The following is a 128,875-nucleotide window of genomic DNA, read 5'->3' as shown; positions in this document are numbered from 1 at the left end:
AGCTGGGACCAAGTCACACCGCAGGCACCAAGGACACAGCCACTCTTTATTTGCCACTCTGTAACTTCTACTCACAACCATGTCGAAGGAAAAACTGGAAGCCCTGGTGAAGCGCATGGAGGTTACGCTCGTGGAGATGGAGCAACTGAAGCTGCACTGTGGCCGGCAGAGCGAGGAGCTGAGCCAGCTAGTGGTGGAGCTACGCCGGGAGAACCAGGAGCTCACCGAGAAGTACAGCCAGCTGGCCCAGGACATGAAGGAGGCCAAAGAAGTCATCGAGCAGTTGCAGGACACCAAGTATGCTTTTGACGCGAAGGAGAGGCAAGCCCAGAAGCTCAGCCGACAACTCTGAAAGACGAAAATCGAACTGGTGACCCGTTTACTAGTTGCATGTGGCATGTTATTGGGAATATTGTTAATTACAGAGACCTGTTACAAAAAAGTGAAGAAAACTACATGGAATTGGAAAATTCGTTTGTAATGATTGTCGTCTGCTGGGGTGTTTTAGACCAAGGAGTGAATCAATGTCCAATATGCCAATACTGATGTTGATTTAAATGTACTTGTTCTCCCTGTAAATGTTTGGCGTTAATGTAATTAAAGATGGACAGAACTGCAGGTTATTATGGTTGAAAAAGGGACATGGGTCAAAATGAAGCCTTGGTACTAGATTACTTAGATGCCAGTATTTTAGATGTGAAGATATTTGTGGAACTGTGACAATGATGAAGCGTTTTGTTAAGTGAACCCCTGTCATTTATCAAAGTAAAATCACACTGTAGTTGATTAACCCCTGAACACATGGTCAGACTACAAAGGATTATCTAACCGAATGTGAACTCGTTGAATCCTGCTGGAGACTGTGCGTGCGAGGTCAGTGGTTTTGAAGCCATCATGGAAAAACACTCTTTCTGGCCCTAAAGGGCAATGGTTACATTATAAATTGCGCCAACATGGGTATTGGTTCCCTGTATAGTTGTGAAGATTATATCCAAAAATATCCCATTCCAGGTAATGGGTAAAAAAAATTAAAAAAGGACTAAATCAGGCTTTTCCATCTGCAAGGATTTTCAAAATGGCTTTGAATGACTTCATCCTGAATTACTGTGGCACTGTGGTTTCACATAAAACATGCCTTTTTAATTTGATTTAGCAATTTGTAAACTATTGTAATGAATCATAATTTTAGATTAAAATGTGTATCATTTCATCATATCACTTTTGGATCATTATTTTTCAAAGACCCATACCTTAATATGTCCATACACAAATTCATTTGAAACCACCAATCTCTTTGTACCACCCCGATTAAGTAATTACACTAAAGTGTAGACACGTGCAGAGCATTGTGGGAAAACACTTGCATACCACCCAGAATATCATTGAATAAGCTGTTGGAACAGAAATTTTCCCATGTTATGACCAGTGTTGTGATGCACAGTATGTTATTATTTCTAATGCTAGAGTGCTTCTCTGCTGATTCTCTGCATATGCTGGTTTATGTAGTGTTGTGAAAAACATGTAGCCTATTACATTTCAAAATGTTCAACACTGTTTAAAGTTTAGTGTGTTCATGTATGATTGTCATTTCAACAAAACTGAAAAAGGTCCTCTAATTAAAAATATTACTTTGAAAAAAACAAAACAAACAGACTGTGTATAAATTGACAGAAATTTAGTTTCCTAGTGGATAAAAAGTTACTACACCCCAACCTTTATCAGAGGATCATCTCTAAAATTATAATAAGGCACACCAAAGATTGTGAAAGAATAAATATCTCGAATCCTCATGAGCCGTAATGAGACCATGGAAAACCCAAAGGAACCCCAAGATAAAGGTGCTGTATGTAACTTTTACTCTACTAAAGCATAAAAATACCATAATATGTTTGCACTTCTACAGCCAGTTATTTTACTTTAAAAAAACGTTGTCAGTCGGTTTTTGTTTTAGTCTGTGTGACTCCGCCCACTCCCAGTTCACCCAATAGTATTTCGACACCCGGTGTGGTGAACAAATGAGTCCTATTGAAGAGATGAGTCCGAGTTTAGGACCTCATTAGTATGCTAGTAGTATGCCTGATCTAAATCTGTTCTCGCGATAACTTGCGAAATTTAAAAATACTACTGTTATTGTGTCACGAAATGTAGTTTTAAGAGTTTTTCAGTCGAGAATGTAGTTGTTTGAAGCTCAAATATGTTGTTTGTTTATACAGATAGCGCCTATTTAAAATTTTGATCTGACGTTTTCGGAGTTGTGAGATCCAGGCGTTCACCGGGCGCTCAGCGCTCATGTATCCCGCCTGGAACAGCCTTACCTCGGCTAGTCCTTCTGACGTTTGCCGCTGGCTGATGTCTCTAGTCTAAGCTAACTAAAAACTAACACTAACAACGAGAAATGTTTAATTTCACAATCTATAGCTTCGGTTAAATACTAGTATATGAAACGTTTAAGTTTAAATACATGAATGACTCGTTATAACGTAGTAAAAACGTCTTCTATAATAAAGTGATTTTGTATGATTTGTAACCAGGCACTAAAGCGATTACCCATAAAACGTGCTTTGAACCAATCGGATTGCTTGGGTCCTAAGCCCAGACTCATCTCTTCAGTAGGACTCATTTGTTCACCACACCGGGATGCCAGTTGCCAGGAAACACAGTGTATCGTAGCCTTGGAAACGAGCAAACAAACTGGGTCAGAGATTGTAGATTCTAAAATCTAAAAATCTCTATGAATGAGAGCATATTAAAAGCGGATAAATCAACTCATTAACTTACCTAAGTCTCCTCGGCTTCCGTTCCTGTTGTGTGTTCTCAAACTGGCAACCAGCGTGAGCATCGAGTTTGAGGAGGGGGAAAAAACTATCTCTGATATTTTGAATGTGGACTGCAGTACCTGTTTCCACCACTAGCTGTCATTCTTACAGACAGCACCTTTAACTTTAAAGCATGGTGTATGGATGATTTGATGGTGCTTATCTGCCTCAGTGCCTCAGCTGTTTGTCATCAGTGTAAATGAGATGATGAAGGTAAATCCTGTCAATACCAGCTCTTGAAGCCAGAGGGCACAGCTACTTATGTTACCTCAGCGGACAAATACATTTCTTTAAACTCCTGATTACACAGAATAATGAAAATTAATTATTAGATCACCTTCATCTTTGTTTAAATAAAGGTTAAATATCCATTATTGGAATTTATAAAATAGTTTAAGCCATTACTGAAAACTAGACTAGAATATGAATCATACATTTAAATTAAACAAGAGCATCTGGAAAAAATTGTTTTACTCAAAACCACAAATATCTAGCCAAAAACAGATTTGAGTGAAAATAAACTGTGTTAAGTGTTAAAGTGTTTAGCAAAAAATTAAAACAAGAGAGGAGGTTGTTTTTAATAATTTTGAATCATCTTCTTAAATTGCATAAAATGTTGTGTCAGACAGACAGGATGATTAATCTGCACAGATTAATTGTTCACCACAAGACTAGTAATGCACTAACAACAGAGTAAATAGGGTCAATCTTGATTTCATGTGGACTTCAAACTGCAAAAACAGGATGAAAAAACAGTCCTCTTCGAGCAACACACAAAAACTAGCCTGACAAGCCAGACCCACATCAAGATCCCAAGTCTGGGAACTCACCATTGTCAGGGCTCAATCCGAGGGGCGGGATAAACGGTTGTCTTTCAAATTCCCTCTGCATGCAATAGGACAGCGCTTCAACCAACCAGAGCGTTTTCCCACCAGCGGAGCTAGTTTTTTTAAGACCTTTTTTAATAATGACTTCAGTGCCGTTCTTTGTTCTTTTCTCAAAGAAAAGCTTAACTCCAAGTCTTCCAGAGTCGCGGCCAAAGCCGATTCGAAAGGCCGCTGTTCGCCAGCAGTAGCTCTTCTTTGTTTTCAAGTAGCAGGGAATTCACGCGGAACCGTCGCAACTCTGCCGTCATGTTAAGCCCGCCCACCGACTCTATACACGATGTGATTGGCCTGACTAGAGTTTGGTTTTTCCAGCTCGCAAGCCAACGGAGAGTTGCTAGACGACACTGGCTGCAAAATAAAATTTGCTGCCGCTAGGGTGCGTCTAGATTTCTAGGCTGCACAAAAGCTGCAGTATTTTTTAATGAATAGCATGAGTGAATGATTCAATGACTCACTCATAAAGAAAGTAATTTGTCGCCACCTACTGAAATAATGATGTGACTACAGAAAGAGTTACTGAAAAATCTCGACCACTGACAGAGTCTTAGGGTGTACTCACACTAGGCGATCTGAACCGTGCCCAAGCACGTTTTACCCCCAAATTCTGGTTCGTTTGACTAGTGTGATCGCTCCGTAGTCCGTACTGTGCCCGGGCGCAGTTCATTTAACCGTCTCTGGCCCGCTTGGAAGAGGTGGACCAGAGCACGGTTCAGTTTGGCCTGGGCGTGGTACGCATGTAGTGTGATCGCTAACGCGCCGGAGCACGGAACAGCTACTACTTTTGTGTGCGCTACTGTCATCATTACCACAGCAAACATCTTCTATTACTACTTGGATACTACACTTTTCCATTAATTCGAGTGTATTTGGGTTTATAACGGGTCTGGTTCTCACCTTATTGATGAATAGGAATTGTAGTTTGTGAGTAAAGCTGCAAATTCCTCCATCAACGTCAGCTCCGTAATAATCTTCTGATACATGCAGCACAATCAAGTGAAAATTGCTGCGTGGCATGAATGATAAATCTTTTAGACAGTCTATTAGCAAAAGCCCTTTTCTTCCTGTTTTTTTTTTTTCAAAACAAAAAGTTGCATCGTAAATGACGTAAGCGTGCTCCGGCACGGAAGGTTAAGTGCAATGTGAGTTCGGGCCAGCGGGGGTACAAGGCAACCATGCCCAGTGTGAGTACACCTTAACAGTACTGGTTCGAATACTGTCTGTATGAACGGGTTCGGGGACCAAGAGGACCAACGGGCACTTATACTGTGTAACGGAGTGACATCCGCAATTAAAGTGCCCCTATTATGCTATTTTAAAGGCTCCTGATTTAGTTTTAGAGGTCTCCTACAACAGGTTCAAATGCATCAAAGGTCAAAGGTCATTATTTTCTCATAATACATATTGAACATCACCACATTGTTGAATGATTATCAAATGACTCGTCTGATGAATCAGACTCTCTAAATGCCTCCTCTCCGCGAGCTACTCTGCTCTGATTGGCCAGATGACCTAGTCTGTGGTGATTGGTCTACCGCTTACAGCGCATGTTCCGGAGGCTTCCTTAGTCCTCAGTGATTGTACACACTGTAAAGACAGTAACAATGACGTCTATTTTACCATATCAATCCGAACTCGAGACCGATGATGAAACATTGGAAGAACTATTCAACCCAAACCTCCATCGCAAGGACGACTCGAGCAGGACGTTTCTCAGTGATACGCTACTCAGTTTGATATACATTATGAGACGTTGCAATTGTAACTCCTCACCATCAGCATTAACAAGTGTATGTCCATAAACAAACCGATGTGTTTTTTTCTAATTTATTGAACTGTATCAATAACGCTGCATGCGTTAGCCCAGCACTAACGTGAATGACTGTAACAAACGTTTGTAGAACAAATATTGCTCCATCCTTTACTCAGAGACAGAGTAGTAAGACGATCTGTATTAATCGACACCCACAGCTGCTTAGCAGAAGGATTTCAGTAAGACAGTATAACATGAGTTAGCCGGTTAGCCGGAAACATACACAATATAAAATACAAAACAATTTTTAACACCTGGTAGACAATATATACATCAGTAATTATTCATACTTACAGGTTGTGATTCTGAGCATAAAATATTGCTGATTACTTACAAAGCACTAAATGGTTTAGCTCCGCAGTACTTGACCGAGCTCTTTATAGTCCTTCTTTATAGTCCTTCACTGTCACGATTTTGGGTTTGTTCTTGTCATGTTTCTGTGTCATGTCTTGTTTCCATGTCTGTCATGTGATTCCCTGTTTGTCATGTGATCCTGCCATGTCTTGTCATTGGTTAATTGTCTGATCATTGTTCACAGGTGTCCCTTGTCTTGTCATTAGTCTGTGTATTTAGCCCTCTTGTTTGCCATGTGTCTGTGTCAAGTATTGTTTCCTGTAGTTCTGCTGTAGTGTAAGTTTCATGTTCATCCCACGGTTTTTGTTTCATGTTTTGTTTTGTTTTGTTTTGTTTTGTTTCGTTTCAAATAAACTGCACTTGGGTTCTCATTTACAACTTGCCTCCAGTGGATCCCTTATTACAGAATACTTGACCTCCACCAATGGACCCAGCAGTTGCCCTCCTAAACGTACTCCAGGGGAATCGTCCCCTTGAAAAATATGTGGAGGAATTTTGTGGACTCAGTCACCAGGTAAAATTTAATGATGTGTCTCTCAAGGACATTTTTCGGTTTGGGCTGAACAATCCGGTGCGCTCCCAGCTGCCTGGGGGAAAAATTCATTGGTCTCTGGCACAATACATGGATTATGCACTACTATTGAGCGGTTCCTCATTTACTGTGGGTTTTGAGGAGAAGCCCCACAAACCCACAGTATCTGCCAAGCCTGAGCCACTTCACGTCATGTCTGCCAAGCCTGAATCTCTTCACGTCATGCCTGTCAAGTCCGAGTCTGTTCACCTGACAAGATGGCCGCTGCCACGCCTGAACCTGAGCCCTCAGCAGAGATGGCCGCCGCCACGCCTGAACCTGAGCCCTCAGCAGAGATGGCCGCCGCCACGCCTGAACCTGAGCCCCCTTTTTCACTGGCCTTCCCAAAAAGACCATAAGACATTTGCAGCTCATACAGAACGCTGCAGCCAGGATTCTTAGCAGAACCAGAAAATATGATCATATCACACCAGTCCTCAGGTCATTACACTGGCTGCCAGTTACTTATAGGATTGATTTTAAAGTATTATTACTAGTATATAAATCATTCAATGGCCTAGGACCTCAATACATTGCAGATATGCTCACGGAATACAAACCCAACAGATTACTCAGATCATTAGGATCACATCAGCTAGAAGTTCCAAGAGTTTACTCTAAGCAAGGAGAGTCTGCTTTTAGCTATTATGCCAGCCGCAGCTGGAACCAGCTTCCAGAGGAGATCAGATGTGCTCCTACATTAGTCACATTCAAATCCAGACTCAAAACACATCTGTTTAACTTTGCATTTAATGAATGAGCACTGTGTCACTGTTTGTCCGACTGTTTATACTGTGTCTTATTTTAGTCTTTATTCTAAACTGTTTTAATTATTTTTAGTTCTTTCTCGTTTCTTTATTTTAAACTGTTCTTTATTCTAAACTGTTTTAATTATTTTTAGTTCTTTCTTGTTTCTTTATTTTAAACTGTTTTGTATATTCTTATTTCTTCTGATTATTTTTAATAGTATGTAAAGCACTTTGAATTACCATTGTGTATGAAATGTGCTATATAAATAAACTTGCCTTGCCTTGCCTTGCCTCAGCAGAGATGGCCGCCACTAATCTTGAGTCCTCAGTTATGGCTACACTAACAATTATGGCCACAGCCATATGTTGTGTGTGGTCGGTGCACACATTTGAAGTTCAAGTCACGTCTGCCGAGCCAGAGCCTGTTCACGTCACGTCTGCCGAGCCAGAGCCTGTTCACATCACGACTGCTGAGACTTTTCACGTAATTTCTGTTCTTGAGCCGTTGTCTGTTCCTGCCCATAACCCCATAGCTGTCCCCAAGAAAATTTGGGGGGGGGGGGGGGGGGGCAGTAGGGTCCTTGATAGGACCATGGAGGCTGCGCCACCCTGTCTGGTCCACCCTGGCCACCTGAACTGTCTGGTCCACCCTGGCCACCTGAACTGTCTGGTCCACCCTGGCCACCTGAACTGTCTGGTCCACCCTGGCCACCTGAACTGTCTGGTCCGCCCTGGCCACCTGAACTGTCTGGTCCGCCCTGGCCTCCTGCACAGCCGGATCCGCCCTGGCCTCCTGCACAGCCGGATCCGCCCTGGCCTCCTGCACTGCCGGATCCGCCCTGGCCTCCTGCACTGCCGGATCCGCCCTGGCCTCCTGCACTGCCGGATCCGCCCTGGCCTCCTGCACTGCCGGATCCGCCCTGGCCTCCTGCACTGCCGGATCCGCCCTGGCCTCCTGCACTGCCGGATCCGCCCTGGCCTCCTGCACTGCCGGATCCGCCCTGGCCTCCTGCACTGCCGGATCCGCCCACGCCTTGCCACGGCCCAGGTCCGCCCACGCCTTGCCACGGCCCAGGTCCGCCCACGCCTTGCCACGGCCCAGGTCCGCCCATGCCATGCCATGCCACGACCCATGTCCTGTCCCCCTGCATGGGCCTGGCCCACCATCCCTCCCCCATGACCTCCTCCATTCCACCACCCTCCTGGTATTATGTTGTGTTTTGTTGGGCGTCGGGAGACGCCCTTAGAGGGGGGGATTCTGTCACGATTTTGGGTTTGTTCTTGTCATGTTTCTGTGTCATGTCTTGTTTCCATGTCTGTCATGTGATTCCCTGTTTGTCATGTGATCCTGCCATGTCTTGTTATTGGTTAATTGTCTGATCATTGTTCACAGGTGTCCCTTGTCTTGTCATTAGTCTATGTATTTAGCCCTCTTGTTTGCCATGTGTCTGTCAAGTATTGTTTCCTGTAGTTCTGCTGTAGTGTAAGTTTCATGTTCATGCCACGGTTTTTGTTTTCATGCCACATCATGTTTTTGTTTCATGTTATGTTTTGTTTTGTTTCAAATAAACTGCACTTGGGTTCTCATTTACAACTTGCCTCCAGTGGATCCCTTATTACATTCACTTCTATTGCGATCTCAAAATTCCGGCCAGTTGATAATACCTAGAATATCAAAATCGACTGCTGGCGGTAGATCCTTCTCCTATTTAGCACCAAAACTTTGGAACAGTCTTCCTAACATTGTCCGGGAAGCAGACACACTCTGTCAGTTCAAAGCTAGACTAAAAACACATCTCTTTGGCCTAGCATACACAACACATTATAGACTTCTATAATTCAATGTTAGGCTGCATAGATTAGGTCAGCCGGAACAGGGAACACTTCCCATGAATCCTGATGTACTCGTTACATCATAAGAAGAATGGCATCTACACTAATTTTAGTGTTTTTGTTTATCCCGAGGTTTTCCCGCAGCCTGCCGGATCCAGGCTGTATCCAGATCTGATGAAGGACCTGCGCCTGGACCCAATGTCATAGCGGGGTGCTAAAGTGCCAACTAGTCTCTCCCTATGGAGGATCCCTTTACCACTCTACAGATAAAGCAAGCTGGTCCAAATAAACTGGGGACTGACCCATCTCTGAGCAAGCGTTTTGCGAATCCTGTGTTGACCTTCGAGATCTGAGAAGCAGTCGTGTGTTTGTGGGCGTGTCAAATTGTTCGCGGGCGGACACCGTACAACATAGGCGGGCATTATGCAAATGTATTTTCTGGTGATGTAAAACCGTAAAGCAGGATTCGAATGAAAAACGACTCTTGTTGGCAGTTCAGTGTCGATTTGGGAGACAATAACTTTATTTATTGTGCATAATATTTATTTAACTTTGCAGAAGATATACATTCACAAACAGCTATATTACACACTGCATGAAAGGGAATATTCGAAAAAACATAATAGGGGCACTTTAAATAACAAAAAATGTGTTATGGCAAAATAGATGTGCATTTAAAAAAAAATAATTCAGACTAATAAATTAATAGAAAAATGTTCATCATGACATGACATTTATTATAAGTCAGCAAAATTAATGCAGTCAAAATATTTTTGAAATGCTGTTGCAAGCTAATTGTAAAAGTAATGAGGAACACTTTCCAGTGTAAGTTCAATTAATTAGATATTACATATTATTTGGTAAAACGTGAAGTATTGCACATTTCATTGGATCAGAGAACTTTGTGTTTTGTAAAACGTTTGCAGCTACTTTTTTTTAATTAAATTAGAAGCACATAAGATCTGATCTGAGTTTGGTGGTTGTACCTCTGCTCTACAGTCAACAATGTTAGTTCTATTACATAATTATATAATTACAATAATACGTTTAAATAGAATAACAGTATGGTGTCTTCTCAAACCAACACAATACAATAGAATAGGCCTATATGGCATTTAGTTATTATGGTATTTTTGTTTTCTCTCTCTCTCTCTGTGTGTGTGTGTGTGTGTGTGAGAGAGAGATAGAGAGAGAGAGAGAGAGAGTGTGTGTGTGCGTATGTGTGTGTGTGTGTGTGTGTGTGTGTGTGTCTGTGTGACTCACTGACACTGAGGACATTTAACACCAGTCTTCTCACGCGCTTCAGAGAGAGAGAGAGAGAGAGAGAGCAGATTCATCAACGTGAGATGCGAACATCAACTCTGTTTTCTTTCGACAGCTGAAAAAAGTGAGTTATATGACTTACTATTCATTTCTTTCAATGTGTTTTCTGTGTGAGACAAAAAGTTCTTGACGTTCTCGCTGAAACAGTTCATCAAGTGATAGTTTTATCGATCTCTAATGGAGATTAATGTGGGATCCTGTTTAACTGTGGCTGGATTATTGATTAAAACGAGTCTTATCAGTGTTCTTTATCTGAATGGATTCGGTCATTTGGAGGTCATTTTTACAGAAAAATAACAAAAACGTACAAACATTGTAATGAAAGTGAATAGTAAGAGAGCAACGGATGACATTAAACGAAACTAAGTTCAGATAAATCAAAATACGTTTTATATATCCTTTATTACTGTTTTTGTTATGTCGCATTATTTTAACCACCCTTTGTTACCTTCAGTAGTCATGTGGTGTTTATTTTAAAATGATTTAATTAACAACATGCTGTTTAGTTTTAGATGCATATCGTCCTGTCATGTCAGTCAATGTTTTGTTGTGGTATATTTTGGCTGTAGTCTATGCAGTTTTGACAGTATAATGATGACTGTATGGTGTGTTAATGAGACATACTACAACCACCTATGGCTTCTTCAGTTCAGAAATCCCAGGTTGAAGCGGTGTTGGCAGGTGGCAGCATGCTCTGACAGCTTTCTCATATTAAAGAACATTTGTAGCTTGTTTCAGGCTGTTAGAACATGCTTTATGAGAGGCTTTCTTGATTACTCAGAAGTTGAACGTTTATTGGCATCACTGAGTTGGTGGATATTAAAAAGCTTTCACTGTTTGCTGACAGTTACTGTCATTTTCACCAAACAAAACATCACACAAATCCAGAAATTATGAATTGACATTTGGGTGACATCCAAGTAAACACAGGATGATGAATTTGAATTTGATTGTTTGGGAGAGGAATTTAGGCACTGAATTGAATTGAATCTGTTTTTGATTTCTTTTCTCAACTGATTGGACATATTTTTGTAAAATAAACTAAAGTTGAGCTGAAACTATGATTAGCCATCTGAGACAGATTTGTGTCTTTGCACTTGGTGTTATGTTCACTGATTAATTGCGATCACAATAAATCTCAGCCTCTGAAAGTCTGGCAGTGTCATACATTTTGCATGACAGTCATGCAAGCGCTTCAATTACAATTTCAATATCATGGTTATTGGTGCCTAAGGCTTGGTTACGATGTGCATCACACAGTCTAATATGCAATGTGCTCAATACCATTAAAATAATCAATACACCCATCAAAACTGCATTCTGTTTGCTGCTTCAGTTCTAATCAGTGTTTGAATAGGTATTTTTACAGTAATTCTAAAGACTGGAATACACTTATGCGACTTTACACTCTCAAAAATAAAGGTTCCGAAAAGGGGATTTCACAGCAATGCCGGATTGCAACATAATTCCAGGCGCAATTTCAAATTCCAAAAACACCATTACCAAAATTAATTCCAGGTGGCTTATGTTGTTAAATATTTGTGTATTGGAATGATCAGGTAAGAAAAGATAAAGTTAGAACAGCCTTCTGTCTGTGGCCTCTTGACCTCTTTGCTTGCTTTCATCACTTTCTCCTTTATTCTCATTGGCTAATCTGAACAGTTAATCAGGACGTGGGTTCAACAAGCTGAATCGGCCAAACTGTCCCCGCCGGGGCCCGAATAGAGTCGACATGTGGAACCCATTGCAAAAAAAAATAGCCCGGCAGGCGCTCTCCCATAGCCTGACATTGGCCAGTGGCCGACCATCACAGCCAATACAAGAACCATTTTTGGTTCCCCAAAAGAACCTTTCTGTGAACAGTTCTCAAAGTCCCCAAGTTTTTTGTCTTTTAGTATGAATATGTTAGCCTTGAGTTTATATATAAGCCAGTGTGCTCCAAAACAATGATAAAATTCACATTTAGAAGATATAAGCGGTCAAAACTTACGGTCTCTGACATCAGCTGATATGGATCAACGATTTTGATGGCATCACTCTGCACTTCAGCTTCTCATCAGATTTTCTGTCCAATCAAATGCTCTCTAGAACCTGAAGCTCCGTCCCCTACATTATAAATAGACGCTGAAGCTGAAATCGGTCACTTGTTCACACATTTACTATTTTCTACAAGGTGAATGGCACCTAGTGCACTATATAGGGCATAGGGAACGATTTAGACAGGGTAAATATGCTTTCCATTGGTGCGAATAAAGTCTGGTTTCATGTTAGTGTCACGCTAACCGAAGAGGCAACAACGGTGCCATGCACTAACATCAATTACACACTTTTCAAACTGCACATCTTCGGCATGATTATGTTCCCTGTTTTGCTTTAGTAACAGCTTCATATTAAATTAAAAGGGGAATCTATTACACTGTGGCTGTCATGAAGCTGTAGGGGTGTAATGATGCCCTCGTGTCACGATTCAATACATATCACGATTCTGAACTCACGATACGATATTATTGCGATACTACAAGACATATGATAAAAGGTTAACAAAAAAGGTACTGTTTTTTAAAATGCTAAATTTGGTATTACATTGTGTGTGTAAATGAATAGTCTTGGACTTGTTGCTGGAAACCCAAATCACAGGACAATAGAGACACCAGAATAACAATATTCATGATTCTGAAGCTGAAAATACAGAATTATTGTAGATGAATATGCTTGCACTGTCACTGACTAGATATATTTAAAATAATATAGGACACTTTTACTGGTAACATCAGACATTTGGCATTATCAGGACCCACAAATATTCCCCCATTGCTTTATTATACATTATATTCAACATTATATATAGTAGTTTAATGTAGTGCTGACACTAAAACTCTGTAAACTTGAATTTTTTTCTCACACATTAATTTTTATTTTGGGTGAATTATAGACAATACATATTGTCACTATCCAAGATACATACTGTTGCATTTTTGTATTGCGATATATTGTGACACGATATATTGTTAGACCCCCATGAAGCTGTCAAACGCTGTGATATCAGAAAAATTCGATTGGCTGTTTTTAAAAAGGGGAGGGGCTGCTCGATATGTCTCGCCCTGTCTTCCTGTTTCAGTGGAAATGACATCACTACATTGAAAAACACGGCACGTTTCAAGGCATTTCAGTGGGCCTTTAAAAGAACCATTTTTTGTTAGTGTGAAGAACATCTTTATAATCTGAAGAACCTTTCTCCACTTTAAAGAACCTTTTGTGCAATGGAAAGATATTAAAGGTTCTTAATGGAACCATCAACAGCAATAAAGAACCTTTATTTTTAAGCGAGTCCAGTCTGTTAAAGTCAACACTAGTTGCCAAATTTCAGAGCCAGTCTACAGACTTTGGGAAATCGGAGTTGTCCAATTACACAGGAAATGTTTGTATGATAGGCAGATTTATTTTCCTTCAGATTGAATCAATCCAGTTGGAGGATATGAAACATGTTTGATATTTTGAGCCAATTTTACAGCACATGTTTTATTTGTTTCTGTGCGAATGTTGTGTTTGGAATGACTTGAAAGTTTGGCAGTGTGTCGTTTAGTGTTAAATGTCAAATAACGCTTTAAAGGGGCTGTTTGGCAGACATTCCTAATAATGTTTTTTTTTATAATTCATGTTTTCAGACGAGGGGATGTGTCTTGTCTGTTTGAGCATGCACAGCTTCAGGGGATTTTTTTAAATCAACAAAAAACGAACACACACACACACCATTGTCTGTTGCAGGACGTTGTGTGTGTGAGAGCATTGAATTGGCAAAAACCAGGTATATTTTACACTTGTCATGTGGGCCTGATATTGAATGTCACCGTTGTGTTTTCAGCAGATCTGCTGTGTGCTGTGCCCTTCAGTGAGGAGTGATATCGAGCGATCAGGATGCTGTCGGTCGTGGTCTGTCTGCAGCTGTTACTGGTCTCTGCTTTTACGGTGAGTGAAATACTGCAGTACACTATAACCAATCGTGATTCAGCCAATAAATCACACTTGTAAAGTAGATTATGAACTATGAACCCTGAAACAGAAAAATGTAAATGTTAAGGAAAACTCCCAGTACATGGTGTAAGAGAACAAACCTTGTACTTTAAAGGGGACTTATTATGCAAAATTCAGTTTTACATGTGTAAACAACCAGCCTATAATGGTAAAAATTAACATACTCCTTTTTAATCCACATAAATCAGAAGCAGTGTCTGAAAATACACTGTTCCAGATTTAAGGGCGGGCATCACAGTAGTAGCCGTGTGAGTGAGCCGCATATAGTCCGCCATGTTTATATCCTCGCTATAGCGCCTATTGATAAGCACATAAACTTTACAAATGTTCTGTTTTTGGATGTTCAAATGAACATAAGAGTCTCCAGAGACTCCCAGCATATGAGCCTCTGAAGACACAGTGGATTCATTTTATTTATGAAGGGAATGTGCCAAAGAAATTAGGTAAGTTCCCACATGAGCCCCTGTACAACGGTTTAGAGATGATCATGACGGAACATGCTAATCGATAAGTTGAATAAAGTTAACTCCACAACAACTACATAAATTCATCAACTAACCATTCAGAAACGTTGTAACTTCTCCCTGAGTCTCTCCATCAGTGTCCGACTCCGGTTCGAACATGTAAGGCTGATCACTGACCATTTCTGACATTTTGGCTGCGTGACATTCCCCAGTTTTGTTGTTGCCCGAGAATCCAAAGCATGAGCTGTAAAGGCTCCGCCCTGTTCTGGAAAGGGGGCGGGGAGCAGCAGCTCATTTGCATTTAAATGTACACACACTTTTGTGCTGCTCTGTATTGAAGCCATAGACGTAATTGTTTTTATACTGTACAAATTGTATATTATAGCCCTACCCCTAAACCTACCCATCACACAAAACTTTCTGCATTTTTACAATTTCCAAAAAAAATTTATTACTTTATTTTTATACTAGATTTACAAATGAGGACGTCCCTAAAGGGAAGTTTTGGGAGATTTTGTCAGATTTTGGTCACTTCTTCTGGTTACAAATTTGTCCCCAAAATTTAGTTAAGTACGTACACACACACGCATACTTTTTTTCATCTATAATGAAGTAGTATGTAGTTAATGTGGTATAGATATTCTAAACTGATCAAGAAGAAAAAAAAAAATCTAGGATCGGATATGCATAAATATCAGCAATATCGGCAGATACTCAAGATTGCGGTGTCGGTATCGGTCATCGGTCATTAGAAATCCCTAATCTCAACAGTTTGCATTCATTATACAGTCTATTATACTCGGGTGTAGTACATCACAATGAGGTAGAAAACATCTCTTGCTACTTCTATTTCATTGCAACTTTACCTTCTTATGTTATTTGATAGAAACACATGATTTCCCCACTGTTAATAGCAACCCACTGGTGACTTCTGGGCTGAGTGGAGTCCGTACGGTGAATGCAGTCGCAGCTGTGGCGGGGGGGTGACCGTGAGGACCAGGACATGTGTAACCCAGCGGTGAGTCTTCATTTTCACAAACGCCTCGTGTCATTGAGAGACTTTTCTTTACTGTACTTCTAATAACACGTGATTTGTGTCACCCAATGGTCGTTGAATAGTTAACGGTTAGCTTGCGTATTCAAGGGTAGAACAGATGTTAAAGTGTTCATATGTGTTAAACAGGGCTTCAAATGTTTCAAATGTCAAAAAAACATGTTTACAGCCTGGTGCAAAATGTGGCTTTGGTCTATATAGCTAATTTTGCCCTTCATGACAACTGTGAGGGGGTGATTTTTTTTTTATAACTCATCCGTTTAAATTATATTAAGCATAATTAAGGGTGTCCACTTTTGAGTGACAGGTGGATTCCTGCTGTTGTGGTCATTAGTTATCATTAGCCGTTTGTCTGCTGTCTATTAGCCATCACGTTACCTCGGCTCATTGTCTGACTGTAAAAATAAATAAATTCAGGATTGACGCGCTACCAAGATGGTGATGGTCGGCCACGCCCACTTTAGGCTTCAAAAATGGTCTTCAGAAACCTACGGGTGACGTCACGGACACTACGTCCATATTTTTTACAGTCTATGGTTTTGATCATCGCTCTGAATCCAATCCGGATGAAGTCTTGGACAAAAATTTGATTTTCTTAGTTTTTTTGTTCAAAATGTTTTTTTGTTTGTTTGTTTTTTGCACATTCAGGTACTGATAAAAAATAATATTATACATTTAGTAATGTTGTAAATAAAAAAAATATGTTAATGGGGAAAGAGTTAACCTTTCCATAAAGAACCTTTAACATTCATGGAAACTTTCAAATACACAAAAGTTTCTTTATAGTGGACAAAGTTTCTTTAGATTATTAAAATATTCTTTACACTAAGGGAAAATTGACTGAAATATTCTTTAGGGAACTCAAAACACTTCTTCTATGTCATCACTGCGAAATCACTCTATTTTGAAGAGTTCATCCTCTGTTCATCTAGCAAAAGTAACAGGCTGTGTCTCCTTTGGCACACACACTGGTTTAGTCAAGTATGCAAGGTCAAGTATGCACCGTCTTTAAGTGGAACGTGTTACATTGTATAATTATGTGTTTGAGTGATAGGGACTTGGCTGGGGAAAGTCTTCAACAGGACATTGAGAGCTTTGGCCATAAATCTGGGTGTTGGAATCTGGTCTGCTTGTTCTGACTTGCATTTTACTCTGTGAATGGCGCTCATGAAAACATGGCAGATTGTCTATTAGCGTACCACTCCTCTTTAAATGATTTTCCCAGCCCAAATTTTGTTAAGTGATACTTTTGTGGTCTAATACAAACCCTTGCACATTGCCCATGCCTATAGAAACTGAACAATACAAACATGTTCCTACCAGGCAGAATCTATTCTGTCTGATTTGTTTGAATGAAGTTGTTATGCATGTATGATGCATTGAGAAATCTAGAGTCAGAGTTTCCCAGAAACAGTTTTGACATTGAACTCAATAACTCGCGAGAAATGTGAGCTCATAAATGCACTTCTAGCTCAAGACTAAAACGTCCCCCTCAGGCGATCTTTCTGGGGCTTTCAGACATCTCTCTTCCAGCTTGGTGCGAGTGTCTCGCCAGGTGAATGAATCAGGCACCACACCCTGCCTTTTTCTTGCAGTATTACTGTCAGTCATGTGCTGACTTAACATCTAGACATAATGGAAACTCCATGCAGCTGTGTCCACTTATTAATAATGCTATTATGTATGAATACGCAAGAACAGGACTCCTCTTTGAAACAGACAGGTTGAGGTGTAGTGAAGCAGACCTTGTTGTGTCTCTGAAGAGATTGAGGCATCAGCCCTCAACACACCCATAAGCACTTGTTATGATCTCTGTGCATGTGTGTGTCTGTGTGGTTGTGTGCTTCTTTAGTGAGGGTGTGTGTTTTTATGCATCCTTAGACAAGTCTATAATATGAGACACTTGATACTGTAGGGTGTTTTCACACTTTAAAGGCATTTAAAGTCCAAATGAGGAATTTTGAGTCTGGCTCACTTAAAGTGGTGAAAATCAAGCTTTTAATGTTGTTTATATGTCTATGTGTTGTTTTTAATATGCTTTAAGACAAACCATGTGTAAATTCATAAGTCGACACCATTGCTGAGTGTTTTCTCCTTAAAACTGCAGTGAACCAAAGACAGTCTCAAAAACACGCTTTGAAATCGCTGGTGTTTCTGACGTCACAAACTACCTTGTAACCAATCAGATCAACGTGTGATTGTCAACCAGTGGATCTCTGAGCTGGTGCGAGTGAGTGGAGGCGGGGCTCATTTGCATATTCATAGAACCGCGTATACTAAATGAGGCAAGGGTGTCGAGTTACATTCAAGATATTTTAAGGCATGAAGAATTTTGTTTTCAAGGAAAACATTTAAATATCTAATTTTGGTGATCAAAGGTTAATCTTAAGGGATTCAATTATAGACTGCAGGAGGACTTTAAGTCTGCAGTGTGGTTCACCTATATTGTGCATCATTTTGTGGCCGTATTGTTGTCATGTTGTGATATATAGACAAGGCCAATATTATCAACTGATATTTTTACATTTTTAAGTACCAGCATCAGCCGATATGTTTTCTGCTTGGCCAATAAGTGTTGTGTGCGGCGGGACTTTTATTTTGACAATGCTGTGCCATCTCTGTAGTCCTTTGTTGTGTTCACTGTTAATTAGCCTATTATCGTCCCCAGGTGTCTCTAGTTTCCTTATTAGCCCGTGTGTATTTATATCCATGTATTTTGTGCTTGGTCAGTTCTTTTTTGTTTATATTTCATGGTTTTGTTTCAACTAATATACAATAAACAATTCTCATTAGAGTGTTCGTAGTCTGTTAGGTTAGGGTTACTAGAATAAGTTGACATGTAGTTGCAAAGTTACTTATAGTTTGCAGAATGTTTAAAGTGGACTATCAAAATAAAGTGTAACCATCCTGCTCTCTAAGAAATCAGCATCTGCCATTAAAAAGTTTTCATGCTAAGCTACAGTAATGTAAAACACCAACACAAATGAGCTGACAGAATTTATCCAGATTGAGAATAAGACATATTTAAAAAAAACATCAGACTGTCTTGCAATACAGTTTTCCCCCTAAGAGTGAAAACATCTCATCTGTATTTGATCTGTCTCTACAGGACTGATGGTGGTCACCGCTGTGTGGGTCCAGATAAGTCCTATCGCTCATGTAATATCCAGGTACACACTGAAAGCTCTTCTGCTCGGTGACCCTTGTGCCTGAAGGAAATTAAAGCTTATACCTGAGCACTTAATGGCATTGATGTATTTGAGGAATTAATCTTATTTAGCATTGTATATTGATTTTTATTATTATTATTTTTTATATCATTAATATTTACACTATATTGATCAAAAGTTTGGGGTCAGTAGGATTTTTTTTTTTAAAGTCTATTCTGCTCACCAAGGCTGTATTTATTTCATACAAAACTGTAAAATTGTGAAATATTATTACTATTTAAAATAACTGTTTTCTATGTGAATATTTAGTAAACCGTAGTTTATTCCTGTGATCAAAGCTGAATTTTCAGCATCATTACTCCAGTCTTCAGTGTCACATGATCCTTCAGAAATCATTCTAATATGATGATTTGCTGTTCAAGAAATATTTCTGATTATTATCAATCTTGAAAACGGTTGTGCTGCTTAATTTTTTAATTTTTTTTATGGAAACTGTGATACTCTTTATTTTTAAGGATTCTTTAATAAATAAAAAGATTAAAAAACTGCATTTATTTGAAATAGAAAAAGAATTATAAATGTCTTTACTCCCACTTTCGATAAATATAATGCATGTTTGCTGATTAAAAGTATTAATTTCTTTCTGACCCCAAACCTTTGAATGTTAGTGCATGTGATCTGAATTATCTGAGTTATCAGGACTGTCCCGAGGGATCCAGGGATTTCAGAGAAGAACAGTGCTCTCAGTTCGACGGCACTGATTTTCAAGGAAAGCGCTACAAATGGCTGCCATATTATGGTGGTAAGTACAGACAGGAGGTGATTTTGTGTGTCAGGGCTGACGGTTCACCTGAGAATGAAAATGAAATTATCAAATGTTGTACAACTGGAGGTTTAGCAGAATGTTCATGCTGCTTTTTGCTTTTTCCATATAATGACATTATACAGTGACCAGGCACTGTAAATCAGCAAACGCACCGTATAAAATAGTGATGCACCGAAATTATTTTTATTTTCATTTACCCTAAAACCAAAACCGAAAATAAGGTTTATGGTACATTTACACAACAACGATATGCTTAAAACTGAGAAGTTTTTCCTTTGAGTTTTCGTGTACAGACGACAACATTGTTAAAACAATCGCCATTCACACGGATCAGCGAAAACGAATAAAACCGCTGTATTCTGCTGCCAGGCCATTAGATGGCGATGAAACACTATAGATTGAACACGTAATACGCATGTGCATGACGTCATTGTCTTCAGAGATTCACGGAGTCCGTTTTCAAAAACGTTTTCAAAAGTTTGTGTTTTCAGGCTCCCAAACGCCGTTGTCGTGAAAACGAACGGCCAAAACGCGTAAAAAGTCTTACGTTTTTAGTTGAAAATGGTGTCGTGTAAACAGCCCCTTATATAATAATCAATTAATTAATCAAATATATTTAATAAACAGCACTGAAATACATATGAAGAGTTCAGATGCAAAAGCCTCTAAGTGACATCTGAAATTTTCTTCTAGAATGATCATTTTTATCAAACTCGTATATTTAAGTTCAGTAATTTCACTTAAATGGCAATGAAAATTACCTATTAATTGTCATTTAAGTGAAATTACTGAACTTAAATATACGAGTTTGATAAAAATGATCATTCTAGAAGAAAATTTCAGATGTCACTTAGAGGCCTTTGCATCTGAACTCTTCATATATAAACATTTAAATTGCACATAAGACAGTATATAATGAATATGTAACTGTAATTGCTTGACGTAATGTTTACAAGTTGTTTTATTGACATTTTTCTGTGGTTGAAACACTTGAATTACATGAGACATGATTCATTTCAGTAAAGTTGTACATTCATATTTATTTGCTGCTGTAACTAGTAGTAAAGAGTAGATGATAAGTTCACATAACGCTTGAACTGAGGCGCTACAGTGATTAAAGGATAAACTACATTTATTGTTGAATTTTGTGATAAAATTGACAGAATTTGAAAGCTAAAACCTTTCTATTAAAAGTAACAAAGCACAAAGCTTATTTTGATTACTGGATGTGAAGTTTTTTTGTGAAGTTTTGTTCACACAGCGTAGACTAGATCTCGGTTCATCAAAATGAAGATCGTTTAAAATCGAGAAATCGATATCATTAACTCAGCCCTAGCGTCCACACAGCTGACATCTTTACCTGTTGTAGCTCATCAACGTTGTTCACGAAACAGACACATGAAAAACACGCCATCAGAGAAGCGCTAATTAAACATTACCATTTCGGTCTGTGATTTCAGCCGAAACCGAAAATTCATTTTCGCCCGCCAAAATTTCAGTGCATGACTAATATAAACTAGCCCATATGACGTGTGTATTATATTCCATGCTTTTTATGCTACAGCATTTACAATGAATGTGACGTAGTTTTTGTTACACATTTACATTAACTAATGAACCTTATTGTAAAGTGTCACGTTTTAGCTCTGTGAAAGTATTGTGTACAGGTGACGGTGTTGATGTTAAGCTGTATCTTCTTTTGTCTCTTCAGGAGAGAATCCTTGTGAGTTGAACTGTATTCCCAGAGGAGAGAATTTCTTCTATCGCCAGAAGTCGGCTGTGGTGGACGGCACACCCTGCCGCCCTGGAGCAAAGCACATCTGTGTGGACGGGCTCTGCAAGGTGAGCACAGCAGTCCTCCAGGACACTTATTTTAACCAGCTTACTTTTACATTCATGCATTTAACAGACAATTTTATTTAAAGCGACTTACACAAGAGGAAAAATAGCCATTCATCAAAGAGCCAAAAATAAGCGTAATAACAATGACAACTTACCCGAGTGCTGACCAAATCTAATTTTTTTGGTCAATTTGTTTTTAGTTTATCATAATGTCACAGTAATGTTCTGTTTGGACTTTGTTTTCGTTTGCACTGTTTTCTGCCTGAGTTTTTTTGGTGATGGTTATTCATCTGATTTTGTCATTGGTTCAGCTGTGTTCACCTCACTACCCAGTGTATATAAGTTATAGTGTTTTTTTTTTTTACTTTGGAGTTGTCCGGTGTTGTCTATGTTTGACTTGTGTTGCTCCATTCTCCTGGAATATATCGTGGATACTATTGAACTCTGTTTAAGACTCTGAACCTTCGTCTTCATGCATTGATACAGCGCAAGTTTGCGACACTAAGGGCCATATTTTAATGATCTAAGCCAGGGGTCACCAAACTTTTTTCTCTGGGGGCCACATTATCGTTCCTGACTGTGATGGGGGGCCGGGCCCGGGTCAGCTATATAACATAGAATTGTATGACCCAGACCAAAATGACCACCAGCAGGCCTCATTGTGTAGTAGAGATTACTAGCCCGGCACAGCCATCCCCACTACTATATCCACACTACTATATCAACACTTGATTCCTGATACATATTTGTTTATCTTTACTAGTGGTTTGCAAAAGTTGTAATCGAGTCTTCACACTTTGTTTTAATTAAAGTTATTCTTCACAAATAATCGTTGGTCCACTATTCTTTGAAAACTCTGCACTCTCTTTTAGGGGTGGAACGGTACACAGAAGTCACGGTTCGGTTCATACCTCGGTTCAGACATCACGGTTCGGTACGAGTTCGGTACAATGGAGGGAAAAGCAAAACAAAAATGCAGAAGGCTTGTGCATGTCTCAGGCTGGACCACCAAAAGAAAAATAAATGTCTTAAGCCTTGTATTTTTAAAAAAAATAAGTTTTATTAATAAAGTAAAAGCATAGAACCAGTTTATTTGTAGTGCACTGACAATAGTTTTATATAATTAGTTTATTAATTCAATTAATACAAATACCTTGATATGTTTGGTAATTGTACCTGAATGAATTGAAAATTAATCTGCTACATTTCAGATTAATAATTTGTTTTCCTTCAAAATTTAATTAAGAGTAACAAACACTTTGCAGTTTGAATGATGTCCTGTATAAACTGAATGACGGAGTATGTTTTTATGTTTCCACTGTTCGATCGCGGCCGCGCCTCACACACTCTCTCACACACACACACACACACAAACACACACACACGCACACAAATAAAAGTAAACACTTTACGACTTTTCGATCGCGCCCACACCTCTCTCAACAAATTCCAGCATAGCAATCTTTACATCGCAGCCTGCTTCAGAGCTAAGGCGGAGCTACAGATTAGGTGTCCCTAAAGAATCCGCGTATCTAACAGTAGTTCCGCATTACATTAATAAAATTGCACGCGAGTTTTATTTATTTTTATACCGTGTATTCTCCGTGTAAATGTATGCACCAAACCGTGACGCCCGTACCATGACGTACCGTCCATGACGACTTTTGGGGATTGCCTCATAGGGCCGGTTCAAGTAGTGGGGGGCAGAGGGGCTGGGGGGCCAGTCAAAGGGGGGTGGCGGGCCTGAGTCGGCCCGCGGGCCTTAGTTTGGTGACCCATGATCTAAGCTCATTGTCTAAAGCGCACGGCGCAAGTGCACTTAGGGCGTCTGAATCCACTTTTGCTAGTTTAACGACGGGAAAAATGGTCGGCGCTCCCGGCGCATGGTCTAAAAGGGTTGTCCCTATTCTCTTAATGAGTAACGGGTGTGTTTTGGGCATAACGTGCAATAAACCAATCAGAGTCTCATCTCCCATTCCCTTTAAAAGCCAGTTGCGCTCGCGCCATGGTGGATTCGCTATTTACATGACGGAATTTGCAAGTGGAAAGACTGAACACTTCTCCAGAGAGGAAACGGATCTGCTCGTGCGCGAGGTTAATGAGATTGTATGAGATTGTATTTGTTCTGTATGGACATATAGTATTAATTTTATTTGTGCCGTTCTTAAATAGTTTTAAATTTGATTTTAAAAACCCTGAAGACAGGGAACAGAGAAAACGTGAACTTTCTTTATTGCCTCAAAAAACATAAGAGCCTTTAATTGCTTGTTTGAGATTTCTTCGTGAACTAGATGGGCGTGAGTTCAACAATAGAATCTTTGTTAAAAAGCGCAGCCTCAAAACACTGTCCCTGTATTTTGCCTGGACTGTGAAGGGTGTGTTCTGAGAACTATTGCTCTGTCTTTGTCCTTTGTCTGCTCACAGCGTCTCGGCTGTGATAACATGCTGGAGTCGCCCCAGGAGGAGGACCCCTGTTTACAGTGTGGAGGGAATGGACAGTCATGCAATATAGTCAAAAACAGTTTCTCAATGCGCAACCTGCCCAAAGGTAAACTCACCCAAGACCCAACGCATTTGGAACTATATGGACAAATCTGTCTAAAAAAGTAGTTTTACCCCCTACTTACAGGTTACAATCAAATGTTCATCATCCCTGTTGGGGCGACCACTATCAGCATCAAGGAAACTGTACCAACACGCAATTACCTTGGTGAGTGTTTGTGAATACGGTCATAATCTTAAACTTTTCATCATCACCATCAACCTTTTTATCATTACATGTTGCCTCTAATAGCAATCAAGAACCTACGTGGTGAGTACTACCTTAATGGAGACTGGGCGATCGATTACTCTCGAGCCGCACCCATTGCTGGCACCGTGCTGTATTACCAGAGGGGAACAGAAGGGGAAAAGACCCCCGAGATAATCACTGGCCGTGGCCCGACAACTGAGCCTCTGGTGATAGAGGTGAGAGCCAGTTTTAACCTCTGGTGCTCTTCGCGTGTCTGTCCAAAATTACAGATTTTTTTTTTTTTTTGTCAATGAAACGAATGTACTATATTTTAGTTTGATAATGTTTTTTATTTAATATTTTGTATTTTTTTTTATACTAAATTATATTTACGCTATATTTATATTCCATTTATTCACTTTTTGAGCATTTAATTTCCAACTTAAACTGTCCTAAATCTTGAATGCTTTAGAGCACAGACTTAAGTTTGATCTCTTTTCAAAGACGACACTTGAAAGATTATTGCCAAAGTGAAAAAAGTTTACTCTAAAACTGCAAGAAAATTAAAGCCGTACAAGCGAGGAGCACAAGTGTGACTATTTTCTTCAGGACCATTTAACTTTTTCGAATCATGTCCATGATTATTTTGTGTTCACATAGCAAGTGCTAAAACATTTACCAAGTTTCGTACCATTCCAATGAAGTAAAAAAAATAATTAAACAAAAACGTAAAATGTTTCGGTCGAAGATGACCACAGAGCACCAGAGCTTTCCTTATTTGATTTCTGTGTGTTGTAGGGCTGCACAATTAATCGCGATGCAGCTTAGTTAGACTGTGATTTAATTAAATATACAGTATATGCGCTGCGTGCTTCAGAGTGAAGCATGGCACTGTGTTCATTCATACGTTAGCAGCTCATGATCCGCCGGTGTTTTCAGCTTCTCAGACCGTCTCGGTTCACAGTAAATGCTGCTCAACATGAACTCCATCTGCTCTGAGTTTGAGTCGCTTTAACGTGCATTTAGGAATGAAACATGTGCCAACCATCTTCACAAACTTGTAATGAGAAACGCATAAAACAAAAGATGAGCTTCTAAGAAAAAGTGGTCTGACATATTAAAATAAAGAAATTAAGACATTTAAGTCATTAATATTAGTATTGTAATATTTTTAATCCAGAGTGATGTATGGATCAGCAACTGTGTCAGTGGTCAAGTCCAAGACCACTGAAATAAAGAAAAGCCAGTAAAAGGAACTTATGCACACTGCATGCACCTATTCCTTTTTGAGGCATTTTTTGAAAACTATGACCTTGTCCATGACTATGCCTTTGTTTATCTACAGCTAATCACTCAAGAGGCTAATGAGGGCGTGGAGTATGAGTATTATCTGCCTAACGGACGCTTGACTGAGGGCTACTACTGGAGCTATGGCTCCTGGTCGGCCTGCAGCAAGGAGTGTGGCTCAGGTCAGTATCAAACTAGAAGCACACAGGAAGTGTGTGTTTCATTTCATGCAAGACACTACGGGCATTATTATTTTTTTAGGCATTTTTTGAGATTTTGATGCTGAAAATTCAGCTTTGCATCACAGGAATAAGTTTCATTTTACAGTGTATTACAATAAAAAAACGTTCTTTTAAATTGTAATAATATTTCACAATATTACTGTTTTAAGAGCATTTTTTTTATCAAATAAATGGGTAACATTTTACAATTAGGTCTATTAGTTACGTTAATTAATGCATTAATTAACCTTAATGTCACGAACATTCTGTTATTTTGATCTTAGTTTCATTTTCATGGACTTTTAGTTTGTTATTTTATATATATATATATATATATATATATATATATATACAGTGAGGAAAATAAGTATTTGAACACCCTGCTATTTTGCAAGTTCTCCCACTTGGAAATCATGGAGGGGTCTGAAATTGTCATCGTAGGTGCATGTCCACTGTGAGAGACATAATCTAAAAAAAAAAATCCAGAAATCACAATATATGATTTTTTAACTATTTATTTGTATGATACAGCTGCAAATAAGTATTTGAACACCTGTCTATCAGCTAGAATTCTGACCCTCAAAGACCTGTTAGTCTGCCTTTAAAATGTCCACCTCCACTCCATTTATTATCATAAATCAGATGCACCTGTTTGAGGTCGTTAGCTGCATAAAGACACCTGTCCACCCCATACAATCAGTAAGAATCCAACTACTAACATGGCCAAGACCAAAGAGCTGTCCAAAGACACTTGAGACAAAATTGTACACCTCCACAAGGCTGGAAAGGGCTACGGGGAAATTGCCAAGCAGCTTGGTGAAAAAAGGTCCACTGTTGGAGCAATCATTAGAAAATGGAAGAAGCTAAACATGACTGTCAATCTCCCTCGGACTGGGGCTCACCTCGTGGGGTCTCAATGATCCTAAGAAAGGTGAGAAATCATCCCAGAACTACACGGGAGGAGCTGGTCAATGACCTGAAAAGAGCTGGGACCACCGTTTCCAAGGTTACTGTTGGTAATACACTAAGACGTCATGGTTTGAAATCATGCATGGCACGGAAGGTTCCCCTGCTTAAACCAGCACATGTCAAGGCCCGTCTTAAGTTTGCCAATGACCATTTGGATGATCCAGAGGAGTCATGGGAGAAAGTCATGTGGTCAGATGAGACCAAAATAGAACTTTTTGGTCATAATTCCACTAAACGTGTTTGGAGGAAAAAGAATGATGAGTACCATCCCAAGAACACCATCCCTACTGTGAAGCATGGGGGTGGTAGCATCATGCTTTGGGGGTGTTTTTCTGCACATGGGACAGGGCGACTGCACTGTATTAAGGAGAGGATGACCGGGGCCATGTATTGTGAGATTTTGGGGAACAACCTCCTTCCCTCAGTTAGAGCATTGAAGATGGGTCGAGGCTGGGTCTTCCAACATGACAATGACCCGAAGCACACAGCCAGGATAACCAAGGAGTGGCTCTGTAAGAAGCATATCAAGGTTCTGGCGTGGCCTAGCCAGTCTCCAGACCTAAACCCAATAGAGAATCTTTGGAGGGAGCTCAAACTCCGTGTTTCTCAGCGACAGCCCAGAAACCTGACTGATCTAGAGAAGATCTGTGTGGAGGAGTGGGCCAAAATCCCTCCTGCAGTGTGTGCAAACCTGGTGAAAAACTACAGGAAACGTTTGACCTCTGTAATTGCAAACAAAGGCTACTGTACCAAATATTAACATTGATTTTCTCAGGTGTTCAAATACTTATTTGCAGCTGTATCATACAAATAAATAGTTAAAAAATCATACATTGTGATTTCTGGATTTTTTTTTAGATTATGTCTCTCACAGTGGACATGCACCTACGATGACAATTTCAGACCCCTCCATGATTTCTAAGTGGGAGAACTTGCAAAATAGCAGGGTGTTCAAATACTTATTTTCCTCACTGTATATATATATATATATATATATATATATATATATATATCATGTTATAGACTTTTAGTTTGTCACATGTGTTCTTTTGTTTAGTTTCCCATCACTTATTAGTTACTATGGAGATTCGTTAATCATCACAGGTGTTTGTCATTATTTCCCTCATTTGCTTTGTATTTAAGTTGCAGTCTTTTCAGTGTTCATTTGTCCGGTTACATTTATGCATAGCAGTTGGTTTCAGTTGATTATCTTCTTTTGTATGATCTTCTGAGTGGATTTTTAAAGACGTTATACCTTATCTTCATCTTCATCGTGTGTTCCCTGCAACTGGATATTGCTTCCATTAATCCATTTCACTCCGTCTAAGCCCTTTGCCCTGTTGGCGCTGCCTTGGCTCCTCCCATCCTCAGCTCCTCCTGAGATCCTCGGCCTTGCGGCTCCACCAGGCTCCCTCGTCCTTCCAGCTCCACCTTGGTCAGCCGCCATCATGCCTGTGCTGTGAACTTACAAGCCATTTGTGGCGCTGCAGCGGGTTCTGCCCTCCCTCTGGCTTCGATCGTCTCCACAGCTCTGCCTTGGTCTCCAGTGCCGAGTGCGTCGCTTAGGTCCATCTGCTCTCCGTCTGCACCCTGGGATCCCCTAACATCGGCTCTGTCTCCGTCGGTCGTCCCTCGGATGTTGTTGGGCTCGTCAACACCTTGGCTCCTCTTTCCATCGACTCCGCCTTGGGCTGTCGTCCTAACTGTGCTCTGGGTCTGCACTCCTCCCGTCATCACCACCTATCTGTCTGCCTGTTCTTGCCAGCTCTTCTGCCTTGTTACCAAAGCCCCCACCCTCACTCTCTCCCTCAACTGTTTGTTTGTTTTAGTTACGGCGTGAGATCGCGCCTTTTGGGAGGGGAACACATTCAGTTATTTTGATCTTGGTTTCATTTTCATGGACTTTTAGTTTGTTATTTTCAGTCACATTTACATTTACATTTAGTCATTTAGCAGACGCTTTTATCCAAAGCGACTTACAAACTAGGACTAGATTAAGCGAGTCATCATGAAGAGGCAAAAACAAAAACAACGCAAGATGTGCTCAAGATACGAAGTTCAGGCATTATTCAGAGTAGCATAAGCCCGATAAGTGAGGTTTTAGAGGGCAAGGGGAGGTTTTTTTTTTTTTTTTTTTTTTTTTTATGCGGTTAAGTGCTCACGGAAGAGATGGGTTTTCAGCTGGCTTTTGAAGGTTGTCAGGGATTCTGCATTCCGGATGAGGGTGGGGAGAGCGTTCCACCAGCATGGAACTGTGAATGAGAATGTTCTGGAAAGTGATTTTGTGGCTCTCTGTGATGGAACCACGAGACGTCGCTCGTTGACCGATCGTAGGCTTCTGGTAGGGATGTAGGCTCGTAGTAGTGAGTGAAAGTACGAGGGAGCTGAGCCTGTGATAGATCTGTAAGAAAGCGTCAATGCTTTGAACGTGATGCGAGCAGCGAGTGGTAGCCAGTGCAGAGAGATGAACAGAGGAGTGACGTGGGCCCTCTTGGGCTCGTTGAAGACGAGACGAGCTGCAGCGTTCTGGATCATCTGTAGAGGTTTGGTTGCACATGATGGAAGTCCAGCCAGAAGAGCATTGCAGTAGTCAAGCCTAGAGATGACCAGGGCCTGGACGAGAAGTTGTGTTGCATGCTCAGTTAGGAAAGGCCTGATCTTCCTGATGTTGTACAGTGCAAACCAGCATGATCGAGCTGTCTTTGAAATGTGATCTGTGAAGGTCAGCTGGTCATCAAACGTTACTCCAAGATTTCTGACCGACCTTGATGGGGTGATTGATGATGAATCTAGCTGGATAGTGAAGTCGTGCTGTAGAGACGGATTGGCAGGGAGGACGAGAAGCTCAGTCTTTGCCAGGTTGAGCTGCAGGTGATGTTCCTTCATCCATGCCGAGATGTCCGCCAGACAGCTTGAGACCCGTGCAGCCACTGTGGGATCATCTGGTTGAAATGAGAGGAAGAGCTGTGTGTCATCAGCATAGCAGTGGTAGGAGAAACCGTGTGCTTGTATGATGTGTCCCAGTGATGTGGTGTAGATGGAGAAGAGGAGGGGACCAAGAACTGAACCCTGGGGAACACCTGTGGTCAGTCGATGAGTTCTGGATACCTCGCCTCTCCATGCGACCCTGAAGGACCTACCTGTGAGATAGGACTCAAACCAGTGGAGTGAAGTTCCTGTGATGCCCAGTGATGAGAGGCTGGACAAAAGGATCTGATGATTCACAGTGTCGAAGGCAGCAGACAGATCCAGGAGAATGAGGACTGAAGATTTGGAAGCAGCTTTTGCGATCCGTAGGGCTTCTGTGACCGACAGTAGTGCAGTCTCAGTAGAATGCCCTTTCTTGAAGCCAGATTGGTTGACATCTAGCTGGTTGTTTAGAGACAAGAAGGATGTTACTTGGTTGAAAACAGCTCTTTCAAGTGTTTTCGCAATGAATGGTAGGAGAGAGATAGGTCTGTACATGTGTTGCTTTGTTTGGTTTCCTTTCAGTGTTTTTGTCTTTTCTCCAACATTCAGAGCCGTAAAGTAGGGTTTAAAGGACGCAGGTACAGTCTCAGTTTAGTTTGGGTGCTATACAGTGAGGACCTCCACACATTGTTCAACAATGTAAAGGTGTCAAATTGTCAACCTCTGGAGAATCCTGAAAATCTTTTGGCCCAAAACCATCTCTACTTTCCCAATGCAAGCAAGAAAGTTTGGACACCATCATCATGAGAAGGCTATGGAGACGGACTGGACACGTCATCCGGAGGGAACAAGATGACATTGCTCGGACTGCCCTCTTCTGGACGCCAGAGGGTAAATGAAAGAGAGGAAGACCCAAGAATACCTGGCGTCGATCAGTAAAAGCAGAACTGAAGGTTCTGAACCACACCTGAACCACACCATTCAGAAGCTGGCCAAAAACAGACTGGAAATGTATTATTAGTAGTTTTACCCTATTCACATATAGTGTCTTGTCTTAACGAGTGTGTCACTGTAGTTCTGTGAATTTGAATTACGGCCAGAAACAGACAGCCAGGCTTTTTACATTAGCTTTTTTTTGTGAATTCTGTTAAAAATGCATTTATTAGTGAATATTTGTATCACCAACACACTGGACTGAACTGAACAGGACAGGTAGGGTGTGTATCAAGGCAAACAGTTACAGCAGAGCCAAGCGCTACATCCTGAGGCATTTAAGCTCAAACTTGAAGGGCTTGAAGGGGATGCTTAATATCCGGCATATCTCTGATGAAAGGCCAGCGCGTCAGGAGTGTCTAGGCAATGTGGAGGTTGTTTTCACTAAGGGGCATCAGGAGAAATTGCCGTTGAGAAGCGTATCATCACAGTTTGGAAGGACTACTCTTTGTGGCTTCAAATAAGATGCACATTATAATCCAATGACGTATAATAACAGTCTTTATGAATATCTAGTAAGAAGGAGAGCAGAAAAAGACTGGGCCCTAAGATAGAGCAGCCTATCCTTAAGGCGTGTTCACAAAAAGGATGATAACTATAATGTTTTAATAATTGTTTTAATTCAGTGAGGATCGGGAAGTCCACACCACAGCTATAACAATAGCGAAACAGAGGAGTAATAACATTCAAATCACTTTCACAACGATTTTTCCCCCAGCTGATTATTATTAAAAACATTGACTGCCAAAACAGAATTCATCCGACTTAAAGAGTTTGAACATTTAAAGTGTCAAATGACAAAACTGCTATTTTCTTGTACTTCTGCTGTAATGACAAAGCTGCTCATTTTCAAACTTTTTTTTTATTTACAGAAACTAGGAGTGGTAATATATTAAAATAATTATAAATAATTTAAATTCCATAATTCCATAATCAAATGTTCTTACACTCTCTATTACCAATAAATCGGCACATAAAAAAAAAAAAAAAAAAAAAAAAAAAAATATATATATATATATATATATATATATATATACTCACAATTTATCAGCAATTTCTACACAATAAAATATTTTAGAGATTTACATAACTAGAAAAAAAAAATCATAAAAAAAACGTCCATGTAATTTTACGATTTTATTACTTTCCATGACTTTTCCAGAAAAACATCACATCTTTAAAAAAATCACATTTTTAAAAGTCCCTCATATATCCAAGACTGTGAGAATCCTGGTTCATGAACAAAAAATAGTTATTTGGGGAAATAAATACAAAAAAGTTTTTTTTTAATTCTAGTAAAATAAATAAATAAAAAAATAAAAAAAAATTATATATATATATATATATATATATACAGTGAGGAAAATAAGTATTTGAACACCCTGCTATTTTGCAAGTTCTCCCACTTAGAAATCATGGAGGGGTCTGAAATTGTCATCGTAGGTGCATGTCCACTGTGAGAGACATAATCTAAAAAAAAAAATCCAGAAATCACAATGTATGATTTTTTAACTATTTATTTGTATGATACAGCTGCAAATAAGTATTTGAACACCTGAGAAAATCAATGTTAATATTTGGTACAGTAGCCTTTGTTTGCAATTACAGAGGTCAAACGTTTCCTGTAGTTTTTCACCAGGTTTGCACACACTGCAGGAGGGATTTTGGCCCACTCCTCCACACAGATCTTCTCTAGATCAGTCAGGTTTCTGGGCTGTCGCTGAGAAACACGGAGTTTGAGCTCCCTCCAAAGATTCTCTATTGGGTTTAGGTCTGGAGACTGGCTAGGCCACGCCAGAACCTTGATATGCTTCTTACAGAGCCACTCCTTGGTTATCCTGGCTGTGTGCTTCGGGTCATTGTCATGTTGGAAGACCCAGCCTCGACCCATCTTCAATGCTCTAACTGAGGGAAGGAGGTTGTTCCCCAAAATCTCGCAATACATGGCCCCGGTCATCCTCTCCTTAATACAGTGCAGTCGCCCTGTCCCATGTGCAGAAAAACCCCCCCAAAGCATGATGCTACCACCCCCATGCTTCACAGTAGGGATGGTGTTCTTGGGATGGTACTCATCATTCTTCTTCCTCCAAACACGTTTAGTGGAATTATGACCAAAAAGTTCTATTTTGGTCTCATCTGACCACATGACTTTCTCCCATGACTCCTCTGGATCATCCGAATGGTCATTGGCAAACTTAAGACGGGCCTTGACGTGCTGGTTTAAGCAGGGGAACCTTCCGTGCCATGCATGATTTCAAACCATGATGTCTTAGTGTATTACCAACAGTAACCTTGGAAACGGTGGTCCCAGCTCTTTTCAGGTCATTGACCAGCTCCTCCCGTGTAGTTCTGGGATGATGTCTCACCTTTCTTAGGATCATTGAGACCCCACGAGGTGAGATCTTGCATGGAGCCCCAGTCCGAGGGAGATTGACAGTCATGTTTAGCTTCTTCCATTTTCTAATGATTGCTCCAACAGTGGACCTTTTTTCACCAAGCTGCTTGGCAATTTCCCCGTAGCCCTTTCCAGCCTTGTGGAGGTGTACAATTTTGTCTCTAGTGTCTTTGGACAGCTCTTTGGTCTTGGCCATGTTAGTAGTTGGATTCTTACTGATTGTATGGGGTGGACAGGTGTCTTTATGCAGCTAACGACCTCAAACAGGTGCATCTAATTTATGATAATAAATGGAGTGGAGGTGGACATTTTAAAGGCAGACTAACAGGTCTTTGAGGGTCAGAATTCTAGCTGATAGACAGGTGTTCAAATACTTATTTGCAGCTGTATCATACAAATAAATAGTTAAAAAATCATATATTGTGATTTCTGGATTTTTTTTTTTTAGATTATGTCTCTCACAGTGGACATGCACCTACGATGACAATTTAAGACCCCTCCATGATTTCCAAGTGGGAGAACTTGCAAAATAGCAGGGTGTTCAAATACTTATTTTCTTCACTGTATATTTAGCTGTTTTAGCTTATTTTAATGCTTGTTTTTCCCCCCTTCTTATTTTAAATAATTTTAAGCCGTCTTGCTGAAGCCCCCTGTTGAGAAGGGTTAATAATATTATGTCTCACATGAAGTTGTTAAGATTGAGTGTTCTTTGCATGTTTGTAATGCGTTTATTCATGGTTGGTGTATTTGTATTAGAGAGGATTTCTACACTTCTGCAATTTGACATATTTTTCTCCCATATATTTTAGGTTACCAGTCCCGTCTGGTCTTCTGTACCATTGATAATGAAGCCTACTCTGATTACCTGTGTGCCTCCCTCCCTCGACCCCTCAGTAACCGCACATGCAATGAACAGCAGTGCCCGCAAACCCGCAGGTACATCAACACGTCACATTCAGCTCAAAGCCAACTGTAATGTAGATGTGTTTTGTGCTTTAACACTGTACAGTTTTTATTGAATATCAGAAACTGATTCCTGCCCACAAATGAGTTAAAATTGTGCGGCTGCTGTCTGACTTGTGGAGAACCATTGGGTCTCACAGCTTTGGCTGTACTGTTCCTGTTCTGTAAGGATGGCGTATGTGTACGAGCCACGCTTGTGGAGGCCCATGGAACCACCACGAGTCTATGTACAAGTGTTCAGGTAACAGCCTTCAGAGGCTGATATACTGCAGCGCTTGATCTCAAACACACATTTGTGTCCAGTCTATGCAATCTCTCAGGAATCTCAGTGTTTCATGTGCCCGGGTCACAAACTCTGGGCTACATTATGAGATTTTCTAAAGAATTTTAAGTGTGTAACTGTTTTCCCATCCTCTCCTTGTACGTATATCAAAACCCCATCCCCAGTATAACACTGATGTATGTCTTTTAAGACCTCTAAGGCTTTTGAAAATGACAGCTGGAAAGTAAAAAGGATTGCTGGCAGCAGTGTTATTTTAGTATCATTGAGACACTACAATGAAAAAAATTATAACATCAATAACATCGCTTTTAAAATATCAACCTAAATGCATTAATTTATACCAGCAAAATAATTTTTTTAAGGGTTAAATCAAGTAAAACACAGCTCTTTAAGGTATCAATTGCAGGTCACCAGTTTTTACACTGCATTATAGTTTTTTATATATATTTTCGGTTAGTTTTTATTTTTGTATTTTAAGTTTTTGTCATTTTGTTGTTTTTGTCATTTTTATTAGTTATTGCTTTTTAAAAATATTTATATAGTTTTTATGCATTTTTATTCATTAGTCTTTTGGTACGTCAAGTTAAACTAAATGAAAATGAGAAATGTCTTTTACATTGTATTTTATTTAAATTAACGTTTACTTTATTTCGAGTAACTAAAGTGTTTTTTAGGGGATTCTTTTAATACATTTTTTTTTTTTTTTAGATAACTATAATAACCCTGGCTGACACATCTAAGAGATTGTTCACATCATTAATCTGTGTTTGAGTTCAGTTTGCACCTGTTTTTAGTGTGATTGTTATTTGTTAGTCTTGCAAGCTTTTGTTCCTTCACATGTGAAGATGAACCAAGGCCTTGGGCAACTGTTCAGCTCAGAGCTTCACGTCTCTTTGATCCTCCCTCGTATGTCAGAGGAGGGTTTTCTCTGTTGCTTTATAGACACTGCGGTAGTTTCACATCAGTTAATATCCCACTGACTCCTGATGTTCGCGTGAACTGTGGAGCTCTGATCTGAGCTGCTGTCTGTGTTCTAGGAAGGGTATTGTCTGTTTCAGTGTCGATTTTGTGGGCATTGTAGATCTGTTTTCTATATATAGATTTTATATACATGATGGCCCTGATTTACTTAGATCAGAGAGTAATAATTAGTGCACTTAGTTGATGATTCATGCAAATAGGTTGGATGAATCCGTTAAAAGAGGCGATGTGTACCAAATACCAGCCACGACCATCACTAAATGCCATACTTTATTTATTTATTTTTAGGCTTACATTAATATTCAAAAGATTGGGGTCAATATGTTTTTATAAATATATATATATATATATTATTTATTATTTATATTTTGAAAAATATATATTTTATTTTATTTATTTTATTTATTTTATTTATTTTATTTATATATTTTATATATATATATATATATATATATATATATATATATATATATATTTATTTATATATTTTATATATTATTTACATTGTCACAAAATATTTCTACTAAAAACAATTCTGCTCTTTTCTATTCTATTTCTAAGAGTCCTGAAAAATAAATATGCATCACAGTTTCCACAAAAATATAAAGCTACACAACTGTTTTTAACATTGATAAGAAACGTTTCTTGAGCAGCAAATTGAAATGATTTCTGAAAGATCATAAAAAATAATTTTAATCTAATATTTTAAACAATGTTATTCCACATACTTCCCAATGCTGTCCTCCAACGTGTAATACAAAGCCTATGAAAACAAATATAGTGAATGTATGCTATGCTGGAGGCCTACATTATAAGCAAAAAAAGGGTTAAAACATTACATTCTCAATCTAAAAACAACTGATGTCTTACTATTTTAAAGCAGAAATTAAAACGACTACATTTAAATGATAATAAACAACAACAAAAGCACAAAATGTAGTTTCTGTGAGGTTTGAAGAACACAAACATTCACTCTTCTGAACAGTAATTTTATTACATTAATATTCCAACAATAGTGCCATTACTGTTACTGCTCACATAAATATGATTACTTGTGTTACATGTAGAATTTTGAACCTACACTTTAATTTCTAACAATAATTTTTTTTAGCAAAATGTGTATTTTAATCAGAATTATTGTGCTTTTATTCTACTGCGCTCTGTTTGACGCGCATGCACCCATCGGTGCTCGTTAACTAAAATATGTGACGTTTAACAAGATGCTTGTTTTCAGAATATGCAAAATGGAAATACTCGCGGGACTTTCTAACATTTACAGATAGGGATATAACAATAAAATGTTAAAATGCATTTGCGAACAATGGATGGATGCTGGTCCCATCAGGATTAGATGACTCGCTAGTCCCTGACATATCCCAAGCCCTCCCTCCTCCACTGAACCCACCCATCCTCAAGTCTCCCTCATCGCGGCTGGTCCCCCCATCCTCAAGTCTCCATCCTCGACACTGGTTCCACCCAACCTCATGTTTCCTCCGTCGACCACTGGTCCTGCCCTACCTCCAACTCTCTGCTTCTCTGAGAACGCCATTCAGCTCCTCGGCTCTCCCTCCGCTGGCTCCCTTCAGCCCTTCGGCTCCTCCTTCAGTGGCACCGCCCAGCTGCTCGGATCCGCCTCGGGCTTCCATGTCTCCAACTCTGCCCTGTCGATCCCCTGGCTTCACCTCGAGCGTCTGAGCCCTGGACTCCACCTCGGCCCTCCATCCCATCGGCTCCACCTTGGCTCCACTGTGGTCCATCATCCCTTTGGGCTCCACCGGGCTCCCTCGTCCCTCTGGCTTTGCCTCAAATCTCCTGCCCTCCGGTTCTGCTATTGTCCTCACTCCCTCCAGGCCTACGGTGTCACCTTGGGTCTTTGTCTTCTCTTCACCACCTGGGTCTCCACCCCTTCCAGCTCCACCTCAGTCAGTCAGGCTCCTGGCTCCACCCTGGCTTCTCCCTCCATTGGTTCTGCCATGGGTCTTCGTCCTAATAGCTCTGATCTGGGTCACTCCACGGTTCCTCCCTTCATCATCTACTCCCTGGCTTCTCCCTCCATTGGCTCCTCGGGTCACTCCCTAGTTCCTCCCTTCATCATGCACTCCCTGGGTGCTTCTCATTTCTTATTTATGCATCCTTGTTTCCTTTCCTCGCTTCCTTTCCTCGCGTCTCAGCCCCACTGCCTGTAGGATGGGAGGGAAGGCTGCAAGGAAAGAAAATGAGGACAGAGGAATCGAAGGAAAGCTTATTTGTATATTGGAATATTCTTGATCACTCAAGCGTCACTTCAAAGCGTCATCAGCTTTGATCAAAGGCTCTGCGCTTATGTTGTTAAAGTTTGGTTATTTAGGAAATTAATAAATAATAAAGAGAAAGCAAGATGCCCCGTTGATATATGTGTGATATATGGTTATATGGTTTAAACTGCAAATGTAAAGCATAAATTAAAATTATTGTAATGATGTAAAGGGCGAGGAGAATTTATACGTGCATCAGGTTTCTCGACAAGAAAGACTTCGGCATAGGATACACCTGTGCATCCTCGCTCATCGCTCCTCTGGAAGCTCCTCACTCCTCGTTCCTCGCCTCCTTGTTCCTCGCAGTGCAATTGGAGAATTGAGATGTCCTTCAAGATGGCTGGAGGATGGAGGAGCGAGGAAATGAGGAAGCATCAATTTGAGTATTGAGAAGCACCCCCTGGCTTCTCCCTCCATCATCTCCCCCTTGGATCCTCACTCCATTGTCTCCTCCCTGTCCTCCTCCGAAGTCCTCCACGCCTTTCGGGAGAGGGGATTAATGGAACGTTCAGCCTGAGTTTCAGTTATGTGTTTACAGACTTAGTGTGTGTGTTCCTGTTTTCCTTTGTCGTAGTTCCTGTATCCTTTTGTTGCAGTCACTAGTTTGCTTACATGGTTACTAATTAACATCCACCTGTGTCTCGTTTAGTTGCCAATTATCTTATCACCCTTGTGTATTTAAGTCCTCTTGAGTTAGTCTTTAGTTGTTGGTCATTGTCTATGCCAATGTGCTTTCTGTTTCGTTGTTATTGGATTTTACTCTATTCTTCTTGGATTACCTTATTTGTTTGGATTAAATAAATCTGATGCTGTACCTGCTCTTTGCCTGCTACAACATGACAATTGGAATAAATTACATTTTAAAATATTAAAATAGAAAATAAATATTTTTAAATTGTCATAATATTTCACAATATTATTGTTTTTACTGTATTTTGATCAAATTAATTCAGCCTTGGTGAGCATAAGAGACTTCTTTCAAAACATTAAAAAATCTACCCCAAATTTTGAATGGTATAGTGTATATTACAAATATTTATAAATGTACATATGTTAAATGCACTATTTAACTATACATAGTATATGTATTATACTATTTATTTACATAACTGTCCTTTACAGTATAGTAGCCTTACATATCTATTTAAAATGATATTATCATCTTATTTAGTGAGAGCCCGCGCTCTGCAGTTTATATGCATATGACACTCTTCAAACAATTTCAGAATGATTGCGGAGTGGGGGGGTTTCACAAAGAAACTGTAATATTATTTACATGTTCAAGCCATTGCACACCACAGATTTATACTGAAAAGTAAAATTACCAGTTAATGTTGAGAAGTTAACATTTTCAGGAAAGAAATATGTGCTAAATGGAAAACGTTCATGTATTCACGCTTTACCGCTTCTGGTTTATCCTGTATTTTGTTGTAATATGAAAGCAACGTATTAAATTCAATTAGGATTTTGTGTGCATAAAACAACAGAAAAATGTGTCACATAAATTTAAATGTATTGAATGAATGTCTATGTATTCTCCATTCTGTTGCGAGATAAAAGCTGTCACATACAAATTATTATGAATGAATAACACAGTCCCTTTAGTAGATCAGCTAAGACATTATTTTTTTATTTTTTTTATGCAACCCTAGTAAATCATGGCCTGCATGTATTATGTAGATGTTTTGTTGATGAGTCCACTATCTGGGTGTCTTCTGTGTTCTTTTGATTTAGTTTGCCTTGTTTATCTGAATATATGTGCGTGTGAAGCAGAAAGCAGCATTTGGTCTTTAAAAGCAAACAGATCCTTTGGCTTGTCATGGCGGTGCCCTCTGGGACTTTCCTGTGATGTTTATGTACAGAACCCTGAAACTGATGTGGTCCCTGAGCAGATCGACCTGCCAGAGAACATGTGCTTCTGCTTTTCCCCCGTGACTCATGTCTTCATATTTTTCCTCTCATCTTCAGGTTTCTGGGAGCACCTGCTTGACTTTGACAGGCAAAGTGTTTCTGTAGAACACTTGCTTTTCCTTCTAATTTCCCAGAATGCACAAATCTTTATGTTTGTTTAATGTATGTGTAGTGGTGTGAAGGCCTATTTGTAAACTATTAAAACAGCTTTTGTCCTTGAACTTAAATATTCTAGGTTAAATGTAATTTTTGTGGCATGCTATCGATTACCACAGTAAATAATTTTGACTTGTCTGTCTTATGGGTATATGGGTAATATGGGTAACATGTACCATGTTAATCTCAACATTTACTTGTGCGTTATTCAAAAGTTGTATCTGTTAATATTTAATGGACCTGAGCTGGCATGAACAAAGAACAGCTGTATTTTTATTTACCAAATTTAACAAAGATTAATAAATACTGTTAATTAATAAAAACAAATGTATTGTCCATCGTAAGTTTCATTAATGAGAACTTATTGTAAAGTGTTACCAAAATATGTACTTAAAAAAACAAGGAAAAAAACAACTAAATATGATAACATCTAAATTAAGTGGTTTTGTCACAAACTTCCATTGAAGGCGAGTTGAAATGAACCCATGTGCAGTTTATTGAAAATAATGCAAAGTGAACAAAACAATGGCTTGACTTCATAAGACTTAGCAACAGTAGGATGACACGAAACAAAGCTAGTCAAAAGACAATGGTAACATGAGGGCTATATATACACAGAGACTGATGACTTAACAAGACACTGGCAATGAACAATGCACCAATGAGAATGTGAGACAAGAAACAAGTGGTGTCTGTGTTTACCAGAATGGCACATGGGAGGAATGTTAAAGTGCTGTTTACATGGAGCAAACTATCCTGCAATTACTTCTGTAAGACATAATCAAAAGTTCATCTGCTAGAAAAGCATTCCCAGCTCAAAAGGATGGATTATGCTTTGGCCCACTTGCCATTGAAAGTGCATTACTGTAAGTTGCATTTAACAACTGAGAGACGAGTCAAAAATATTTGTGTGCTAATAGATCTTAAATTGTATTCAACCTAGAATATTCAAATAGTCCATGCATGTTAATGACCCAAAGCTGAAGTGTGCAGCTTCTGTCATAGTAAATGCTAACTCACTCTGATTGTGCTTGCTGTTTGGTGATGTGTGTGTCCGTGTGCCAGCTGGACGGCTGGCGAGTGGAGCCCGTGTCCGGTGACGTGTGGCGGGGGTCTTCAGGTGAGGAGAGTGGAGTGTATGTCTCACGACTCTGCAGGAGCGCGAGTGGTTGAGGATTCTCAGTGCGCTGCTTACGCTCCCAGACCTCTCAGCCAACACAACTGCAACACGCAGAAATGCGCTCAGTACAGCATCTCCGGCTGGAGTCAGGTATGCACAACTACATGTAACGCTGCGGTCTGACTGAATCTCACAAAACCTGCCTTAGTCTTAGTTCACACCTAAATAAAAAAAAAAAACTTTACTTTTTTAAGAAAATTAAGATTATTAAATTAAAAATTGTATTATTGATCATTAAAAACATTCTTTAGAAATTCTAAATGATTCAGAGTTACAGAAATTCTGTAATTATATATTTAAGTACTGAGTAATAGTAATTATCTATGGAAGCTTGTTTCTGCCACAGAATAAAACATTTTAAAACATAATTGCGACTTCTTATCTCACAATTGTAAGTTTATACCTCACAATTCTGACTTTATAACATGCAATTTCGACTTTATATCATGCAATTCTGACTCTATGGCATGCAATTCTGACTTTATATCACGAAAACTGGAGATAAAAAGTCGCAATTACCTTTTTTTGTTTTTTATTCTGTGGTGGAAACAAGGTTCCATAATTATCAGCTTGTACTTTGTATGTAATTAGGGTTAGGATTAGGGTTTGGTTGGGTTAGTTGGATGTAATTATTCATAGGTTACTGTTATTACTATAGTAAGTGCATGTAACTACCGAAGCCCTAAAAGGCCATGGATTATTATTATTCTTTCTTGTTTTCTCGTGATCTCGACATAACAAAAGTTATTTTCTCGTGATCTCTTCATAACAAAAGTTATTTTCTCGTGATCATGACCTAATATTTTCTCGATATCTCGACAAAGTATAAAACTGAGAATGATTGATGGGCTGTGGTATATATTATCCACCTTATGGTGTTAGTTCATATTGGCCCAGAAAGCTACGCGTTTGAGACAGAGCGAGTGAAAACCTTACTTCTTTCTTTTTGTGTTCGCTATAATTTTTGCAGGATTGTGTGCATTACTGACAAGTTATTTACTAATAAATATTAAATGCTTGAATCAATATGATTATTTTGCTTGAAAGTGTATGTTATCATTATGTTCTGCAATATGCATGACTCATCACAGTTTCCCTTTAGCGTTTGGTGTGATGCTCAACTTGCTTATTAAAACTAATGTTGATGTCACTGTATATATTCCGTAAAATTAAATTGTGTATAATTTTATTCAGTGATGTTATACAATGTTAGAACCTGTATTTTCTAGGAAACCACACACACACACACACACACACACACACACACATAAACACTCTTCTCAAACAGCATCCCAAGCTTTTACTTATATCAATTGGATTAAAGTTTTGTTTTTTGGAAATCTGGAGTATTGCACCTCTTTTTAATGGAAGAGCATGGCTAGAAGGCACAGCCTATCCTACATGATGAATACAAATCACAAACAAATTACGTAATATATTTTATTTTAAACTAATGAATAAAGTGGGTTGAATCCAAGCAGCTTTAAAAGATTTTAGAATAGTTATGGAAAAATCTGGCATCCTTCTGAAGGCACTCAGTCTGTGCTTGAGCTGTTGAATGCTCTGTTGTTAGACCATTTAAACATATGCATATATACACTATATTGCCAAAAGTTTTGGGATGTCTGCCTTTACATGCACATGAACTTTAATGACATCCCATTCTTAATCCGTAGGGTTTAATATGGAGTTGGCCCACTCTTTGCTGCTATAATAGCTTCAACTCTTCTGGGAAGGCTTTCCGCAAGGTTTAGGAGTGTGTTTATGGGAATTTTTGAACACTCTTCTAGAAGTGCATTTGTGAGGTCAGGCACTGATGTTGGACGAGAAGGACTGGCTCTCAGTCTCCGCTCTTATTCATCCCAAAGCTGTTCTGTGGGGTTGGGGTCAGGACTCTGTGCAGGGCAGTCAAGTTCCTCCACACCAAACTCGCTCTTCCATGTCTTTATGGACCTTGATTTGTGCACTGGTGCGCAGTCTTGTTGGAACAGGAACATCCCCAAACCGTTCCCACAAAGTTGGGAGCATGAAATTGTCCAAAATGTCTTGGTATGCTGAAGCATTAGGAGTTCCTTTCACTGGAACTAAGGGGCCAAGCCCAACCTCTGAAAAACAACCATAATCCCCCCTCCACCACACAACCCCAAACCATAATCCCCCCTCCACCAAACAACCCCACACCATAATCCCCCCTCCACCAAACACCATAATCCCCCCTCCACCAAACAACCCCACACCGTAATCCCCCCTCCACCAAACAACCCCACGCCGTAATCCCCCTCCACCAAACAACCCCACGCCGTAATCCCCCCTCCACCAAACAACCCCACGCCGTAATCCCCCTCCACCAAACAACCCCACACCATAATCCCCCCTCCACCAAACAACCCCACGCCGTAATCCCCCTCCACCAAACAACCCCACGCCGTAATCCCCCCTCCACCAAACAACCCCACACCGTAATCCCCCTCCACCAAACAACCCCACGCCGTAATCCCCCCTCCACCACACAACCCCAAACCATAATCCCCCCTCCACCAAACAACCCCACACCATAATCCCCCCTCCACCAAACACCATAATCCCCCCTCCACCAAACAACCCCACACCGTAATCCCCCTCCACCAAACAACCCCACGCCGTAATCCCCCTCCACCAAACAACCCCACGCCGTAATCCCCCTCCACCAAACAACCCCACACCATAATCCCCCCTCCACCAAACACCATAATCCCCCCTCCACCAAACAACCCCACACCGTAATCCCCCTCCACCAAACAACCCCACGCCGTAATCCCCCCTCCACCAAACAACCCCACGCCGTAATCCCCCCTCCACCAAACAACCCCACACCGTAATCCCCCTCCACCAAACAACCCCACGCCGTAATCCCCCCTCCACCACACAACCCCAAACCATAATCCCCCCTCCACCAAACACCATAATCCCCCCTCCACCAAACAACCCCACACCGTAATCCCCCTCCACCAAACAACCCCACACCATAATCCCCCCTCCACCAAACACCATAATCCCCCCTCCACCAAACAACCCCACACCGTAATCCCCCTCCACCAAACAACCCCACGCCATAATCCCCCCTCCACCAAACAACCCCACACCGTAATCCCCCTCCACCAAACAACCCCACGCCGTAATCCCCCTCCACCAAACAACCCCACGCCGTAATCCCCCTCCACCAAACAACCCCAAACCATAATCCCCCCTCCACCAAACAACCCCACGCCGTAATCCCCCTCCACCAAACAACCCCACGCCGTAATCCCCCTCCACCAAACAACCCCACGCCGTAATCCCCCTCCACCAAACAACCCCACACCATAATCCCCCCTCCACCAAACAACCCCACACCGTAATCCCCCTCCACCAAACAACCCCACACCATAATCCCCCCTCCACCAAACAACCCCACGCCGTAATCCCCCTCCACCAAACAACCCCAAACCATAATCCCCCCTCCACCAAACAACCCCACACCATAATCCCCCCTCCACCAAACACCATAATACCCCCTCCACCAAACAACCCCACACCGTAATCCCCCTCCACCAAACAACCCCACGCCGTAATCCCCCCTCCACCAAACAACCCCACGCCGTAATCCCCCTCCACCAAACAACCCCAAACCATAATCCCCCCTCCACCAAACAACCCCACACCATAATCCCCCCTCCACCAAACACCATAATACCCCCTCCACCAAACAACCCCACACCGTAATCCCCCTCCACCAAACAATCCCACGCCGTAATCCCTCCTCCACCAAACAACCCCACACGTCTCCACAGCTCTAGAGTCCAGTGGCTTTACACCACTTTCACAAATGTTTGTAGAAGCAGTCTGCATGTCTAGGTGCTTGATTTTATACAACTGTGGCCATGGAAGTGATTGGAACACCTGAATTCATTGATTTGGAGGGGTGTCCCAAATACTTTTGGCAATATAGTGTATCTATGGGTTTAACTGTCGGTCAGATGTGTGTGAAAGTTGGGGTTCATAACTATAGCAACAGTAAACTCCTGGTAGTCTGGCTATCACCAGATCAAGCTCAATCTTTTAAGATTGAACATTAGTCTGGGGAGTCTGCTATGTATTTTCTACTGCACAAGAGGCGTGATCAACGGGCATAGTGCAAATGACTCTGTACGCAATTGGATAGTCCTTCAATCAAATCAAATCGACCGGCAGATCAGGCTGGGTTTACCCAGTCTAGACTCCTGGTGCAGTGTTTCAGAATCAAACAGTCATAGTAAAAAGAACAACTTTTGTTATGTTGTGATCACAAAAAAATTAAGTCGTGATCACGAGAAAACAAGAAAGAAAAAATAATTAAGGCTTCCGTATGTAACATATGTAACAAGGACACTGAAAAATAAAGTGTTGCCAGAATTTCCAATAACTTGAAAGTAAAACATTAAGTAACTACATTAGTTAACGTGAACTAACAATGAAAACATATCTACAACATTTATTAATCTCAGTTAATGTTAATTTCAGCATTTACTAATACAGTATTAAAATCAAAAGTTTTATCTGTTCATATTATTTAATGGACCTTAGCTGACATGACCTAAAAATGAACAGTTGTATTTTTATTAACTAACATTAACAAAGATTACTAAATACTGTAACAAATGTAGTACTCATTAATAGTTAATATTAGGTAATGCATTAACTAATGGGACGTTATTGTAAAGGTAAAACAATTGTAAAGAAAATGTGCTCAGTTGTCATTAAAATGAATGTCACAATGTGACAAAACATCTTAATGGTTCTTAAGCAGGTTTAATTTTAAAAAACATTGCTAGTTTGCCATTGCTTCAAATTCAAAGATGTTGATGTTTTTGTAGTGTTCTGTGACATGCGGCTCTGGGAAACAGATGCGAGATGTAGTGTGTGTGGGTTCAGACGGAGCTTCTCTGGAAGATTATGCATGCGGGACTCAACCAAAGCCAGCCGGGACACAGGACTGTGAGATGCCCGTCTGCAGGAGCCCCATTGGCTGGCATATAGGAGACTGGGGACTGGTGAGCAATAATCCACTCCTTAAAGGCACAATATGTAAGATTTTTGGATTCAAATATCCAAAAACCACTAGAACACTGGTATTTATTTTGTTGACTTGTGTACTTACATTATCCCAGATGTTTCCAATAATGTTTAAATCCAGAGAAATACGCAATTTTAATCAGTACACGGGCCGCCATTGCGTCGCCTTTCAATGACATTATACGCGCGTTACCCTTGATTTCCGGTTATATTTTGCAGAAACCATGGAAAAAACAAAGACAATTTAATATATTATATGTTTTATTAGACAAGGGAACAACTGTTTGTATACATTCATCAACAGAAAACTGATTGTTATACAGCTCAACACAGTTAGTCTTATTGTTTGAATTGCTTGTTTTCTTGATTTTCCGCAAGTACCGTGTTTTTACCGTGCCTCAGAGAAAAACACTATTTTGTCAAGTGGCTAACATAACATAATCAGACACAGCTTTATTTTTAGTAACAGTAATGCAGCATTATCTCTGTCATACAATATGTTTTAAAATGAATTGCATGCCATTTAGCAACACAAGTCATCCAGCATTTATTAATATGATATTGTAATATCGATCTAGCTTTACTGCAGTGTGCAACAAGTGTCTCATAGCAGTCGCCGAGCAAACGCACAGAGCAACGTTATAACATCATTTTAAACATACAAATGTAAATGATAAAACAGCGCTGCGTTACCCAACTCACGCTTGACCGGAAGAATCTGAAGAGGTGTCTGCGACATAATAAAAGCTCCACTGCTCTCGAGCCGTGTGTCTCGCTCGTCTCTCATTAGCAATCGCTCCTGTGGCCTCGTTCCACTCCCACAGCACTCGGCCCTGCTCTGCTTCATACCACAGTGACGTTAATAATCTCATCCATGAATATTGTTTCTGCCTGAGTCCCGTCGGATTCTTTTCCACCGGCTGTGAGGTGAAGACAACAACTCCCATTATTCCGCGCTCAATCTCGTCAAACTCTACCTTTGTTTTGAATAGGCGACCTTTAGCGGTGAAAAACTACATATTGTGCCTTTAAGTAAAGACAAACCTTTGGAAATGCATGCACCCTTCCTCTTAATTATATATGGCATAACCTAACCTGCTCTCTCTCTCTCTCTCTCTCTCTCTCTCTCTCTCTCTCTCTCTTTCTCTCTCTCTCTCAAGTGCTCTAAAAGCTGTGGCTCGGGGCTGCGGGAACGGCAGGTGATCTGTTCAGACAGACAGAGAAACCTGTACAGGGTAGAGGAGTGCCAGGCCAAACCCAAACCTCCCACCGTTGAAAGCTGCAACGCTCAGCCTTGTTACAGGCCTCAGGGTACACAACACCTCCCCATATCCCATATGCCCCTCAGCACATTCATTTTTGACCTTTTATATGCTCCCAAGATCTCCACTCATGATAACAGACACATATTTACTTAACTATCTAAATGGGGACATTGCATAGACTTCTATTGTTTTATATATACAGGTAGTTATAAATACTATAACCTAACCCTAACAGAAAACTTTCTGCATTTTTACAATTTAAGAAAAGAAAACTTAAAACAAACAAACAAACAAACCTGTTTTTACAAATGAGGGCATCCCCAAAAGGATGTTTTTGAAGATTTTGTCAGGTTTAACTCACTTCTGGGTACATAAGTAGGTAAATTACTGCATAACCATCTAACACATGATGCATGATCATCTCAAAAAATGTTTACTGACTTATTTAGAGTTTTATGTTTCTCACAGAATTATTTCTGAAAGACCATGTGACACTGACACTGGAGTTAATGGTGTTGAAAATTTAGCTTTGCATCACAGGAGTAAATTACATTTTAAAATATATTAAAATAGATAGCAGTTATTTTAAATTATTTTAAATCATTTCACAATATTACTGTTTTTACTATATTTTTGATCAAATAAATGCAGCAAAAGAGACTTCTTTTAAAATCATTAAAAAATCGTATTTATTCCTAACTTTTGACAACTAGTGTAGAGATGTACAGAACTCTAAAGTGATTAAATGGGTTTGATCCAGATTATTTATTAAGACTCTCTCTCTCTCTCTTTCGCTCTCTCTCTCTCTCTCTCTCTCTCTCTCTCTCTCTCTCATATATTGGTATGAGCAGAGGTGCCCAGCATGCAGGACCCGACAGGTTATGATAACACCATTCAGGGCTTCCTGCCGTATGTCCTTGAGGATCCCTCACTAGGTTTGTTTCTGAAATAGTTAGCATCTTTCCATCCATACATGACATGCTTTTTTCTCATTGTAAGGCTGATCTTGATCTGGGGCCGTATAAAACTTCTCAAAAATGCTCTTGAGAATAGGATTAAGCTTTGACCTAAGTGTCAAAAAATTCTTAGTTAAAAGTAGGACTTGTTTAAGAGTAGGAGCTATTTATAAAGCAGCTAAAAGCAACTTTCACCAAAGTCTAAGACTGACTCTTAGGTCTTAGACTCCTGGGAACTTGCTCCAGGGAAGCTTGCAATCCTCATAAAAGTCTGCCATACAGTAGTGGTCAAAAGTGTTGACCAGCCTTGGAAAATTGATGTTCACACTTTATAAAATATTTTATAACAAATGTGTTAAAGATTTTGTAAGCAGATTGTGCAGACATAATTTTTGGCTAGGATGTCATACAAAGAAATTATGAACACACGCAAAAAAACAAACAATTAAATGTTAATAATCTCAATAGGTTTTCCCACCATCACAATTACTACAAAGTATAAACTTTTCTTCTCTCCATTTGACAAATCTGATCAAATTTGTTTAGGATCCTGTAATAAGGTGTTTAAAAGATGACATTCAAGTGACCCATACATTTTATCAGACACTTTCTGTTTTTATGAAGAAGCTCTTTGTCTGCAGGAAATATTTAATAAGGTCCTTGTTATTTTTTATTATCCAACACAACAGAAACTCATCAAAACAATCCAGTCCACAGTCCTCATGGCACAACTCTCACCCTTCACTGTAGCCAGACTCAATATGGCTGCTGTCCTGATGGAAGTACCCCAGCTAGTGGACCTCAGCGCCAAGGCTGTCCCCAGGACCAAGGCGTAGCATCCTGCACATGGAGCAGGTACAAATGGACTCGGATGAGTTTATTACAGACACTAATTGAGAAACATTTATATGTCTGAAGCAAAACAATCTGCTGGTTTCTCAATATAATCCCAATCCTATACAATACAATATTTGTGGCACAATGCTTATTGTCCTACATGGAATAATGTGACTTTAGTATCTTACAACTATGTGTTTTACCAGAAATGTAATGCAAATGCATATCAACACTTCTTTCAGGTACGGCTGTTGTCATGATGGTGTGACCATTGCCCAAGGCCCTGACAAGGGGGGCTGTCCAGATTCCTGGCCACACTGGTCTCCAGCAGTGAGTATTCCATTTGCTGGTATCACATTTGGCTGGAATGATCCAGAACAGTGTTCCAGCTGCTGTTCCTGTCCAGTTTTTGCCTGTTCCATTTTGTTTCCATTTAGCAAGTGTACTAAGAAGCTCCTTCAGTTTTCATTACAGTTAGCATTATGTGTCCTCAATAGTCAGTGGTGGATGATGGTAGAGGTAACGTATTCGGCTCGGCTCTCACAGAGTGCAGTCCTAACTCACTTGCCTGCTCTTTGTGAAATTAACTCAAACTCAAACTTTATTTATAAAGCACTTTCAAAACCACAAGGTAAACCAAAGTGCTGTTTATAGCAAAGGAAACAATTACACAAAACATTACATAAAAGACCAAACTAAAAACAACCAGCCAAATCAGTATACCCAACATAAAACTTATTTAAATGTTAATAAATGTCTTAAGACTGCTTTTAAAAACATCAACTGAGTCAGCAGATTCAATTGTAAGGTCCTCAATTGGCCCAACGACCGTCTCCAATGGTGTGGCTGAAAGTTGCCTGTGCATTCTGTCTTTTGAAAGAAATTTCAAAGTAATTTTATTCCCATTAAACTTTGATCTGATCACAAACTCAAATTTACGTTGAAACGCTAATTGATTTTTGGCCATTTATTACACGGTTTCTGTGGAATATTTGATTCTGATTGGTTAATCGCGCCATCTAGCGGTATGTTATTCCCAGACAAGACAGTCCTGATCACCCTGTCAGGGTTTATTTTGAGATAACAACCGGCTGGATGTGCATTATCCCTTACTTACTGTATATAACCATTTATTTAGACATTTGATTATTCTATTTAACTCTTGACGTAACGTAATCTACTAAAGTTAATAATTTTAAAGTAAGTCACAATAAGTCACTACAGAATCGCGCTGAGCCTTTTGCAACATTTCTTTAAATACTCAGACAAAGACAAAACAAAACATCCTCCAAATGAGGGAATTAACTAATTAACATTTATCAAGGTCCCAGACCTGGGTAGATTACACCTTACTGAGTACAGAAGGTAATTAGCATGATAGACCTTGGAAAAGGGCTCATCCTTCACAGTAAGCAAAGTAGATCTAAACTTTTAAAACCTTGAGTACCATTTGGGTTACTAATATGGGGATAAGACCAGTGTACCACGTGCACTGAGACACTTCAAATGATACCAAACATGTATAGTGCTATATGGTAATTGTTCACATTAAACCATATAGATTTTTGGGTGAGTTTCAGTTGATCAGGGTGATCTCAGTATGTGGAAAAAAGAGAGGTAAGAGAGATTGAAGGGAAAGAAATGCAGATAAGACAATACTGAGGTGTGATCTACTCAGTGTGATTACGTCTCGGCTGAGAATGCTAATTTTGCTAGAGAGAGTTAAAATGTTAATTTCCAGAAAAGTCCTTTGTTTTCTCAGAGAATAGCCCTCTCCGAGTCCAGACAGCTCAGTGCCAGCATTACACAATCTTCAATGGCAACCCGTTTCACAGTCTAGGAGCTGCAACAGAAAAACCACAATCACCATTGCATATCAGACAAAATCAAGGAACAGTAAAACAGAACAGGTCTGGTGAATAAACAGACTTTAGAGGTTTATAAAAAAAAAAACTAATTTCACAAAATAATAAATGCTGTAAAATATACGAACGAAATGACACACAATCCTGTTTCTGATATACACATTTTTATGACGTTGTTATCCCAGCATTCTCCAGACAATAGTAAGGTGCATCCATGTCTATGCTTCCCAACATCTCTCTCCCAGTGAGAGACACATTCAACACGAGACTCATGGGTTGGACTCTATGGAGGGAGAGTTGGAGCCTGAGCAATGGACTGAGGACCTTGACAATAGGGGCCCAGTGAATCAGAGTCACTACACACTTCAAGGCAGGTGTGTTGGAAGTAAATTCTGCAGGAAGGTGGCCTTTCAGAAGCAGGATTGGAAACCCCTGCTCCAGATCATCATATTGCATTGAAAGGTCATGGGTAAACCTTTTCCGGAATATCCCCTGCAGGCCCATACAGGAAGTGGTCCCAATGATCTGCCATCAGAAAACCATCAAGGTGTAAATTCAGTGGAGTAATGCAAAACTGTACACTCTCCCATTTGGAGTGAAACTAAATAATATGCCACCGAACTACTGAGATCAAACCCCCAGAGAACACTTTGGAGGCAGTGCAGCAAGGGAACATGACCTCCCAGATGGACATGGCCCATGAGCAGGGGGATGACATACGCCTTTGGAAGAGAAGTTGGCTGGCAGACAGTGGCTTTAAAGAAAGCAAGCAGATTGCCTGTATGCCAAACAGATCAGCACCAAACCAAAAAACCTACCCCTTAAGTTGGTTTCAAATATGTTCTCACCACATTATTTTTGACCCTTTAAGTTCATGAATAGATTGGCCTACTGATTTTTAATGTCCAGCAGTCTGTGAGTGAGCTTAGTTTCCTACCTATGTTCCTCGAGGTCTTGCACTCCCTGGCTGTAATTATTTTTGTTAGTAAATATTTTTTGTACATATTCTGGAGGCTGTCCACTGTTTGGGGATTTTGAGGAAGTAGATCATGTTGACTTGACAGTCTTGCTCTTAGATTGCGTAGTGTAGAGTTTCTAAGATCTAAGAGCTTTCTTTCTTTATTAAAGATTATTTTGGGAAAGTGAATTGGCACTACTTTATGGATCTATTGCTTGGAAACCATTTTTGTGGAACTGTGAGTTACTTTTGTTACCGGGTTACATTTATTATTCAGACTTTATGATATGCTGTTTACATTTGAATTTGAATTTGGACACATACCCTCTGAAAGATATTCCCTAATGTCTTGCCCTGTCTTTGTCTGTCTGTTTCTTTTGTTTCTTGTATTTTATCTACAAAGTCAGATACCATACCATCTGCACCCACAGACTGCCATACATCCACCTATGGTTGCTGCTATGATGGTGTGACGGCAGCTGGTGGTACTCATGGGGAGGGGTGCTTGAACACCCCCACCAATAGTAAGTCACAATATAGACAAAGTAATCATCTCTCTTTCATTTTAAAATTGTAATTAATTTAAAAAAATATACAAGGGCGGATTAGAACCAAGAACCTTAGAACAAAAATTCTACCACCAGACTTTTAGGACACACGGACATTAAATGAGGATCTATGTATTTTTTTCAATTTTCAAAGGCTCTCGGTACTAACAATATATTGGGTTACAATAGATGTAAGGATGAAACTATCACATTAAACATGAGTTCTATGTCGATAAATTAAACTCGATGTACTATTGATACCCCCCCCCCCCCACACACACACACACTCCTGTCCCACCCACTTTTTAAAATAAAGTTACGCCAGTGGTTGAAGTCAAGACCAGCTCAGTTGAGTCTGAGGCAAGATCAAGACCAGAACAAAGGAAAGTCCAAGACCAACACCATAAAAATATGAGCAAGACCAAGACATTGAAATACTCAAAGCCAAGGAACTCTTCTGGTCTTGGTCCTGACTTGGACTTGAATGACCTGGTTGGACCTCAACACTGGTGTTTGAGAAAAGTTACTGACCTATCAAACTTTTTTAGAACAGATTATTGTCATATTGCATATGTCTTTTACCCCTCTGCCCCTCAGCACAGCGTTCTCTGTCTTGTGACCTACCCCATATGGTTGGGCCATGCGATCAGTGGACTTCCCGTTACTACTATGACCGCTCTGCCTCACAATGCATGCACTTCTGGTATGGTGGCTGCCATGGCAACAGCAACAACTTCGCTTCGGAGGAGGAATGCCAGAAGATGTGCCTGAGATCGGAGCTAAGCCAGCGGGACCAGGCGCATGTCTTGCAGCACAGTGGACGTCGCTTCCCTGCACGTATCAATCTCAGTTCTAGCGGTGCGACCCATGGGCACCGGGCTCACCGACTGGCCCACAGTGCCATGCAGCAGAGCAGCCCCGCTGCCAGGTAAGATTATCCAACTTGCCCTGGATCACTCTACTCCTCTCCCAAGCCCAATCCCAAGCCCCTGCAAGTTCTCTTTTGCTGTCTGCCCTTCACGCCCTGCTGATGAGCCAAGAGAGGAGCCCGCAGGACATGCACAGAGACTTACATAGGCGTGATAAATGCATATGCTTTTTTAGTGAGCATTGCTTCACTAACAGCAGTTCAGCATATGTACACACAGGATCCAAAATTAACTTCAATCTGCCAGTGGTGAGTGAGAATATCGTAAATATTCTTGATGGTCATGAAGCTGTATTTTTAATAAAAAATAGACTTTTGTCCTCAATTGTATCACACGCACCATCATATACAGCAGGGATGGGCAACTTCGGTCCTGGAGGGCCACTGTCCTACAGAGTTTAGCTTCAACCCTAATCAAACACACCTGAACAAGCTAATCAAGGTCCTCAGGATTACTAGAAAATTACAGGCAGGTGATTTTTCCAGGGTTGGAGCTAAACTCTGTAGGACAGTGGCCCTCCAGGACCGAAGTTGCCCATCCCTGATATACAAGCTAGATTGGTCTATTAGTAAAAAGGCATATTTTTTTATTTGGTGGCTTAATGTGAGGAATATTCCATATATGTGGCATCATTTGGAGTAGTGGAGATAAAGAAAAACTTGAAGCATCCTAGATAAATGTATGACAATTAAACTTCAATATTTGTATGTCTTTGATTGGAATCACTCGCAACCAGCGAGTATTATACTATCATTCATAAAGTTCGACTTTAACCAGGTGTGATGTTAAGTTCCTAAAAAGTTACTGGCCAACTAGAAAGTTTTTATTACCAGAGTTAATTTTGGACCCTATGTACACACTCATAACATTATCTAAAACACATTTGTTTGGCAATTCTAATGCAGTGTAATGCCATTTGATGTATTATGACTTGCCTCACGCTTCTTAATCATACTAATCTACTGCATCAACATACGCTCTCCCAATAGAAGTTGACAGCCCTCACTGTGATGTGTTGGACAATGCTGTGCTTTCGGGACTGGTTTATTTGCCCTGACTCAGACTGTTAACCTCCTTTCTCTGATGCTTTTAGTTTTGTTTAGTTACTTTTAGTTTACCTCCCCTTCCCATCCCCAGGTCTGTGTGTGGTACATGATTTCATTAGTGTGATTAATAAAATCTGCTGTGGGGTCCCAGTCATCCTTGACTATCTCTCTGTGTCTCTCCCAAATCCTGCCCTTACAAATTAGCTGTGTGTTGATACAAGTAGACTGTAAATGTGTGAAACAGAATGTTGTAGAGTAGAACACCTCACCTTTAAGGCCCTGATATACTCACGATGGAGTTCTTTTTGGTTCTTTGCTTAGGGGTAAAAAGCTTGAAATACCTACTGCACACTTTCCTCTCAAAATTACAAAATAAACAAACAAAAATGACATTGGTGAGAAAACAGCAGTTAAGAAAGCATCTGATCATAGCGATGTGGATTTGTTTGCACCAGCTCTGCAATTCAGCTCTCCAGTAAAGTCACATCACGTTTATTACAGGGCACTTTATATAATAGACTGCTTTAAAGCAGCAGCTTTACAGTATAAAATCAGTGTTGTTTTTAATTAGTATTACAACTTATTTTTCTACTATAAAACAGCTCTCCAGTGTGCTCATGTTTTTACTTGCATCTGACCTTGACGGACTGAACAGAAGAAATTAACTGGAGAAGATTTACACCTCAAAGAAGGCGGAGTCTCAGAGCCACACCCACCTATTATGTGTTTACCAGCCAGAGTGAACTTTTCCAGAGAGTTCCCATTGGCAAGCTATTTTGAACTCCTGAAACAAACTCAAAACGAACTTCATTTTGGCCTGATTTTGTTCGAAATTACGTCATGCAAGTTGCAAGTATATTGGGGCCTTTATGCTTGCTGTGATTTCGCCAAGTGTTCATGGATCAACATCCTTGTTGGTCCTGGAACAAAATTCCAATCAACCAATCAGATTTAGGGGTGACGTTGGGGCCTGATCATCTTGCTCATCAACCAAATAATTTCCTCTGAATGTTCCAGGGCCAACAATACATGTTGAACTGTTGACTGCATTTTATTTATTTCCCCATCCTAATGCTAAAACCAAGTCCTAAATATAATAAAGCATCAAGTAATAAAGTACATTTCTTCCATGTTACAAGTAATTCTAGACGTCATGTTTACGTCCATGAAGAGCACTTCCGCAAGGCAACACCATTGATTTTATTTCACAAAGGCTGTAGTCAAATGGTTCAAACAATGACTGTGAGGAAGTAATTTTGTTGTTTCTGACCATCTTATCCTGAGAGTCTAAAACTTGATGCAACTTACTAAAGACCTTACCCCGGCTTTTAAAACCTTAATTTTCTCGTCTGTTTGTATTTTTATGCATTTTTTTAAAAACATACAACAATAAGCAGTATAAATGAAACAAGGCACGAAAATGCAATATTGAACTGTTTTGCCACAAAAAAATAATAATTTTGCTGTCGCTTTCTCTGCATAACTGAAACGTTTTTACTGCGCCTAACTGAGAGTAAGGACAGAAGATTTAGGGGCCATTTACACAACACTGTTTTCAACTAAAAACTGATTTTTTTTTAATGAATTTTGGCCGTTCATTTACATAACAATGGTGTTTTGGGGGCCTGAAAACGCAAACTTTTGAAACGGGTTTCAAAGGGCATGTTTTTGAAAATTATACCAGTAATTATACCATGTAAACTACAAAAACATGAATTATTGAAAACAGTGACTTCATGCATATGTGTATTATGTGTTCAGTCTATAGGCACTTAGTGTTTCTTTACAAAGTGACATTGCCAACTACTGGCCGGGCAGCAGAATTCAGCGTTTTTAATAGTTTTCGCAGATCTGTGTGAATGGGGTGAATGGTTAACTTTTAGGTTTTGATCCTTTCCGTCTGTATAGGTTGGAAACTGTTTGAGTTCTCCAGCCTCTTTCTTTGGTCTCGTTTGATTGAATTGTCAGCATGTTGGGCTGGTGTTGTTCTTTTGGGATCCTGTATTCCAGCTGTAGCCCGGTCATGGCTGATCTTTATGCTTGCTGTGGTGACTGCAACAAATGCTTTGCTGTTCCCAATAGTACAGCATAAAGTCATATGTTCTCTTCTTTCTTTCTTTCTTTCTTTCTTACTTTCTTTCTTTCTTTTTGTTTCTTTTTTTCTTTCTTTCTGCATGTCTATCTGTCTCTACCCCATCCCTTCTGTCTCTGTTCCCTCCATTCTCTGTTTCTGTACCTGTGTCTATTTCCTCTTGCTCTCTGTACTCATTTACTTCAGTTGGACAGCTGTAGGTGTGAGTATAGACAAGACGGATCCCTCCACGGTGGAGGGGCTGGTTGGTCAGCAGGTAGTATTGCCCTGCAGGGTGACCCCACGGCCCTCCTCCACTGTGGTTGTCGAGTGGAGACGCGACGGTGTCCTAGTTGACCTCGCCAGGTGAGTACCTGCATCATTTGATATTTAAGCAGCTTATAAACACTTTATCACTATAAAAAATTAAATAACCTGTTAAACATGAAAGTATTGTGCAATCATTTAAGATAATTTCTGCTTAAATAGAACCTTTTTGCATATGTCATATACAGTGCTGTGTAGTAATTAATTACATGTAATCTGGATTACATAATCAGGTCCCAAAAATTAAGTAATTGTAACCAGATTATATTAGTTTTTAAAATGCCTAATCAGATCACAGTTACTTTTTTATTGATTACATTATTATATTTTGATATATAGCTGTGAAATACTATGTCTTCATCATATCCAGTGACCTTCACTATTGTTTCTGAAAATCTGGACAAAAAATATTTAAAACCTGGAAGACCTTGGCCGTTTATTGCCATTGCTTCCCAAACTTGAACTCCCCAATTTTTTTGTCAGCCGAACCCGTTTGATCTAAGATATTTACTTTAAGTACCGCTGAGATACTAATATTATCGAGGTTACTTTCAGGGCAAATGAGCCCTGCGTATGCGCTGAGGTTTTGTTTGGAAAATTTTTTAGGTTACAACTTGTAATCATGGTTCCCTGAAAAGGGAACGAGACGCTGTGTTGGAAGTTTATGGTGCTATGGGAACGCCTCTGCGTGATTGCGTCTTGACTCTTGAGGCACATGTGAAATCACATGTGTACCTAGTCCAAACAATGAAAGCTTCTGATAGGACGAAACAAGGCAATCACAGGCACGTCGGAAGTATGGCAGGGTGACGCAGTATCTCATTCCCTCTTCAGGGAACCATGGTCACAGTCATAACCTGAGATGTTCCCTTTCAAGGAAGTTTACGATGCTATGGGAACATTTATACCCACTCCGCTGTACTGACAAGTGCCTGTCTTGTGTGAAATCAAGCAAGCACAACTAAGACAGAAACATCTGGGACCTGGGAACCCTGTGGACATACACATCTAATGTCCTGACTGGGCAAAGCAGATTCAACTTCTCCTAGTCTGACGTCCGAAAGGCAAGCCTGCAGAATGCCTGCAACACAGTAGATCTTGCCACATTAGTGGGGACATTGGGAACATAACCTTGTCTAGGGTGAAGGAAGGCCTTCACCATGCCTGGTGCAAACTCCAAACACAGAGGGATACCGACAAGGCTTGCAAGTCTCCTATTCTCTTAAGAGACGTGATAGCAAGAGGAAACAAAGTTTTCAGAGTCAGACATTTTTCTGGAACCTTTTCAATAGGCTCAAAGGGAGCTGCTGATAAGCCTTCCAAGACCATGGCCAAATCCCAGGCCGGCAGCCTCTTGTAAGTTGTAGGCTTCAGCCTCAAAATACCACAGATGAAACGAGATACCAATTGGTCTCTCCCCAAAGACACACCACCCAAAGCAGTGTGGTAAGCATCATACACCTTTAAAGGCGAGGGGGATAACCCTGCAGAGAACCGTTCCTGCAGGAACTCCATCACTGTACCAACCGGGCAGTTAACTAGGTCCAGCTGACGATTCCCGCACCATGACGTTAATACTTTCCACTTCAGGGCATACAGTTTCCTCGTGTATGGAGCTCTGGAGTGAAGAATGATCACAACAATCTTGGTTAAGAAATATGATTTGGGCCCCCTCAGAGGCCAACTCTGGGTGAGGGTGCAGGATGTGAAGTGTTCTTGTTCCATAACCAGAGCCTGCTCAGGGCCCTCCATAGTGGGCAGGACCCCATTGGAATGGAGTGGACGAGAGCCGAATTGAACCTCCTCAAAGGTTGTGAGTCTCCCAGTGCCACTGCGTTTCCGGACAGACACTGGGATACCGTGTAAGCCTTCCCTACCAAATCTGAAGTTATTCTGACCTGCTTGGATGGAAGGCTCAGGGCCTTATGGGACGATGCTGTATCAGGGGAGAGATAGCTCGCAAGCTTCTGCTTCCACCTGTGTTCTTTCAACCCCAGGATATAAGAAAAGTTTGAAACCTGGGGGCCGAAGACATGGGATGAGAATGGTTTCCTCCATGATCTCGACACGTCTGTGTGGAGGTCGAGAAAAAATGTCAGGCCCAGACGAATGTCCTGTCTCTTGGCCGGCCAAACAATGCTGAGTCTGGCCACGGCACGAGTGACAGCCTCTACCAACTCCTCATAAATAGGAGATTGAGGTGACGAGTCCTCTAAATCTCCTGGCTCGATGCTCAGAACATCAACCTGGTAGAAGGAAGATAGCTGAAGCACCGGGCCCTCACTCTGGGTGGCAGAAACAGCAGAGCTGCTTCCAAACCCAGAGAGAAGAATGCTGGACCTCACGGGTGAAGGCAGAGAAAAGGCAGAGCCCGTCTCTAACCCCTCTACGAGGTCCATCTGCGAACCCCATGATCTCAACAGCGCTGTGCCTCAGCAGAAGCGGGAGCCCCCTCAAGAGCTAGCTGTGCATGCGCCATTCCCAAACAAACTACACATCATGTGTATACCTGACGATTAGAGGTCTACATGGGTCCAAAAACCCGAAGAGACCCATAATGTTCTACACGGAACCGACCCAGGAAGACACAGACCCGACTGGACCCAATTGTCACATATTCCACACTAAATTGCTATTAACAAGTCAATAAACCAGTTGTAAACTGGTAAACAAAAGCAGTGCTGACTGACTGTTCTCCAAGTCCAATGAACTCGGGTATTCCACACAATCTTAAACAGACCCGGGACCTGAAGTAATAGATTGGGACCCGACCCGGACCAGCTGACCATTTAAAATATAGACCCGAACCCATACAGGTCCCAGGGTCGGATCCCGGGTCCTCGGGTCTCGGGTTGCTCCGTGTAGACCTCTATGTACATGCTCATGTAGTGAGGTCAGGGAGTAACACACGATTTAAATGACTGTTTACTCGCCATTTTTAATATATATAGTGCTCTTTGGACAGACAATACTAAATATGATAGACAGTTTCACACTTCAGAGCTTAAGGCACAGAAGCTGACTTTGTTTGGTCTGGGTGTGCTTTATAGATTCCTGGTCATGACATCAACTGCCTATGACACTCCTTCATGCCATTGGACACGTGCTTCAAGACGCAATCATATAGAGGCGTTCCCATAGTTTCAAAAATTCAGACGCAGTGTGAGTTCCCTTGAAAGGGAACATGTAATGCGCATATAATCGAATATGAGAGTAAGATTACAATGTTTATATAAACAAAACTTTCAGAATCTGCAATCAGATTGGATTCATTCGGATTGAAGACTGTAGCTCAACTACACACAAACCTGTAGTAGCTTGCTTAAAACTGTGCATTGATAATTTAGGCATCAGCAGCAGTCAGATGGCTCTCTGTTGGTGGGTCCCATCACATTGCAGGACTCTGGATGGTTTTTGTGTGTGGCCACAAAAGACCGTGAGAGAGATCACCGCTACATTTACCTGTCTGTCTCAGGTTAGCTCTATCCTATCTGTTTATTTACTTACTAATCATTTATAGTTCATTTGATGCTTGCAACCTTCACTATAACTATTAGTCGCAGGGTTAATGATTTAAACAAACCCTTGAACTATTAATCATTAATGGTGAGAGTGCTATTACTTTTTCTTAGCTTTTTTCTTACTGGATAACATTTTACCTGGTGTCTGATAGTATAATAGATAATAATATCTTTTGACTTGGGCCAGTGAGACCCACCTAGCAACCACCCACAATACAACAACACAAAAGATATTTTTCTTCTTACACAAGGAATATTTTCTTTAACTACCAATTACAGGAACATCCCAGAATGGTGCAGGAATATCAGAGGTGGATTCTTCACAATCTTTCACATCACATTCATCTTCCAGGTACAAGACATCAATCATTCAATTACACACTGTTGGTGCTGTTGTAAACTTTTCTTTCATCGACGCAAGACCAGGAGACGTTGGGATCACGTTCAAGCAAAGTTATTCTTTATTGAGAACTCCGTACGTGGCTGCAGTACTTCCAACATAATCTGACTAAGGGAACTTTACATGGTTTCTTTATAGGCATTTCAGTGGGCTGTCCTTAAAGGTGCTGAACTTACACACAGCCTTAGAGATGACTACTGAATCTAATCATCTAAAGACAATAGAGGCAATTACCCCCAACTGAGATAATGGTACCCCCCAAATTGTATAAACAACGCATGGTCACGAGAACTAAGACTAGGTAAACATTCACACATAGTTCAACTCTTAGTAAAAGGATTAAAGACTAACAAAACCCCTTCAAAGGAAACTGTTAAATCTAATCAGTAAATGGATGCCCTCATGTTCACCTTGAATGCCCAATACAGTATAGTTCACCTTAGTTTTTTATGTGATGTTATGTAAGGAAGTAGGATCAGCAGGTCTAAAACATATTCTTAAATTTGTAACCCTTCAGTGCAATTATGCAGCACATATTCTCAATCATACTTGCATTATTCATCATGGCCCTTGTTTGTTTTTTTTCAGGTTCAACATTGACCATTCGCCACTGGTTGAGGCTCGAGCGGGTCAGACAGCCAAACTGCAGTGCACAGTGCTGCCGGTCTCTGCCATGCACGCGGTCACCATTCACTGGAGCAGAGCTGGACAGCCACTCAACTCACTGAGGTATCTTCATCTTCATTTCTGTTCAAAGCCTTCTAAAGCAGTATCCTACCCTCTTTATGGAACATTATAAGTGAATGACTTGGAATGCTAAAATTATGCAGCTGCTCTCTGTGTCATACAAATAGCAAAGTGCACAAGAGACTCTGTTCATAATCGGCTCTAATAGATTCCGCTGTTATTATATTAATTAGCTTAAAAACTACAAAGAACACCCAAATATTTTTAAAAAAAAAACAACAACAAAAAACAACACTGCAATAATTTGCATTTCAATTAGTGCCATTAGTATAGTGTTAAGAGTTTTTGTTAATACCTTTAATTAGTTAATTGATTAATTGAATTTATTGAATTAATTAATTGAATTTATATTTTCTGTTTTCTTTTCAATTTAAGTAACATTTTTAGTAATTTTGTTGTGTTTTGTCATTTTTATAATTTTTTTATTCAAACTCTAGTTTTTATTTAGTTTTAGTTAACTTAGTTTTAAAGGGGTGGTTGAATATGATAAGATAATAACCCTGATAATTTGTGGTATTCAAGGAAATACATTATCAACTTTTATCACTGCAGTGCATTCTGGGATTTCCTTCTCTGTGGTGACTTATTATTCTGTGACATCTAATGAGACATTGAGTGTTGTCTCCTAATACAGGCATTCTCAACACTCTGATGGCACGTTATTGATTAACCAGCTGACGTCAGATGATTCAGGGGTTTACACCTGCACAGTCACGGACACCCAGAAGTCTGAAGAACGTCAAATCCAACTTAGGGTTTTTGGTGTGTTTTATATTCTCTATTTTTGTGTATTTGAATAATAAGCACCATAATAGAGTGCGGATCGGGCCGAATTTTTTTGTCCGAGCCCGGCCCACGTCCGACAGAGCAGTAACCGAACCCGACCCGAGCCCGACAGGCATAAAGATATTTATGTCCGAGCCCGACCTGAGTCCGACAGTTAAAATCCCATTTTTTTCTCATACTAATGACACATGTACGTTTGTTTGTGTGGAAAACCCGCTTTTATTAAGCAACTGTAGGAAGGCATTCGGAAATGTCAGCAGGATGAGTGCATCAGCGCGCAAGGAGCAACAAGCGCACTTAACGCAGGCGCGCATGCACGTGTTTCGTTGTCACGGCTACATAAACAAATTTCCGCACACAGGAAGACAGATGTTATGGTAATATTTTACATGTATTTTAATCACAAAAACGAACGTTTGCATCAAGTGAAAGCATCAGGCACATTGGCTACCAACATAATAAGCTGGTTTAAATTTAAAATGTTCAATGCCTTATCGCGCTGATGTGACCGAGCCCGACCCGAACCCGAACATAATTTGTAAATATCTGTCCGAACCCGGCCCGGCCCGGGGTTTGTTGTGGTTTGTTTGCTGGGCCAAAATTGCATGGTTTTATGTCAACTTGGCTATAAAATAATAATTATTATTATCATTAAAAACATATTTTTGTTATTATTACATAATGTTAATATTGTTATTATGTATGTTATTATTTTGTTATTATTATTATCATTACTTTTAGTATTTAAGAAAACGAATCAAAATAATTTTATTTTACATTACAAATGTAAAATTACAAGTCTTAATGTCTTTGTTTTCAAACATTAAACCATTAAACTTTTATTTTGAGGGAAAACCGCAGGAGCCCTTAAAGCTTCTCTTTTGTTGATAAGCGCTTCTCATTACAAGTATGTAATGTTTGGTGCATGTTTTGTTCCCAAATTTTCCCACATTAAATCGACTCAAACTGTGAAACTGTGACTCAAAAGCATTTACTGTGAAACGAGACACTGAAAACATTGGCGGATCATGAGCTGCTTGTGTGTAAATGAAGTGCTGCGCTTCACTCTGAAAAACGCAGCGCATGTATTTATTCAGTTAGATCGCAACTTCTTCGATTTAATAAACGCACTAATGCATTTTGATCAATGACGCAGCCCTTCAACATACTCTCAGTTTCCGGTCTCTGCAGTGTGCTTGTAATGTTTTCCTGTTTCTTTAGGGGACCTCAGGATCACTAAAGCCCCCACAGACGCCAATGTGCCGCAGGGCAGCACTGCTCAACTGCCCTGTGTAGTAACAGGAGAAAATGTGAAGGTTGGCTGGTCAAGGTCAGTTCAGAGAACACGGTTTGTATTTAAGTGTGAATAAAGCCTACATTGTACATCCAACATGACAGTGCCTCATCTCTCTGGACAGGAATGGTGTGCCAGTGCGACCCGACGGACTTCGTGTGCACGTGTCGGCAGACGGGACGCTCATACTAAATAATGTCCAGTCAATGGATGAGGGGACGTACACCTGCAATGCTTACACTGGGACGTACTCCGTCAGTGCAGCGGCTGAAGTACGACTGGCCAAATCCCCTCAACAAGGTCTGTGAAGTGAGGAGAACGAGAGATGACAAAAGCCGCGTTTCCATTACAGATTTGCGCAATACTTGCGCGATATTTTCTAAATGTCGATAAAAAACTACTGCGAAATAACGGCATTTCCATTAACCGATGTTATGCGACTAAACGTCTTTTTTTCCTCTCACGATAAGTCATTCCAAAAATTATGCCGACGGATGTTGGTAGGTTTACGTATATCTCAGCCGCCGCTCTAGCCATTATTAATGGAAAGAGACGTAGGCGTGTTATCCAAGCTTTAATGGCAAGGAAAGACCCTTATACTTGGAGCGGCACATATGAGGAGTTTCTCCCTCATTTCTGCTTCAAGGTCTTGATAAATTGTGGCATTTCTTTGAGGTTTAGAATCCAGTATTCCAGTAATACTTTTGTCTTTTATGAGTTTAATGAAGAACTCTGTCTCGTCTTCTGTCCAAACACACCGCGTCATCTACATCAGGTGACCTGCAAATGCCCAAAAACTGTTTCCATTGCAGTTTTGCGAAATATTCCTTTTTCGAATTGCCTGAAAAACCACCTCATGTAAGCGTAAAAACTTTTTTGCGATACATGGGAGTTTTTGTGTTACTGACGTGTTTCCATTGGGCTTATTTTCAATTCGCAATTTCAATTTCGCAATTTAAAGGGTAATGGAAACGCGGCTAAAGAAAAGCTGCTCTGCAAGTTGCAGAGTAGCCATAATAAACAGTTGCTATGCGGACATCCTCATCTTATGATCACCTATACTTGTGAATGCATTTTAATTGGTTAGATTTTGTGTCTCACTCTCTCTGTAGACTTGGACGGGAGTCAGGGCTTGCCAGCGGACTGTGTGGATCAGCCTGAGTTGGCGAACTGTAAGCTGATAGTGTACGCGCGACTGTGCTCCAGCCAGTATTACTCCAGTTTCTGCTGCTCCAGCTGTGCCACATACGCCAGGGACAAAGACAGACCTAGGCAAATCAGATAGGTCATGTGCAATGAATCCAGCAGCCTCATTGGTCGATTCAAACTCACCTCATGATTTAACATCAGCATCACCGGCTCAGATCAACACTGACCTCAGATCTGCAGCTAGTGTCAGACTGAACTTCACTAAGTCAAACTGATGCATTCAGTATTCCAGCCTCATTCAGATCAGAGTTTATTTATCTTTGTAATATACAGTATCTCTGTGTCCATTTTATTGTGTAACTTTTTTTTTTCAAGAATAAATGAATGTTCAGGATTATTAACACTGTAAACACAGAGATATCAGTCTCTGGTTTTATGTAGTGGATTAAAATATACTAGCAGTTGGAAGAAAACTGATAACATACTTTAATAAGAAACCCTTTCATGTACTTTAAATGTGTAGATTGTAGAGATGCACCGAAATTTAGGCAACCGAAAATATTTAGATGAAAATTAGTTTTAAACATGTCAGCTGTGAGAACACTGTGCTGTTTTCTGTTGATCCTTGAACAAAATTTCACCAAACATTATTTGTTGCCCGTCTCCCATCCAATAATCACAGTAAGCTCTGTGCTATGTTACTTGTGATATGAAACAAAGTCTGATCTTTCAAATTCTGTCAAATTTATCATGAAATTCAAACAATAAATGTGGTTTTGGTGCTTTTAAATGTAATGCTGTAGCGCCTCAGTTCAAGCGGCACGTGAACCGATCATCTCTTCCTCTTTACTATTAGTTACAGCACCAAATAAATATGAATAAAGGAGTGTTGAAAGATACAGTCCAACTTTAATCAAGACAACAAAACAGCTTGTAAACATTATGTCACGGAATGTCACATTTACCTCAGAAAAGCCATTCAATGACCATAAAATCGATAGTCACTTTGTAAAAAATAAAGAATAAATCAATTAATTAATTAATAAAGAATTAAAAATAATTCTAGAGGACCATTTTAATAAATATATTCACTATATTAAATATTCTTCTTTATATTTTATATTCTGTATATTTTTATGTATATATCCTGATATATTTTCATTACAGCCACCATTTAAATGTTTATATTTTAACAATGAATTGGAGTAGGCTATAAACATTAATTATATCAATAAAAAAGTTTATATAAAACTGCCATGACAAACTGCAATTTAAATGTTTATATACAACTCAGTTTATATGTGAGTGTTAATTGTTCAATAAATTTGATTGATTAATTAATTGACTAATAGACAAATTTGAATTTTGGTTTTAAAACTTTAATTTCAGTTTCTGTGTTTCGGTAAAAAATTATTTCGATGCATCTCTAGTTTGATTTTTGTAAGTAAAGATGAATAGATTTTTGTAAGGAAAATGTGAGTTTAAATTTCTGCTTAAATATTAATGCCAAAGTGATCATGACACATAAACCTGTAGGCCTAAAAACATGAAGGATGTCTCGACAGAAAGCTGGGATTGGTTGGGTTTCCTGTGCAGCTGTTCTCATTACATCCGTTGATAGCTCATTTACTTGTTTGTTTTGATAATTTTGCTATTTAATACCCATGATAACTCTGTTGATTGAAGAAATAAACATTTAGACATTGTAAATACAAAATGTTTGTGGGCATGATTATATGTAGATACAGTACAATACTCGCACTGAAAAAAAATGAGTCTGCCAAGACCCTGTAAAACCCGTGGTTGTAAAATTACAACATCACTTTTAGCTCTTCCAAAAACACATCTGCAATTTTTTTGTTAATTTTTTATTTATTTTTAAAGACCACATTTACACACTGGATATCTCAACATTGAAGTAAGTAAAACCCCAGAAATATATATATTTTTTTCTGATTGTTAGAATGTCTAGTTTATGTAAATCATTTGTTATTGTGGAATGCATGCATCAAATTAGATTTTTAGCTTGTTATGTCTTTGTTGTAATTTTACAGCGTTGGGAGAGAATGGTAGTGAAAATAGCATGTGCATCTTGCACATTACATGGAGACATTGCACTTCTCAAATGTTCACATATAGGAGTGTAAGGACCATCCATTGGCCCAACGACGGAATCCAACGGCCTGGCGAAGGTTTAATGCGTGTATGTCTTTTCAGCGCTCCAGTGAAGTTCACTTAATTTATTGGAACTTAGTTTTAGTATTACTTTAGCTCTATGCGTAATCTGACTCCAATTTCAAATGATAATCAAATTTAGATCGTATTTCTGATTAGAAAATAATCATAAATATTGATTATGAATTAATTTAGATCTTTGATTATTCTGATTATCCCATACTTTCAATTATTCGTTCATTACGGACCTAGTGTCGCTTTGAGACGTCACGTCGCGACTGCGGCTCACGATCACAAACTAGCCAGTCCTGAAATAGTCAGAGGGTGCAGTGCAAGTATTTTACCCGATGCAGTCGCGCACTACAGACCCATAGGTGTAATTTATTATAATATTTGCAGCGTACAACATGCTAAGTCAGGAGATAGTCAGAAATCAGAAGGTCTTCCTAAGATGTGCCCCATGGTCCATTCATAGTGCCTTCAGTTTGATCTATTCTGGACAAAGTTTGCGGAAACACCAGACTACACATTAATCTACTGGAAATAATGATTTCAGAAGAATGCAGAATAAATCAAGGTTAACATTTATTTGTCAGGTAAAAATGTTTCATGCCAATTACAGAAGTAAATTATTAAAAGCCAATTCAAAAAATATATGACATCATTTACTCAAAGACGACTATAAAAGTAAGTAATGTTTTCCTGACAGAGACACACAGTAATGTGTCAGGGTTTTCCAACAGGAAAATACTGACATGCATTACTGTGTGGGGGATGATCTTGGTAAAAGATTCCCAAAGGTTGCTCTGTTCCCTCACCTTAAATACCAGATCAGAACAGAAGGGGGTTAAACAAATGTTGTTTAGAGTTGGTTGGGCCAATCCATGTACCCCACGGGGGTAGCACCTGGTTTCAGGAGATATCGTAAACAGATATCAGCCAGAGAGGAGAACAGGATTTCCCTAAGTTCTCAATCTTTTTCATTAAACCAATGACTGCAATGAAATTAAGACCATTTTACCAATCGCCCTGCGCCCTTTAAAATGACACCAAACATCAAAAGGAAAAACAACATATTCACAAGATATACCATATGTGATATATATGACTTTTCAGTGACTTGAGGAGGGAGAAGAGGAGGGAGAGGGGGATGCAGAGATAAGGAAGAAGGACAGTTTGGGCAGGACAGTGTCCTGTGCTCTCTCTTTGCTATCTTCTGTCCATTGTGCATTTTGTTTTAACAGGAAAATCAGTTCTTACAAGAGAAATACTTACAGAAATATAATGTATTTGATGATTCGCAATTTCTAAATGTGTCATTTGTTATAATTTTCAGTTTAGATCAGATTTGAATCATTCTAAATGAATAAATTATTTCTGGTTGCAGTGTTTTAAGTCCTTTCAGTACCAGTGTTAGAAATTGTTCCTGTATGTTAGCAGTAAAATATATTTAACTGTTTTTTTTATTGTTTTTTTTAAATCTGGGCTTTGTTTGTTTGCCCAAATATCTGCTTGTTGCAAGGCAGACAGTGTTTGTGGATTGCTTTGGAGGATGGTTATTCAAGGACAGGTGTGAGTGTTCAGACATATAGGGGGTGTATGGTCCATTGTTCAGGGGCAGGTGTTGTTGTTCTGGAATGAGGGGATGTAAGAGGTCTGGGGGTTTGTATATTCCTTTTAGAATTGTGTGACTTCAGTGGAATGTATCGCACAAATAGGATTCATTTACATTTAAATTATTTATACTTGAACATACTCTAACTCTTACAACTATTATTTTCGTTTCAGAATGACACTCAGTAAGAGGTTCCTACAGCGTGTATGATGTTATTGCTGCTGTCCAAAATGAAGAGAGGGATGTTGAAATGGAATCGGACACCAGTGATTAGAGTGATGAGGAGAGAAAAGTGAGTCATTCAGAGAGAAATAAGAGCACAACTATGTGGATGAGATGATGATTCCTTTCAAGGGGGAATTCAGTGGCTTTAAAGGATTAGTTCACCTCAAAATGAAAATTAACTCACCCCAATGCCATCCAAGAAATTAAGTTTTTTGAGGAAAACATTTCAGGATTTTTCTCTAAACAATGGATTTCAATGGCAACCAGAATGTTGAAATTCAAATCAATGTCGTTTCAAAGGGCTCTGCACGATCCCAGCTGAGGAATAGGGTCTTATCTGGCGAAATCAACGCTCCGCCCTCACTCTCACAGAGTGCACTTTTTTTTTTAAATTGATTGCAGTACGACAAGAGGCTTGTTAAAATAAAGTAAATACAATCTCCTCAGTCCTCCGAAGATCCCGAAAAAAATGTCCGTTGGTGCTTCAGTGACTACTTCGCTCAGAGAACCTGTCAATCACAGCTGTCAATCATGATGTTACACCACCATTTTTATAGCATCGCATAACTAACTAAAAACCAATTTTTGAAACAGACACTTGAATTTACTTCAGTGTGATAAAAACGACAGCAAATGAAAGAAACCACCTTTGGAAAAAAGATATTTGAAGTGTAATTTAATTGTTCAGTTGGTCTCCCGTCCCGTTGAATAACACGGGGAGGCGGGGCTTATGACCTATACTAGGACCAGTCACCGGGGGGCGATCGAGACGTTTTGGCTTCACTTTCAGGGCTTGTGCGGCACGCTTGGTTCAAACCACATTCGTCATTACGTTGTGCGTCAAGTTCAAGTGTTACTCTTTTGGCGTAAGCCGATGCGTACGGCCGTCCGTGTTCAGAGACGAACTTAAAAACACCGGTTTGTCAAGTGAACTTTTTAGCACTTTTTAAGTCGATGTTATTTTAGAAGCTAATTATTCAGTCGATAAAGTTTTAAATATGGATATTTTTCTTACACAAACGCATCGCTTCACTTCAGAAGGCCTTTATTAACCCCCTGAGAGCCGTGTCGAGCACTTTAATCATGAATAGATGCACTTTAATTGACTGCCAAAGTCATCCAGCCATTCACTGCCATTATTTAGCTTGGAAGAGACAGGAATTTTTTTAATATAACTCAGATTGTATTCATCTGAAAGAAGAAAGTCATATACTCCTAGGATGACTTCAGGGTGAGTAAATCATGGGCTAATTTTCATTTTTGGGTGAACTATCCCTTTAATGGGTTTTATTGACAAGACGAGAGATGGAGGGTGAGGAGGTGATAACAGTCGGCAGGGAGCGAAGCGCAATGACAGGCATGGTGTGACTGGTGTGGTTGATGTGCAGCACAAGGCCAATGGATGCAGCGAGAGCCAGACAGGATCATACAGCACCAGAGATAGACTCGCGGGGTTCGATCAGTCACTGCACCGGTCTTGCTGACTGGTAGAGAGAAGAAGCAACTACAGAATCTCAGCTTTCAGGGCTGGAACAAACAGGAGACACAACAGACACAAGACAAGGTCTCCAGGCACTATCTTCAACTTGAACAATGAAAAGGGATGCACAAGGTAGCAGACAGAACACGGTGGCACAAGTAGACACACACACACAACTAACTGAGAAAACAAGAGGGAAAGAGAACACATTATAAAGCGAGCTGAGGACATGTGGAACAGGTGAGCACACTTAGACAAAGAACAGGTGAGCACATTCAGACTAATGAGGACTCAAAGACTAAACAAGAGGACGTGGTAATTGGAAACAAAGAGGCAAGAAAAGAAGAGCACATGGCCAACACAAAGACAGAGCCATGTGCTCAAGCACAACACAAACAAAGACACATTGAACAAAGACAGGACTGTCAGAGGAAACCCCAGGCCTAACAGTGCGACAGGTGAGTCTCCCTCCCCCATACAGGGAGACTTGGACCTTATTGAAATGTGTAGGAAAGCAGCTGCTAAACTCTCTATCGACTGGCCATCACAACAGAAAGGCCAGGGCACAGAGAGGGATTTATATGATGGGACGAGTCTGCCGTCACACACTACCCCAACCAAGCAGCTGATTCTAGCCATCCCAACATGCACAGTTTTTGGGACAAGCCTTTCTCTCATAGAGTTGCCAGTTAAATGTTCTCTAGCCTGGATGTGCTTAATATGGAGGAACTGGGGATGTCCAACCAACAACCACTACCCCGATGGTCGGTGGCAAGTCACCCCCACCCCATATTATACACATAATTTCAGGGTTAATCCTCAGGTGCTCTTTGTTTCGGAGTCACACTTGTTATCGACCGTACACCTAAAAATGAAACTTTCTCCATCCCAGAGAAAACCAATGCAATTTATTTTTGTTCAATAATATTTTTTCTTTTTAATTTTGTATTTTGAAAGAATTTGATGTTACTTATTAATATTTATGCAATATTTATGGTCCATTTTTGCCATTGAAAATGTATATATATATATATAGATAGATAGATAGATAAAAAAAATAATGCAGTATTTTAGGTTAAAATAGAGACTAGGCCTTAAAAAAAATGTTTTAAGGCACATTAGCGCCATCTGGTGAGAGCATGGAGTGAAAACGTAGTACCCTGGTGTAACCACTAGATGGAATGTACAGCTCTCTATGGAGAGGCATGTGAATTCCCCAGCTGTTTATGGACACATTTACTTATTTTATTTTTTTAGGTGGATTTGAATATACATTTAAACAATCTCAAAGACTATTTCTTATCAAGTTTTAGATTCTTTTTTTTTTTTTTTTAAATAGTGATTTAAAGTGTTAGTTTTTGCATTATGATTACAGTCAAACCTAAACATTGTGTTAGAAAGAGAATGCTAGGAAGCAAATTTTATACCCATTTTTTGATTCAGAATTTGTACAAAAATGAATAAATAAATGCAATTCATTCAATTATAACACTTTACGTAAAATAATATTTAATGAACATGTCTATTTGTGTAAGTCACTGAACCGTAACCAAACAGTGAACAGTAAAAAAGGAAACAGCAATAATGAACAAGCTACAGTGAATGAAATAAGAAAAACTACTATACTAACTATACAATATTTATATTTATACTATGCTATATATACTATTTATAATTATATACTATAATTATATGCTATATATAATAACTTCTATAATAACTATACTAAATACTAATTCAAGATAACTACCCTATGTATTGAAGCAGAGGTCACAGATTTGAACAGATTTGTGTCTTTTGCAAATTGGATTTTTGCATTTCTTGCAAACACAAGTTGTTTTGACATCCCTCGGGACGCAGTTTAGGCATATTTTCCTCTTGGCAGTGGTGGGGTCGGCCGTGGAGGGGCGAGCAGTGATGGGACGAGCAGTGGAGGGGCCTGCCGTGGAGGGGCGAGCAGTGATGGGACGAGCAGTGGAGGGGCCTGCCGTGGAGGGGCGAGCAGTGATGGGACGAGCAGTGGAGGGGACGAGCAGTGGAGGGGACGAGCAGTGGAGGGGCGAGCAGTGATGGGACGAGCAGTGGAGGGGACGAGCAGTGGAGGGGACGAGCAGTGGAGGGGCGAGCAGTGATGGGACGAGCAGTGGAGGGGCCTGCCGTGGAGGGGCCTGCTGCTTCATCCTCTTCCTTTAGCTTTCGGAAGAGAAGCAGAGAGCTTTGTGTGTGTGGGCCATACTGCCTTGATTTTGCATATGGGGACACCAGTGCTCTCCCTAGCTCCTCCAGAAAAAACCTCCGCTTGGTATTTTCGGAACTCTGTTTCCACGTGGGATTGATCTCCTTCCAAAGAAGGAATGCATTGTAGCCAGACACATCCAGCATGTTGAAAAAGAGTGCCATCGGCCAGCGAGCCGTCTTTCTCCTACATGAATATGTTGCAACATTCTGTAATATTGCACACACATAAATTTAGTATATCTGCTGTCATCAAGTGACAGTTCAATTCACGTTATGTGCTATTTAGCTTAGAATAGAAGTTAAAGGGATACTCCACTTTTTTTGGAAATAGGCTCATTTTACAACTCCCCCAGAGTTAAACAGTTGAGTTTTACCGTTTTCGAATCCATTCAGCCGAACTCCGGGTCTGGCGGTACCACTTTTAACATAGCTTAGCATAGATCATTGAATCGGACAGGACCATTAGCATCCCTGCATAATAATCAAGAAACTTTGCTGCCGTACCATGAGTCCAGGAGGCGTAATGATATGATGCAGCGCCTGAAAATAGGTCTAATAGGTTAGACAAACTTAGTCCCGGTCACGTTGGAAGTTACTGAGCTGGGGACTATTTTCAGGCGCTGCGTCATATCATTACGCCTGCTGGACTCATGGTACGGCAGCAAAGTTTCTTGATTATTACGCAGGAATGAGAGTATAGTTCCTAGCCATATCAGACTAGAAAATCGCAACTTTTCATTTTCCGTCGGTCTTAGTACACGATGTAACTACAGAAGAGTCAAGTTTTAAATAGGAAAAATATCGAAACTCTTTGGTCATTTTTTTGAGAGAGATGCTAATGGTCCTGTCCGATTCAATGATCTATGCTAAGCTATGCTAAAAGTGGTACCGCCAGACCCAGAGATCGGCTGAATGGATTCGAAAATGGTAAAACTCAACTGTTTAACTCTGGGGGAGCTGTAAAATGAGCCTATTTCCAAAAAAAGTGGAGTATCCCTTTAACAATTACAATCATAATAATCAATCAAATAACAATAATAATAATAAATACAAATTGGCAAATACCTTGTCAAGAGAGTCCACTCCACTTTTGGATTTATTGTAATCCAAAATCATCTCCGGCTTTCTGTCCTCTCGCTCGCTGATTTTGGAATCTTTGTGGACTGTGCTCATGAGAAGGACATTTTTGTTCTTTTTGACAGTATGAGACGATGGCATGTGTCTCAGTGAAAGCGAACAATGATGAATTTCGAGCCCTGCCTCTCGAATTTGTCAACGCCACTGGAAGTTCCGCCTTGTTTTCGCGCACTGTTCCCAGCATTATTTTTTTTTCTGAAGCAGCTCTGTGCCAAGAGCATGCGAGGTAAAGAAATTGTCACAAGTGACAATATGTCCTTGCAGGCCATGAGTCATTTCAAGGACTACTCTCTTTCCCTGGTTTCGTTCAGGCTGTGCTCCTGCCGGTTTGCCTGTATATACCTGCAAATTCCAACAGTAGCTCATTTTGGCATCACAGGCAGCCCAGAGCTTGATGCCATATTTTGCAGGCTTGTTTGGTATATATTGCCTGAAAGGGCACCGCCCCCTGAATGGAATCAGGCACTCATCCACGGTTACATTGACATCAGAGGCAGTCTCTCCACCCATTTTCCCCAGATGTCTCGTATAGGTGCCAGCTTGTCATTTTGTCTTCTCACATGTCGTGTTGTTTTGTCAACAAATCTGACAACTCTAGTCTTGACAGTTTGTGAAACATTTTCAATGGCATGGTGGCCCGAAAAATTGCCCATCCCATCTCACTATCCCACAAGCTCCTTGTTGCCTCATTGTTGAATTTGCAAACGCCAGCAAGAATGAGAAGGCCCAAAAATGCTTGCATTTCTTCCCGCACAATATCATTCCACTCATTTCCATACACTCTTCGTCCCTCTAAATTTATCATCTCCAGCAGAATCTTTTGAATGGAATTTGTAAAACATAATTCAAATGCTGACCTAATGTCCTCCAGTCGTGCACACGCATACCTGGTTGGTCCAGGGGTTTGCCTGAGGACCTCCTCTGCCCGTGCTCTTCCTCGTGTTTGTGGAGGAGGAGATGAATTCCACAGTATTTCTCCATTCCTCGATGTGAAAGTAACAGGCTCTTCCTCATCCAAATGTTCCTCCTCTGACTCCAAATCTGGCTCAAACTCTATACAATCCTCTTCTTCAGAGGTATCATCCACTGCCTCGTCTGAGGAAACATTTTCCTCTTCGTCACTTGACCTAATCAGGTATTCCAGAGTCTCCTCAGCAGTGTACCTTCGTGCCATTTTTTCACTGACTGAAATGACAGGGCTCGAAGTAGCAACATCTGAACCCACACATACCCAATCAGGTTTTTGTTTTTGTTTACAAACACTGGGATTGGACTGAAGGTTGCTAGTGCAGAATCTCAGCCTTTGATCTGGCCAGCAACCTTTGATCTAGAGAGAGAGAGAGAGAGAGAGAGAGAGAGAGAGAGAGAGAGAGAAAGTGTGTGTCTTTTGTACTCTGGATATGTAATTTTTGATTTATTCATTTTATTTCACATTCTCAAAATTTGCTGTTACAGTTCATTTGTGTGTGTGTGTGTGTGTGTGTGTGTGTGTGTGTGTGTGAATCTGAAAAAATATTCCACCGACTGTCAAGGGTTGTGAGATTTGATGACGAGAACAAGAGCTGCAAGAAAGCAAAATGACAAGCTGGCACTTGTCCGAGAGATTTGGGAAAAATGGGTAGAGAGACTCATTTATGTACAGTGTAACAATCAAGTGAATCAAATGACGCAGGGCCTTCAGGAACATATCACCATGTGACAATATTTTTTTTAAACTTCTTCTGCTCTTGAAACAGCTCCAGCAAAAAAAAAAAAAAAAAAATGCTCAGAACAATGCCTGAGCTTCCAAGTGCACAGTTTGTGTGTGTGTGTGTGTGTGTGTGTGAATTTTAGTTTTGAAGTTTTAGTGTCACCCCTTGGCACTGCTGTGAGCTTTTCCTGCATTATGACTGAATTATTGAATAGATTTCACATATTCTCACAACATTGCTCTGTATTACAAATACAGTGGTTCATATAGGAGTGTGTGTTTATGTGTGCGTCTGTGTGTGAGTGGATGTGTCAATATCACACTCTTGATGTTTTAGGCCCCGTTTACACGAGAAATATTTTATCAGATGTGCCCTTCGTTTAGACGGCGATGCCGTTTTTGGGGCTTAAAAACGCAAAAAAGTGAAACCACCCTCCAGAGTGGAAATCTTAAAGGGTTAGTTCACCCAAAAATGAAAATTCTGTCAGTAATTACTCACCCTCATGTTGTTCCAACCGCGTAAGACCTTCGTTCATCTTCGGAACACAAATTAAGATATTTTTGATGAAATCTGAGAGCTGGATCACTTCTCCATAGGCTTCTAGGTGGCCGAAACTTGCTGGCCCAGAAAAGTTATTAAAGAGATCGTTAATATAGTCCAAGTGACTACAGTGGCTCAATCTTAAGTATATCAAGCGACGAGAATACTTTTTGTGCGCAAAAACAAACAAAAATAACGACTTTATTCCACTATTCATTTCCTTCTCTCTGGGCCTCGAGCTGGTTCACGTAGTGTTTTTGCGCAGCGCGTCTGTGTTACACATCACCACGTAGGCTCACTATTGGCCGACGCTGGTCATGTGTGTGATGCGTGATGACGTATAACACAGACGCGCTGCGCAAAAACACTACGTGAACCAGCTCGAGGCCCAGAGAGAAGGAAATGAATAGTGGAATAAAGTCGTTATTTTTGTTTGTTTTTGCGCACAAAAAGTATTCTCGTCGCTTGATATACTTAAGATTGAGCCACTGTAGTCACTTGGACTATATTAACGATCTCTTTAATAACTTTTTGGGCCAGCAAGTTTGGGTCACCTAGCAGCCTATGGAGAAGTGATCCAGCTCTCAGATTTCATCAAAAATATCTTAATTTATGTTCCGAAGATGAACGAAGGTCTTACGCGGTTGGAACAACATGAGGGTGAGTAATTACTGACAGAATTTTCATTTTTGGGTGAACTAACCCTTTAAAAACGCTCCACCGTCGCGTTCCCGTCTAAAGGGTAAAAACGCAAAAGTCTGCTAGACAGTGAAGGTTGTACGCAGGCGCGCGGACTTGGTGTTGTTGTGTGGCAGTGCTTCACATTGCCACCTAGCCGCCTGGAGTGCATACTACATCGAATTTCACACACTTTTGCATCACCATATGCACGCAGATTTCCCCCCCATAACGCTCATCTAAACGCAGAATAAAAAGTGATAACGCAACGCCACTTTTGCGTTTTCTCTTCAGATCGTTTCCGTGTAAACATAGCCTTAGAGTGTCACCCCTTTACTGCTGTGTACTTTTTTTTTAGCATTGTGGTCGATTTGTAGATTGTACACACAAAAATTCGCTGACATTTCCCATTCATTTTCTATGGTTGGTGATTTTGCTGTGATTTTTAGAAATTCAAAACAGAAATTTTTTCGGTCAGAAATGACCGAAGAGTAATGGGTTTTCTTAAAGTGATATTTTCCATGTGATTAATCTTGCAACACAATAACATTAAATTTACAACAAATGTAATATAGAAACAATATGTAAACTTGCATTCATGGTTTTATTCAGAAAGCTGTTAATACTGCAGTGTTTTGAATATATCAAAGGATCTTAAAAGAGTACCTGTTCATCCAGCTTGTCCAAAAGAGTCCTAATTTCTTCTCTAAATGCATTCATTCTTCCTGTAGAGTTTTAAGAGAGGTATTGTGTACTTTTCAAGGGATATGTTGAACTTCCACAGGAGGTCGACATTACAGATACACGAAGACTGTTAAAAAAAAAGTCAATTGGAATCACCACAAAGTTTTACTACTATAAGTATTACTAAAATGTTCTAAATATTTAAAAATAATAATTAGAATAATTATTAATATTGACAGTTGCTATTAAATGGTTTACCTCATCCTTTAGAAAAGGTGCAGGTGGCAGGCCATCTCTCTCTGAACTCCTCAACTAGTGTAAATACATAATGAGCAAACATCTCATTTGATATGACAAAACATACATTCAATGACAAATCAGCCATTGAAAATAGAAATAGAAACTAAGCCATTACTTCTTTATTAAAAGCCTATTCTGACCTCTGCGAGAGTGTTCAGATGGAGTGGACGGACGTCCATCATCTGGGTTCTGCTTCGCCCTCGTCCAAACCTCCTGACCAGCCGTCTGAGAGAAAGCAGCTCTCCTGGATCTGGAGTGGTCTGAGGATGGAATATTTCACACATCACATAATTAATAATAATCAATAATCAATGTCTGTGGTCAATTACAAATTTTTACTTCAGTTACTCAAATTCAACAGTTTATTTCACATGCAAGGTATCAAATAAATGTGATCAAATGGGTTCTTCACATTAATGTATAGTCAGTCATTGTACAACATCATACCATAAACCATAAATGAAAATATGAAAGCACTCACCTCCTCTTTCACCCATCATTTGAGCCATCGACATCCTCCTGCAAACGGCAATAAAAACAATACAAAATACAACACAAAATGCAATACAATAAAATAGACTGTGTGTGTGTGTGTGTGGATCATTCCTCCAGCAGGATCAGTCCAGGTGAAGGTCCGTGAAGTGAGTTTGTGCCTCTTTGAGATCATGGCACCACAAGACGACGTTCACTTGCAGAGCAAATTTAGCAAGTTTATAGTTAACTGGGTACTAGCAATTGTGAACAATTTTAATAGAGAATTCAACAATAATTTGGATTTCTTCACCACTACTACTAACCGGTTTGATGACGCATTAGTGATACTGAAAGCTGATTGGCCTTGATGGTTATATGCGGAAACGGGCAAATTTAATTAATCTAGAGTTTAAGATGAAGTCCGATATTATTATTATTCTCCCTTGTGTCTTTCATGCGCATTTTCCACGGATTTTAATAATAAAACTGGTCTGAAACAAAGAATCTCATATGCGATGTGCGCGTGCATGCGTATACATGTGATTCGAATTTTAGTTGTTATAGCGACGCGTTATGAAGGTTATTGAACCAATCGCCATCTGTGCGCGCAAATGAGTGATTTGAATTGTCGTTGCTATAGCGACGCGTGTTTTGAATTTCTGCAATCTGCATATATATATTTACACTTGAACCGATCGCTGTCTGTTGATTGAGAGGCGAGGCGAATTGACAGACTTTTTGCAGAGAATTTTCTGTGCAAATCTTGAGACTTTGAAGCTGTTTTCTGGATTTCTGAGAGGAGACTTTTATTCTAGAAGGACATCGGAGGATATATCCTTTTTATAGAGTTATATTTTTGAAAGCGTCATATCATTTCCGAGAATACTTTTATTTGATTGTTCTTTTCTTATTTTAAAAGGAGTTTATTTTAAAAAATAATAATATTTTTTTAGGGCAGTATTTCTGAGGAGATTTGTATTTTATTGTATTGCATTTTGTGTTGTATTTTGTATTGTTTTTATTGCCGTTTGCAGGAGGATGTCGATGGCTCAAATGATGGGTGAAAGAGGAGGTGAGTGCTTTAATTTTTTCATTTATGGTTTATGGTATGATGTTGTACAATGACTGACTACATTAATGTGAAGAACCCATTTGATCACATTTATTTGATACCTTGCATGTGAAATAAACTTGAATTTGAGTAACTGAAGTAAAAATGTGTAATTGACCACAGACATTGATTATTGATTATTATTAATTATGTTATGTGTGAAATATTCCATCCTCAGACCACTCCAGATCCAGGAGAGCTGCTTTCTCTCAGACGGCTGGTCAGGAGGTTTGGACGAGGGCGAAGCAGAACCCAGATGATGGACGTCCGTCCACTCCATCTGAACACTCTCGCAGAGGTCAGAATAGGCTTTTAATAAAGAAGTAATGGCTTAGTTTCTATTTCTATTTTCAATGGCTGATTTGTCATTGAAACTAGAAAGTTGAAACAAATAAAGTAACGGTAACACTTTATTTTGATGGTCCCTTTTGAACATTCTGTCGACTATACATAGTTCCCACAGGCCAATTAATGTCACGTGACCTCCCCGGAGACGCCATCATAAGCTGCTGTGTTTACAAGGTTTTACAAGCAAATTTCGAAGATTTCTTCCTATTTATAATGTTACGAAAATCATGAAGAGACAAAGTGACAGAGATTATAAAGACACTCTATTAACACAAGACAGAGAGAGGTACAATGCGAAAATTTCAGTCATAAATGGTGTTGATCCGTATGCTGTAGAAGAATGTCTTACGATTAATACCGTTCCAAATTATTTTACATCCAATAAGGACATATAAACAATCCCGCGGTAACTAAGGCGCCTATTCCTTAGTCGTACTTCTAAGAGTTAGGTGAACAGTCTCTACAAATTCGTATTTTATTATAAAGATAATAAGAATTATAAATATAACAAATTTCCCCTTTGTAGTATAAGCCTACCTTTTTAGGTACTCTTCAACCGTGAATTGCTACACAACAATAACCCTGTTGCTAGCTGCCTCTTTGGCTAGGCTGATAATCAATCAAACAGTGCATAAATTCTCTTTAACAGAAATGAATGCTCACCCTCTGGTGTTTTCTCCCGGAGTGGATCCTTTTGGTCCAGGGAAGAAAAGTGAAAGCGTACTCAAGAATTCCAAGTTCCAGTCAGATGATTATAATAAATGTTTAACAATATTTATTAAAAGAATCAAAATGAAAAGAAAACTTGTTACAGAATATAATAGAGTACTGAACTAACAGAGTGATGTTAGCTAGGCAATTAAGTCTTCTGGCTTCCTGCACCCAGGCACTGATGTCCTCCTGGGCTGTAGATTGCAAGGACGAGCAAAGATCCGTCCAGATTCCTTGCTTTATATATCCTTAATCGAGGTGATTACATCATATTCACTGTAAGAACAAATAAACTAAACATCACATGCACATCTGCTGACACCAGCTAGTCTGGTCTATTTTCTACACACACACATGACTGTCCCTTTTGGACATACAATAGCTCCCTTGTATGGGAGAACACAGACCCTTGTCATTGCTTTCTCATGTGACTTGAGAGAGACAGGGACGAACAAAAGACTTTTTCATTCAATACAATATGTCTTCACAGAGTCATGTGTTTTAGCAAACCAGACAATTCTTCAGCAGCTCTTACAGGTTTCTTATTGTGACCCTTTCTGCGTTGACGTCGAGTTTGAGGCGGGGTTGAAGTGAATGAAATGACACTTTCAGGTGGAGCTTCTTCACCTTTCTCCACATCCCCTCTTGTCATTGAATGAGCTTCCTTAACTCTTCTGTATTTGTTCAGCCTAGCTTTAGGTCTACGTTTCAATTTACCTACAAAATCCCTTACACCAAATCTATCTATTTTGCTTACAAAATCAGTACAGTAAATGCTAGGTGTAAAGCCGTCAATTTCTAATTGGTACAGGCGGTGACTGATTCCATCATTTTTACATATCATCAGTTTTAATGAATTGGCTTGATCCTGGCTCATCCCAGCTTGAAGACACCAGGTTTTCAGACTCTGGATAACTTTCTGCCGGTGCCAGGCTTTGAGTGCTGGCTGCCACTGAAATTCGTGGTTCTTCCGCCACACTTTTAGCAGTTTGTCCAAATTCAATTGGTTGACTGCGAAGATGAGTCCTCTTTCGGCCACGTCGAGAGTTAGCGGTACCATTGTCCACTTTCCCGGGGCCTCTGGCATGAGGATGTTCTGTTGGAACATAAACACAACTATAGCTGAATTTTTGCTTGGTACTGTCGGGTTGGCTCGACCTATCCAAGATCCAATGCCTGTAAATAACTCCTATTATTTCTTTCAAGCCTCCATTTTTCTTTTTCTTTCGGAATACCCTTGGTTCCAGGTGATATCTACTAGCTGTATAAGTATTTCTACACCCAGCCTGCACATTTAGAATTTCACTGGCTTTACAGCATTTAAATTTCATAGCCATACACCATTTTATAAAACTCCCCGACACCCAGGGACCGTGACGATTCATTCGTCTCTCTCGTTCAATTACAGTCACTTGTGCAATTTCACTCATTTTCACATTTTGTATCACAGTACAATTTGAACAGAGGTCTTGCCATTCATTCAACAAAAAACATCTTATTCTTAAGCCTCCTGGAAGTGTTCCACATATAATACAGTTCATTCGTCTCTTAGTCACATTTTTGGGTCCACAAATTCCATCTGAGGTGCAATCTATGTATTTTTTCTTCTGCCCTCCAAGGGCTGAGGCATCCTATTTGTAAATTACAAAAAGGTTTGTCAGCTCAATATGGAGACAATATTCTTTACCAGCTTTTAACAGTTTTGTTACATAAAACCAGTCATTACTAACTATTAATATTGCTATACCACACATCACATAATCATCATAGTATTCTGCAATCATCATTATCATAAATGTAGCTGTTATTACAGATATTTCATAAACAGTCATTTTCGTACCTTCCATTTCTACTCTTCTGGTGGCAAGTATTAGAATATACAGAATCACCGAAAGAGTAGAAGCAAATACTATGTATTTTACGTACTGGACCTCGAGATAATACTTTATCAAGTTTCCCGAGACAAGTATTATATGGAGGATTTCCATTGCTATTAAGCCTCTAATTCCAAATATGGATTTCATCTTAGGGCTTTTCACAACTTGTCCAATTATCATGCTTACCGGGTATAGCCTTTTCTCCAAATTAAATGAGGCTAAGTTACATATTGCAATTGGAATTTGGTATACCCCTTGTAATCCCATTATAGAAAATATCCAGTAAAGGATCAAAATCACATTGTAGGTTATAATTTGAAATTTATTTACCGGTAAGGTGGTACAAGTCGTCTCATTGGAATTGTTTCCCCAATTTTGCTTTGTCATCGATTCCATCGTTCAGGTTTTTCAAAGAAAGTTCCTTAGTGAAATGGTCAGTTCAGTTGGCTGGTTGGTAAACGAGTGGAGTGTTTTTACGACTTCTTTACATTTTTATGTTTCTCTGTTTAGCCTTGGGCAACTCTCCTTCACTCTCATTCTCGGATTCCGAAAAGTCAGCTGACAGTCGTATTTTTCTATATTTGGCTCTGTTGGCTAGCTGTCTCAGTTGCCTCCAATGTATACATATTCTTACTGATTTAATCATGATACCCATTATTATAATAATTACAATTGTTCCTCCCCCACAGTAGAGTACAATTTTTAGTATTTTCCATGCGTCTGTCATTGTGTTCCATACACTTGTGGCCACTGCCTTAATTTTTCCACCTATATCTTCAAATGCTGTTTTTACTATTTTTCCGATTAATTTAATTAGAGTTACGTCTGAAGGACTTCTGGTTTTCGTCCAGTAATCTAACCGGTGTATCCAGTGCGCGCCAAGGCTTTCCGCTTCAATGAAATCATCGATTGGATGTAATAAATCCTTCCATTCACTTATATATTTAATATAAGGAATTATAGCACAAATCTTTCTTATCTGTGTTTCGCCAATCATCTGTTTCAGAACAAGGGGGGTAATTTTCAAGTTCTCCCCTCTCCAGAGGTTCCCTTCCATGGCTTCAAAATTGCAAGACATGTGATTCCTATCGATGTTCCCCTTTGTGCTCTTGGCGGCATATGATTGCATTATTGGTGCACTAAATGTGGCATGTTGCCAATTGTCAAATAAATCTCCTTTGCACAAATATTTAGTCTCAACTCGATCGCTCCAAAATTCTATTCTCTTATTATCCATTCTCTCACCTACCATTAATACTTCTGTTCCTAAATCGAATTCCTTGACACACTTCAGTTTATATGCTATCCTATTTCCTTTTGAGGATTTTACAATATCGAAATTATCCCTTCTGCTGCAAGGTCCTCCATACCAACCTGTGGCGTTCCAATTTTTCCTAAAGTTTCCTTTCGTGGGCCTGATATATATTTTGCTCTGAGTCCCCCATGAGTATCTATCTGGATCAGATACTTTTAAATAATAGCCACTTTCCCATTGACCTATATTTTGGGATCTATAGGAGTTCAAGATTTTATGTGAGCCTAGATACTTCATATGTACTGGCCAAATCAAATTTCCTTCTTTTCTTCCAGTATGTATATCTTTTATATCTTGATGTCTTCCATGGTATCTTACGTATCCAGTCGGTCGTTTAGCAATGGTATAATGTTTCAAAGCTTCCCCTCCTTGCATCATATATAACAACAATGCACTCCTGTATTGTTGATCTATTACCTTCGTTGTTAGGTATTTTGCTATTCCAGAGGTAGTTATAAGTTTTTCTGGGATGCCTGAATTCTGAAAATATTCTAGGGTGTATGGATGTCTATGATTACCATTCAATCTCTTCTTTCCTTCTAATGTAGCTTTCACAGTCCATGTAGTTCTGTCTGCTTCACTACTTGTCCCTGCTGTGAAATTATAATTCTTCATTATCCATTTGTGCCATATGGTAATAGTATCTTTTTCATATTTTTCCATAAGAGTTTGGTTCCACGGGGCCTTAGCTGTTATAACACAATACCATACCTTTTTCTCTGGGTTAAGTTTACGAGCACATTGCTTTTTGTGATCAACCGTTGACCTGTCTTTGTTACTTGGCCAAATCATCTTAGTTATCCACGGACAGTTTAGGATCTTATTACACATTGGCGTGGCTCGAGGTTTATTATAGCAGTTTATCCACTCCGTGGTTTTTGCAGGAATTATAGGTTTGTTTTCATGGATTGAATGAATTATAGTTTTATCTCCGCATTCACTCATACGAAGCCAACGATCTATTGGTTTTGGCCCTGCACGTTGCGCTGCAGGTGTCATGGAACTTAATTTTAGTGATTCCATTTCTTTGGTTTCTTCCATGTTACCTGTCACTTCCGAATCATCTACTACTTCTAAATCACTTGTCACTTCTAATTCATTTGTCACGGCTAAATCATCTGCCACTTCTAATTTACCTTGGTTTTCTTTATCCATTATTTTTATTCTTTGTATGCGGGTTTCTCCCGTCACACAGTCCCATTCCAATGTGGAAATCGTTTTTCCATACGAATATGTCCACCATACTAAGTCAAAGTTTTTCACACTAATGTTTTTGGCTGTATTAAGGTCTATTTCTTGTCCTTTTAGTAACACGTGTGTTTGGTTCAGTACTTTCAGTTTGTTCCATTTCTTTACAGTTATCCCTTTTTCAGTTGTGGGACCATAACTTGCAGCTGAATCTATGAAACTTCCTATACTAGTACAATTCCAGTATTCTGGATCTATATCCGCTATCCAGTTTCTTATTAGCTTAGCATTATTTTCAGGATCGTATTCTATTCCTGCTAAAATCAAAGGTGAACCTTTAACCATTATTGTCTGATTATAGCAGTGTAATTTATCTATCTTTTCTATTTTAGAACAAGGGTAAACAGTGTAGATGTCCTCTGTTTCTTTCGTTCCGAATCCAGCTAAAATGCATACAAGAAGGATAAAAGTCATACTTATCCATGCAAGGACTTCCTGTAAATTGTCAGTCATTTCCTGGCGTAGTCGTCTGTGTATGGATTGTAGCCTTCGCCCTGTGTCCCCTCTAGGCATTTTTAAGCTGTGGGTGAGAGAACAAAGAATTGCCTGTCTGACCCTAGAATTGTTTTTTGAGCAGCCAGTCCCGAAGTCTTTGTTTAAAAGGCTTAACTTCTGTTATCCAATCTATTTTAAAACCCTGTATGGCAAAGCCAATGTTCATGTAACCTCTGGTACAACAGAGATTCACTATCAGAGTTTTAATCATGGATGCGTTGTTTTCTGCATGTTTAATTTTATAACAAGCTTGCCCAGTCATAATAATCTGACTTCTGGACCTTCTTGTTAATGTAGTTTCTCTTACACCGTCTTCCCATGTTCTGGTTTCCCAGTTATGTTGTTCAATGAGGAAGGTCATATTTTTAATTTCGGCAATAATAAATTGTTCGGCTGTGCTGCATTCATACTGACCCTGTCTTTTTACGAGTATGATTTGTTTTGGATCATTTAGGTTATGTGAGATCACTCTTTCCCACGCATCCAAACATGTGATTTGTCCCAATACTTGGCCTAATACAGAACCAATCTCCAGAGGGTCTGTATAGGAGGGGTTTCCAAGCCCTGACATTTCACAGTAGCGGTATAGCCATGCTTGTTCATCTTGTTCCATTAATTGGATCGGATTGCTAACCCATTCGGACATGATTTTACCTTGGGAAACGCATCCCATGGCTAATTCAGATTTTCGGGTTAACCAGACTTCTTTTTTACTGACCGTCTGGACCCATTTCCGCTCTTCTAGCTTTTCACATCTGTTACAAAGTTCTAACGTACAGTTTCTAAATGTACAAGAACATTTCGAGCCTAGTAAAATTATTTTTTCTTCACATATTTTACAGGTTCGACAGACACAATTGTTTTCTCCTCGTTGTGTCTTTTGAATGACCCATTGTTGTTTACTTAGTCTGCAGTTTCCACATACCGAAATTTCACCTAAAGCACAATGTCCGATTTTACCGTCCGGATTGTACCAGGTGAAGAGGTTATGCTCTCCCATGCTAGGGATTGTTTTTAAGCTTGTTTTTGTTGGCCGAGACTCATTCGGGCCTTCCCAAAGTAATTCTGCTATGTCAGTTGCTTCGCAGATACAACAGCTTGTGAATGGTATCAATTTGCTAATGGTACCATCAGGGCAGTCTTCATGCCACTTTTTGACTCTTAGTAGCTCGTATGCTTCATTTTGACATCTGACCCATCCTGTTTTTGATTCGATTATTGACTCAAATACAACTTTCTTCATTTTTATGCTTTAATTAGGTTTCTTAATGACCAAATCCCGTTATTTTCCAATTGCACAGTAGTGTTGGAAGTAATTTTGGTCACCGTGTCCACGGTTCCAGTTTTGTGCTTAAATCTCTTACCTCTGATTTTATGTAGTATAATTACTTGATCGCCTACCTTAAATGGATTGTTGTTACAACTTTCCTGCTCAGGCTGATCTTCAATTTTGAGTTCACTCGGTTTGATTCTGTAATTTAGAAAATGCGTGCATTGGTCAAGTAAAGTATCCCAGTCTCCCAGTTTTTCGTTTTTGACGAAGAATTCTTTACATCGCTTAACCGCGTTCTCCGCCAAGCCATTCGATTCCGGGCTATATTTCACGCTTTTAATTAATTGTACTCCGATTTTATCGCAATATTCTTCAACTTCCTTTCCTGTAAGATTTGGGGCATTGTCGCCACGAATTCTATTGGGCGGACCCCGAAATCTTATCCAGTCTTTAAGTGCTTGTACGACTACCGAGCTAGTAGCTTGTTTGCACGGATATATTTGTAGAAAATTTGAACAGTTATCTACAATTACTAAAAAGTAGCAATTTTTTAATTTACTTTGCGGGCGGATTGGTCCAGCCCAGTCCATTGAAACCTCTTCATTCTCCTTGTCTGTTTTTATTGCTCCGTACTCATTAAACCTGCTGGTCATTACTTTCCTACATTCAGGACATTTTTTCCTGATTTTAAAGTAGGTAGACTTCAGGTTCTGTATGTTAAGTCCTGTGGCTTTACAGTATTTTGCCATATAAGTTAAACTAGGATGCATTAAGTCAATGTGCAGTTTTTCAACGATATCATTCTCACTTGTTTTAGTGATAACATTGATAGTTTTAGATGTTCGGATCGTCTTATGTCTAATAAATTTGTCTACTTCGGCATTGCCTTTGGCGGCCGATGTGGTTTGCACAGTATGACTGCTTTGGTGCAATACTACTGGTTTAACATCATCTAATAATAATGCAATTTCCTTCCACAAACTGTTTTGTTTTAATGGTTTTCCTTTAGCTGTGCTAAATCCATTCAGTTTCCAAGTGGAAATATGTTCAGTCAGTGCTTTGTATACATAGTCTGAGTCTGAGACAATAATAGGTTTCACTGTGTTCGTGGCTTTCATATGCCTTAGGGCTTCTACGACTGCTCTCACTTCTGCAAGTTGTGCTGAGTCTTCGCTAGACAATTGTCCCTTTTGTTTGAACACTATCTTTCCTTTTTCTTTTCTAATGAAGCCCCACCAAACCTCATCGTTTTCCTTTGAACCATCAGTAAAGTAACAGACATTTGCACCTTTAGGTATTTCGGTTATTTTGTCTTTTTTGTTAAGCTTACTATGTCCAAAAATGATCTGAGTATCTTGTAGTAATTTACTCCACTTAGCCCATGTAAACTGATGAATTTTAGGTGCTTCACTTACTAGGTTTTTCGATTCCCTCATTAGCTGAGTAATGCCTTCACCTTTAGATTCTACAATTATTTGTTGATCTAGGGCTAAGGTTTTTATAGGTATCAAGCATTTAGCGATACTAGCTAAGATATCAGTCGCAGATTTTGGTTCTTGTTTTAGCTGATTAGCAGGTTTTGGGTATGACATGAACTGGATTGGATTTTTCCTATCGTTTTCATTATACAAGACCAATTCTATTTCATCCGCGGTATTTTCAACACTAACGATCAATTTTTGATCATGTTCTCTTCTTGCTATTCTACCTGAGTTTAAAGCCAAGTCAATTAATTTCAATCTTGTATTTTCTAATTCATCACTCCAATTGAATTTATCGCCTTTCGTGGCACCATAAAGAGGTTTTGCTAATTTTGCATAGCCTGGTATCAGATCTCTGATAAAATTCATGTGTCCCATGAAACTTTGTAAATTTTTTAGACTTTTTGGGCTATTTTGTCTCAAATCTTCCAATTTTTCTTTGGTAGTTTTCGATAGTCCTCGATCCATACCTGTTGTAGCGAAGCCTAAAAAATCCACTTCCTCTTTACCTATTTCGATCTTTTTGTAGCTGGGTTTAAATCCTGCTTTAATCAATCTAGTCAGTACTTCATCTACGATTTTCAGGTGTTCATCAGCATCATCGGTGATGATCAAAAGGTCATCCACATAAACTGACACAGGTAAACCAGACATTAGCGTGACTACGATGGACTGAAATGCGTTAGCCGAGTTTACGAACCCTTGGGGGAGTCTTGTATAACAATAGGCTTTAGATCGGCAGGTAAACGCAGTTTTAGCCATACTGTTTTCAGTTAATGGAACTGTCCAGTAACCATTTGCTAAGTCAATTTTGGTTAATATTCTGCCTTTAGGTAAACCATTGGTAACATCCCTCGCATTAATTAAATATCTTGTATCAGGTTCCGAAACCTTATTCAAAGATTTGAAATTATTAACCACGCGGTAAGAATTATCAGGTTTAATGACGGCCTGCAGTGGTGAGTTAGTGATTGGGTTTTTTATTTCTTTAATTACCCCTAATTTTTCCAATTCTTTAATAGTTTCTTCGATTTCAGGTAAAGCTTTTTTATTAATGGGGTATTGTCTTTGCGGTTTATGCACTCCTCCCTTTATTTCATATTCATATTCTTTACCTAATAGGCCTACATCATTTTTAAATTTAGCGGCTCCATGTTTATGTTTTTCCAGGATTTCTCTCAATTTGTTTTTATTAAGTATGGTTTCCTGTACCATTCTTGAAATTTCCTTTTGAAGGTCGACCATTTTCATCCATCTGACTTTAATTTCCTTATTAAATTTACCTACAATTTTAGTCGCGTCCTGCAATGTCATTAGATTTCCTGATTGATTAGGAATAATGGCTATGTCTTTCCATAAATACCAGTCTGTATCAATTGGGCCTTGAGTTTTATTAAAACTGTACACCCTCATCATGCCTTTCTGTTTTATGGCATCGACAGGTAGGTCAGTAAGGCAGCTAATTTCAGCTCCTGTATCTAAACAGAACGTTCTACCATGGTAGTCGATATAAAAGAATCCCTCATGTTCTTTAACTAAGTCAGATTGGATGGTCGCTTTTCCTTTAAGGATGTCCTATTGTTGTTTCTGCTCAACTTGGTTATGTCTTACATGTTTAGGTTTAGCTTGTCTAGTAACATATGCTTTTTCTACAGGTGTTCTTTGTTTAGCTCTCTGTTCCCTGATTTTGTTTTGTTGCTCAGGAGTCATTTTGTCCCATTCATCTCTAGAAACAAATGTAGAGCTAGTTTGCTTACTGGCAGTTTTAGTGAATGTAGGTCTTTGTTCCCAATTAGGTCTTCTTTGTGCTGCTCTGCTCAGTGATCTGCCTCTCCTCTGAAAGTCAACAGATCTAAACTGATCTCTATTCTCCCTGTAGGTTTTTGGTTGTCCAAAATACCTCGTACCTTGTGGAGCATCCCGAACTTGAGATTTTAGTCTTTCGGAACGTCTTAGAACTTGCTGTTTGTTATTGTCCCGGTAATTTGATTCTCGATTACCTTTTTTGTCCGCTTCCTGTTTTGATCGTCTGTCATATCTCACAGCAAAGTTCTGTAATTCTCCCCAGCCAGTTTCATAACCCCAAGATTTTAGTTTATTTAGACCTGGGAGATCTTTGTCAAACATTAACAGTTCTTCCACAGTTTCAGCCGTGGTTTTTCCCTCCAGGGCCCTATTTTTGCAGAACAAAAGTAACCCTGTGCTCTTTACTTCCTTCAGTCTTTTCTCATAAGTTTCTTTTTTAGTTTCCCCTGAAATGTTTCTCTGGTGAATTGAAACATCCTTAATTCCTATATTTACATTCAAAAGTTGATCCATCATTAGCTCTATATCTTCATCATGGATATTAAGCTTCTTTCCTAGCTGCACTATTCTCTGGCAGTTTCTCATATTATCTTTTGGATCAAACTTCATTGAATTGAACATCCCTACTTCTGTGGCTGTTATATTATGTACATTTTTCGATCTAGCAATATTGTCTGACTGTTGGTTAAAATCCTCTCTCGAGTAAACAGATCCGCTGGACTCAGATTCTTCATACTGGTTGTATTGTCCTCTATAGGATCCACTAGCCTGCGGGTAACTTTCTGCTCTTTTCTTAGCTTTCACAGAGGAAGCAGCAATTTCAGCTAGATTTATGCCTAGTCCTTCTGTTAGTTTTTGGTCTACCCTTTTCTCCTCAGAGTACAGGTTGTCATGTCTAATTATTTCCGTCTCTGTTGAAATTTCTGGCAACGGTCTCCTATACAATATGGGGTTTTTCGATTCTTTCAGAACCTCTTTTCTGAGTTCAAAAATATCACCCATAATCGGATCTCTACCACGTCGTCCTCTATTCTCCGATAGGGTTAGACGGAGTAGCAACGATAAAGCTTTTTGACAAGAGTCATTTTGTTCAGCAAGCATATCGTGTTTAGCCTTAAGGCTTGTTTCTGGCATGTCTAATATTTCATCAGAAGTTGGTCCAGTCGCGGCCAGGAAGATTCTTTGCATGTATTCAGGCTCTTGTCTGATTTTCTCTTTCAGATTATGCCCTGGTTTTGTTAGAGTTTTTCTACCTGCAAGATCTATGTGTTCTCTGGCATAACTACTACTCTTTCTTTCACGAGATAGTGGTCTAGAATTTCTTTGATTAACTCTATTTCTCTGTGGAATGGGTTCGTCCCATTGATAAACTACTCTTTCTTCCTCATCCCACTCAGTTTCTTCACCTTCGGTGGTAGTATCTTCACCTCTGGTTTTAAACTGGGCTTTTCCGCTCATACTATTTAAAGTATGAACTAATTCATTAGCCAGCGGTATGTATTGAAGGCCAGGACTAGTTTCTTGAAAGTCTAACCTTTTCTGAGCGCTAGTACCAGGTTTTTCTACATCAGAATAGTAGATTTCTGTGTCATGAGAATCCCTGCGTTGTCTTTGAGGCATAGCCGTGCCATCATACATAACTCTTGTTTTTCCATAGTATACTTCTATACTGGAATCTGTGGTTGGTTTGTATGTTACCTCCATTCCTGGCTCAAAAAGAATTTTAATTTTGTCTCCTTTCATTCTATTGTCATCAATTCGTCTTACAATGGCCCTTACATCTGCTGCTTGAGTGCAAATGAATTCCTGTCCATTATTTATTTCATAATCTCCTATATACCAAGCTTCATCTTTTTCCCTAGCTGCTTTTTGCTTTAGGAAAGTATCACGTTTTGTTATAGTGATACGGTATATGGATTCCTGATTAGCAGTCGGCCCTCCATTTAAATCAGGTGGTAATTGAGTCATTTGAGTCATTTCTGTCTCTTACTTTTTGAAAATGCAGACTAGTTAAACTTTTTATCCTCTTTCTTCGGGATTAGTTTTAATTTTTACAGATACTCTTTGGTTCTGCCGCGCGTACTCGCTTCTCTTTCTAATAGAGCGTCCTCTATTATTTTTGCGAATAATACTGGGTCATTTCAATTTGATTGATTAGATTGCTTCTCATTTATTTATTCCCGGTTTTACAATTTAATCCCGGACGAGCCCCCATGTAGAAGAATGTCTTACGATTAATACCGTTCCAAATTATTTTACATCCAATAAGGACATATAAACAATCCCGCGGTAACTAAGGCGCCTATTCCTTAGTCGTACTTCTAAGAGTTAGGTGAACAGTCTCTACAAATTCGTATTTTATTATAAAGATAATAAGAATTATAAATATAACAAATTTCCCCTTTGTAGTATAAGCCTACCTTTTTAGGTACTCTTCAACCGTGAATTGCTACACAACAATAACCCTGTTGCTAGCTGCCTCTTTGGCTAGGCTGATAATCAATCAAACAGTGCATAAATTCTCTTTAACAGAAATGAATGCTCACCCTCTGGTGTTTTCTCCCGGAGTGGATCCTTTTGGTCCAGGGAAGAAAAGTGAAAGCGTACTCAAGAATTCCAAGTTCCAGTCAGATGATTATAATAAATGTTTAACAATATTTATTAAAAGAATCAAAATGAAAAGAAAACTTGTTACAGAATATAATAGAGTACTGAACTAACAGAGTGATGTTAGCTAGGCAATTAAGTCTTCTGGCTTCCTGCACCCAGGCACTGATGTCCTCCTGGGCTGTAGATTGCAAGGACGAGCAAAGATCCGTCCAGATTCCTTGCTTTATATATCCTTAATCGAGGTGATTACATCATATTCACTGTAAGAACAAATAAACTAAACATCACATGCACATCTGCTGACACCAGCTAGTCTGGTCTATTTTCTACACACACACATGACTGTCCCTTTTGGACATACAATAGCTCCCTTGTATGGGAGAACACAGACCCTTGTCATTGCTTTCTCATGTGACTTGAGAGAGACAGGGACGAACAAAAGACTTTTTCATTCAATACAATATGTCTTCACAGAGTCATGTGTTTTAGCAAACCAGACAATTCTTCAGCAGCTCTTACAGGTTTCTTATTGTGACCCTTTCTGCGTTGACGTCGAGTTTGAGGCGGGGTTGAAGTGAATGAAATGACACTTTCAGGTGGAGCTTCTTCACCTTTCTCCACAATGCGCTAAACTGAGCACTGATTTTGCAGCTTTGGCTCAGATACTGTATTATCCATGTGTACCATGGGAATGTGAAGGTACGTCACGCAGTGTTGCACTATGGGACGTGGCCGCCATCTTAGGAGGCACGATCTCTGTTTACCTTTTCGCCGCCCGTTGCTATGACGTAATAGTTGGGTGTGTTTGGCTACAACGAGGTAAAATTGAAGAAAAACGAATGAAATTGAAAGAAAAAGAGAAGGGACCCTATCGGGAGAAACTAAATGCCACTACCAAAAACGTTATTCGGACAAATTGTTCGCGATAAACAACGTTGATCCATATGATTTAGCAGTCCAAGACTGGATTAACGTTACAGATCCAGACGCACTAACGTTACCTCCGCTCACAAATCTGGACATCGTTAACCTTGTTTTTGAATTGAGTGCGTACACTTTGCAGGAGTTTAAGAGCTATACATCCCTTCAAAATAGATTGATGTATCTTTGCCCATCCCAGTTTATGTGTAACGTTATTTAAAAGAGTCTTTGTGGATGCAATCAGTACAGAAACAGATAAAAGTCACTTAATGTATTAAGCAGTTAACGTTATACAAAACCTTGATTCACTAACATTTTAAAAGGGCATGTAAAAAGATGTACAGAATATCAAAGCAAATTGTTAATTGAAAACAAAAATATAATTTATTTGATTCATGCAATGTGGCTTTATCGTCTGCTAACATGAACCACAAAATCAATACAATTCATCAACTATCCTACAAGTCATCAAGGAATATACAATACAAAACCTCTAGCTTTGTACAACTTTTAACAAACGTTTTTACAAACCAGTTGATTTAGCAATCACTGCACAACACTTGGACACATGTTTGTAAGAGCACAGCAGACTATGACAACTTTGTCCAAGAACCACAGTCTCACCCTCACATGGCAGAACCATATTTATGGGAATTTTAGAAGACAATATTTTGTATTTGTTTATTAAAATTAAAAAATGTTCTCATTATTGCGGCAACCCACGCGATCCGGCGCCTTCTCGTCAGCTCCTCCATCTGCTTCCCATGTTGTTTTTTTCACGGAAGGAAAGTGGAAAAAACGTATTCTGTTGTTCATTTTCCTCCCTGAACGATCGTGTGACCTGCTATGGCAGTTCTTGATCGAGCAGTACTGACCAACCATATCGACGTTACTAGTAAAAATCTCAACAGAAAATCTAAACACAGCCTCCAACACATGAATTCACATACAGCGGAATAGGGCGCGATCCTCTCAATATGGCGGCGGACGCATAATGCAACACGGCGTGACGTCACCTTCACATTCCCTAAAACATGTAAGCAATTCCGAGCCTGGAAATATGTGCATGAATATGAATATACACGGTATTAAAATAAATAAAACTCGCGTGCAAATTAATGTAACAGTTAATGCGGAACTACTTTATACGCGGGTTCTTTAGGGACATAATCTGAGATTGCAAGGCTGGAATGTGTGTGTGTGCGTCAGTCTGTGTCTGTGTGTGTGAGTGAGAGAGAGAATCGCGGGCGCGATCGAACAGTGGAAACAATGTTGTTTGTATGTTTTTAATACCTCGTCATTTTGTACATACAGGACATCATTCAAACTGCAAAGTGTTAACTTATATTTGTGTACACTCGCAATAAAAAACAACAAATTCTTGCGTGTTTTCAGGGAGTTTCTTTCCTGTTTATCCTCGCCAGCCATAACCTCCATCGTTGTTCTGTCAAAAGCTTCGTCTTGTCACATTCATGAAGTCTAATGACGGGTATACTGTAAAATCCAAATTTAACTGAACCTCCGGCACGATTTGAACATCCATTGACCCAGCAGGAGATGACCATTTTCACTTTTTATCACGAAATTAACTCGTTTCAGCTTCTTCGTCTAATGTTATGCCCACAGAAATGGCGCCGGGTCGGCAAATGCCCGTATGTTGTGACGTCATGTGGGAACTATGTATAGGGATCTCCCAGTCACGTGACCCCTAGCCGCGTGTCAGCCATTTTGACGGAATACTTCAGCGCACCTACATACATGAGAATGCGGATTATCACATGTTTATGGCTGCGAATTGATTAAAATAATGAATAATGGTCACTGTATTAATTATCTTGAGCCTGCTGAAATGTTCCTATAAATATATTTTCTTTCCAACTGTGCAATCTGAATAAAAATAGGCTAAATATATTTATCCACTAAGCTGCAGCTCATCTTCCCATTAACAGTTTTTTTTTTTCTCTTTCTGACATTTCATACCTGTTGGGTTTACATTTTTTAATTAAATTGACTATAAAAAAAGATTGCTTGTGTGTGCTGGTGTTTATTCCAGTCTTTTAAAATAGTTGAATGAATGAATGCTCGCGAGGTGCCTGTAACGATGTTAAATAAGCTAGGCTTATAATGTACACAGGGTAGAGGAGAATTACAGTCAACTACTTTGAATAGTATAGCATTTTGGGCTTAAACATGTAAACAGTGAAAAGATTGACATTGAAAAATGACACAGAATGATAAATTTAATATTTAAATATTTAATCCAAATAAATAAATGTTCGTGGTTAGCACTGATGTTATTCATTTGTTCTCACACACTTCAGCGTCGCGGTCACTGGTTTAGACGAACACTGCCACTATCTATTATTAGCGCACCGTCAGCTAACTCTTCACGTCATGTCATCACAAAAAGAAATATACAAGAGGAAGATAAAGGAATTAGGAATCATAGATCCATATGAAGCACCACAAGTTCTTTTTACAGGCATTTAATGTGTAGAAAAACTTCCTGACATTGAGTTTGGTGACATTTACAGCTAACGTTACCTTATTCACTTCTCATCATGTTACACCGGAGCTTCATTAAAAGCATACAAAAGCTTAGCAGGCTATCGGTATCACAGCATCGATCGGGCATGATAGAGATGAATATTTTGCGACGAGCTGTATTATCACCAGCGGTTTAGCATCTTCTATTCCGTCAAGATGGCTGCTCCAAATGGCGTGACGTCACGCGGGACGTCCCTATAAGTAACTTTGCAACTGCATGTCAACTAACTCTCATTAGAGTATTAGTAGACTCTATGCTTAATATCTGCAAACTCTTTATTGTGATGCTCCTCCAACAGACACTCTACTGACTATAAGTAACTTTACAACTACATGTCAACTTATTCTAACTCTACCAGTCTACTAATACTCTACTAATACTCTACTAATACTCTAATGAGAGTTAGTAGACATGTAAGTGCAATGTTGCTTATAGACAACCGAATATCTTAAAGGGACCAAAATAAAGTAAAATCAAAGTAACAATTTGATGTGACCACTGACATTGATTACTAATATTATAAAAAATGTATAAAACAAAAACAGTTTTTGATGTCTGAAATGTTCCATCCTCAGGCCGCTCCATATCCTGGAGAGCTGCTTCCACAGATTCTTCTCCGGGCATCGCGTCCTCCTCATCTTGGTCCCTCCCTGAGGTCCATGTCGAGAGGAGGTGTAGAGAGCCGTTGAGTCTGAGCAGCCGAGGCTCGTACAGCGTCGAGTGGAGGTGGAGTGGCGATGGATCGGAGAGCCCAAACCAACAGGGTTTATCCAGGTCCAACAGCCTCGAAGGGTTTCTGTGTCCTCCGCTGCCGGGTCAAGTTCCCGTCGAGCCAGCAGAGACTTCAGATGGCCGAACTGCTCAGGGTGCTGTAGAGGCTTCTCCAGTGAACAAGAGCTCAACAGGTGAGACTGAAATAAGGCTGAGCAGTGTAAAGTTTATAGATAGAGATTTTGCTATTAGTAGACATGTAAGTGCAATGTTACTTATAGACAACCGAATGTGTTAAAGGGACCATCAAAATAAAGTGAAACCAATTTTTTTTTAAATATTTTAATTGGACGTTCATCTAACATTTTCAGAACATTCCGAGAACATTCAAAAGTAACGCATTATTATTCATAATGCAAAATTATAAAATAGAATGTTCCTTTTACCAAGATAGAACATTTTTGAAACGTTGAAAAAACTGGACGTTTTGAACGTTCAGGGAACATTTAGAAATAATGTTTCCTTAATTTAATGGGAATGTTAGCAAAACGCTCTCAATAAGGCATGAACTCGATGGCACTTGCGCTGTCTGACACACACCAGAAACACACGCACAGAAAGCCGCTTCTCAGACAGCATACGATCCAGAAAATAATTATATTTCACCACTTATTGCTCTTGAATTGTCAAATACACGCAAAATTGTCAAAATGGCTGTTGTGCCGAGCATTACAGAGTCGGGTATGTCATAAATAAGACATTGCTATGCATTTAATAAAAGTCAATGTTTAATATAATATAAATATATTTTAAGATATGGCCCATATGATCTTTGCCATTACCAGAACTGAGCCACATGTGCCAGAGTTGGCCAAATGAAGCCTGGAAATGACTATTAATATTGTGAAATAAGATGTTGGGACATTTATGCAGGCATTAAGCAGAAGTCAGGGGGATAGTGTAAAAAATTCCCATTACTTTAGATTTGTAACATTACAGATAAGAATTTAACAGTAAAATGTAAGTTATGTCATTATATCATTGTTTAATTTGACGTCAGAGATGTGTCTAATAGTTGTTTTCAACTGTTTTTTCTTTATTTCAGAAAAAGCTCCAGAACGCAGGAAGAGGAAAGTACCTGGTTGTCTCCTCCGGCTCTGGAAGGCTCTGAAGTGTGTTTTCTGCTGCTGTTCCTGCAGTGCTGTGGATGTTGTGGAGGCTTTTGTTCTTCCAGCAGATCCTGAACCATCATCACCCGCTCCAGATCACTCCGGCGTCAAGCCAAATAATGGTAAATCATTATTTCTCCAACATTATTTTCAACAGTATTATCTTGTTTTCCACTCAAAATAAGGCTTGTTTTTAGAGAATATTAATATTATTTCCCCCATTATAATATTATTTTCTCGACCAGCACTGGATCCAGCAAGCTAACAATTGTCTCATATTTTTCTGTTTGTTTTTCAGAGTCCTTTGAGTCTCTCTATAACGTGGAAAAGATGATTGGATCCGGAGGATTTGGCAGGGTGTACCTGGGAACACGCAAATTTGATGGCCAAAAGGTAAATCTATCTATAAATTACAGAAACGTCTGTCTGTCTGTGTGTGTCTGTTAACCGCATATCTCTCGAACCGTTAGTCCGATGGATTTCAAACTTGACGTGTCTCGCTACGGGCACGAGTAAGTGCAGTGCCAAGTTTGACGTTGTTTGGATGAGAAATGCTAAAGATATCGTTAAATATGTCATTTTTAGAAGGTTGTGGTTTAAAAATAAACATTCTGACATAAACACTCTGTCAGCTACACTGTTTACTTCTGAATATTATAGTTTTATTTATTTTATTTATTTATTTATTTATTAACATATCTTTATTGCGAGGATTCAAAGATTTATTATAAAAACTGATTATTTTCCCCCAAAAATGCAATAAATTCATGACACTTTTCTTTCATAATGCAATTAATCCATTGAATCAATATAAAAGTTATTTTTTATCATATTGAAACTGTTGAAATCAGCCATCGCTAAGAAATATCTCCTGAACTTTTTTGACTGCGAACCGTTAGTCCGATGGATTTCAAACTTGACAGGTGTCTCGCTACGGGCATGAGTAAGTGCAGTGCCAAGTTTGACATAATTGTTTGGATTAGAAATGCAAAAAATATTGGTAAATATATATCGGTAAAAGAAGCACACACTGGCTTTTGCCGCTCTAGCCGCTCTGGCTTTTGACCCTCACAGAGAGGGTCGAAGAAAGCAGTGGAGCTTAAGTAGCTTGGAGTTCCCTGTGTAGCCTGCTCCCTGAATCATGTAGTTCAATTTTCCACATTTATTGTATGTGTCATTATGTCAGTATCAGTATTTGCTTTCTACCATGCACAAATAAAAATGTCACTGAAATTTTGCTGTGTAATTGTAACAATGAGCACTCAAACACACCAAACCAACAATTACTAAAAACACACACAAAAACTGATTTTGCACGGGCACTTTGCACTGCTCCCTGAATCGACGCGCTTATTCATTTGTGAATGTTAACTGAATCTGTAAGTCAGCTATGCTGTTTACTTCTGAATATTATATTTAATTCTGGTGCGCTTAACGTTATCGCTGCTGTGTAATAGTAGCCTATGCTATTCACCAACTAAACATATCCTATTCAATGCGTCAGTCTCTTTCTCGGGCATCATTTGTAGTTGCCTATTCACAAACTGTTTGCTCAAGCATAGCATTTTTCTCGGAGTTCACTGTGTGCTTTCTACCATGCACAAATAAAAATGTCACTGAACTTTTGTTGTGTAATTGTAACAATGAGCACTCAAACACACCAAACCAACAATTACTAAAAACACACAAAAATTGATTTTGCACGGGCATTTTACACTAGTCTTACTTAATTGTACAAACATTTTGCTCTTGCAAAACACATTTAAAACAATTTACAGATGGTTTAAAACTTAGTGCAAGGTCAGGCGCTTGAATACTGTTACTGTTATTGAAACTGGGATGTTTTTTTTTTTGCAGGTTGCCATCAAGCGGATGCACAAGATTCACAACGATCGTTATCTTAATATTGTAAGTTGTCCAAAACCTGAATGTGTATTGAGTTGTTTAAGTGCAGATTACTGTAGTTAATACACCCGTAGGAAGCATTAGGTGTATATGTGATCAACAAATAAGCCTAGAGGCACCAAAAAACATTGAGCTGAAAAGGCTCTTTTGAACGGATCGAAAAAGATCAAAGAAAAGTACATTTCAAAATGATGTTTTTTACCCAGCTAACCTTCGGTCTGCTACTTCTCTCTAGCCTGGGAATCCCAAACCTCTCGTTACAGAAGTGGCGCTGCTGCTGCTGATGAGGCGAGAACCCATAAGCCCCTTTGTCATACGACTATACGAGTGGTTTGAAGATCCTAGAGATTTCACTCTGGTTATGGAGTATCCCGAACCCTGCGAGAGCTTGCAGGACTTCATCACTCGTAATCATCAAGTGTTTGAACCAACAGCACGGGTCATCATGAGACAGGCTGTGCTGGCAGTGCAACACTGCATCCATCGTGGTGTTTTCCATAATGACATTCATGCGCAGAATTTCCTGTTGAAGAAAGCCCCGGTACAGCTCAAGCTGATAGACTTCGGCTGCGGTCAGCTGTTTAGTAGCGGTGGCTACGAGAGCAAAATATACATTGGTGAGCATTCTGGGAGTGTGGAAACCTGAATGTATTGACTTACTCATTATTTGATGCTTTAAAAAAAAAAACTCAACAATGTGCAAATGTCTTTCTTACAGGAGTTGCGGATTACTGCCCACCTGAAGTCTTGACAGAACCTCGATTCCACGCCGTCCCAGCAAACGTCTGGTCTCTAGGAGTGTTGCTGTACAAGATGGTGAACGGATGTCGTCCTTTTCACAATAGAACGGAAATCGCACAAGCCAAAGTTACATTTCAGAAACTCAACTTATCCAAAAGTGAGTGAATAATATTGATAACATTGATACACACACATAAACTTTTGCAAGGTTTTTTTGAAAATATGTTTTATTTTCGCTTTATATCGCAGAAACGACATACTTCACTTTTAAACTAAAGATAAGGAACATTTTACAGTATATTAATCATGTTTTAGATGCTGTTTTCAAAAATGTCAGGTCACATGGTCATGCCTAACCAGCTCTCTCCTTATTAAAATGTGTACAGAATGCAGGGATCTGATTAGCCAGTGTCTAACCCGGGATCCAACTAAACGCCCGACGTTAGAGCAGATGTTACAACATAAATGGATTAGTAATGATCTACAGTAGATTGGAGAATTTCAGGAGATTGACTCAATCAGTTTCAGGTGTGAGGAAGTGCAACAGGCAGAGTAGGATTACTATCTTTTGTCTTAAATTCTGCATTATTTGTAGTGAGATTTTCAAATTTGTGTTCATTGTAATGTTCTTGTTATAGTCAAGTCACCTTCATTTATATAGCGCTTGATACTATACAGATTGTTTTAAAGCGGCTTCACTGTAGTAAACAGGAAAACAACAGAATCAGTGAACCAAGCTCTAAAACATCATTCATGAGTTGACTTGTTCATATCATCTTTGTATTGGATAGGAAATAACAGACTTGCTGAGAGCTCTGAGCTCGAGACTTGACCCGAAGCCTGAAGTCCAACACCAACCTGACAGAAACTCAGAGCCTGTCCACGTCTGAGCAAGAACATGAGGGTTCTCTTTCATCATCTCGTTTCGAGATCCACCTATGGGAAGGGCATCCGTACCTGACCTCTGCAGAAGCATCCAATTGCACCAAGTCTGGCTAGACAGACAGAAGCGCGCAGCCAATGCCAGGTAAGGCCACACCCCTTACCTAGGCATATAACTTCTCCGCGCGCTGCTATTCCTCAGTTGACATTCGCTTCTCGCGATCTCTGCACTGACACAGTTCGGTTGGATTAACGTTACGCTGCTCACTTTCGAGTCTTCAGGAGGACATATCGCCAGATCAGCCTCCGCCAGACGTGAGTGACAGTCGTTTCTTCAGCCTATCCGCTGTGTTTTTTGCATCTGGAGCCGCCCGCGCTCTCGCTGTCCTTCACCTGCTCCTCCTTACATGGCTGCCCGCCACGGATTTTTCCGAGTTCTTCACCGCTGGCCCACCCATGGCTATGTGACCGTCTAACCGCTGCTTCTCCGGGGAACAGCCTATCACGACGAGCCTGCCCGGCCGCGTGTGGTGCTCTCATCGCCGCTAAGGACCCTCTCGTTCTGCGCGGTCTGCTTGGGCTTTACACGCTCAAGAAGCTTAGGAGAACCCGGAGAATTGCGGTCATTGTAATTGCTGTCCATGTAACGTTAGCTTTTACTAAGCCGGCTTTTAGTTGCACGATCCAGCGCGCCGTGCTCGGCCTTTCTGACTCGGATGGAGGACACGGTGATGATGACGCGCTACCGGGGGACTCCCGGAGCGCCAACTCTCTAAAATATTTGAGCTGACATCAGCCCAATCCGCATTCCCTGAAGAGGACATCTTCGCAGGAAAACCTCACTCTCGTTGACGAACCGGCCGGTTCCGATGACGGGGATGACGCGGTCCTTTTAACGTTCACTAGGCTAGCGCTCACGCGGCTTTGCCTCAGTCCATCCTCCTGGAAGTTTGTGAGCGAGCGGCCGTTCGTCTCAACATTGTGTGGCCAGCTCCACAGGAGGAAACAACTCTTAAAAACGTTTTTTCCAGCGTTCACGAAGCTCATAAGCACGGCTGGAGCGTCCCGCTAGACTGTTAACACGGTCTCACGGGCCTTGATGTGTTACGATTACGTGTTGAGGCTTTCAATTTATGCCTTCCTAGGAAGGCGGCCCCGAACGCAAGCGGCCTGCCTGTTGTTCGACCGTTGGGAGTATCGAGCCCGCTTTCACGGGCCACGAGCCCTCCGGATTCTCTCCCGGTCCCGGAACCCCTGTCCAAAAGACACAGGGTCTCCCGCGGACGGTCGGTTAATCCCGTCATGTGGCTGCCCAGCCCGTGTGTTTAGTGGACGCTGTCGTGAGGAAAAGTACATAAGCAGTGTTTCCACACCGCACGCACTTGGTTCCCCTCACCCAGTTATTAAAGGCTTCGGCCCCAGTGTTTTCCCAACACAAAACACACACATTACTAAACAACACATTTAACAAACGAATCAGATGATTCGTGAAGATTTATATATCTGCCAACTAGGGGTGGAGCCGAACCCGAATACGGTATTCGGAAAGGCACAAATAACGTGTTTTTTACAAATACTTATTTCGAACAAATACTTTAAAAAATATTTGTATTCGGGAACAAGAAAAACTTTATATCAAAAAGCTGCGTTTCCTCATGAGACCGCAGTGCATGCCCGGATGAGTGAGTGAGTGAGTAAAAGAGGTGACTGACACCTCTCAAACCCGGTACTTGATGCGCGTGCATGCCCGAGCCCCGAAGCGCGTGCAGTTGCGTCCTCTTCATAAAAGCGCTGAGACATGGCGACCGGCGGTGCTGCTGATGTGGTGGCTGTAAATCCACTTTGTGATAAGAAAGGAGGAAAGAGCCAAATATGGAAATATTTTGGATTAGGCAAAGGGGCCGTTCACATAGCGCGTTTTTTGCGCGTGCAGATTTCAAATAGAAGCGAGCGGCGCGCTCGTTTTTCCAGGCGCGCCTATGTCATGGTTGCATAGCAACGACAGACGCCACGAGAGAGCGAGCGTTTGTGGAAAGGATAAAGCGGTGTGAACTGCGCTCTCCATGATGACGACTGACGAGGAAGTATCAGCAAAGAATGAATTGATTTCTAGCCCTTGCATTAGCTTTAGATATATTTATGGAGATGAGAAATGAAATAAAAAGCCGTTATTATCAGTCCATCAGAAAAGCAGTTCTAGGCTTATTCTTGGCTGGATAACTCTTAGCAGGTTTAAAAAGCCCTTTTAAAATTAAATATGAATGCAGTTTTGGATTAAATAAAAGTACAGTCAAGTCAAATAAAACACGTTTAATCTCCTGTATAGTTTGGTAACTACAATAAGGTACCATTCATTAACATTACTTAATGCGTTGTCTAACATCAACACATTGAGTGAACAATATATTTTTACAACATTAATTAATGTTTGTGAATGTTATTTAATACAAACACTTGATTGGTCATGTTTGTTCACTTCATTCATTGTGCATTAAATAATGTTAACAGAAATAATGTTAACTTTTGATTTAAAAAATGTATTTTAAAATTAACCCCAAGGAGAATAATTGCGACAGTAGGCCTATATAACTATTATTGTTAGGTCATTTTATCTAATGTTATCTAACAAATGGAATCTTATTGTAAAGTGTTTTTAATACTACAGTTTCCATCTTTGTAATCTAAATTAAGCTTGGGTACGGAAATTGGTACCGAGAACCGTGGATTTTCACTGGTATTGGTACCGAATACTGAAATTTTGGTACCGTGACAACACTAGTAGCTCTGTTAGCTCGGTAATTTAGACAATAGGCTGTTGACAGAGTAACGTTAACGTAGGTAATGGCTGTTATGTTATTTTCTTTTCAATGACGTTCCTTGTTACATGTTCATTGATGGATTTATGGAAAAACATCAACCAATATTGCATATCCATAATTATTATAATGGATATAATTAAAGAATACTTACACTATAACGTAAATTAGAAGTGTAACGCAAAAAAAAAAGATTTCTACGCCTATTTTGAATTTTACTCGAATACAAATACAAATACAAATACTTTTCCCCCCTAAACAAATACAAATACAGATACAAATACCGGCTGCTTTGCACACCCCTACTGCCAACATAGCAAATCTCTCTGATCCCATGCATGTCGCCCTGAGTCCGTCCACAAGAGGGCACCATTGCCTCACAAATCAACCAGCTGGGCTCACACAGCTCAGTTGCGGCTGCCTAGCCCATGTGTTTTTAGTGGACGTTGTGTGTGGAAGGCTTCGGCCCCTGTGTTCCCCAACACAAAACACACACATTACTAAACAACACATTTAACAAACGAATCAAATGAATTCGTGCAGATTTATATATCTGCCAACATAGAGAGCAAATCTCTCTGATCCCATGCATGTCGCCCTGAGTCTGTCCACAAGAGGGCGCCATTGCCTCACAAATCAACCAGCTGGGCTCACACAGCTCAGTTGCGGCTGCCCAGCTCATGTGTTTTTAGTGGACGTTGTGTGTGGAAGGCTTCGGCCCCTGTGTTCCCCAACACAAAACACACACATAACTAAATAACACTTTAAAACAAACGAATTAAATAAATCCATTACAGAGAGAGTATCTCTCTCCGCAGATATTATTTTTCTGCCTGCACTTGAGACTGCCCAGTTCATGTGTTCAGGAGATGTGTGTTTTCCCCCCACTTAAAAATCAGGGGGCACTTTGTGAGGGAAAGTTTAGCACAGTGGACACCACACTATGTTCCCCTCACTCTGTCAATAAAGGCTTTCGGCCCCAGTGTTTGCCCAACACAAAACACACAAAGTTACGAATCAAATGAATACATTTTGGAAAGAAGACCTCTCTCCGCAGAGAAAACTTCTCACTGCAGAGAGAGGAAATCCCTCCGAACCCCTGCATGTCGCCTCTAGTGTGCCCACTAGATGGCGCCTTTGCATCACAAATGAACCAGCTGGGCCCATACAGCCCCGCTCCGGCCCGAGCGGGGGCGCTCGCGAGTCACGAAGCGGCTTGGCAAGCCGTTTCAGCGCCCGAGTGGGTTTCGCGTACCGTAACCCAGGGTTACAGGCTGCAGTTTGCAATAAAACCTCCGCATTTCAACGGCGTTCTCTCTTCTCACACAGAAGAAAACACCTCACACATTCTGAAAGAGGAAATTTCCTCCCTCCTAAACAAGGGAGCGATTCAGATGGTGCCACCCAATCTGATATACCATGGTTTTTATTCCTGGTATTTTCATTATCCAAAAGGCGTGGCGCCCCCCGCCCTATATTGGACCTTCGAGTGTTGAACAAACATTTGAGGAAATACAATTTCAGAATGTGACACAAGGCTCTCTCGCCCGTGCCATAAAGCAGAACGACTGGTTCACATCAGTCGATCTGAAAGATGCTTTCTTTCACATAAGCATCTACCCCCCACACAGGAAATATCTTCGTTTCGCCTACCATGGCAATTGTTACGAATTCACAGTTCTTCCGTTCGGGCGCAATTTGAGTCCCCGGACTTTCTGTCTATGTGCGGAGGCAGGCGTGGCGCCCCTGAGACTATCAGGGCTGAGAATTCTGACTTACATAGACGATTGGCTCATCATAGCCAAATCAAAGGAGAAGGTGTCGCTGGTCACCGACCGGGTGCTCGCACACATCACATCCCTCGGGTTCAAGGTGAATGCGAGCAAAAGCAATCTGACTCCCAGTCAGAATGTCATTTTCCTGGGCTTGGAATTGAACTCAGTCTCCATGCGAGCGCGTCTCTCTCAAGAGCGTGTTCGCTCACTGATGGACTGTCTGTCTCAGTTCAGAGAAGGGGCGAGAGTACAATATCGCACATGCCTCAGGCTGCAGGGTCTCATGGCTTCATCTATTCAGGTTGTGCCGTTGGGTCTCCTGAGAATGAGAGCGTTCACGAAATGGGTTTTGTCACTACATTTCAGCCCGATTCGCGATCTCTGCCGCTCGGTAACGGTGACGCGCGCCTGCTCGGCAGCCCTGCACCATTGGGAGAGCGAGAACTTTTACGCACGGGGAACCCCCCTCGGGACGGTTACGATGTGGAAAGTTGTGACGACAGATGCGTCCTTAACAGGCTGGGGAACCACCCAGGAAGGCAGAATGGTGAACGGTCTGTGGCTGAGCAGACTACGTTCAGCGCACATTAACTATTTAGAGCTTTTACCATTTGGAAAGCTCTGAATCATTTTCTGCCTCGCCTGCAGGGACATCCCGTTCTAGTACGGTGCGATAATACCACGGCAGTGGCTTATATCAACCGTCAGGGCGGCATGTGCTCGTTGAAACTCCACGCTCTAGCTTACAGGCTTTTGATGTGGAGCAGACGGGTTTTTCTGTCATTACGCGTGACTCATGTTCCGGGCATTCTGAACAGAGGCGCCGGATCTGCTATCGAGGGGAAACCCAATCTACGGGGATTGGCGTCTTCACCTGCAGATAGTGAAGATGTTATGGATGAGATTTGGACAGGCAGCCGTAGATCTTTTCGCCTCGCGCGAAAACCACCATTGTCCTATGTTCTTCTCGCTAAAGGACATGGACGCGCCCCTCGGGGCAGACGCACTGGCCCACCCATGGCCCAAAGTACTGCTGTGCTTTTCCTCCCCTGTGCCTGATAATTGCCTGTCTCTCATTCTGATAGCACCCAGGTGGCCCAAAGCCCCGTGGCTGGCAGAGATAATCCCTCTGTTATACGCCGAGCCATGGCGCCTCCCCCCTCGCACGGACATTCTGTCCCAAGCCAAAGGGGAGATTTACCACCCCCATCCGGACAGGGTGGCTCTCTGGGCCTGGCCCGTGAGAGGGCGAACCTAAATGCACTGGGGCTCCCGCCGCGTGTAATCGCCACTACTCAGAATGCCAGGGCCGTTTCCACGTGATCCCTATATGGCTGTAAGTGGCAAGGGTGGTGTGATGGGCGTGGTCTCACATCTTATTAGTGCTCGTTGCCTGATATTTTGTGTTTTATGCAAGACCTCATGGAAAGAGGCAGGTCCTTTTCCACCATTAAGGTCTACCTGGCTGCGATTTCAGCCTGTCATGTGGGTTTTGAGGGCTCCACCGTCAGGCAGCACCCTCTAACCCACAGTTTTATGAAGGGTGCACGCCGCTCTTTGCCGGTCATCAGGAGATCTGTTCCAGAGTGGGACCTCTCCATGGTGCTGGAAGCGCGGTCTCTGTATCCTTTGAGCCTCTGGGGAGTATTTCCCTTAAGCTGCTGTCCCTCAAGACAGCTTTGCTCTCAGCCTTGGCATCTGCTAAACGGGTCAGTGAGCTACATGCACTCTCGGTTCACCCCTCGTGCGCCAAATTCTCCCTAAGTGGAGATAAGGTTTCCCTTAAGCCTAACCCGGCCTTCATGCCGAAATGCTTCCCTGCGTTCACTTCGGAGGTTTTGGAGCTATCCGCTTTTCACCCTCCACCAGGCTGAATGCTCTGTGTCCCGTCTGTGCTCTGCAAGCATATACTGTATGACCAGGACCAGTGCTTTCCGCAAGAGCTCTTTGTTTCAAGGGCTCCCCCCGCACAAGGGGAGTCCCATTTCAAAGCAATGCCTCTCACATTGGCTTGTGGACGCTATACTATGGCTTATGAAGCAAAGGGAGTGCAGCCCCCAGGGGGCATCAGAGCTCATTCCACAAGGGGCTTAGCCGCCTCTTGGGCTTTGTCCAGGGGAGTGCCACTGCAGGACATCTGCTCCGCTGCCAGCTGGGCCTCTCCTCATACCTTTGAGCGTTACTACCGGTTGGATGTCACCAGAACCTCGGTGGCACACTCGGTCCTAGGGGTAGGGTCCTCTTAGCCCTTTCCCACAGCCCCGTTGGGTTAACCAACGAGGAGTGAATAGGCCGGCTGGCCATGTTCATTCCTGTCACCAAGCATTTGCATTCCTTTTTGGGTTTAGCTATGTGCATTGGTGATGCGGGGGCCATTATCATGTATGTGTCTCATGCATGTTTCATGCCCTGCTTGTCCACAGCAGTTTAGCGTGGCGTCACCCTTGCAGGGTCATGTTTGTGGGACGTGTCAGGCACCGCCTCTCTGAGGTGACCGTCCTTCTCTGGCCTTCAGAACCTCACTGTGAGTGTATTGGGCAATCGGGGAGCTGTCCATGTCTCTCCCATAGGTGGATCTCGAAACGAGATGATGAAAGAGAACAATAGGTTACTGTCGTAACCCCGGTTCTCTGAAACATCGAGTGGAGAGATCCACCAGCGTTGCCCCGCTTGCCGCACAAGAAGCGAATATACTTACTGAGGAATAGCAGTGCGCGGAGAAGTTATATGCCTAGGTAAGGGGTGTGGCCTTACCTGGCACTGGCTGCGCGCTTCTGTCTGTCTAGCCAGACATGGTGCAATTGGATGCTTCTGCAGAGGTCAGGTACGGATGCCCTTCCCATAGGTGGATCTCTCCACTCGATGTTTCAGAGAACCGGGGTTACGACAGTAACCTATTGACTGCAAGACTGGAAAGAAGTCATCAAGTCATCACAGCCACATTTGCTTCGTTTTAAAAGTCAAGACAGTCATCTTTATTTATATAGCGCCTTATTTATGACCAATCTGTATATACTGTATAAATAACAATATGGGTCAAAGACGAGACGTCACCATTTTGTGTCTGCATCTGTTATTATTCTTTATTAATATTCATAATCAGTTGTATTATCTTATGAAGTTTAAAATGCACGAGTTAAGACTATAGATTGCATGGACACACGTGTTTAAGGAACATATTTTAGACACAAGTAGGGTAGCTGGGAGGATTATGTGTTCTGCTTAAAGGTACGTGTAAAATGCAATGTTCCCTTAGCAGAGAGTCCAATGATGATGATACTTCAAATGTGTACAGATGGTATGCTCTTTGCAAGAAAATGAATGTTTCGACTGATGCAAATGTACCATTTGTATACCACTAATATACACTGAGAAATAGTTTCTTAATGTGGAAAGTGGATTGTACCATGTGTAAGCGTTAGCATATACGTTGTCAGTCAGCTGTCAGTCAATACATGGGAAAACAAAGTAACTTGCGTTTCTTATTTGAAAAAGTAACTCAGATATTTTGTTGTAAATTTAAAAAGTAATGCTTTACTAGTTACGTGAAAAAGTAATCTGATACGTAACTCAAGTTACTTGAAATGAGTTACCCCCAACACTGCTGACTACCATACGCTACTTCATTTTAACGTAAATACGTAATGTTGCGTAAAACATCTACAGTGACCCACATTTATTTAGGTGGTCATTCACAAAATGCTTTAGAAGTTTAAAATGTTTTGTTCAAGTCAAGTCATCTTTATTTATTTAGCACTTTATACAGATTGTTTCAAAGCAGCTTTACAGTGATCAACAGGAAAATAATGAAAACAGTTAAAAGAAAATAGGTTATTTATCTGTATAATCCTAAAACATGAGTTTTTTTAAAAAAACGTATAGGCTATGTGTGGAGTTTTTTAGGCATTGTGATTCTGTTGACAATTACCTGTCTATATTATGTTTCAGCTCAGCTGTTTTTGTACTGGTAATTCCCAAGACAAATTGATGCTGTATTGGTCCAAAAAAAAAAGCCTGCACATCACACCATACTAATAAACTATTGTGGTCTAAAACCATGGTGTTTCAGTTTCATTGCCCAAACCATGTAGTTCCTGTGTGGATAAACAACCATGCATTTCAGGTTGCTTCTTACAGTGAATTCACAATTAAGAGTTAAGGATGAAACTTTGCCAGACACTTGCTTGGCATTTCTCCTACTCTATTCTTTGCTAAAATCACTAATCATGAAATGAAAGCTTAAAAGGCCTGACTATTTCAGCGATCTTGTCACAAGTCTATTCTTTTTTATTTTCTATATTATATTTGCTACTAAGTTCACACATAAAACAATGATTTATTAATCCTCCACCGAACATTGTTCTTTTCTGCATAAATACATAAGTCTCCTGACAATTCGCTGGTTCCATTGTTGTAATACTGGTTCAACATTCTCATAATTGGTTGATCAAAAATCGCCTATAACTTGCACTGTAACATTTTTATGTGTTCTATGCACCAAAAGTACTGGAACCCTTTAGTATGTTTCACCAATAATTCTTTTTCTGCCCAAAAGTGTCTGGAGACCGTAAATCACAGAGGCTGGCTGATGGTCCCAAACATGCACAGCTGCTCAATGAAATGCTTATAGATCATTAAATGTTAATTTAAGTTTACAAATCCCAATATTGAAAACGTATTTGTCAAGTTGCCAGTCATTACATTTATATGACTGTCCATTTAAAAGGACAGAGGAACTTAATAGTATATTGATATATTGTATATGTATTATATATTAAGATATATATTATATATTAAGACACACTTATTTAGTGTTGTGGTATGAATGATAAAACAACCCCGTTTGTGTTAAACTGCAAGGACATCAGTAATCACCGACAGCAGATTCTCATATAACCGACACCCGCCTGAAATTTAATTATATTGATTTTAATTATTTTAATAACTTATTTTAATATGCCTATATTGACAATCCCTGTTTCTGAAAAAAAGAGAAAAAAAGAAAAGAAAAAATATAGCTGAGAACCGCTGGTATAATAGGACTTTTATTTTGGAAGGAAACTCCAAAAGCGGAAGTTGTCATTAGCCGCGACTTTCATACTTTCACATGTTAGCATACGGCTAAAGCTAGTAACGTATTCATGACGTCTCTGTTATAAACAAAGTTTGCATTGATTATCAGTATTGGTTAAGTTCACATTCCAGCGTATATTTTATCTCTTAGGTTTTCAGCAGTGAATGCTGAAAGAAGTGAATGAACCTTTCAGCCAGTAACGTTACATTGATATACAGTAACGTTACGTTAGCCTGAACTAATCAGGAAGACAAATGATTATTTGATTCTATTTCTCGTCATTATTAATGATCAGTGATCGGAACATGCAGAAGGACTCGAGACTGATAAAGACCTCCGCGCCTTCAGTGGCTCAGATTAACGCGGAATATGTCACTCAGGTGAGTTATGATTACTTTATGAAGTCAAACACAGTCGGTTCATTTGTGTAACTTACATCTGCTTAAATTTGCCGTGTTGTGTTTTTGTTCTCTCAAGCTTTCAAACAAATACTGGGCGCCTCATGTCAAGAATAAATTACCATTTGATTCTCAGGTAAGATGACAAACTTTGTGCTTTAATTCTCCTCTTTAGCTTCAGTCTGTAGTTTACAGAATATAGTATATAAATTAGAATACTATAAATTAAGAAACTACTTTATACTAACATATCCTTTTTTTATTGTTTTATTTTTATTTTATTAGTGTCAGTGAGTTATCAACAAACCTAAAGTCTGGCTTTAAAGAGGTTGTGACTTATGAATATTTTCTATTTTCAGGTCATTGAAGACATTTATCAGAATGAGATTCTTAAATCAAAGTAAGAATATTCATGTACAGTTCTTGGAATGTAAAGTGCACTCATACAAAATTCTCAAATGATATGCTATTATTATTACTATTATTGTTGTTGTTGTTGTTGTTATTATTATTATGCTAACCCCCAGTTTCACAGACAAGATTTAAACCTAGTCTCAGACTAAAGTGCACGTTTGAGCTGTTTTAACCGTAAGCAACTTGCGCTGACAAATCTTAAAATAAATCAGTGCCATTGTTTTTTCTCAATAATCACACCAGTTATGTTTTTTTCTAAGGCACGTTTATAAAAGCTAATTGAACTAAGACCTAATCCTGACTTAATCTAAGTTCTGTCTGTGAAACCAGGCCTGTGTTTAACTTTAACTACAGAAATACCAGCTGTTTTTGTAATGTGTGTGTATTGTCCTAGTTTCCGACACAAAATAACGAATTGTGACTTTTTATCTTTCAATTCAGACTTTTTTCATCTTAAAATTCTTAATTGCAAGATAAAAACTCAAAATTCTAAGAAAAATAGTCACCATTACCTTTTATTTATTTTTTAATACATTGTGGAAACAAGCTTCCCTTGTGTTCAGTTATTTATGTTCTATATAAAGCGCTATAAATGATCAATTTGACCACTTGTGTGTGTGTATTGACTTTTGTCTTCTCTTTTCAGATTTGCCGTCAGAAAGATTATGTTGTTGGAGTTCAGGTTGGTGTTTTCTGTCAGCAGTGTGTGTGTGTGTGTGTTACACACAGTTGTCTGATGTGCTTGTGTGTTCTTCAGCCAGTATCTGGAGAGTTACCTGTGGGTGAACTACACACCTGAAGTCTCCACCAACAGCTACCTGATGTCCATCTGCTGCATCGTCAACGAGAAGTTTCGGGAAAACGTTCCCGCCTGGGAGGTTTGTCTTCAACTCTGACTTTAAACACACTGATGAAAAGTCAAATAAATGTCACTTCTGTAGATGAATGACATTTAACAAGATACTTCGGTCACACTTTATATTAGGTGTTTTAACCATTATGTACTTGTGTAAAAAAAAAACTTGTTTGGCACAATGCAGTTTTTGTGTTGATGTTGTCTGGCTGAACACTCGTGCTGCTCTTGAAGTGGATACGGGTAAGGTTAGTACAGGTTAAGGTTTGAGGAACAGTGTAATTATAGATCGTTGTGAATTGAAATCGAATCGTGAAATTTGAACTAAATACCCAGCCTTAAACACTACTAAAAATATTTGTGATTTTAACAATAAAAGACTGTAAAACCTGATAATTTGCTAACTGTAAGTTCATTATGGTGAAAAGCTGTAACGGATGAAATGGGACATTATGGGACAAAATACTGTTAAAGGGATACTTCACCGATTAGCATTAAGCTTTGTATCAGTAGAAACCCGGTAGTATTTTGTAATGACCGTGCTTCCCTCCCTCATGTCCCCCTGAGACGAGAGATTTCTGTATTGTGTGTCTGGAATAAAACCTCAGATGATGCAGAAATCATCATTTATCAACATGATCATCAGAGGCTTTTGTGTCCAGAGGCGAGAGACTCCAGCCAGTAGGAGGAGCTCGTCCCGCATGTCTTCAGCCCGCCCATAGGGGGATCTCACGATAAAACGCTGTCTTTTCAGTTTTGAGTCACTAGTAGCCTAGTTGTATCATTTCTCCCGATACTGCCCTCTGTAACCGGTAGGCGTGGCTTGGGAGTGTCCTCGTAGGGCAGTGAAGCAAGTGCATTCTGGGAGTTGTTGTTTTTCATCAACATGAGCCAAAAATACATTTTCTGGCTTTTCTCAGTCTAGAAGGCACCAACTTCTAAAATAATTTCACATTTCTACTACATAAATGACCCAATTTAAATACACATTCATCTTTCCAGCGGTGAAATATCCCTTTAAATGTACAGTTTGTGTAAGTGAAAAAGAAACAAAGGATCTTATTTAACTGTAAATTCTCATGTTATTTTTCATTGAAATAACTGTTTGTCATCAGTTATGTACAGTAGGGTTTTATGTTGTTAAATGAATGTTTCTGGCATTGAGTGTGTGTGTATGACACTGTGTGCAGCTTCTAGACATTAGCATTTTCTTCAGCTTGTGGAGAAGCTGCTTTTCATGCTCTTGATTCATCACGAGTCTCTTTACCTCCTTCGCTTAAGGTGGTCAGTGTACTATAAACGTAAAGAAAAAGAAGGTTTTAGTAATGTGGTATATTCAAATTATTTCTCTTAATGAAATATGCAGTTTTACAGTAAATTTAAGGTCAGTCTGTAAAATGAAAACGTTTTTTGTATTGTGAAGATCTGGCAACCACAGCTGCTGATTTTACTGTAAATGTCCAGGATGTTTGTTTCCAGGTCCATCTGATCAGATATGATGTGAGTGTGTCACACGTGTCGTTTCTCTCTCTGGTCAGGTGTTCAAGCGCGCGCCCACACACTTCCCTCACTTCTTCAGGTGTGTGATGGAGTCGTGTCTGTCGGGCGAGCAGCTCGGCCTGTCGCTGAAGGAGCAGACGGTGCTTCTCCTCTTCCTCGATCACTGCTTCAACAGTCTGGTTCGTTCACATGCTTCTCATTTACTAAATCATGTTGTTTTTCTCATCACTTGGTGGCGCTGTTGCTTTGGGTTTAACCGCTCTCTAAACTCAGGGCTTCGTGTGAAAAACGACAGCTTCAGTTCAAGGCTGTTTTCATCTATTTTTGGCTCGCTGCTAATTTAAGGCATGGTGTCCTGTCCCTTCAGATGGCCCATTTGCATTGTTGATGTGATTTCATTGTCTAGTGTTCGTATTAATATGCTAATAATGTAAGACTATAGGCTTGGGTGGCGATTAAAAATGTCTATCATGAGCCTGAATAAATGCACATCTGTAATGTGTGTGATGATGTACAGATGCTGTGAGACGTGTCAGCGCAGAAAATTGCACCTATAGTAAAAGTTTCACACACTCTATTTTCAGTCTGTTGGCTGATATGTGTGAAGTAGCACGAGTAAGTGGCAGGAGCGCGGGGACTGTGTTTGTTTTTAACTGTATCTTGCTTTAATCTTGGAGTCCTTGAAAGTGCTTGAATTTATTTTGTGCAAGAAGTTTTCTGGAAAAAAATTCCATATTATTCCCTCCGGTCCGCTAATGTGTTATTTCGCCAACACTTCGTGGCCTATGCACACTAGCTTGCTTGATTTACGTTAGTTACGCGCATTTACGCGTTACGTTAAAGGAGTAGTTCACTTTAAAATGAAAGTTAGCCCATGATTTACTCCCCTCAAGCCGTCCTAGCCTTTATATAGGGAGCTATACAGTGGGTTACAGGACATTACACAAGTTTTTATTTTTGTAACACCTCCAGATGGCACTTTTCTCACTTCAAAAAATCGATTTTAAAGGCCTCCACTCTGTTTTAATGTGAAATATTCCATTTATTGAAAAAAAAAAATAATAATAAAAATTATATATTAGTTCTAATGGAAATAACTCATAATAACTTTATAAATATTGCATAGTATCTTAAAATCCCTTCAAAATTAAAAATAATAATCAAAAAATATTATTGAACAAATACATTACATTGGTTTTCCTGGTCACTTTTGACCGCGACAGAGACAAGTGTGACCCCTAAATGAAGAGGACCAGAGGGTTAGGTCCTTGAATTTGAGGGTATTGGACCTGGAAAGTCCTTGAAAGGTCCTTGAATTTGAGGTTAACCGAGGTGTGTTTATTTGTGATGTTGTTCACTGCAGGAAGTGGACTTGATCCGTGAGCAGGTGCAGAAGCTGGTCTCTCTGCCCATGTGGATGTGTCTGCTGCCGGTGAGTACTACTGCATCACACACACGTTTCATGCTCCATATGATCTCTCTCTACTAGGGATGTGCCTGAAGCCTAAAGGTCAGAGTCCAACATTTTTGTTTGCGTTTTTTCGTATTCATCATTCGGTGGCTCTGAATGGTCAAAACACCTCTCAAAATACTTGCTGCAGATGCGAAAAACACAGAAAATTGAACCCGATCTGATTTTTTTATGACGGATGAAAGTCGTGATTGACACAACGTGAGGTCGTATTTATTTTTTAACATGCAAAAATTTCAGAATTTTGGACTCTGTGTGCAAGGACCTTAAGTCCGAATTTGGAAAGGCACAGAAAAAGAATAACGCATTCAATGGAGTCCCTAAAGGGACATGGTTAGGTTATTACAGATGTCACTGATCATGTGAAGATGATGGTAAGGAGAGATGAGTGACGGGAGGATTTGGTCCGCAACAGATCCTGAGCATCGACAAAAGTCTTACCTTGTAAAATGTGTGGTCAGTACCGTCGCTCCTTATACACAGGGAAGCCGTGATCGTGAATTGGAAAGTGAAAGTGAAAAGCGCACATTCAGAAGCAATTTCAATAGCCGTATACTGATAGCTTCTCCCTGATGCCTGAAAATTAGGTCCAGTATCATTGCGAGAGAACTCAAAAGGATTGAAATACGTTTTCCCATCACTGTGTCTCTTTACACTGTGTCGTCATAACCAGACGCGATGCGATAAGATTCCAGCGACAAATAATTTGTCTGTCCACACTAGACGCGACTGCGAGATGCGTCAAAATCAATCAAAACCCACAGCCAATCAGAACAGCGTGTGGGCGGAGTCTAGGCGAGTGCACAGCAGCACCACAGAGTACTCTTGAAGTAGCTACATAATTAAATTCACAAATATTGTAATGTTTGTGAATTTAATTATGTAGCTACTTCAAGAGTTTAAACCATTTAAACATTATTAAAAATACATCGGCTACTGAGTTACTAAAACCATCTTTGTCAAAGAATACACTTGTTTGTTCACAGTTTGAACGTTCTTGTTTCCATTTGTTTAATTTCAAGATCTGAGGTGAATTATCCATTGTTGCTTTTACAGCTACAAAGCTGGAGCACTAAATGATGTTCAAAGTCGCATTACACGCTTTTAACATTAAATAAAGCACATAAACAGTTCCTGAGATTATCATCGCCACACTTTGTGTTTGTTGTTCCAGCGCGACATCGCAGAAAAATAGAAACCATTTCTAAAATAGAATTGTTGTGCGTTGCGTCTGGTTAGGACAAACACTCTGATTAACATGGAAAATAACCTTTTATCACGTGTCACGGCGCATGTAGTTAGGACATGGTGTCAGGGCCTCCGTAGAATTGGCCATTTCCTTTCCGAACATCGTATCCGGCTTCAGGCACATCCCTAATCTCTACATCATGCTGTATGTGCACGTGTGTCTCACAGCAGTTGGGATTCCAATCGATTTTTTTCCTAAATTCTGTGTTTTCCATTTACATTTTACTGAATTGAATTTTAATAATCAAAAAGGATGTCTAATTAATTTAATTTATAAAACATTAATACATTTAATGCTTTATTAAAATGTTAAAAATAATGGTGATCTATGAAAAAAGTTTGAATTTTTTAATAAACCTCCATAACTAATAAGTCTCCATGTCGCATATATACTTTCATGCATTGACAAGACTCCAGTCTGTTGTGTCCACTATTAGATGTTGGAAACTGACCCCAGGTTTTGTAATTATTTAGATGCGACTGCAGCAGGAATTGAAGAAAGTCCCAAAACTGCAGAAATTCTGGAACCTCATTAAAAAGAACTATGAGAAGATGGACCCTCAGGATATGGAGCAGTAAGACCCCCTCACACCCCACAAACCTGAAACACGTCAAAACAACGTCCCGTGTGTCTCATGAACTGTGTTTCCACAGAGCGAAGAAGGAGCGCACCTTCCTCGCTGCGCTCATAAAGAAGTTCCTGCTGGTTCTCATGTCCATCCCTGCGTCAGGTAAAGCTTTTCATTCAGTCGAATGCTAGGGCTGGGAGAAAAAATCGATTCACCTTGCTATCGCGATTTTCTTTTTTTTGCTTTACGATTCTAAAATCGATTTTTTTATTCCAGAATTGAAATTAATTCAAATTCAATTGCTTTATTCTTGTCCTTGCTTGTGGATGAGGACAGAAGTTAGCCACTTCGTTCCAACAGAGGATGAAATGTGTCATTATCTATGAGTGTTGAGTGACGTAATATCCAGAGTGGACACGTGGAAGAGACGTGAGACTGAACGCACTGAAAGCCCTCGCACTGCTCATATACTGAGAGAGAGATAAGACTCATCTTTAAAAGACTGTGATCTCCATTCAAACACACACGCGATCTTTCAATTCGTCTGTCTATTAAACTTTGACAAAATCATATCGCAACATTCAAAGCTGCGTTGGCGCTGCCGCTGACCCGGAGAGAGTCGTCATGAAACCGCTTCACAAACAGTCTTTCAACCTCATAGTATAGTTATTTCTGTGATGCAATAGTTCAAATTATCATAGAAGTACTTGGATAAAAGTTTAAAGTTCAAATATGAACACTGATGTCTACGATAGTGATCAAAATCAGCTTTTGATAGAAACTTGGTACTTAAAATAACTTATACATCATGTACAGTCTGTATAAGTGTATGATTTAACTTTTCCCAGATGGTCTAGTGTTAAAAAAAAATGCAATATCAAATCGCAATACTTGTAGAATCGCAATTCTTAAAAAAATCGCAATATAATAGAGATGCACCGATTGATCGGCTGGTGACCGGAATTGGCCGATTTTCACGTGATCGGCCGTGACCGGCGACCGGCCGGTCAGTCTGACAAATGCCGATTTTATGCCGGTCAAATGCACTCGGGCGCCGCATGATTAACATCGCGCAACATCAGCATCACACGTGCACATGGTACACACATGTAGAAAACCTTGTGAATTACGTCCGTTCAGACCGCAAATACATATATAAAAAAATATTGGATATTGAATGTGAAAAGGAAATGGTTATTCCATAACACTGCACTTTAGATGTGTGTGAACTATGCAAATTGTAAAATGTTCTATTACAGAAAAGATATAAAATAAATATTTGTGTGTGCTGTAAACTGGTTAGAAAAAATGAAATCGGAATCGGCTAAAATCGGTATCGGCAGGTCAAACTTAATGAAAAATCGGAAATCGGAATCGGCCCAGAAAATTGTAATCGGTGCATCTCTACAATATATATATCGTATCGGCACCCAAGTATCGTGATAGTATCGAATCGGGAGATAGGTGTATCGTCCCAGCCCTATTGAATACCTTTATACCGACACTCAGAGGTGTAAAGTCCAGGGGTCAGAAAGTAAAAGTCCTGCCATATGTTTATTCCACCCATGAACTCAGCCAGCTGATTTCACTAATTAGTATCTCCTGGCTGAAGAACTGTGCTAATTAGCAAATCAGGTGATTGGAACAAAATACTGAGGAGGACTTTTACTTTCTGAACCTGGACTTTACACCTCTGCCTACACTAATGTACACTCATGTTAGGTTGGTAAGATTTTAAAACATGTTTTGAAGAAGTTTTTTTTTGCTCACCAAGGGTGCATTTATTTGATACAAAAACATTGAAAACACTAATATTGTGAAATATTGTTACAATTTACAATAACTTTACTATTTTCATACTGTAAAGCCTGACAAAATAATACTCAAGTAATTGAACGGTTTATCAAACCTTTAGACAGAATATATATAAAGAAAAAAAAAAGTTTACTTTTTTGTGTTTTTGTTGAATATCATATTTGATACATCAGGATTTTATGGCTCATATCGAACAGTCAGAATATGAAGCTCATACTTGAAAAGGAAAAAAACACCTCAGTTTTATTCAGAGCCCCGAACTGAGCAAAAATATGTAATTTGGTGCAGATGCTGATATTTATATGGTCAAAAAGATGAAATTCTGATGCTTGTAATGTAAATCAATGAGATCTTTATAACTTTATAACAGATACTTACATAAAATGATAGAAATATCAGTCTTCACTCTATATCTGCCAATAATGTCTTAGTAAGATGACATTTAAATGCTTAGTTTGATGATCAAAGCTCTGTAGTTTTAAAACATATAATGCAATGTAATACAATGATGATTGAGAGATGAACAAATAAACCTTCCTCGAAAGCCTGATGATCATATTTGATACTCACATCTGCACATGATTTTCCTAAAAAATTATCTATGGATAATCAAGTAAACCTAAAATGCTTCAGGCCAGTAAGTGTTCATGAACCACGATCTGAAGGGAGACGCTTTTAAAATTATATTAAAAGGCCTTTTAATTGCTAAGTACTTGTCACTGACACCGAAAAACCCATTTTGCAGGATGTATGTAGTGCTAGACATTAAGATGGGGCTGATTTCTATTACCCACGAGGCCTCAGTGTTCCTGCCGCCCTTCAGGCTGTGACTTTATTTCTGCTTTGAGTATCTCTCTGTGTTTTCACCATCGTGTGCCGTGACCCAGCTTCGCTCGCTCCTCCCATCATCCACCTGTTCGGGTCACATAAGAGGCCAGCGCGCCCTGTTTATGAGACGGCCACTCTCTCTCTTCACGGAAGAACGCCCTGTCTGTGTGAAATGAGGTGTGTCGTCAGTGGTCTAATGTGTGTGTTCTGGTTCGTGTTGCTCTAGGCTCCGTCTCCATGGAGAAGGTTCACTACTGTGAGAGATTCATCGAGTTCATGATTGACCTGGAGGTACGTTTTCATGCCAGCATTTGTTCTGCTGCTTATTTCCGTTTCTTAAAAGATTTTAAAGTTGGCATGAAATGAAAATTCACTGTTCATCATTTTCTAAATGTATGTTGTTTACTTGTGGATACGTTTCATTTTTAAATATTTTTTGACCTTGTAAGAATTTTTTGCACGTTTTTTTTAGTGAAAAGTGAAAGACAACATTTGGAGCATAGATAGATAGATAGATGAGGTTGATGAGGACTGTACTGTGACTTCAGATGTGTGTGTGTTTCTGTCAGGCTCTCCTCCCGACCCGGCGCTGGTTCAACACAGTCCTGGATGACGCTCATCTGGTGGTGAACTGCCAGCTGTCGCACCTCACGGACCGGGAGCAGGAGGGACACCTCTTCTGCCAGGTACAGCTCAGGGGAACGACACGATTCATCCAGATAACACCACACTCGTCAGACGACCAGCGCTCATTTCATCATAGAAATATGTGTTTACAGGGTCACATGAACATCTGATTCTGCTCTGAGTTTGAGTCGCTTTAACAAACATTCAACAAACATCTTCACATACTTGAGAAATGCTTATCTTTTTGCGTCAAAACAAACGTTGCTTAATTTTGTAGAAATTAAGACAGCCATAGGTATCAGTTTTTTGTACATTTGTAATGTATCATAAATTATTATATTATTTTTCTTTTTTTTTTTTTACAAGTGAAATATTACAATAAGATTATTTGTCTTTTTTTATTATTTATTTATTTATTTATTATTATTATTATTATTATTACTTTATAGTCATATAGATATATAATCAATAACCCCTACAAACAAGCACAGCAAACCTGAAGGATTAATGTAGTAATAATAATGTAATAATTTGCAGTGTTATTGAAATCGTAGCCAATATGGATAACCTATAATAATGTAGTGGAAAATGTTTTACTCCATAAAAGAACAACTGCAGAAAACAATCTTTTCTGTCCCACAATCATTTAACAAATGAGCCAACAATGAAACACAAGAATAAAAATATTATACATTCCGATGTGCAACAAATATTAATATAACAAAGAATAAAGAAACAAAATGCCTGTGCTGTAGACTAAAACAAATCTTACGGACTCAAGAGTAAACGTTTCTTTTACTTTAGTGTGTTTAAATATAGGTATGCTGACTCGAAACAATGATAATTTGGCTGTAATGTATCAGCTTACACTGATCAGGCTGGTTTGAGAACGTTAAAAAGTCATAATTGTCCGCTGATGTATTGATAAGACTGTTTCTGTTCTACGTAAATCATTTTTTTTTTAAACACAAACAACGTTTGCGAGGCTTTTTCAACGGTACTTGCCGATTATAATCATTGTTGTGTTGTTGTGTGAAGCTGCTGGACATGTTGAAGTTCTACGCTGGCTTTGAGATCAGTGATCAGACTGGAAACGCCCTCACACAGAAAGAGATGACCACACTGCACTACGACAGGATCACCTCTCTCCAGGTAAACGTCACTTTACTCATGGAAAACCTGCCAATATGAGGGGATTTTAACATGGCGATTCCCAGGCCTGGAAGTGTCATGGGAGTTTATACAACCTTGGAAAAATCCAAGGAAAAACATGCATTTTTTTTTTTTCACCTACCTCACACTGCAACAGCAGCAGTTTAATTCTTAATTGGACGGCTCGTTTCATCGCGGGGCAACGGGACAAAAAAGCGTCACTGGTCGTAAACACAAAAATCTTGCCACGATTGATCGGGGGCGATCAATGACTTTTTTTCCAGGGCAGCCGTAAAAAAAAAAAAAAATAATCATGTTTTTCCTTTTCCAAGGTTGTATAAATTCCCATGACTTTTCCAGGTGTGAATAGCTCCATAGAGATCTATAGTTTTGATTCAAGAGCGCCATTGATGATGCATTTCTGCAATTATCATAGCAACTTTTTAAAAACAAATTGCAGTGCATATTTATGATGCTGTACTTTGTGTTAAATTAATCTGAGGGTTGGATGTTTTCATGTGGGTTATATTTAAACAAATCTTTTCTGTTGACTTTTTAAAAAGTGTGTTCCTATCACACTGTGGTTTTGTGATTTCGGTGCCATTTTCATAATGAAACGTTAAACGCTAGGGCATGGAAAAGTCATAGATAATCATTGGTTAAAAAGAGTGGAATCCTGATTTGTACTATTATAATGTTCACTGTATTTGACCTTTAAAAAATATGTGGTATTCTCTTTTCCCTCGTTTTTTAATGCATCAAATTTAATGGATTTAATGCATTGTTTGTGCCATTTTTAAATGCATCGAACCCATGAAACCCATCAAGTCCAGCGGTCTGCTGTTGGCTGCAGCGCTCAGTTTCAGTAAGGAAAGTTAAAAATGCAGTTAAAATGTGGTGACACCAGAGAGGCTGGTGTCTGTTCTGTAACGCTCATCTGGTCCGTGACGATTCATTGGTTGGTTATGATGAAATCTGTCAGATGCTTCTGAAACTTGAAGGTGTCTGTTTGTATTTCAGAGAGCAGCGTTTGCTCATTTCCCTGAGCTCAATGATTTTGCCCTGTCTAATGTGGCCGCCGTGGACACGCGAGAGTCCCTCACCAAACACTTCGGCCACCTCAGGTAAGAGACACGAGGAGGCTGCAGTTGTTAAAGTCCCCCTGTAGTCAATCATTTTATCACTTAAAACTCATCTTTGATCACCAAAATAACATTTAAACATTTTTACTTGAAAAATGTCTTCTTGTCTTAAAGGAGTAGTTCACTTAAAAATGAAAATTAGCCCATGATTTACTCACCCTCAAGCCATCCTAGGTGTATGTGACTCTTTTTTTCAGACGAATACAATTTTATTGTATTTAATTGAATACAAATTGAAATATGAAACTACTTTATAAAGTTTTAAATATGGATATTTTTCTTACACAAACTCATGGCTTCACTTCAGAAGGCCTTTATTAACCCCCAGGAGACGCGTGGAGCACTGTTATCATGGATGGATGCACTTTTTTGAGCTTCAATCTTTTGGTTGCAATCCACTGCCATTATAAAGCTTGGAAGAGCCAGGACATTTATTAATATAACTCCGATTGTATTCGTCTGAAAAAAGAAAGTCAAATACACTTAGGCCGTGTGTCCACCAAAGCGTTTTTTTCAATGGGAGCGCCGCGTTTTTTAAACGCCATGAGCGTAACGAGGTGCTGAGCGTTGTTTTCGTGCTGAAGCGCTGAGCGTTCGCCATTTTTTACAGGTCGCCGAGAGTTAAAGAATGTTCAACTTTGGGTAAAACGCAGCGCTCATCACTGTCACTTTTTACCCAGCCATCCAATCACAGTGGAGGAGGGGCGGGACTAATACCACACCGACCAACCGCCACATTCTGCTTGTACAACGTCAACAAACGACAACAACAAGCATAATAACGGAACTAAATAATTGAAAACAAGAGCCAGAGAAAATACATTACATTGTATCAACATTTTAATATAGAATCAACACCGAAACAAAATATGTGTGAAATGAGATACTAGTAACACTTTCGCGGATATTCCGTATCATAACAAGCAAAGCGTCTCAACTGAAAAAAAATGCTGCGCTGCCAAAACGCTCTCAAGCGCCCACAAATAGGCGTTTTCATCTGGCTAAAAACGCTTTAGTGGACACACGGCCTTAGGATGGCTTGAGGGTGAGTAAATCATGGGGTAATTTTCATTTTAAAGTGAACTACTACTTTAAAATATCTTGAATGTAACTCGACACCCTCGCCTCATTTAGTATTTGCGGTTCTATGAATATGCAAATGAGCCCCGCCTCCACTTACTCACTCAGCTCAGAGATCCACTGGTTGACGATCACACGTTGATCTGATTGGTTACAAGGTAGTTTGTGACGTCAGAAACACCAGCGATTTCAAAGCGTGTTTTTGAGACTGTCTTTGGTTCACTGCAGTTTTAAGGAGGAAATACTCAGCAATGGTGTCGACTTATGAATTTACACATGGTTTGTAAAAACTGCACAGACATATAAACAACATTAAAAGCTTGATTTTCACCACAGGGGGACTTTAAATGTGATGATATCTTTATGGAGAGAGTGAGATATGGCCCATTACATTAATGGCTTTTGTCATTGATGGTAAAGTGTCTTAACTGCTGACACGGTTCCTGCCATCATGGAAAACACAGAAATGTATGGGAGTTTTAGAACTGCATTTGTCAATTATTTCTTTAAATAAAAACATATTAATTATTAAAAAACGGTGTTAATTAAAAAAATTATTTAAGGAATAAATCATGTAAAATGCATTATATATTATGTAATACATTTTAGACCATTATTATTATTTTTTTTACATATCCTGCCCAATGTTGTCCTCCAAACTTGTCGTGAATGTATCTATGTTGGCTATGCTGAAGAGCTGCACGATTAATCACTTGAGTGAGTGGAGGCGGGGTTAATTTGCATATTCATAGAACCGCGTATACTAAATGACTACGATTCAGCTATTTCTATTAAACTTTTGAAAAGTACGATCACAGCGAACATTCAGTTGTCATGTATAGATATGAAATGGCTTCACAAACAGTCTTTTCAGCCTCACAGACTTATTTCTGTCTTACAATCATTCAAATTATCACAGAAGTACTATGATAAAAGTTTATAGTTTGGATATAAACACTGATGTCTACAGTAGTGAACAAAAACAGTAAAGCACATTTTGAAAGTAAATTGACACTTCAAAAGTTTCAATTACATCGTTACACCAGTTGGTGGCAACAAAGTGACTGAAGTAAGGAATAATTGACGACGGGCCGTTGAATTACTCCGTTACACTTCGGTTGTGCATTAGTTTTCAATAATTCAATATTTTCAGCCGTTTTTCTCTTTCGGCCAAAAAACGAAAATGGCATTTTCACCCGATAATTTTCGGTGGCCGAAATTCGGTGCATCCCTACTATCTAGATTTAGCAAGGCAGCACACAGATACAGGACGCATTCACTCTAGAGAAAGTGCAAGGCAGAGCGCAAATAAATGGGAAAGACCGCTGAATCTTGAGACAGGCTCTTTTAAAATAATTTTATCTTGACATGATTAAAAACTACGCTGAGTGATAGTTTGTGCACTTATTATGAAATCTACGGTAATCTGCAGGCAGCTCAAAAAGACAGGCTTTTTTATTCAACGAGTCTTCAGCAACACCCGTCTTTCAATCAAATAACACCAAACACTCATTCTAGCAGCTTTGAAAGCTCGGAATGTGCAGATCACTTTTTACTCTTTTACTCTGATCACTTTTTACTCTTTTACTCTGATCACTTTTTACTCTTTTACTCTGATCACTTTTTACTCTTTTACTCTGATCACTTTTTACTCTTTTACTCTGATCACTTTTTACTCTTTTACTCTCTGATCACTTTTTACTCTTTTACTCTCTGATCACTTTTACTCTTTTACTCTCTGATCACTTTTACTCTTTTACTCTCTGATCACTTTTTACTCTCTTTTACTCTGATCACTTTTTACTCTCTTTTACTCTGATGACTTTTTACTCTCTTTTACTCTGATCACTTTTTACTCTCTTTTACTCTGATCACTTTTTACTCTCTTTTACTCTGATCACTTTTTACTCTCTTTTACTCTCTGATCACTTTTTACTCTCTGATCACTTTTTACTCTCTGATCACTTTTTACTCTTTTACTCTGATCACTTTTTACTCTTTTACTCTCTGATCACTTTTTACTCTTTTACTCTGATCACTTTTTACTCTCTTTTACTCTCTGATCACTTTTTACTCTCTGATCACTTTTTACTCTTTTACTCTCTGATCACTTTTTACTCTCTTTTACTCTGATCACTTTTTACTCTTTTACTCTCTGATCACTTTTTACTCCCTTTTACTCTCTGATCACTTTTTACTCTTTTACTCTCTGATCACTTTTTACTCTTTTACTCTCTGATCACTTTTTACTCCCTTTTACTCTCTGATCACTTTTTACTCTTTTACTCTGATCACTTTTTACTCTTTTACTCTCTGATCACTTTTTACTCTCTTTTACTCTGATCACTTTTTACTCTTTTACTCTGATCACTTTTTACTCTCTGATCACTTTTTACTCTGATCACTTTTTACTCTCTGATCACTTTTTACTCTTTTACTCTGATCACTTTTTACTCTTTTACTCTCTGATCACTTTTTACTCTTTTACTCTGATCACTTTTTACTCTCTTTTACTCTCTGATCACTTTTTACTCTGATCACTTTTTACTCTTTTACTCTCTGATCACTTTTTACTCCCTTTTACTCTCTGATCACTTTTTACTCTGATCACTTTTTACTCTCTGATCACTTTTTACTCTTTTACTCTGATCACTTTTTACTCTTTTACTCTCTGATCACTTTTTACTCTTTTACTCTGATCACTTTTTACTCTCTTTTACTCTCTGATCACTTTTTACTCTGATCACTTTTTACTCTTTTACTCTCTGATCACTTTTTACTCCCTTTTACTCTCTGATCACTTTTTACTCTTTTACTCTGATCACTTTTTACTCTTTTACTCTCTGATCACTTTTTACTCTCTTTTACTCTCTGATCACTTTTTACTCTTTTACTCTCTGATCACTTTTTACTCTTTTACTCTCTGATCACTCTTTACTCTCTTTTACTCTCTGATCACTTTTTACTCTCTGATCACTTTTTACTCTCTTTTACTCTCTGATCACTTTTTACTTCACAAGCCATGTTTCCATTACCCTTCAAATTGCGCAAATTGAAATTGCGAATTAAAAATATGCACAATGGAAACACGTCAGTTTTGCAAAAATATCGCAAAAAATACTGCTCCCAATAAGTGACAAAATAATGCCAACATTTGATTTGTATAGTCACAGCGTGTACAAATAACAAGGTCACATGAGACACAGCCATCTTCTAACCGTAGACATACTGGGATCTATATTCTCAGAAGGCGAAGCACTGCTACTTCTGCGGAGTGATTTACTCCAACTCTGAGCGAACTCTCTGCTCCTCACCACGGGGCTCCGCCCAAGTAGCAGTGCTTCGCCTTCTGAGAATATAGATCCCAGTATGTCTACGGTTAGAAGGTGGCTGTGTCTCATGTATGGACTTATCTAACTCTTGGGGATACGGTGAATAAGCTAAAGTCCCAAAAAGTCGGCGTGTTCCTTTAACAAATTCCCCAGAATCTGGCTTTATAATTTATATTTATAGATTTATTATATTATAGATATAGATTTGTCATTTCTGAACTGCTCGAAAGTGTAAGCATTCGCTCTGCAAAAAGATGCTGTACTTTTCCAGAAGATGTGTATCAGCGCTCCCTACCACATAACACGGAAAACTCGTCAATGGCAGGGAAAGAGTTAAAACATCCTGTACGTTCTCAGAATACCCAGTTTTATCCCTCTTTTCTTGTTTACATTTGTCCAAATATAAAACAGGCTACTAAAAACATTATAATGACATTAGTGGCGGGTGGGGGATGTCATGATATCTTATATAATCAGAAGTGCAAATGTAGTGTGACAATTTGCTTATTTGATAGATTTAGAAAAACTCAAATGCTTTGGTTTTGCAAATGACAAATTGTGAATTGGTTGTGTTTGCCAGTTATTGATTTAAAATGATGATGACTTTTGTTCAAGTGAGTGTACAATATTTATAACGTGTGAATGAATGCCTGTTATTAAGGCAACCTTCTTTAGCTTGTTTCTGAAACCACACTGTGCGCTTCTGTTCATCTTTGACCCACTTTTCCCTCTTCATCTCTCTGCCTGTAGTCCCAATACCCTCCACCGGGTGTCCGCATACCTGTGTCTGCTGCCGGAGCTTCCCGAGGGAGAAGAAACGTCCTACGAGAAAGAGTTCCTCCTGGAACTGCTGGTAGGCACATCTTGAAATATGGTTATTTAAGAAATGCTTGTTTCTAAGGCTGCACTCAGTGGAAAAATGAGGAGAAATGAAGATAGCAAATGTTTCGTTCAGTACTGGCAAGTCATAAAAAAAAAGGTCCATCTACTAGAACATAAACAAACGGGTAAATTTTTGTGTTGTACACTCGACACCCTTGCCTCATTTGGTTTACGCGGTTCTATGAATATGCAAATGAGCCCCGCCTCCACTCACTCACTCAGCTCAGTGATCCACTGGTTGACGATCACACGTTGATCTGATTGTAGGGCTGCACAATTAATCAAATTTCTAATCGCAATTACGATTATGGATGCCACGATTACGTAATCGTTCAAAGCCGCAATTACCACAAAAAAAAATCCACTCTGCGTGCATTTAGAGCATGTTATAAGAGGCGAATCACAACTACTTCAGAAAACCCAGCACAATAGGAACTACCAGGCAGTGACGTAAGTGTACGCTGAAATAAAAAGTCTTTCACCTCAGAAAAACGGATATTCCTGTCATGTCAGCTACTGTGTTCATAGCGCACGCGCAAATGCGGCGGCGCGCGCTGTGTATAAAGTGCAAAGGAAACTACGAGCATGCAACGTTGTTACGTTGTAAATTAGTAAGTCACGAAATAAAAGTAAAATACCAATAAATCACGTTACTGGTATGTCGTGTGTTAGCTGAGAAAGATTTGCATGCAGGGATGATTTTCATTCTATTCACCAAGAGCAGTTTCCATGTTTC

General features: G+C 39.8%; 2 protein-coding genes and 1 long non-coding RNA gene across 4 annotated transcripts in view; 2 read left to right on the top strand and 1 right to left on the bottom strand.

Annotated features, from left to right (window-relative positions):
- The first annotated feature begins 10,200 nt into the window (after positions 1 to 10,200).
- Positions 10,201 to 65,784, top strand: paplna (papilin a, proteoglycan-like sulfated glycoprotein). Of its 2 annotated transcripts, none has more exons than XM_084096964.1 (27): positions 10,201 to 10,407; positions 14,206 to 14,309; positions 15,754 to 15,857; positions 19,003 to 19,063; positions 19,763 to 19,865; positions 21,601 to 21,731; positions 24,156 to 24,279; positions 24,361 to 24,441; positions 24,526 to 24,698; positions 25,808 to 25,931; positions 34,047 to 34,173; positions 40,891 to 41,095; positions 45,877 to 46,053; positions 47,236 to 47,386; positions 48,192 to 48,275; positions 48,986 to 49,151; positions 49,376 to 49,463; positions 52,360 to 52,480; positions 53,102 to 53,432; positions 56,758 to 56,916; positions 60,225 to 60,352; positions 60,678 to 60,750; positions 61,387 to 61,527; positions 62,180 to 62,307; positions 63,553 to 63,661; positions 63,750 to 63,925; positions 64,738 to 65,784. In XM_084096964.1, exons 2-27 carry the CDS (start codon positions 14,259 to 14,261, stop codon positions 64,908 to 64,910), a joined length of 3,489 nt encoding a protein of 1,162 aa, XP_083953090.1. In that variant the 5' UTR covers positions 10,201 to 10,407; positions 14,206 to 14,258; the 3' UTR covers positions 64,911 to 65,784. The 2 variants fall into 2 exon arrangements, with proteins under 2 accessions (XP_083953090.1, XP_083953091.1); XM_084096965.1 differs by having other exon boundaries at positions 10,307 to 10,407; positions 14,209 to 14,309.
- Positions 65,785 to 80,221: 14,437 nt separating this feature from the next.
- On the bottom strand, positions 80,222 to 92,905 carry LOC311071799. The gene is made up of 2 exons (XR_014603925.1): positions 92,223 to 92,905; positions 80,222 to 85,141 (listed from the first exon to the last, which is right to left on the bottom strand). It is a non-coding gene; the product is annotated as an uncharacterized lncRNA (long non-coding RNA).
- Positions 92,906 to 110,838: 17,933 nt separating this feature from the next.
- aqr (aquarius intron-binding spliceosomal factor) overlaps positions 110,839 to 128,875 on the top strand; it is a 69,392-nt gene continuing 51,355 nt past the window's right edge. The window contains exons 1-14 of the mRNA XM_084096706.1: positions 110,839 to 111,208; positions 111,306 to 111,362; positions 111,586 to 111,626; positions 112,287 to 112,322; positions 112,398 to 112,518; positions 114,032 to 114,172; positions 115,357 to 115,425; positions 117,187 to 117,287; positions 117,367 to 117,443; positions 120,151 to 120,215; positions 120,494 to 120,610; positions 121,590 to 121,703; positions 122,724 to 122,827; positions 128,008 to 128,110. Of these exons, the coding sequence (XP_083952832.1) occupies positions 111,116 to 111,208; positions 111,306 to 111,362; positions 111,586 to 111,626; positions 112,287 to 112,322; positions 112,398 to 112,518; positions 114,032 to 114,172; positions 115,357 to 115,425; positions 117,187 to 117,287; positions 117,367 to 117,443; positions 120,151 to 120,215; positions 120,494 to 120,610; positions 121,590 to 121,703; positions 122,724 to 122,827; positions 128,008 to 128,110 (1,239 nt within the window). The 5' untranslated portion in view covers positions 110,839 to 111,115. The remainder of the gene's footprint in view (positions 111,209 to 111,305; positions 111,363 to 111,585; positions 111,627 to 112,286; positions 112,323 to 112,397; positions 112,519 to 114,031; positions 114,173 to 115,356; positions 115,426 to 117,186; positions 117,288 to 117,366; positions 117,444 to 120,150; positions 120,216 to 120,493; positions 120,611 to 121,589; positions 121,704 to 122,723; positions 122,828 to 128,007; positions 128,111 to 128,875) is intronic.

Source organism: Abramis brama, assembly GCF_963993115.1.
Source record: "Abramis brama genome assembly, chromosome: 21".
Lineage (NCBI taxonomy): Eukaryota > Metazoa > Chordata > Actinopteri > Cypriniformes > Leuciscidae > Abramis > Abramis brama.
This window is presented reverse-complemented; position numbering and strand designations above follow the sequence as displayed.

Bases quoted from the DNA above. Each gene is read 5' to 3' on its own strand.
- paplna (XM_084096964.1), top strand. From the start codon at position 14,259: ATGCTGTCGGTCGTGGTCTGTCTGCAGCTGTTACTGGTCTCTGCTTTT. The intron at 24,442-24,525 runs GTGAGTGTTTGT...TGCCTCTAATAG, and splicing joins ACCAACACGCAATTACCTTG to CAATCAAGAACCTACGTGGT. The intron at 62,308-63,552 runs GTGTGTTTTATA...CTGTTTCTTTAG, and splicing joins AATCCAACTTAGGGTTTTTG to GGGACCTCAGGATCACTAAA.